The sequence below is a fragment of the Tamandua tetradactyla genome, chromosome 2, assembly GCF_023851605.1.
Source record: "Tamandua tetradactyla isolate mTamTet1 chromosome 2, mTamTet1.pri, whole genome shotgun sequence".
Classification (NCBI taxonomy): Eukaryota; Metazoa; Chordata; class Mammalia; order Pilosa; family Myrmecophagidae; genus Tamandua; species Tamandua tetradactyla.
In genome coordinates this window covers 86830997-86952892 of record NC_135328.1, presented here as the reverse complement: position 1 = coordinate 86952892, position 121896 = coordinate 86830997, and the positions used below count along the sequence as shown (strand labels likewise).

Sequence of the window (121896 nt, the reverse complement as noted above, 5' to 3'; positions counted from 1 at the left end):
TTTATACAAGCCTGGTAGTAAAGCGTAGTCCTCATTCTTGAGGATGAAATATGTTGCTCTTATCAAATCTTTTTGGTATCTTTGTGCAACTCCAAGCCTCCTCGGATATATTGCGATTATTTGGAATAATGTGTCGATCTAACTAAACGTCAAGATCCTACTGCTATGAGTTCACCAAATCAGGTGGGAAGCCTTCTTGTCAGAATTCAGCCCACGTCATCAGGGTGTGCCATACCACCCTGGAACCTCACACTCTCCCACGCTATTACGAACAATGCATAGCAACAAATTCTCCATTCGAGGGACATGCAGGGCACAGCTGTGCCAACGCCCTACAAAGAGAATCCCTGAAGGTTTTCTTCCCACATGAAAAGAAGGTAAATATGGTGATTCTGATTCTCACAAATTCCCCCCATAAACACATCATTGTAAATGGGAGTTCAAGAATCTTTGGAAAGTTGTGCTCGCTGCTTTGAAGGGTCTGAAGCTTGTATTAACCACTGGACTTAGTAAAGAGCTTCCATATTCACAGAAGATGAGTGAAAGAAATTTTGTTGTCTCATGGAATGTGTTCTCAGTTCATAGGTTCATTTCTACTGCATAGCAGCAAATTGAGGTCCCTGTTACTGTTTTTTTATTTTTTTATTTTTTCCTGTTTCTGTTTTTTCTAAGGTAGCGCACCACAGTTTTCCTTAGTCATTACCCTACTTTCATCTTTTGTGGAATTGGTCATATACAACCCAATCACATCAAGGTAATGGAAGGGAGGAATTTTATCTATATTGGACTGGTTTTTCTTTCTCTTCTGTGCATTTGACTTGTTCAATTATTTATGTATCCACCTAACAGTAATATGAAGACAAGAAGCATCATTTGTATCAATATTTACAAATTGAAAAGTATTATCTTATAAACATTCTTTCACTTAATCTTAACAATGATTTTGTGAGGTAGGTATTCACCAGTCCCATTTTGCTGGGACAAAAATGAAAATTTATATAATGAGTTCAAAGTATGAATCACAAAATAAATATTTAAATGCGTATTTATTTACTCCTCGTCAACGGCACAAAGTTAATTAAATAAATTCATCTCTCCGATTTGTTAAATGTCTTCAGAACAGATGAAAATATGTATTTACAATGCAGTTATGTTGCATTCAACATAATTCAATCTTTCTCTTTGGAGGTTGACAGATTTCTAGTTAGACAAGGATAAATGAGGGGAATATGCCTGTTAAACTCAATGTCTAGCCAATCATAGCCAGAGAAAAAGAAGTTGTTGTTTAGGATGGTGTAGTTTTTTATTTAGCTCTAAAAATATAATAATTAGACATCAACAAATACTTCTTGAAGATGAGAAGAGAAGCATCAGTTTGCAATTGAAAATTACTTTGTGAAAAGATGTCTGAAAATAAGCCAAATGTTGAATAGTTACATAGAGTATTTATCTTTAATCCAGTACCTAATATGGAATCTTTGACCTTTTTCTTTTTTTTTTTTTACAAAAAACTGAAATTATAGAGGATATCAAAGTAAAATTCATCTTGTACCATCCAGTTATTGACTTAGTTCAATCTAGCTAACCTGGATTCCTAAAATTCCTCAAAGCAATTTTTTTTTTTGAATTTAGTAAAGTAAATCTTTCTACATCACTAACTTGAAGCAAAACCAATTGAAGAAAAGTCTAGGTGAAATAAAATTCTGGAAATATGATAGGCTTTAAGTAATTCATTGAAAAGAATCATTTTGAAACAAATCCTTCAGTAATATTATTTAAAATCGGAAATTCATTTTCTGTTTATAGCTTCAGATTTAAAAACTGTTAAAGATGCGAGCTTTTGAGCCATAAATGCAAATATAAAAGAAAGGTTACTTTAACTTTGATTTAATGCAATGCTCTCTTTTTATATAATATTGGTTACCTTTCTAAACATCATTCAACTCTATTTGAACTTCTTTTTCCACTGTTTCTCAAATAACACTTTCTTAGTTAAAAAGTTTTTATGGTGAGCTTCCAAATTTTCAGTTTCATCTTAATATACTATTAATGCCAAAATAACTGAGCACAAAACTTGTTACAGCCATAGCCTTTAAAACATGTGACCTCACATGAAGAAAAATATGTCTAGTGTGAAGAAACTTTAAAAATTATTTTTATCCACAAAATCTGTAAGAATACCAGGTACCTATTTTGGCAAATATATGTTTGATTCACACTTAACTCCTCCACTCTGGTTTAAATGTCATTTTTAACTTGTTCAACACTACTCAACTAACATGAATAAAACATCTTATATTATATAATAATCAGCTGCATGTTTGTCAGGTAACCTTAAATGTCCTCATAAGCTTTAAACATGCCCTATAATGTCAATTCACAGTCAATGTCAACATGATGGACCCTTATTTTCTCTATTCTTTGTAATCACATCACTATCATCCCTAGTGATGCAATTTCATAGACTACCGTAAAACACATCTTGTTTTTCCTAAGGAAATTTAAAGCAAAACAAAGGGAGATACAATAATAATAATAATGATAACAATAATAATAGTGCTTAAATGTTTACAAAATGCTATAATATCCGTTATATCGTCTAACCCTCTCCGTAATCCAGTAGTTAAGCCGGGCAAGCTATTATCCCTCTTTTATAGAGAAAGAAACTAGGACTCATAAAGTTTAAGTGACGTGTCCAAAGTCACTTTGTTAATACATGGAAGAGCAGGCATGAAGGTTGAGCTAGAATTAGAATTCCAAGGTCAGTGCTTTTCCTATTCTACAAAATAGCAACACTGCTTTGATACAACTTCAAACTTTAATAAGAACAAAACATTTTCTTGTTGCTATATCTAATAAGCAAAGTGCAGCATTTTCACTGCAGTACTGAAACGGAATGAATTGGCCGTGATCTTTTTTGATGGTGCTTACAGTATGTATATTATTTATGAGATAAAAAATAAATTTAGATGCTAACAGTTTAAAAAATATCAAGCAGTATTGAAATAGTTTATAAAAGAAGTAATGACATATTGGCATTTTCTCTGTTGTTATTGTTGTTGTTTTTTTTTTTGGCTAGATTTTAGCAGATGAAAATTATCCAGATGGTTTCAAAGCACAGAAAATATCTCAGCTCAATGCCTGTTTTAAAATCTATGCACCCATTAGCCTTATATTTTTAAAATAAACACAAGTATCAAGGAAGAAGCATATAATATACATCTCACTATTTTAATTATTAAACCAACAAGCAATTATGTTGGTGTAATAAAATATAATTTGTAGCAATATATTATATAAGTTGCTTATAAAGTTCACAAGTTCAAAAACTTTTGGTGCTCAATTTCAACATTGGCTATCTCACTTTAGTAATGATTTAGCTTGAAGGTGCAAAACACTTCTAAGGAGTGTTCCTGTAACTCTATTGACAAGCTAGCCGTCTACTTAGCCATCTATTCCTTAGAGCCTAGAAAGAATAAGTCTGAACATCCTAATGCAATACATACTATTCCTCTTCCAGGATTTTAGTAATCTGAAATAAAATAGAGGAAAATGAACATTTATACAATGTTGAAATTATTTAAATAATTTCAGTTATTATTGAAATCAAATTTTCCTGTATAAAGTTTTTTCTGAAACTTTCTGTCAATTTAGATATTTAAGTTCTCCTACATTGCCATGAAAAATCTGAGAATGTTTCACTCATTTATACCTTTCCTTTTTATAATTCTGGAAATATTAAATGCCTTCTTAATATACCAGAACTTACATTTTAAATAGACTTTGAAAAAAATATCCTATCAATATTTAATATGTAAAATAATGATCCCCTTATACCATGAGAATTCTTTAAGGTACCAAAATTTCAATTATTTAGATTAATACAGATCATATATTATCATAAACTGGAATGTTGGCATATGACCTTCTTTTGTATTAATCTTCGTAACTATAATGGAATGCTTTGACATTTCAGGCTATGAGAGTGGCTCACTCTTCACAGCATGGATGGTCACCTTACAGCTCTGAAAATGTTCCTTGTGATTGTGTTAAAAGTGTGATTTTGAGAATCAGACATCTTCTACTGCAGCTATGCATTTATGGAGATCCAGGTGATTCTAGGGATTGTAATCATGCTGTAGCAAAAGAAACTTCCAGATATTGAAAAAGAGAGAACTTTATTATGCCAAGGAACAAACAAATACCTACAGCAACGAAAGGAGGGAGGAAGATTTCTATCTAGGACAAGATGATAATTTCAAGCAGAATTAAATACTTGTAAAATCTACATTTTCTTATAAGAAGAAAGATGTTATATACATTCAAGAGAAGGAAATTTACGGGTAACATTAGAATTGTACTACTCCAAAGATAAACAACCTGTCTCTTTATTTCAGCAAAAGTTAGCTATTATCTACGAGGACTTCCTATATGATACATTTTGTTGATAAGCGATCTAAAGCTCAGCAAGATGAAGTAATTTGTCCAAGTAATGGTTGGGAGGCAGAATTCAAACTGAGAACTATTTACCTCCAATGACGGTGTCCCTCCTACTGTATTCTTTGAAATGATATTCTGAAACTTTTTTGCCTGTTTATAAACATCTAGACAGAACTATATTTTTCAATGCTCATTTTTACCCAAATATACAAAAAAGTATTGAAAATATGTGCCATAAATTTGACTGACCTAATGTGATGCTATTTGCTCTTGTCTCCTGATTGGTGTTATACAAAATGCAAATGCGTAACAAGTATGTGGTTATCTGCTTTCAATAATACTTGTTGTATAAATAGATTATATAATAAGGACTTTACAAAATGTCTTTTGAAAATTGTTAAAATCAATAAATATTTAAGTCCTTTGTCCAAAAAAGTCATGTGAAATGGACTAGTAACAACATTAAATAAGTTTGGATGGTCACTAGTGGTCAGCGGGTATCCACAGGAAGTCAGGTATCCGCCACAGACTCTGGTATGAGCAGGGTGCTTGGCATTGCATAGCCTGGTAACCTCAGTGATTAAGGGATTAAGGGGAAAGAGAGGACACCAACTGGAAATCGAATCAGTTCCCTTTTACTGTGCCAAAAATTCAGCAGAAGCCTGACAGACATTGTGATTGATCAATGTGTTTATGCGTGTACTCATACAGACAAATGCACATTGAAACATTGAAAGGAAAGATACTGCAGATAAGCAATCGTTAAAAACCCGGAGTTGCTGGCTATTTATTGATGTTGCTAAGCACCCAGATATATTTCACTATGTAATTAAATGTGACAAAAATAATAATTTTTGTACTCGTTGTATTATTGGAAGGAACACAGGAGGTGATAACAGTGGATTCTGTTGAATAACGTAGGTGCACTTTGGGGAGATTGAAATCACATACGTCACATCACAGACATTAGGAAATGGGATCTAGGGTCGGACGAGCTGTACCTATAGCCACATGGCCCTGGGCCCAATCCCAGCTTCCTTGTCTCTCAAAGGGAAGTCGTAATGATGCCTCTTTTATTGGGTGAGTAGGGGATTAAAAATGAGACAAGTCACATTGTGTGTTCAGCACATGCCTGGCTTTCTAGTGAGTATTCAATACATTTTAAATGCTCTTACAGTTTCTGAGAGTACATCTCCAGTGAATACTAACATTTCTGGAGAACTTTACTCAAAAAGAAAAACATAAAAAGGGGGTTAAGAGCTTGACATATTCTCATTATTTTTAACTATTACTATCATATCGTTAGGATTTACATACTGCCTGGAATACCTGTAAGTATCGAAACCCACAGCATGTTGATAAAAGTTTGCTTAATAAATATATATGTTTAACATCTTTGATGAGCCTTTTTGAGAGTTTATTATACAATACAGCTAATTTTCAGTAATAAAAAGGCAAAAACATCAAAGGTTTTCATTAAAAGGGTTTAGCTCATTTTGTCTGCAAGAAAGACAAAAAAATATAGCTCCTTCAAAAATTAGAATATGGTTCCAAAGAGCATGTAAATTTGGAGGGTTTATCTTACCTGAACTTTTGAACCTGTTGAAAATTCCGCTTGAGAATCTTTCTGTCATTATTTCTCTATCTTTGAAATATTGGTACCGTCTCTCCCCATTTTCTTTCTTTTTATTTCCTCAAGGATTGAATACTTCATTTTTCTCTTATATGAACTTCAAATATAACTGCTATTTATTCTTCCATAGAACGGCTCATCTGCTTAACTACAGTGACAGCAAACCTTCAGATTTACTGAAGGAATGTACCTTATTCAAAACAAAATAAGCTCCTTCACTTACAGGTCCTGATTGTATCTCTCCTGATTTTCACAAATTCTTGTTTTTACCCATTTTAATGAAGCATACTTGCCCGTGAAATGCCTTTAGACCTTTTTCATTACCTACAGTACATGTAAAATATGATTGTTTAAGCCTAAATTGACTAAGGAAACTTAAAATCAGGCCAAGAAATAATTATGTTATTAAATCACATCAATTTGTTTCATAAAAGTGTTTTTTTCTTCAACTTCTTTAAATTCTTCAGTGCCAATGGGAAGGTAGTGAACAGCAACTGTTGGTAGAAATTAATGTCCCTTTTTGCAAAACCTGGCCTACTGGATATTTGAATCAAATAAAAAACACTGCTAAAGGAAGAGTCTGTTTCTGCTGGGCAAGTGATCCCTTCTCCCCATGCTTTTGGATTTGCCTGCTCAGTTGAAAATACTATCGTTACTGATAGAAAAAAAAATAGAACAGAAAACCATCACTTGTTTGTACCACTCAATGAGACCAATGAAATCAGTCAAATTTGGTTGATGGTATATTGAGGGCAATCTACGTACATTACTAACATCGGCGTATTATTCTCAATGATGGAGCTGAAACAGACAATGACACTAAATATCTGTCACTCTGAATAAATTATTTAACTTTTCTGAAAGGTGGTGCCTTCAGTAGCACATTGGTTTTTCCATACCAACATTTTAAGATTGTAAATTGAAGGCTAATTGCCAAAAGATGGAAACCAAACCAAGTGCCCACCAACAGAAGAGTGGATTAACAAAATGTGGTATATACATACAATGGAACATTGTGCAGCAGTAAGATGAAATGATGTCGTGAAGCAGTTGACAAGATGGATGAGCCTTGAGGACATAATGCTGAGTGAAATAAGCCAGATATAAAATGATACATAATGTATGATTCCACTTTTATGACCATGGTAAAGGTAAAATCCAAGGCTTATAATACAGAACATGGGAGACCCAGAGATACATGGAAATGGAAGCTGGAAATGGGTGAACAGTTAGCTAATGAGGTTGAATTTAAAAGTAAGGGAATAGATAGAAGTAGAGGTGGTTCCCTAGTGGGTCTATAGGTAATATGACCATATTGAAGGTGAACGTCATTGAGAGGGATTGTATAGACCCATGTGTCTCACTGATTAACACTAGAAATACAAATAAGTTATTGTATGAACTACTTCAAGGTATGAACCTTGTACAAAGACTAAATAAACTTGGGGCATGGGGGAAAACTGCTGTGCATGCTGTGGGCTGTTTTTAACAGAAAATCATCAACACTGCCACAGCAATACTAGGGGTAAATACTGGGGGAGGGATAAGAGTAAGGGGGAGATTTGGATTTTCTGTTTGGTGAGACTGTGTTTATTGATTATCTTCCTCATGGGAACAATAAAATTATCTAAAATTGAGTTGGTAAAAAGCGGTTGGACATCATATATGATGCCTAATGAATGGAGGTGGCTGAAGGATGCACTGACTTAGATTGGCAAATGATGGTGTATACATGTGACCGAATATTGTGCTGCTACAAAAAGATACGGAATTGTGAGGCATGTAACATTGTGAATGAACCAGTGGGACATGGCAAAATAAGCCAGAGATAGAAGAGCAAATATTGTATGGTCTCATTTGAAAAACACTTATAAGAAACGGGGTCTAGATTGTAAGCTCCTATAGCAGTCACATTTAGCCTAGAGTGGTAATTGTTAGTTCTAGAATTTGAGGGGCTGTTTTATATATGTAAAATCTGGTATCTGGAGATAAGAATGAAGCTGATCAGGTCGGGATTAAGGTAATTCAGAATACAGAGGTAAGGAAGACATTGTCTGTATTTTAGAACCTCATCTACTCTTTGAGACCAAAGGAAGAAAGGTTTATTTTGTCCGGAACCTAAATTTTCTGTAGCACATAATCTAACTCAACCTGTCTGGATAGATCATTAAACTATCTAAACACAGTGGCCCCAGAATTAGAATGAGGGCCTGTAATCCTGTATAGTTTAAAAGATATGTCCCAGAATATATTAAGTGGAAAATAAAAAAAATAAATTGGCAAAGTCCTTAAAGGGATGGGAGAAAAAGTGTGAAACTATTAAACTTTACCACTGGGGAAACACCTAAAACATTAGGGGCACCCAAATGAAAAGGCCAAGCCCTTGATTTTGAGACTTGCTCTTGTGAAACATATGTATGTAGTGGAGAAGCTTAGCCTACCTATAGGTATGCCTAAGAGTCACTTCCAAAGGACCTCTTTTGTTGCTCAGCTGTGGCCACTTTCTTTCTAAGCCCAACTCTGCAAGTGAAATCATTACACCCTATGTGGGACATGATCCAGGAGTGAAAATCTCCCTGCTGTCCTGGGAGATGACTCCCACAGATGAGCCTGGCCCTGGCACCATGGGATCAACAATTCCATCCTGACCTAAGGAAAAAAAGAAATGTAACCATTAAGGTATCAGTGGCTGAGAGTTCAAATAGAGTCAAGAGGCTACTCTGGAGGTCACTCTTACTCAAGTTAGACATTGCTACCTATCATAACTTGTCAAATCCCAACCAAAACCATTTCTGCCAATCCTGAAGAACATCTTGGTTGTTACAAAAGATTCTGCAAAGGTTCGATGCACTAGGATAACTTTCCAGAAACCTACAACCTCCAAATGGGTTCCTGAACCAAATAAGTCCTGAAATAGAAAGGGGCCACCCTCTCTAGAACCTGAACTAGTTCCACCCCCAATTCCCTATTATCAACAGTCCCTTCTGACGTGAAAAACTTAGAACCGGCATACTCCAAATACCCCTAAAAAGTGGGAGAAAGATCAAAGGTGATGGTGGAGTTAGGCAGAGAAGGTAGGGTTTAGCAAATGAGTAAGATTACTGTATCACTATATTGATATTTCTTTTAGTCTCCAGTATCTTAGGACAGCCAGAAGTAAAAATCTAAAATTCTGGAATTGTAGCCATATCAAACTCTGAAATTTGTTCTACAACTAGTTGTTGTAATGTGCTCTGAAATTTATTGCTTTTTTGTATATACGTTATTTTCACAAAAAAGAAAAAAAGGGGAGTGTGATGATAAATGCACAGCTATATGATGGTATTATGAACCATTGATTATACACTTTAGATGATTACATGGTATGTGAATATATAATACATATCAATACAAATAAACAATTAAAAAAATTAAAGACTAGTATACCCACTAATTAAGGGAATGATGGTAGAGTTTACTTCTTTGTCTTTGAATAAATAGTGTAAAATGCATACCCATTAAAATAGAAATATGTGATGTTTTCTTTTCCTTTTTTCTTTTTTTGTATTTTTGTGTATCTCTTAATGTTTTAATAACTGTTATACTTAATATTACTAGAATACTCTCCCTAATATAAATATTTGAAATACTTCTTTAAAGCATATTCAAATAAAGGTCAAATGAGAAAATTTAATTGAATGATAAAACATTCCTAAATTGTGATAGGTACCTAGGAAATTAGAGAGGATTCTAATAACAACACTTGCCATTGTTGAATACTTACAAAATGTCCAGTATTACGCTAATCACTTAGGTCCATTACAAATAATTTCCCTGTAAAAGTGTACTTTGATAACTAGTTTATACTCCAAATCTGGATACTTTTGAGAACAAAAGGGTCATATTAATAATCACACTAGGAACACAGGCTCAAACTGGGATTGTCCTGGGAAAATCAGGCATAAGATCACCTTATCTATTTATACAGGCATATATATGTTATAAATGTTTGTATAAGCAAGGAAATGTACCAGGGCATGAAAACTGCCTACCATAGTGGACAGAATTGGACGCACCAATGGGAAGTAAAATTATAAGCTTTTAATTTATTATTTCATTTGCCTACAAAAACAAATGTATTGTTTTGAAATTTGAAATAACATTAAATATTAAAAAGATAGATGATTTAAAAAGATCTCCCAATAACCTTAAGAAAGGAGTCAGAAATGTTCTGTTTCATAGATGAGAAAATTAAAGTAAAAATGTTGAAATAGGGTGGGCTACGGTGGCTCAGCAGGCAGGAATGCTTGCCTGTGATGCCAGAGGACCCGGGTTCGATTCCCGGTGCCTGCCCATGTTAAAAAAAAAAAAAATGTTGAAATAAACATTTCCCAAGGATTACACACTGAGTAAGTTGCAGAGCTGAGACCATAATATGTGCTAATAAGCATTATACCACACTCCCCATGAAAAGAATTCTTAGTTGAGCATTATGGTAGTTAGATTCAGTTGTCAAGCTGGCCAGGTGAAGGTGCCTAGTTCTATTGCTGTGAACATGAGCAGATGGCATGTGAACCTCATATGTTGCTGATTATACCTGCAGACGACTAGGAGGTGTGCCTGCTGCAATGAATGATGTTTGACTTAACTGGCTAGTGCTTAAATGAGGGACTCAACGTAGCACAGCCCAAGCAGTTCAGCATATCTCATCTCAGCACCTGCAGCTCAGCCCAGGCCTTTGAAGACGCAGAAAGGAATCACCCCGGGGGAAGTTGTTGAAACCCAGAGGCCTGGAGAGAAGGCCAGCAGAGATTGCCCTGTGCCTTCCCGCATAAGAAAGACCTCAGTTGAAAGTTAGCTGCCTTTCCTCTGAAGAACTAATGAAATAAATCCCCTCTTATTAAAAGCCAATCCTTCTCTGGTGTGTTACATTCTGGCAGCTAGCAAACTACAACAAGCATTGCCTGAATTCATGCTTCTCTATTATAGATACCAGATAAAGCAACTTTAACAATTTCAATTATCAGATTTTTTTCCTTAGGTAATTCATAAATCAAGAACAGTATTCCATGCTTCCATTATTAAAGCAATCCTTTGTGACATGCATCTCGTAAATACCATGCAAATGTTTTTCTAAGTTGAAGCACCCAACTTAATCCAGTATATGAAAATGAAAAATATGTTGCCAGCATTAAATATATACTACTGCTTTAATATATACTGAATCTGTAGTTTCCACTGAAGTTCACAGAAATGCTACCTTAAGGCACATTCAAATAAACATTAAGTAAAAAATTTTAGTGAACGATAAACCATTCCTAAATTATGGGTAATATAAATGAAGCATTTTCATTGTTAAGAGATGGTTTGGGTTGTGTAAAAATGAGAACATTGGGTGGGCCACGGTGGCTCAGCAGGCAGAGTTCTCACCTGCCATGCCAGAGACCAGGGTTCGATTCCAGGTGCCTACTCATGCAAAAAGGATAGATAATATTTTGACATATTAGGTGACATATTCCTTTATTGTGTGTTTGGATGTATAGACCATTTTTTTCTGATCGCTAAGCAAAAAAAAAAAAAAAAAAAATTAGAAATCAAGTACAGATATAGTAAAAAACCAAAGCCAGAAGAGACATCTTTCTCATGCATATTTTGGCTTCCTGAACATCATTTAAAATACTCCCTTTCACGTAAATGAAAACTTATATAGTATAATTTAATATTCATTTAAAAGGTAACTAGTACAATGAGACTATTAACAAAGATCCATGTGAAGACAGCATAGGGAAATAATGACAATGTGCCATCAAAATAGTGACCGTGTAGAGAGTCATTTCTTGCCCCAGGGTCGAAGTCAGGAAGTGAATACCTGAATTTGGGTACACACAGACTTAGTGCAGAGGGTCCTCTGACAAAGCTGTTAATTTTGTTGGAGGGACACAACCATTCCTTGACAATTCTGCAAGAAGATAGCTAGAAAATAAACACCCAACCTCAATTTCTTCATCGCAACCCAGTGGGCAAAGGACCCCATTGATCAAACCCATCTATTTCAGCCTACAGGGACAAAGAAGGGGTATAAATGATGGAGAGTGGGTCTAGAGTGGCAAACGAAGAGGGACAGCATATTTCCTAAAACTGGATCCTCACTTTTGATATATGGTTCAAGATAGATTGAGTTATGTACCCCAGAAAAAAATGGATTCTTAATCTCCTTCCTCTGGGTGTGAATCCAATGCACATAGGACCTGCTAAAGATGCTATTTTTTAGGTACGATGTCGTGAACTGAAGCAGAATGGATTCTAATCCTATTACTGAGGCCTTAAAAGGGAAAAGCTACAGTGGGGCAGAAACAGTAGTCAGTGGACATCACCACCTGACTGGAATGTCAAGTAACCCAAGTATTGCTGGCCAGCCAGAGTGCTACCGGCCTGGGTGGAAGCAATCCTTCTAACCTCTGAAACTGTGAGCCAATAAATTCATAAAGTTTACGTCAACTTTGTTATATAGTATTTGTTTTAATAGCCTGGAAATTAAGACAGATTCTAGTATTTGTATATCTAATCACCCTTCTTACTCTTACTCAAGTTTATTTTAGACACATGTTCAAACTGTTGCATGTTACCAGAAGATTAAAAACAAAAAAAGTCTAACTGGTCAGAGACCTTCCTAAAAAATTTAAAGTTAGTAATGCAAATGCATATAAAACAATTTTTTATTTCATCCACTGCAATTTATACCTGTAACAAAATTTTAAAAATATTTAAATGAACACAGTTAAGAAAATTAAGAACTAGAAAATTCAAATGAATGGGAACTGATAGTCTAATTCATTAGTTATCAACTACATGAAATATTAGTTAGATGCTATTTTTATCAATTCAATTGCCAGATTTTTCTTTTAGTTGCTAATATCAATTGCTGCTCAGTTTGCAGTAATAACATCAGTATTATGTACTTCAATTAAGCACGTAAATTAAAGAAGTATTACGGAAATGTATATACACAGTCTAAAACTATTGGTAACTTGTGACTCAGTGGTTCCTCCTTAAGGAATCTTATTTGAAGGAATCCATAAAAGGGTATTGTGTATGTTCACACATGTTCACTGTTCATTGCATTGATGCTAAATTGGACAATAGTAAAATAAATTATGATGCCTCTATATAAAGGAATATAAGTTTTGTTTATAAAAACTTTTCAATGAAATGTAAAAATGCTTAGATTAAGTGGAAAAAGCAAAACTTTAAAAACCATTATGTATAGAGGAAAGGAAATAAAAGACAACTGTGGTTATCTTGATACAGTAAAACTAGTGCTAATTTCTATTACCTGTCTTATTTGAATGTTCCAGATGTTTTACAATGGTCCGTGTTCCTTTTATGATTTTAAAGATAAGGTAATTAATTAGATAAAAGAATATTAGTCAGATACATTCACCAATAAAAGTTCTACCTAGAAGTGTGGGTTATATTTGGGTTATAGCTCTGTGGAGACAAGTAGATATAAATGTATAGTCTTATCTATCTGTGTGTATGCATGTGCGTAACTATATTGTATAGAGAAACTCTGTACAAGAAAAGTGGGCTTAGTAATTTGCCATCACATATATGCTTTACAGCTTTGTAGGTACACGTACACATTTGTGTGCTTTTTATGTCAAGAAGTTTATAATGTTTTCATGGGTGTCAATTTTACATATGACATTCAGAAAGCTCAAGGATTTTGTTCATTTATTTCTTCTTGATGATAAGACAAAACTTCCCGAACAAAGAAACAGACATTTTCTTCTAGCAATATGAGGGGAAATAGTAGCTCTTTCCCAAGTGTTCAAATCACCTTTAAAAAATCTATAGCAGTCCAAAATATTAGATAAGAGTTTCGCTGCATCAAGTATCTGATTCTTGTGGTGGACACAGTATAATGATTACTAGGAAACTATCCATGTTTTTCTTGACTGATGACCTATTTTAGAATCAGGAAGGCCTTCATCCAAGGGAAGTTGCTTTACACGTGTTTGTTTCCTTTTTCATCACTTACAGTTTACTTAGAAGATTTACAGAATAAGGAAGCTTTTACTTTCATTTTCTAATTATATTCCCATATGAGGATATATGGTATTAGCAATTTTTACATGATTAATCTGTTTTTAACAATAAACCATTTTAGGGGTATAATAAATAGATAAAAAATATATTTGAATTATCAGTGTGTATTATTTTTATAATTCCAATTTTACTTATAGTTTATCAGTCAACATTTTATGTTTTATTTGAAGTTCACATATGCATAACACTAAAAGGGTCAGATATAAAAAAATATGTAATCAATAGTTAAAATGACTGTACCTGCTGAATTTTAGTCATTATCCATTAATTTTGTTTAAAAATTCTATCAATGTGTATTACTATCAACTATTAGTCAACAAACCATTCTCTTTTGAGATCCATATTTACATTAAGAGCAAAGCAAATGTAATTGAACCTCAGAAGCCATTGGTGTTCTGCTACTTATGTTTTAGCTCTAACATGAAGGTAGCAATTTAGCATCATGCTATAAATAGAAAAATATAGTGCATGGCATTGGCTGACCTTATGTTTTTAATGTTCCCTTCAGGGTAAGGTATGACATAACCTAATTACAGTGGTGGAGTTTTCACTGAAGGGAAAAATCGTTGTTATTTATTTGACGATAAAGTAATCAGCCTCTCTACCATGGAGAAATGTATATTACTAATTAAGCTAGCCACTGGAATTTATTTAAAAATTAGGGAAGGCACTACTGTTATCACATTAAAGAAGTCAGTACAATACAATGCACATTTAAATTATGCATTAATTAAGCATATTTACAGTTCCCTTTCTAAAAATAGTTACAACATATTCACCAGGGATTTCAAAATGAAGCATAAATCATTCCAAGATTTAGATGTTGTAGCTTGTTGAGTAGTTTAGATTATAAAAGAAAAAATGAATCGCAATAATAAATGAGAAACATAGTAGTTCTTTAAATATCAGTGTCTTTAAAATGAGAGCACATTTACAATATTTGTTTAAAAGCATAAATGAGTATTAATACTGTGGAGTTCCCTGTTGATGACAAATTCCCATATTTTGAACTACTAAAATATAGGGGAGAATTTAGTAGATGAATATGACACAAATGATTCAGTAGAACATAAGTCCTTCAGGATGTGGAGACTGATTTTATTGTAAACAAGTATACAAACACCTGAACACCCGGTATTTGTAATTACAGAGCTGGGGAATCCAAGGCCATCACTCCTGACCCAGAACCCTTGTACGGTCTATCAGGAGAGAAAGACAATACAACAATTAATACAATTTATTAAATAACCCTAAGTGTGAATGTGATGGGAAGGAAAGTGTTAAGGGAGGATAAGCAATGGGGATCTGACTTAGTTTGTAGAGGTATCAGGAAAGGTTTCCCACTTGAAAGGCCTTCTGATCTGAGAATAGAAGGATGGGAACAATTTAGTAAATACGACGGGGACAGAGAGCATTCGTGTAGCGTGCACAGCAAGTATTGAGGCTAGAAGGAGGAGAGTCAAAGGATGTGCAAATAAATAATTGAAAAAAAATCTAGAATGAGTGGAAAGAAGATAATAGGTAATCATTCTTCTACATATTAGCTGTGTGACCTTGAACTAGTCACTGAAGCTTTTCAGTAAATTTTTCTCTTTTCAGAAACTTGAGAGTTGTCCTAGAATTTTGTACTCACTGGAGTCAGTTTTGGGTTGAACCTCATACATTGCCATTTATGTAGGTAAAAATTCATCGACCTCATGTAACTTAGAAGAGGTGCTACCAATTTCATATTCCTGAAAGGTATTGAATTTCTGTAATTAAGTTAGATAAACATTAGTCCAACAGTATTTAAAACACTTCTACTCTTTTTAGCCAGGCATTTTTAAACTCATGCTTGTAACCTTCTGGCAGAGCTTCTCTTCATCATTACCACAAAACAGACCTTGCCCCTCAGAGTCACTCGTCTGATGATGTCTGTATTTAAGGCTGTGGGTAACTGACAATTGCTGTTTTTAGCACTGCTTTGGCTGTCTAAATCCAGTCAAGACAAATTATACCTGGGCTCTGTTGGCAATAGTTTGAGCACTTTAGTGAACCATCCCTTTGATAGTTAGATTACACTTGTCTTGCTACTTCAGTGTAAATGTAATTTGAGAGGCTTGTTGCTTGTTTCTGGTAAGCGTTGTGACTTAAAGATGAAAATATGTCACACCGGCTTGTTGTCTCTACTTGGAAAAGACATCGAACTGTCACCAGCAGGAAGGAAGAAAATGTTTCATCATCTACATTAAACCTAAGGACTTACAAGATCTGCTGTATAAACAAAGTTGAAGTACTTTTTGTTCACTAACTTCTTGTAACTCCAAAATAAGAGGTGCTCTGGGCCCCGTTTTATCATAGCTATTGAAGGAGTATTGTTTAAAAGAAAAGTTTTGGCTTACAACTTTTGTGATATTTCAGGAAAAAATAGGCAAAACAAACATCACACTGGAGAGCAAATAATGGGAAATGTCCACTGTGGGACAAAACTACCTCCTCTGAAAATACAACTCCACTTGAAGGAACTTCTTTGTATTTTTAGAAGAGGATGAATTTGTACGAAAACAAAAGCAAGAAATAAGGATAATGTAACAAAAAGAAATAACTTCCAAAGATCTCTCATTGGTCGCCAAGGAATATGCACATCAACTAAGTTCTGACCCTAAGGGAGGAAATTTATTCCATATTGATCCTCTTGGCTATTTAAAATAAAATGAATATAATCATATTTTGTATTCATTCAAGGATATTATTAAAGTTATTTTGTGTGTTATCATTATGGCTCAGGGCTCTGATTAATGAACAACATGTATCAACTTTGAGACAGATGTCTTCTGTTCTTAAATTCTTCAAACAACCTCCAAAACTGCTGTGGTTGGTCTAAGGACTAGGACTGAGTCTGAGGTAAGATGGGTATGACACAAATGACCACCTTCTTTTAGGTGATTTCTATAATGAAATGAGTTCAGAACAAACTGCATACTCAAATCTGGTAGGATTTTTATATTGGTGGCAGTTGTTTATTCCTGTTATTGTTTTGCTGCTGCCAGTTTTTCCCATCTCACTTCCGTCTGTCTTTCAGATTTTGGAGCTAGATTATCTGCCAGGCATGGTGTTGGTCGATGATGTGAATTTTCATTTCCTTCTGAGCCTTTATGAGTAACTTAGGGAAAAGCTGGGAGAGGTTGTATTGATAGACATATGCAAAATGCAAATTTGAACCAAACTCTAAATATAATCTTTGTTATATTTAAACTTTAAAATTCTATGACTCTAAGAGTAGATGGATTTAAAGATAAAGAGAAATGAAATAGTTGATAGGCAATGGGAGACCTAACAGCTACAAATAGAAAATATGCTATCTTTAATGTGAAAGGAAGATATACAAAGGAAAGGGAGAAGAGAAATGAGACAAAATGAGATAAAGAATAGAAAAATATGAATTCAAGTCGCTGCATTTATTTTCTTTGAATAACGGTATAGGTTAGATTTGCTTATTAGGATTTAAACCAGACTGACCAGTCAACAGTCAACCTATATTTAAGATAGGCCGTATCTGTTTCATTTTGTTGTTCTTTTCCAGATGTGCTCTTTGGTCCAGGAACTTGGATGGAGAACTGATAAAATAGGTTGATTCAGGATTGAGTACTGGATGAAAGTTTCACTATAACACTTTGGACATAATAGACTTTCCTGGGAAACACTAAATGATTGAAGGAATATAGTAAGTTTGAAATTGAGTTAAGTGTACCCTAGAGAGTGGGGAATATTGGAAGACAAAAGACAGAAGCCTAAAGAGTAATTATATTGATGATCAATTAAGGGTTGTATGCTGAAATGAGGTTTGGTGGGGGCAGGAATGACATGATTCTTGATGAAGAGATTATGTTTGTTGACAAGTATCTGAGGTGACACCATGGTGGTAGAAAGCTAAGTTAGAAGAGAGTTGAAGGTAAATGAAACAAAGGAGGGCAAGAAACAGAGATTGATACCTCAGATGGGATTTCAGTGTGGATATTCTCATCACTGCACATGAAAAAAAAGCAAAACTGTGGGAGGAAAGAAACACAGGCACTGATTTTTTAAAAACTTTTTTATTGTCTAATATAACATATACACAAAGGAAAGAAAGAAAAAAGCAGTAATGTTCAAAGCACTCTTCAATATGTAGTTACAGAACAGATCCCAGAGTTTAACATGGGCTACCATTCCATCATCTCAGAGTTTTCCTTCTAGATGCTCGGGAACACTGGAGGCTAGAAGAAATATATGTGTGTATATATATATATATATATATATATATATATACACATAAATATATGTATATATATATATATACACATAAATATATGTATATATATATATACACATATATATATACATATATATATATACATAAATAATTGAAATTGACTTTTTTCTCTTTTTTGTGAAAAATAACATATGCACAAAAAAATAATAAATTTCAACACTTAGTTGTAGAACAGATTTCAGAATTTAGCATTGATTATAATTCCAGAATTTTAGGTTTTTACTTCTAGCTGTTCCAAGACACTGGAGCCTAAAAAAAAGTATCAATATAATGATTTAACAATCACACGCATTTGTTAAACCTTACCTTCTCTGTATAACTCCCCTATCACCTTGAATCTTTCTATCCCGCTCTTTAGGGGTATTCGGGCTGTGGCCATTCTAACATTTTCATGTTGGAAGGGGCTATCAATAATTTAGGGTGGGGGATGGAACTAGTTAATGCTCTGGAGAGGCTATTACTCTGTAATTTAGGATTTATCTGGCCCAGGGACCCATCTGGAAGTTGTAGGTTTCTAGAAAGTTACTCTAATGCACGGAAGCTTTGTAGAATCTTATCTATTGCCCCAGGTATTCTTTAGGATTGGCTGGAACGGTTTTAGCTGGATCTTGGCAATTTTATGGTAAACAGCAATGTCTAACTGAAGCTTGCAAAAGAGTAATCTCTAGAGTAGCCTCTCGACTCAATTTGAACCCTCTCAACCACTGATACCTTATTTGTTACACTTCTTTTCCCCCTTTTGTTCAGGATGGCATTTTTTATCTCACAGTGTTGGGGCCAGTCTCATCCTTGAGAGTCATCTCCCATGCCACCAGGGAGACTTTCACCCCTGGATGTCATGTCTCATGTAAGGGGAAGGGCAATGATTTCACTTGTAGAGTTGGGCTTAGAGAGACAAAGGTCACATCTGAGCAACAAAAGAAGTCTTCCAGAAGTAGCTTTTAGGCATACAAGCTTCTCCACTACGTACATATGCTTCACAAGAGCAGGCCTCAAGATCAAGGGCTTGATCTATTGATTTGGGTGTCCCTAATGTTTGACGCAATGCCAGAGATTTTCCCATCCCTCAAGGAAATTTGCCAATACTTTCTGATTATTTGCTTAATATACTCTAGGATGTAGCCAGGCATTACATTAAACTATAGAGCATTACGAGCCCTCATTCTTATTCTGGGCTCCTTGAGTTTGGATTGTTTAAAATGGTCTATCCAGTTTGAGTTAGATTATGTGCTACAGAAAATTTAGGTTCTGGACAAAATTTTCTTCGTTTGCTCTCAAAAAGTAGAATGAGGTTCTAAAATATAAACAATGTCTCCTTTACCCCTGTATTGTGAATTACCTTAATCCTTATCTGATCGGCTTCATTCTTATCTCTAAATACCAGGTTATACATGTATAAAACAGCCTCTCAAAGTCCAGAACTAATAATTACCACTCTGAACTAAATATGACTGCTATAAGAGCTTACAATCTAGGCCCCTGTTTTCTTATAAGCATTTTCTAAATGAGACCATACAATATTTGCTCTTTTGCTTCTATCTTATTTTGCCTCACCAAATGTCCCACTGGGTCATTCACAATGTTACATGCCTCACCACTCCATTCCCGTAGCAGCACAATATTTGAACATATGTATACACCATCGTTCGTAAATCTACTTCTTAGAGCATCCTTCAGTCACCTGTATTCATTAGTTATCATGTATAATGTTGAAAGTCAACTGTACATCCATACTCTCAATTTTAGATACGTTCATTGTTCCCAAGACAAAGGTAACCAATAAACTCACCCTCACTATACAGAAAGTCTAAACCTCCCTTTAACTCTTGTCCCTCCCCCCATTATTAACCCCTGATGTTGCCGTGGTACTGTTGATGTTTTCCTGTTAAATACAGCCCATAGCATGCAATAGCAGTTTTACTCCTATACCCCAAAGTTATGCAAGAACTTATATTTCTAGTGTCAATCAGTAGGACACAAGGGTCTACACAATCCCTTTCAATCATGTTCACCTTCAATATGGTATTATTACTTATAGATCAACTAGTGAATTGTCTTCACTTCTATCTATTTCCTTATATTTGTGCTCAACCATATTAGCTACCCGTTCACCCATCTCTAGCTTCCGTATATCTCTAGGTCCCCTATATTCTGTATTATAAGCTTCTGACTTTACCTTCACCATGGCCATAAAAATGGAATCATGCAGTAAATGTCTCTTTGTGTCTGGCTTATTTCACTCAGCATTATGCTCCCAAGTCTCACCCATCTTGTCCTGTGCTTCAAGACCTCATTTCATCTTACTGCCAAATAATATTCCATAGTATGTTTTGTTAATGCACTCATCTGTTGAGGAGCACTTGGACTGTTTCCATTTTTTGGTGATTGTGAATAATGCTGCTATGAACACCTGTGTGAAAATGTCTGTGTTACTACTTCCAGCCCTTCTGAGTACATACTAAATAGTGCTATTGCCGGATCATAGGGCAACTCGATATTTAGTTTCCTGAGGAACTGCCAGACAGTCTTCCAAAGCCACTGTATGATTATACATTCCCACCAGCAGTCCATAAGTGTCCCAATTCCTCCAACTCCTCTCCACCATTTGTAGTTTCCTGTTTGTTTAATAGCAGCCATTCTTGTAGGTGTGAGGTGGTATCTCATTGTAGTCATGATCTGTATTTCCCTTATAGCTAATGAAAATGATCCTCTCTTCATATGCTTTTTAGCCATCTGTATTTGCTCTTCAGAAAAACACTTATTCATATTTTTAGACTATTTTATAATTGGGTTGTTTGTTCTTTTTTGTTCAGTTGTATGATTTCTTTATGTATACAGGATATCAAACCTTGGTCCGATGTATGATTTCCAAATATTTTCTCCCATTGAGTTGGCTGCCTCTTCATCTTTTTGACAAAATCTTTTGAGGTGCAAAATCATTTGATTTTGAGGGGTTCCCATTTATCTATTTTTTCTTTTGTGCTTGTGCTTGGTGTAAAGTTTTGGAAGCTACCTCCTATTACTAGTGTTTCCCTGCATTTTCTTCTAGGAGCTTTATGGTTCTAGGGCTTAAATTTAGGTGTTTGGTCCACTTTGAATTAATTTTTGTGTGACATGTAAGGTAAAGGTCCTTTTTCATTCTTTTGGCTACTGATATTCACTTCTCCTATGCCCATTTTCTGAAAGAACTATTCTGTCCCAGTTCATTGGATTTGGGGGCCCTGTCAAAGATCAGTTGATCAAAGATTTGGCGGTCTATTTCTACTCTCTCAGTTCAATTCCATCAGTCAATGCTTCTATCTTTGTGCCAGCACCGTGCTGTTTTGACCACTGTGGCTTTAGAATAAGTTTTAAAATCAGAAAGTGTTAATCCTTACACTTCATCCTTCTATTTTAGGGTGCTTTTAGCTATTCAGGGTCTCTTTCCCTTCCAGATGAATTTAGTAACTAGCTTCTCCAAGTCTTCAAAGTAGGTCGTTGGAAACTTGATTGGTACTTCATTCAATTTGTAGATCAATTTGGGTAGATGTGACATCTTAACTACATTTAAGCTTCCTATCCATGAGCAGGAAATGTCTTTCCACCTATTTAGATCTTTGGTTTTTTTGAGTAATGTCATGTAGTTTTCTGTATATAAGTCATTTACATCCCTAGTTATGTTCATTCCTAGGAACTTGATTGTTTTAATTGCTATTTTGAATGGAATTTTTTCCTTAATTCACTTGTCAGTTGTGTCATTGCATGTGTATACAAATATTACTGATTTTTGCACATTAATTTTATATCCTGCCATCTTGCTGAATTTATTAGCTCAATGAATTTTGTTGTGGGTTTCTCAGGATTTTCCAAATATAGTATCATGTGGTCTGAAAATAATGAAAGTTTCACTTCCTTTCCAATTGGGATGACTTTTTTTTCTTTTTCCTGCCTGATTGCTCTAGCTAGAACTTCTAGTACAATGTTGAATAATAATGGTGACAGAGGGCATCCTTGTCTTGTTGCTAATCTTAGGGGGAAAGATTTCTGTCTCTCGCCACTGAGTACGATGCCAGCTAGGGTATTTCATATATGCCCTTTACAATATTGAGGAAGTTATCTTTGATTCCTACCTTTAGAGATGCTTTTAACAGAAAAGGATGTTGATTTTTGTCAAATGCTTTTTCAGCATCATTTGAAATGATCATGTGATTTTCTCTTTTGATTTCTTAATGTGCTGTATTACATTAATTGATTTTCTTATATTGAACAATCCTTAAACTCCTGGTATAAACTCCACTTGGTCATGGTGTATAACTATTTTAATGTGTTGTTCGATTCTATTTGAGAAGGTTTATATTTATGTTCATTAGGGAGATTGGCCTGTAGTTCTTCTCTCTTATAGCACCTTTACCTGGTTTTAATATTAATGTGCTATTAGCTCATAAAATGAGTTAGGTAGTTTTCCTCTTTCTCAAATGTTTTTGGAATACTTTGAGCAATATTTGTGTTCGTTCTTTTTGTAATGTTTGATAAAATTCTCCTGTGAAGTCAACTGGTCATTGATCTTTTCTCTGTAGGAAGATTTTTGATGACTGTGTTGAACTATTTACTTGTGATTGGCTTGTTGAGATCTTCTATTTCTTCTGAGTCAGTGTAGCTTGTCCATGTGTTTCTAGAAATGTGTCCATTTCATCTAAGTTGTCCAGTTTGTTGGTATATAGTTGTTCATAGTATCCTCATGATTTTTTTTTATTTCTTCAGTGTCTGTGGTAATGCACCCCTCTCATTTCGGATCTTGTTTATTTGCATCCTCCCTCTTTTGTTTTCTTTATTCGCCTTGCTAGTGGTCCATTGATTTTATTGATTTTCTCGAAGAACCAACTTAAAAAAAATTATTCTTTCTATTGTTCTTTTGTTCTCTCATTCATTTAATTTGCTTTAATCATTGTTATTTCTCTTCTTCTATTTGTTTTGGGGTTAATTTGCTCTTCTTTCTCAAGTTCCTCTAGTTGAGCAGTTAAGTCCTCAATTTTTGCTCTTTCTTCTTTTTTAATAAAGGCAATAAATTTCCCTCTCAGTACAACCTTTGCCACATCCTATGAGTTCTGATATATTTTATTCTCATTTTCATTTGTCTCCAGAGAGTTACTGCTTTCTCCAGCAAATTTTTCTTTGACTCACTTGTTGTTTAAGAGTTTGGTATCTAACCTCTATTTATTTGTGAAAGTTCTCATTCTTGGTGGTTATTGATTTCCAACTTCATTCCACTGTGATCAGAGAAAGTGCTTCAAATAATTTCAATGTTTTTAAATTTATAAAGACCAGTTTTGTGACCCAGTATATAGACCATATATATACTGGAGAATGTTCCATGAGGACTAGAGAAGAATGTGTATTTTGGTGTTCAGGGGTGTAATGACCTAACTATGTTTGTTAGGTCTAATTGATTATCAAATTGTTTATCTTCTGTATTTCCTTGTTGATCTTCTGTCTGGTTGTTCTATCTATAGAGGAAAGTGGTGTTTTGAAGTTTCTTACTGTTATTGTTGAAACATCTATTGCTCTCTTCAGTTCTGCCAGTGTTTGTCCCATGTACTTTGGAGCTCCTTGATTGGGAACATAAACATTTATGATTGTGATTTATTTTTGGTGAATTGTTCTTTTTATTGATATAATGTGCTCCTTTATCTCTTATGATATGTTTACATTAAAGTCTATTTTTTCTGATGCTAGTATAGCTATTCCTGTTTTCTTTTGGTTACAGTTTGTGTGGAACATATTTTTCCATTCTTTCACTTTCAATCTATTTATATCTTTGTGTCTAAGATGAGCCTCTTGTAAGCAGAATAGGGATGGATTATATTTTTTAATCCATTCTGGCAGTCTCTACCTTTTAATTGGTAAGTTTAGATCATTAACATTCAAAGTTTTGACTGTAAAGACGTTTCTTGGATCCACCATCTTATCCTTTGGATTTTATTTGTCAGATCTATACATTGTTTTCTCTCTTTCTCTTTTTATCCCTTAACTTGCCCTTACTAGTACTTTTCAACTTTTTGCCCTCCTCCAGACCTCCCACTCCTGTCTTTTTTTAGATGGCAGAGCTTCCTTTAGTATTTCTTGTAGAGGTGCTCTCTTGTTAAAAATTCTTTCCGCATTTGTTTGTTTGTGAAAAATTGAATCTCTCCCTCAGTTTTCAAGAACAATTTGGCTGGGTACAGAATTCTTGGCTTGGAGTTTTTCTCTTTCAGGATCTTAAATATATCATACCACTGCCTTTTCACCTCCATAGTGCCCGTTGAGTAGTCTGAACTCAGTCATATGTGGTTTCCCTTGTATGTAGTAGATTGTCTTTCTCTTGCTGCTTTCAGGATTTGTTGCTTCCCTTCAACATTTCATAGTTTGATTAGTATATGTCTTGGGGAAGGACTATTTGGATTTATTCTGTTTGGAGTTCCTTGGGTTTCTTTGATTTGCATATATATGTCCTTTATAAGGATTGGGAAGTTTTCTCCTATCATGTCCTCAACTAATCTTCCTAGCCCTTTATTCTTTTCCTGCTGGGACACCAATGATTCTTATATTTGTGCATTTTGTTTTATTTACCATTTCTCTGAGATACAATTTTAAAATTTCCATCTTTTGCTATTTGCTCTTCTGTGTCTTTGAAATCAATTGCCCTGTCTTCCAGTTTGCTTATTCTTTCTTCTGCCCCTTCAAATCTGTTGTTGTTTGTTTCTAGAATATTTTAATTTGGTCTACAGCACCTACTATTTTTTAATTTATTCTTTCAAATTCCTCTTCTAGTGTCTTGTTGGTCTCCTTTATGTCATTAGCCATCCCATTGATTTTATTTAGTAGAGTTATATTAACAACTCTGATTAGTTGTTCCAAAGTCTGTATCTTCTGGTGTTTTAATTTGGTCATTTGGCTGGGCTATATCTGTCTGCATCTTCATATGCTTAGTGATCTTCTGTTATCTTTGAGGCATGCAAATATCTTGATATGGTTACTCTGGAAGTTGATTTCCTTCAGTAGTCTAAAGCTTTGTATTTGTGGGATAGATGTGAGCATGATGTGGGGCATGGGGCAGGACTCAACAGTGTGGTGATGGGTTGTGGTGCAGGTAACTTGTTGGCACAGGTTGCAGAAACTACACTGGTGACTGTGAGCATGGGATGCAGGGTGCAGGGTTGTGAGGGTATTTTTCAGGGGCCACGGAGGTGTGGTGCAGCTCAGGCAGGACTTGGAGCGCAGGAGCATGGTGCAGCATGGGGGGCATAGAGGGAGGGCGTGGCAGGGGACAGATGGGAAGTACTGTGTGGATGCACAGAGGCTGGTGCACAGGCAGGAGGTGGGTGGGTCCGTGGTGCATGGGGGTCTTGGGTATCAGGGTGTGGGGTATAGGGCACAGAGGTTGGGGCACAGGAAGGGCAGGGTACAAGTGTGTCCTTGCATGGGGGAAGGGGTTGAGAGGACCTGGGATGAGATGAGGATGTGGGAGTGTATAGGGGTGGGGCACAGGTCATGGGGTTGCAGGATACAGGTCAGAGAAAAATGTTAGGTGGGCAGTGCCCTGGCACAGGTGCACAGGTTCAGGAGTTGCAGGGGAGGACATGTGTGCAGGGTGGGGACTATATAGCACAGATGCGCAAGAGAGCACCTGCTAGGTGTGGAAACTGGGCATTTGTGCCAGGGGGTGGGGCAAAGGTGCACATGTGCTGGGCAGAGGTTTGTGTTGCAGGGGTCAAGTGGTCAGTGCACGAAGACATGGGTACCCGGCAGTTTGGATGTGGCTGTGCGCATGTGCTGGTCTAGGGGACGAGGGCCCTGGTTGCATGTTCGCAGAGCTCAGAGGCAGGGCCCCGTATTGTGCCCACTTGGGCTGGGGGTGGGCATGGCCTTGATGCACAGGTTAGTGCTTGCCTAGAGCTGGGAGACAGGATGGGGATGCACACGTGAGTGGACGTGGATCTTGGAGGACTGTAAACTGACGCATGAGTATGCAGAGCTCAGGGAGGATGGGGTGGGGGTTGCATGACTGTATCAGCTGGGGGCAGGTGTAGCCTTGGTATGAAGGTGAGCACTCACAGCTTTGATGCCCAGGGGCAGGGATGGGGAGGTGGGAGTTGAAGGGCTGGGCATGGGTGGGCGGGTCTTGGGAGGGGCGGAGTGAGACTGCGTGCTTGTGCTGGAGAGGCGGGTTGGCCTGGGGCAGGTGTGTCCTTGCTCAGGGCAGGGGTATGGGGCAGAGACTTGCAGGGGGCATTGGGGGTGAGGCATTTGGAGTATGGGGGTGAGTGGTGGGGTTCAGGTGCATGCAGTGTAGGATGAGTTGTGGGTTGGGGGTGGGGGCGGCATCTATGAGGGTAACACATTCAAGGAAGGTGGTTTGGCTTACTTCCTAGTCCCTGTTTCCCTGTCAGTGCACTCCTGAGGGCTCTGGGCTTCCATTTGGAAAGGGGTTGTGCTGGTTTAAAAGGATATATGTCCCCTAGAAAAACCATGTTTTAATCTAAATCCCATTTCATAAAGTCAGAATAATCCCTTTTCAATACTGTATGTTTGAAACTGTAATTAGATCATATCCCTGGAGATGTGATGTAATCGATAGTGGTTGTTAAACTGGATTAGGTGACGATATGTCTCCACCCATTCGGGTGGGTCTTGATTAGTTTCTGAAGTCCAATAAAAGAGGAAACTTTTTGGAGGATGGGAGATTCAGAGAGAGCAGAGCAGAATGACATAGCCATGAGAAGCAGAGTCCACCAGCCAGTGACCTTTGGAGATGAAGATGGAAAATGCCTCCCGGGGAGCGTCATGAAACCGGAAGCCAGGAGAGAAAGTTAGCAGATGACGCCGTGTTCACCATGTGACCTTCCAGATGAGAGAGAAGCCCTGACTGTGTTAGCCATGTACCTTCTCACTTGAGAGAGAAAATCTTAACTTCATCGGCCTTCTTGAACCAAGGTATCTTTCCCTGGATGCCTTAAATTGGACATTTCTATAGACTTGTTTTAATTGGGACATTTTCTCGGCCTTTGAACTGTAAAGTAGCAATTTATTAAATTCCCCTTTTTAAAGGCCACTCCATTTTCAGTATATTGCATTCCTGCAGCTAGCAAACTAGAACAGGGTTACATTAGGCTGTTTGCACTAGCCTAATGGTCTCCGGTTCTCTGCATCTCAGTTCTTCAGCTTTTGTAACTAGGGCCTCCCTTTGTGGTATAGAAGACCCTCCCAGGTCACTTATATCCTGGAATCACCATTCCAGTCACCTTCAGTCCCTTCTTTAGCTGTTCTTTGGAGCATGGCTGAACTCAACCTTTCCTATTCCACCATCTTCCCGGAACTTCAGGTACCGCTTTTAATGAGAAAGTTGTAAATAGATTATGGAGAACAAAAAAGCATGATAAAATGATTTGGAAAGGGTGATTAAAAACTAGCATACTTCTCCTTGCTCACAATTTTCCCATTCACATTGACAATAGGTTTCTCAAGTTCTGAAATTTTCTTTTATTGTATCCAAGTATTCCTAATACCTAAGTATTTAGGAGGAAAATAAATGTTCAATGAAATTTTATTCAATGAATGAAAGAGAAAGCGTTTTGTAATAGCTGAGATTATTAGGGTTTACTATGGATTATTGTTAAATTATAAATTTTACTTATGCTTATTAGTGTTTTACATCAAATTTATACAGATCTTCTTTACAAATAGCAGTTATGCATTTTCTCCACTCATAGTAATTAGACATCACTATATGACTTGCTTCCCAGAAAATAATTAATGTGAGAAACAGTCTTTGAAGCTGAAGCATGATCCGTTGTCTTCTCTTTTCCCGACACAGTTACCAGCAACGTTCCAGTAAATGGAGGCACCAGATAGACTTGGTGAGGACAATGTGCAATAAAGCCTCCAGCTGCTGTGCAATACTGAAAGCTCTGGGATCATTCTTCAGTCTTATGAGAGTGAAACCTCCAGCTAATTCACAACAGAAATATAGCATGAATGAGAAATGCATCTTACTGTTATAAGATAATGTATGCTGGGATTGCTAGTGCCAGATAACCTAGACTCTCTTAACTAACACACATAAGTAACCGACTGCCCATAACCAAAAGAATATATATTAATATCTTCATTTTTACAGATGAGGAGAATGATGGCTCAATGAGGTTAAGAATGAGTGAAGGAGACGTTGAGGACTACTTTATCATTTAGAGCTTAAAATACTGATGACTTGATAACCTCCTTGATGATACAGGAACCATCTTTTCCAAGAATTAATGTGATCTAGCTAGGAGACGGGGCAATGAGCATGGCAGAGAACATGAGCCAGGGAAAAAAATCAGCATCACAAATTCGAGTATTTCTTATTAGAAGGACTTGAAATTTTTAAAAGACTATAATGGACTAATGCAACAATATGTGGGCAGCAGGTCCAGATAAGTTGAAAGTTAAATACCTAGAGATGTTTATAGCAGTCGAGAAGAAAATGTTCAGAAAATAGAACAGCTAATTCTGGCTTCCATGTCTTAATTGTGTTCACACACACACACACACACACACACACACACATACACACACACATTCTGTATCAGACCTATTAGTTATATTAAACCAAATAATCATAACCTTGGAAGTACGTGATTTTAAAAGTCCTTAAATATGGCTACATATTTCCTCTACTTTTTTATGTTCAAAAAATTTAGGTTTAAAAAAATCAAGCTAAGCTATTTTTAGATTCCTGGTAGTATATTCCCAAAGTAACATTTATCATTTAAATATTCTTTCTACTTTTTTATTTCAGGTAATTTACATATCAAGCAATTCTATATGAGTCCTTATGTATTAAAACTGTGAGCTGTGATAGGACTTGTATGAATACCCATTTATCAAGGCAGAGAAAATGCCTGGTAAGATATGATGTCACAGCTGGATGTTGAAATCAAAGCTATAAGAACTTAAAGCACATAGTTCATTTTTTTCATAAAGTTATCTCATTTCCTGGCAGGCAATGTCAATTAGTAACTATTCAGCCAAAGCCAAATCAGTTGGATATTATAGTTTCTTAACTTAAAATTGACACTAGTAATGAAATTTCAATCTCAAAATGATTAATTTCAGATCATACTTAAGCTGTTTCCTTAGTCAAGACTCCATAAATAACATGGGAAAAATGAAAATAACGTTTATAATTTGAGGGCTCTTTCTAACACTGGAAATTAAGTGATTCTTCAATTGAACCATTGGGAATGAGCATTAGTTTCAGGTAAAAGGATTTATATTATATCCTTACCTAATTCTTATATACAATTCTCAGGTTCCAGTGCCTGAAAGGTATAAATAGCAAAAGTCAACTATTGGAATTCTTTTTGCAACCTGTCTCCCATTCAGGCCAAATTCCTTACTCTGGAGGTATTTCTGAATACTGGTACTAATTGCCATCTAAAGGAATCCTCAATGAATAATAATAACACTCTTATGAATTCTAGATTTTCTTCATGACAGCTCAATACAGTTCCTAGAATTTCTGTTTCCTGGTACACCTAATAAAGTTTAATATAAAAGGATATATTAGTACAGGAAAAATATAAAGAAATTTAATTATATTTTAAACACTACTTTGGTTTAATATTAGTGGTCATATAAAAGATACTTTTATGCTTTAATATAGGTACACTTCCTTTTGTGCCTCACTTTATTGGGCTTTGCAGATATTGCAATTCTTATAAATTGAAGGTTTGTGGCACCCCTGAGTTGAACAAGACTGTTGGCACCATTTCACCAACAACATGAGTTCACTTTGTCTCTCTGCATCACATTTTAGAAATTTTCACAAAATTTAAAATTGATTATTATTATTATTATTTTATCTGTTATGGTGATCTCTGATCTGTGATGTTACTATTGTAATTGGGGTGGAGGGAGAACACCAGGAACTTCTCCCATGTAAGATGGCAAACTTAATTGATACATGTTTTGGGTGTTCTGACTGTTCCCCCAACTGACTGTTTCCCATCTCTTTTCCTCTCCTTGGCCCTCCCTATTCCCTGAGATGCAATAATATTGATACAAAGCTAATTAATAACATCATAATGGCCTCCAAGTGTTCAAGTGAAAGGAAGAAATGCCTGTCTCTCATTTTAAATCAAAAGCTAGAAATCATGAAACTTAGTGAAGAAGGTATGTCAAAAGCTGAGATAGGTTGAAAGGTTGGTCTTTTGTGCCAAATAATTAGACAGGTTGTGAATATAAAAGACAAGCTCCTGAAGGAAATTGAAAGTGCTACTCTAGCGAACACACAAATTATTAAGAAGTGGAACAATCTCAGTGCTGACAGAAAGTTTGAATGGTCTGGACAGAAGATCAAACCAGTCATAATAGTCCCTTAAGTCAAAAGCTAAGTCAGAGCAAGGCCCTAGTTCTGTTCAATTCTTTGAAGGTTGAAAGAAATGAGGAAGCTTCAGAAGACAAATGTAAAGCTAGCAGAGATTGGTTCTTAAGACTTAAGGAAAGAAGCCATCTCCATAACATCAATGTGAAGTGAAGCAGCAAGTAGATGTCTACTGATACAGATGGTGCAGTAAGTTATCCAGAAGATCTAGCTAAGAAAATTGAAAAAGGTGGCTACACTAAATAACAGGTGTTCAGTGTAGACAAAGCAGTCTTCTATTGGAAGGAAACACCATGCAGGACTTTCATAACTAGAGGGAGAAGACAATGACCGGCTTCAAAGCATCAAAGGACACACTGACTCTCTTCTTAGGGGCTAATGCAGCTGGTGACTTTAAGCTGAAGCCAATGAATGCACTTTCCCCATTCCAAAAATTCTAGGGCCCTTAAGAATTATGCTAAATCCACTGTACTTGTGCTCTTTAAAAGTAACAATTGAGCCTGAATGATAGCACATCAATTTACAACATGGTTTACTGACTATTTTAAGCCCCATGTTCAGATAAAATCTACTGTTCAGAAAAAAAGATTCCTTTGGCAATATAACTGCTTATTGACAATGCACTTGGTCACCCAAGAGTCCTGATGGAGATGTACAATGAGATTAATGTTGTTTTCATGCCTACTAACACAACATCCATTCTGCAGCCCATGGATCAAGGAGTCATTTAGACTTTCAAGGATTATTAATTAAGAAATACATGCTGTAGGGCTGTCGTACATAGTGATTCCTCTGACGGATCTGAGCAAAGTCATTTGAAAACCTTCTGGAAAGGATTCATCATTCTAAAGCCATGAATAACATTCATGATACAAGGGAGGAGGTCAAAATATCAACATTAACAGGAGTTTGGAAAAAGTTACCGCCAGTCCTCATGGGTAACTTTGAGTGGTCCAATACTTCAGTGGAGGTTGCGACAGATGTGGTAGAAACAGCAAGAGAACTAGAATTAGAAGTGAAGCCTAAAGAAGTGACCGAATCACTGCAACCTCCTGATAAAACTAATGGATGAGGAGTTGCTTCTTATGGCTGAGCAAAGAAAGTGGTTTCTTGAGATGGAAGCTACCCCTGGTGAAGATGCTGTGAACATTCGTTGAAATGACAACAGTGGGTTTAGAATATTTCATAAACTTACCTGCTAATGTAGCAGTAAGTTTGAGAGGGTTGTTTCTAATTTTTAAAGAGTTCTGATGTGGGTAAAATACTATCAAGCAGCATCTCATGCTACAGAAAAATATTGCATGAAAGGAAAATTCTACCAATTCTGCAAACTTCCATATTGTCTTATTTTAAGAAATTGCCACAGTCACTCCAACCTTCAGAAACCACCATTCTGATCAGTAAACAGCCATCAACACCAAGGAAAGGCCCTTCACCAGCAGAAGGATTTTGATTTGCTGAAGGCTCAGATGATGGTTAGCATTTTTCTAGCAATAAGGTATTTTAAAATTAAGGTGTGTACACTGTTTTTGAAGAGGTAAAGCCATTATGAAATAGACTACAGTATAGTATTAAGCGTAACATGTATATGCACTGGGAAACAAAAAAATTAATGTGGTTTGCTTTATTGCAATATGCACTTTATTGCAGTGGTCTGGAACTAAAGCTATAATATATTCAAGGTATGCCTGTATCTTGAAAATTTAATTTTAAGTATTCAAATACAAGCAAAACTAAACATTTAAATTATAGAGCAATTCACTATCATACCCAAAGAAGAAATTCATTTAATGATAAAGAAAATATATCAATTTTAAAAGTGTAATGATTTAACCCTCGTGCATAAACCAGAAAACGTCCATTGAGGAAATTAGCAAAATGCTGAGTAGAAAGATAATAATGCATGGAAATATTAATGTCTAGACGATAAATGAAAAAAGGGGATGCTAAATGAAATGATAAATGAAAAAGATGCTAAGGGGATATAGGAAGAGGAACATCTTTTAACGGTTGAGAAGAATGACTTAGTGCCCTTTTTAAAACGCATAATTCAAATTGTAATCAAATACAGAAATGTGATGAAATAGCATCCACCTTATTTATTTGTACTGTCTTGTGCTCATTGTTCTTCTTAACACCTAGTGATATCAATTAGTTTACAAAGACTTTTCCCATAGGAATGACTGAAGAGAAATTGGGCAGAAACTAATAATATTTATAGTGTGAAATGCTAGAATAAGTAAGCTCTGATTGACAGATACTTGTACCTGCAAATGAGCTCTATTTCTTTAGGTGAAACGTTTGTAGTATTAGTGCTTTACTTAACTATCTCACTGCATGGTGTTTTCCCCATTTCTTCTTTTCTTCCTCTTCCTCTACCTCCTCCTGCCAGGCTGCTGTCACAAATACCATGCAGTGGGTCATAAACAATAGGAATTTATTGGCTCATGGTTTTGAGTCTAGGATAAGTCCAAAATTGAGGTATCAGAAAGGTAAATACTTGCTCCCCAAAGGCTGTAGCATTCTGATATTGGGTGCCAGTGATCCTTGGACTTCATTGGCTCGCGTCCCTGCCTCATGTTGTATTGTGATGTCCTTTCCTTTCTTTCCCAAGTTCTATTGACATCCATCTTCTGGCTCCGCCTTGTGGTCTTCTATATCTGAATTTCTATTGTTTATTAAAGACTCCTGCATTCTGGATTAAGGGCTCCCCTCATTCAGTTGGGATACACCTTAACTAAAGTAACATCTTCAAGAAATACTATTTATAATGGGGTCACACCCACGAGAAGGCAGATTAAGATTAAGAACATACGTAATTTGGGATATATATTGTATTCTACCACATGAATTGAGTAATTTTAACAATAGTTATCTATTATTTTTCTCATTTTTTTCCTCCTCCTCTTCTCTGCCTTTCCTCTTCTTAATTTAGTTGTTAATCTCTTGAATGTACTAAAACTAGTTCTAATCTTCTAAGGAGAGTGTCAATGGACTTGATTTCTGAGCAGGTAGCATTGTCTTAACTGCCATAGACCTAGAATTAAAAGGAGAGCGAAGTAAGGCAGTATATTTGTTATCTGCTTTTGTGGCACATTAAATAGATGGTGTTATTTTATTTTTGTATTTGGAGAAGATGAGGCACAGTGAGAAATCCAATATGTTTAAGGTTACATAACTATTAAATGCCTGAGGTTAGGTTTGACTATGTTTCCTGTATTGCAGAGCCCCTCCAAAAGAGATAGCATTCTCAATCCTTTTAATAAAATAAATAAACAAGTAACACATAGATAGATAGGTCACCACAGAATATAGAAATATATGTCAGATCACTTCCCTCCTTGTATGACCTCTCTACATATCTGTACCTGTTTTATGTAAATTAACTTCAGGGGATAAGGCCAGCATCAGAAGATATGTTTTAGTAACAATGATTTAAATTAATTTTTTAAAAAAGTCTGAAATATTAACTCTTGATAACTTCATCTGCAAAGATATTTTTTCCCATTGTAATAAAGTAATTGGTGGATTTTGAAGGTGTCTTTGGCTCATTTTTAAATAACCAAATATTTGTAATAAAATGGTCAGTGACAACATCATTGATTTTTCTGTTTAAAGTCCTGGACCTAAAACTTGCCAGTATATATTCCTTATTGAACATATGGTCTGAAGAAGGAAATAAAACTGAATTTCCTCTCTTCTAGTAGCTCCATCTCCCAGATGACAAAAAATATATTTCCATTTTGTCCTGATTGCTAAGCTTAGAATTATTTGTCTTTTGTCTGTTATTATCCTTGTTTGTATGTGTCTATGTGGGTGCATGTATTTTTGTTCAAATGTACCACAAATAATTTTTAGCACTTGGTTTGGTACAAACAAACATACAAAAAATGTGTGAAAAATATTTTGGTGTTATAACAGATGCCCGTTTTTAAAAATGCTTTGTTAGTGTATTCTATTAAAAATGTCTTATCTTAAGACAATTCCCTTTTTCTCTTTCTTAGCAACTGATAGAATTAATTCCAGGTCTACAGGTATCCTAACTTTTCCTTTTATTATTTTCTCTCTTCTTTCTCCTCTTAATCTTCAGAAACACAGTTTATTTTAAAAAGCATTTTAGAGATGTTTTGCTCTAAAATCCTTAGGGATATTTTAGTGCCATCAACATACTGACTGACAATGAACAGAGTTTGCATATCTTGCTGAGGCAAAATAGTTGCAATTAATCTTAAGTTGAATGTTTATGGTGGTTTCAGTTTAATTCTTAATGGGCTATACTAATAAAATTACCACAGAGAATTGATGAGTAGCATTTAATTAGCAGATGACAACCTGATCTTAAAGACCATAATATCTAATTTCTCAGAGACATAGCGATTCTTGAGAAAAATATATGCAACATAGAAAAAACATAAAGTGGTGTAATTATTTAGTTTATTTATGCATAAGCCACAGGAGCAAATGGAGGGCTGGTTATTGACATTTGAAGTACTCAGAGATGATAGTATTGCAGAGCTGTTAAAAGCAGGTTAAAGATCAGACTGCATGGTCTGAACTCATAGCTACTTTTCTATCTTAGACTGGGTTCCCCAGGAAGCAGAGCCTGAGGCAAAGGTTTTAGCACAATTACTTTATTAGAAAAGAGGGGTGAGGAAAAAGGGAAGCAGGGATAGAGGGAGAGGAGAGTTAATATATGAGTTTTTTAATTGATCAACACTAAGTGTCAAGCTGGTCTCAAACTCACGGTTATCTTCCAAGAGGTAGAATAAACAAGTACTTCTCAGGACACTTATTCATAGGGAAGAACTAGGAAAAAAAATGATTCTCTGGTTTCCTCTATTATTGATGGAAATCCATCTCCTGAAGTGTTATTCCCCCTGTATTTCTGGCTTGCATGTGTATGGGTGCTGAACAGACATCAGAGCGAGCGTCTCATTCTTCAGGGAATGGGGTACTCCAAGGCAGGGGGCAGTGGTGTTCAGAGCATCCAATTTTGGGTTGTACCTGATGAAGCTGGTTGGAGTTCTCACAAAGTGGGTTATCACAACATTAGCTTGGACTGGAACAAGATTCCAGAGGTAGGTGAGGTTTAGATGATCTGCAGTAACACATTGAGTGTCTGATTTACCACCCCTATCCTAAGTTTTACTAATGTAAGTAGAGGTAAGATTTCCCTTAAATGCAGTCAGAGAGATCCTCTGGCTTTCAAGATTGCCTCAAGTTGGCAATTGGCTTCTCTAAACCTATAACTTTCCATTTAAAAGTCCAATATCATTACCAAGTCCATCTCAATCCAGAGTCATTATAATTTGTCAGGGCCCCCATATAGCTTGAGCACACAACCATTGCAATCTGTACCTATCCAGATTAACCAGGGGAAAGCCTTAGTAATTGAGACGCCACAGCATACCAGAGCTCATCACCAACTCCACTTAATACAGCCCTTATTGCTGTGAGACTGGACTGGAATGTAGCTTCATTATATCATCCTAAGTGTCAACTCTCTAAGGCTATTCTACTTCTAACTGTCTTAAATGGAATTTCTTAGTAGGAGGGCCTGAATTAAGGCTTATGTGATAATGAGTTTTTTCAGAACATGACACCTGGGAGCAGGAGAGAGGGCAAAAGGGAGTGAAGTCAGAGAAGGAGAGAGAGCCCATACATAAGTGTGTGCCTCAGCTTGACTACCACTTGGAATCAAGTTTGATTGGATGTTTTATGTCACGGGAATATCTCCCAAGAAGTCTTATCAATGACTACCTCTCGGGACAGTCCATGCCTGGAAAGGAAGAGAGAAATTACCTTCCTCTGGTTCCTGTTGGTCAAAGGTTCACTTTCAGAGTTAAAAGTCCTTCCCACTTCCCGATGACTTTGGTGTAGACATCAAATGATCCCATGGTGTCCTAGGTTTCAGTATCATGGAGGACCCCAGGGCAAAGGGCCAACGTCATGCATTGGGCCCACGAGGAGAAGAGCTAGAATACTGGAACCATTTGAATTTGGTCTCAAGGCACATAGAGGCTATTCCTGTAGAGTGACTGGGGCTGCAATGGAGGACAAAGGTCTTTAGAACATATAAAACAAAAGATCTGAAGAGACTCATGAGTGATGTCTAATAAAACTACTTACTAGCTGTGCTGTCTTCAAGAATTTACTTTTCTGCTTTGACTTCATAGCATGGGGATAATAATTGTGTATTATTGAATGGTTGCGCATTGAATAATAGGATTTTTTTCTGGAAAATATTTTTCACAGTGCTTGTACCCTACAGTAAATATTAAATATTGTTGTTATTTTCATGAAGGAAATGTCTTATAGCCTAAAAAAAATCCTCAAAATGTCCCTAGTTGTTATTTGATCTTCTTATGAAACACTGTGCTTATAGAATATTTGAAAAATATTTCTGGTAGAATCGGGGAATTTTTTTTTTGTCATGGGCTGTCAGGGAAACATTTATTAAATATTGAGCCTGAATTCAGTTTCTTATTTATATTTAAAAATAGAGATAACCACTTGCAAGATAACCAACATGAAGGAAAAGAACATTTGTTTTCTCTTACCATTTCCACAGAAATAGAAAAGTCCAGCCATACATTTTTCTAGATGCAATTCAGACTAGAAATGCTTGTAGACTAGTATGCTTGAGAACTCTTCCAAGATTGAGACATATACTTATATTATAGTAGAAACCAAATGTTTTTGCAATCTCAGGCTGCAGTGTCCTTTTCATTTTGCTCTCAGCAACCCAATTTTACTTGTAGGAAGCATCTTTCCCTTAACTACTTTAAGTTGTTTGGGAAAGCTAACCCCCACCGTTGGATCCCGGGGTGGGATCGGTTGCTGTTTTAGCCCATGCACAAATTCTGTTTCCTGTGGTGATTGATACGGGAAGGGTCATATGACCTGAATCAGATCCATGAGGATCCATTTAAAGATCTGTTGGGAACAGTGTGTACTGGGTGGTCAAGAATAGAGATGTGAACCTGAAACTGCTGTGGATATCTTTCACGATGTTGGAAATGTCTGTTTGAATGAAATTAAGCAAAGGGAATACAGCATCAAAATATGGTAAAAAAAAAATTGAAAGAAAAAAACAGAATCTTTATGAGAGTGTTTGGGCCCTGGTTCCAATCCTGCCAAAGGGCAGTATTATTCCTGGACTATTCAGTTCTCATCATCATAATCATTATCACCTTCATCATCAGCATTAGCATTACTTTGTCTTAATCTTCTGGCACTTGCAATCAAATATATATTGGTCCATTTAGCTGTATATATTAGTCTATTAGTTGTAACAAAGTTACCATGGTAATGTAAGATGTTAACAGCAGGAGAAACTGAGTGTGGAGTATTAGGATATACTCTTTACTATCTTTGCAATTTTTCTGGAAACCTAAAATTATTCTAAAATTGAAAAGTTTATTTAAAATATATCCTGCGTAAATACAAATCTTCTTTGCCATGTCAGACAAGCCAGGGGAAATGGATCCCTCTTAATCAGCTCTGTGCTGAAGTAAAAAATTAAAAACAAAAACAAAAACATGCATTTCTTTAATGTTATCACTTGTAAAAATCTGTATTCCTTAAACCTGTAGGCAGGAAAATTTCAAAACACAATTTCAATTGGTCAATCCTGGGCCCAAATCTTTTAATGAGGAGATTAAAATCGATGAAAAATAAATAATATTTCAACCAGTCATTTTTATTTATGATCTGTTAAATAATGGCCACTTTGAAATCTTGGTTTTCTAGTCATTCTGATAGCTAACCTTTTTACACTATAAAGTACGATCAAAGTAGGGGCCTTGTTTCATTTTTTTCTTTTAATCATGTGTCAATCAAGGCTGGGTGAAATAAAGCTCTTTTTTAATATAATAGATTCATAGTTGTGTTCCAAATTTACATAACTTTTTCCTCAGATTATATTTTTCTCCCCAGAATACTGTGTATTCTCACAAAACTCAGAGGGAGTTTTGTTGTTGTTGATAATTTAGATAAGTACTTTCCAGTAATTACTGTGTAGGAACCAGCCTTTCAGCTACAACCTAGAAATGTTTAATAACATCAATTTTAAAAGAAAAACATAGCATAACTAAACAAAATACACTTATTAAAAGAAAAATCTTAGCCACTCTTCCCCAGTCAGTCTTATATTTTGTGTAGCATAGGTTTTATTTAACCTGCTCTGATTGCTTTCTATGCTTTTTTTTTAATGGAAAGAATTTATTTCACACAGGAATAGGAAGGACATGACAAAAATTCCAAAGGGTATCTTCGTCCCCTCTCCCCCAAAGACAAACCCCATGATACTTCTGTTCACACAACTCAAATACAGTTCAGAAGAAATACAAAGAGACAGAGAGAGAGAGAGACAGAAAGAGAGAGAGAGAGAGAGAGAGAGAGAGAGAGAGAGAGAGAGAGAGAGAGAGAGAGAGAGGGAGAGGGAGAGAGGTAATATTTATAAATTGATATTCAAACTAAAATGAAGTCTATAGATTTAAAAGTCAGACATTGCTAGGAGGGAAAGGATTTTCTCCCTGTCTCTCTATTGAACATTTTATTGTCTGGGTCAGGGGACTCAGATCAGTTTGATGTAGTAGGAGTTTCAGGAAGATATGTAAGAGAAATACATGAAAATCTTCTGATTGCACAATAATTTAGAAGAAAAGATATAGGAGGAAAGAGACAGAAGAAGCATAGATCAGGTGAACCAGGTGCCCTGATTTCCCAGTCTTGGAATTGCAAACCCTACATTGGGTTGAGAGGAGCATCGTTTAGTTTGAGGACAATTCAATGTACACTACAGCTCAGTCACCTATTTGGGATGTTGGACAGAGACTTCTGCATGCAGGGAGTGTTCCTGAGCTAATGTTGGAGGCTTCAGCATGATTGCATGGCAGAGCAGTTGTCAGGCAAAGAGAAGTACTTTTAGCCTTTAATTCCATGCATCTCTCTGTTCTTGAGTGCCACTAACATGGAACTAAGCATCAAAAGGGGATATGGCTGCCTGTGATGGAGAGCAAGTTAATCTCATGAACATTGTTACAGTTAAACCACTTAGACCATGGGTCAGTGGGAGAAGCGACAGAAATTAAAAGGGTCAATTCAAGAGTGATGGGCCCTGAGATCATAATGGGACCAAAAAAGAATAAGAAATCGTCTGCTATAGAAATCAGAAGCTTTTGCCCACAGAGTCAGGCAAACACAGGAGCTTACGTAAGCCATATTTTATCATACCAATCAGGGTGCTCTCCAAAGGAGCAGAGCAAGGTGCACTTCTCAGGTGTCACAAGATCATAAGTACAGAAAATATATTTCCTTCACAAATATGAGCGTAGTGTGAGCCATTCTAAAACCAGGCAACACACATATTTTTGATTTCTCAATTTGGGACGACATTATCTTCAAATCAACTAAATGTCCATCAATCTTCAGTTTTATTGTAAATTCATAGGGGGAATCTCCAATGTCAGATTGAATTTTGGCCCTAAATCTAATTTTCCTTTCCCGTTGCTAAGTTCCAGACATTTTGAAACAGCCTTGAGTAGGCACTGCCCTAGATCCTACCACTCTAGTTGCTATATCATGCTAGTTTCATCATGATTGGGTCAAATCTTATTTTTGAAGATTTTCTTTCCAACCTACTTCCTATAAATCATTCTGGAAACCTTTGTTGCTTTTTCCAGTTATTTCCTACAATATTTCTCATTGTGGCCTCTACCCCACATTCATGGTGAGATGTGGGTCGTATTGTTCATTCTCTTTTCAGTCAACTTTGGCTCATAATAAAACTGGTATTCCTGAGACCTTTATGTGGTGATCATTCATAAAATAACTTCACTGCATCTGAGAAGGCATAGATAGAAGACACATTGAACTAACTGAGGAAAGTGGTCATTAATTACTGGAAGGCAGCTGACAACACAGACTTACATGTAGGAATCAATTAACAAATGATGAGGGACACACAAAAGGCCTGAAAAGTGCCACATCTTCTGATCTCACTTAAGTCAAATGTACTCATTCCTATCTCTGTATTCTCACAGTACATTAATTGCATCTCAACAATAGCACATATTTCATTCTTCCATCTTTAACTGCTAGTGTGTATTTGTCTGCCTTCTCAATAAACCTGTTTGCTCCTTGTGGGAAGGAACTATGTTTTATTCATCTTTCTCCAGTACATTTTCTAGGGCACTGTTTTGCAAACTGCAGGTACTAAATGTTGTTTGTTCAATTGAATGGGAATTGTGGAAGAGGAGGCATGTTCTAATTCTACCTCTAACTTATGCATGCATTTTAAGCAATACCTTTGCATATTAAGTCTCCTTAAAATGTCCAAATTGGCTGTATGGTTCCTGTGGAGATGAGGAGAGGGCATGCAAGAAAAAGAAAATGAGTGAAGCAGCTTGGGTTTCCATTTCTGAAAGCCCAGGCCAAGCTGTGTATGTGGCTATGGCCTCCTGTGAGAGTTACAGCTGAGAACAACAGAAAATCCCTCAATGTCAGGACTCTGTGGGCTCCAGCACAAGTCTCTGCAATGAAGGGTAAGTATGACTTGAAACCTTTGTCTTTAAGTGAAGGAGGGTTAACAAACAATTTGTGTGCATCTCCAATGTGCCAGGTACTGTGAGGGGCATGGAAGTTAACATTTGCTTCTAGGGAGTCTTGCCAGATTCTGCACCAACTGAAACGGCAGCATATCTTATCCAAATGATCACTCTAGTAGGTACTTGAGAATTTATTCATTTCCCAATGATCACTGAAAATCATCAGTGATTCTGCATTGGTGTTTGATTTGAATCATCAGTAAACTCAGGTGAATCCAAATATTTCCCACCAGTTTATCTCTGTGCAGCATAGTCTTACACCAGTTCTCCTCAATTAATCTTTAAATTGTGAGTCCTGACCATCCTTTCTCCTAGATCTGTGTTTCTTCAGTTCTTCCCTTTTCTGATTTCTAACCGATGTTGTTACTTCACTGTGCCTTTTGAACTGCTTTGTCCAACATAAAAACAATCCTTTGCATACTACAATTGTTCTTAGCATGGAAGCTTTACCTCTTGTATGCCAATGTAGCCAAAAAATAATGCTAATTAAAGCTTCTGCTTTAATAAAGCATAACCATTATACCATTTTTTCAAGGACAAGCATCAGGCATTGTCATTGCAGGTATAGATTATTTTGTTCTATGATGAAGCCAATTGATGTTCAATGTATTCATTTATTCTTTTTAAAAGGCTCTAAGGGGTCAAGTATTGTCCTGCAAAATGAGATGCCTATTGGAGATGCAAAGGCAGCCATGGGAAAGCTCACAAACATGGATACACATAACTTGATTGCAATGTGGCATGTACAGGGACAAAGACTTCTACCGAGCAGTCTGGGACATAGAGTGGGATGACCTCCTCTACTCTGTGGGTCAGTGGGTGCTATACTGCACCACCCATGCCCTCCTTCAGAGCTGCCACCTCGTTCTCCCTGCCACTGGAAGTGTTGACTATTAACATTACTCTACTGAGTCCTTCTAAAGGAATTATCCAGCTGAAGAGATCCATTTGCTCCAAGGTCATGCTCCTTCCACAAGGGCAGCCCTTATACAATGTTGTTTAATGGCATATCCCCTTCCTTCAAATAGTGACAAATTTGAATATCTTCCCTCGTTCCAAATCTCACCATAGGTTTGGCTGAAGTCCCTGTGCAACTGCATCACATTCTAACTTCTTCCCTAACCAGTACTGCTTCCTTCTAAGCAGACACATGTTGTTGCTGAGAGCCTAACAAGCCCCCTGCACATAAATCTCAGACACAGAGTCCCAGACAAGCCAACCTTTAACAGGGTTGGATTAAGGAAAGACTACAAGTTATTTTGAGGGTAGGACAAGCAAAGAACACAAATATGGTCCGGTTTTATGTTTAGGAAGTAATAAAAAGTTGGATGTGGCAGTAGCAGAGAGAGCGTGGGTGTGTGATGGGTCTGCTGAAGCTGGGGTGGGGTGGTTGTGTTGGGTGTAGCCAGCATTGAAAAATGATGCCTATTGTGAAGCGTCATGACAGCCTTGCTAAGGCATTTCCAGAGAACTTTAGAGCAGGTATGTGACATGAATATATTTCTTTCAGGAAATAATTATATGGACAATGGATTGATGGCAGAGAGATCTGGGATTGTGAGTTAGGTAGAAAGCTTTTATGGTGATCCATACTAGAAAACCAAAAACCAAAAGAAGGATAATTAAATTAAAATATACGTCTAGAGTGACATCTATAGGATCTGGTAACTTATGAGTTAACTGAGGTAAGAAAGGGTGGTGTCAAAGTAACTCTGAGATTCCAAGCTGTGAAGTTGTAGAGTCCATTTGCAAAGATGATAAACTCAGAAAGTTTAAAATTCCACCCTTACTTAATTCTTTTCTATAATCTTTACACCCCAATACAAAATATGAGTAAAGCAAAAGTCAAGGAATTGTCAAAATTGAATAAAATAATTAACGTGCAGGCTTTAGAACGATGCCTGGCAGATAGCAAGCACTCTGTTTATAAGTTTGATAACTAGATGTGTCTCTATTATATCAATTCACAGAGAAAATGCAAGTTTGAGAAGTTTGAAAACGTTTTACAAATATCATATAATCCTTGACATTTTTGTAAGCTAGCACCCAGAGAAACAAAAATGTCAAAAGTAGTCTTACCTTGTATTTTATTTTTAAGCCATTATTATCTATAGTCTTCTTTCCACGGTCTTGTGTTATGCTTGGGAAATCAGTAGCAAGAAGCAAGTACTTCAGTAAGCAATGCGTCAATGGCAGCATCTAACTCTGCTTGGCAAAGTATCTGGTACTCAAACATGAAATGATGCTTTTATTTTCGTATAAAAGTATTTTTAGTTTTAGGGTATCATCACCAAATGTAGGTTGCCAATATGTGATGTTGCCTTTTTAATTGAGAACATTGTTTTTTTCTGAATGCCCCTATGTCATAGGTGCTAAGTGAAGTGCTTTTTATTCGCGTTTCCCATTTCTACCTCAGGCTTTGCAATGTTGAAAACTGACTCGAGGTCATGGCCCTAAGCTTTGCGGAGGGAATAGGCTTTCACCCAGGGCTTTGAGACTCTGCAGGACAGGAAACTCATTTCTGAAAATTATCCTGCAATTTGTAGGTCAAATAAGAATGTCTGTTGTCTTTGCTTGCTAAGCCACTGGGTTGCTTTTAAGTTTTGTAAAAAAAATCAGTGAAAAATAAATGAGTGAAGTAGAAATGCATCAATTATTAGGTTAATACAAAAGATTTCCTTGCTGAAGCATGCTGAGCGTGCTCAGATATGTAACTAACTAGATGCCTCAGTACAGACCAAGGGAAAAGGAGAGGGCAGATGTTGACTTTGTCATCTCTGAAACTAAAAGAAAGAAGACAGAACAGGCAAAAAATAAAAAAGGAAAAAGTCATTATCATTATGTACATAATTCACTGTGTCTCTTGTTTTTTTTGGATTCAAAGCATTTGATACTTTTATTTTATCCCAGATCATTAGTAGTCATCTCCCCCACACCAAGAATGTGTGTTAAATTTGCATTGATTGATTTAAATGTGGCCGCTACCAGAGTACCTGTCATTTATTCATTAGAAAAAGTGCAGTCATACAACTCTTCTAATGGGCCTTTCACCTATTCATACAAGAACTGTCTTTCAAATATGACAGTGGTGGCCAGTATGAGCAGGGAAAGCACTTTGAACGTCAACCTCCCCCTGCACCCCCCCACCCACTGGTGGTTTTAGTGAGCCGTTCAAATTTTCATGGCTGTGCTGCTTTTTATGGGCTTCAGAGAGATGGACAATCATTAAAGTTAGTAAAAAAATAGTATCATAGTTTTGAAATATGTCACAGAGACCTAGAGTTTTAGAAATATTTAACAAGAACATTAATTTTCATTTGATAAAAAATATTGGATAATTGAATTCCTTTGCTAGATTGATATAGAAACCTAGAATAAAATAAAATGATGCACAGACTTCAAGCAGAGATGTTAATGAAGCTAATACGGAAAAGACTAAGAGAAAGCTGACTAATGGGTAAAGGATGATACTGTCCATATTTTAAAACTTCAACTTGTTTGTGAGACTAAAGGAAAATATAACTTTAGTATTTTGGTGCAAAAATTATATTTTCTGTAGCACATTATCTAATTTATCTTGTATAATTAGTTTATTCAAGCACCATAACTACATGGAACCTAGAATAGGGAATGAGATCTTGCTGGATTATACAGGTTAGTGTGATTCTCTAATATATCCCAGAGTAACCTGGGCAGAAAATAAAAAAATGTACTTGCAAACTGTCCTTGAGGGATTGGGAAAAATGTGGAAATATTGAACTTCCCCATATCAGGAACTCCTGATATGGGGCTTCTTGTAATGAAACTGATTCCTGCAAAGGAGAAATTAAGTCTACTTACAATTATGCCTAAGAGTCACCCCCAAAGAACCTCTTTTGTTGCTTAGATGTGGCCACTCTCTCAAAGCCAACTCTGCAAATAAACTCACTATCCTATTTCCCTACATAGGGCATGATTCCCAAGGATGAGTCTGGCCCTGGCATTGTGTAATTGAGAAAGATTCTTGACCAAAAGGAGGAGAAGAAACAAAAGAAAGTTTCAGTGACTGAAAGGTTTCAGATAGATTCTAGAAGTCATTCTGGAGGTTATTCTTATTTAGTATTTAGATATTCTCTTTCAGTTTTTGGTGTATTGGAACAGCTAGAGAGAAATACCTGAAATTGTTGAATTGCAATCCAATAGCCTTGATTCTTGAAGATGATTAAATAACTATAGAGTTTTTAAGGTGTGACCTTGTGATTGTAAAAACCTTGTGACTGACATTGTCTTTATTCAGTGAACAGACAAATGAATAAGAAAAAAAATAATATAGAGGAGATGGGTATGGGATGTCTCGGGTATTCTTTTTCACTTTATTCTTATTTATATATTTTTCGAAGTAATGAAAATGGTCAAAAATCTATTGCGACGAATACACAGCTATATGATGATATAGCAAACCACTGTACAATTAGGATGATTATATAGTATGCAAATATATATCTCAATCAAGTTGTATTAAAAAACACAAATCAAACCAAAACAAAAAATACAGTGATATATGTTTAATTTGCATTTCATAGAGAATTTTTTTGTCAGAGCAGAAAAACATATTTTAAAAAATGAACAAAAATAGGACTAACCACCCATAATCCTACCGTTAGATATAATCACTATGATCTTTTCAAATATATCCTCCAAGACCTATTTTCCATTCAGCCCAGGTACACTAAAAAGTAAAATAATTTTTAAACTTCAAGAAAAAATTAGGTCAATTTAGGGTTCATAAGGAAATGTTATTTTTTATCAGATACCCTATAACTTTTTATCACTTTAATGTACCACTCATACTGTGTTTATGTTTATGTGCAAAATTTAAACTGCAGAATAGCTTTGGAATGACTCATGCTAACATGAGGAGATGAGTTATCTCTTACTTGCTTTCAACAGTTACCTAATTCTTATGCTCAAATATGACAAAACTCAAAGAGACCCAGTGATCAACATTTTTATGAATTTTGCAATGCAAAATTAAGGTGAATTTAGAATTCTCTTCTTAAAATAAACCAAAAACAATATAGAAAATAGAGGGAAAAATAAAATTTTGTCTCTTGCATTCCAGGCATTTCAATCTAACTTGAGAAGGAAGTTAATAGGCTGACACTCCCCCCACACACACCTTTTTTTAACAGCTTGATAGAATAAAGTGGATTTTGTCTCTGAGGAACTCAAAATGACAGTTGCCTTTCTAATCCATTAGCGAATGTAAAATGCAATGCCGAATGTCACTATTGCCCTCTTAAACTGTACTAAGTATGGTTTTAATATTGATTCCTGTACATGTTTCATATGTTCCCTAGGGTTCAGTGCTTTTGATGACAGGTTGTATTACAAATCACTCATATCTTTCATCCTGATCTTTAGATATGCATTTTTTGTACATTTTCTATATAGCCTGTCTTCCTTCAGTCAGGATTATAAATGCATTTTGCATGTTGGAAAAAGATAGCTGTATTGGAGTAAATACACCAAAAAAAAGAAAGAATGAAAAGAGAAAGAGTTAGGAATAATGTCTCTCTTATGGCCTTAGCTGCAAGTATTAGCCACAATGATAATAATTAAAAGAAAAAAAAGCTCTCACTTGTAACATAATCCATTAAAGTGACTTTAGAAACAATAATGACACCTTAAAGTTACACAGCAATTAAGTCTCAAACTGCTTTTACCATGCATTCCCTCACTTGATCCACAGAACTACACTGTGGGAAACAGAATAAGCGTTATTATTGCCTCTGTTATAGAAATAGTTGCCAACTATTTAAATATGAGAGTTTCTAACTTGTCTAAGGTCTTAAGGCTAATAAGTGGTGGGGTCAAGACTTGGAGACATTTTTTGATTCCTGTCCCAGTGATTGTACTTTGCACATGGCACTAAGTATCTCTTCTGTTCATGATAAATATAAAAGTTTGAAAATATGCATGGGCTAATAAATGTTCTCTCTTTTCTCATTTCTCCTTTTCTGGAATTCAGTAGTAGGAAAGTGCTTGAAAATAAATTTGTCACTGGAAGAGTGTTTAGTGTTAGTAAGAACTCATTTGATGATTTTGAATGAATAGAAAAACAAGTGAATAAATGAACCCACATTCTTTAACATAATGCCTGATGAATTCCTGGAGCACTATTTGACTAACTAATTTTGCTTGCCCAGTCACCATAATTAGTGTTATTATTTTTTTTGTATGGAAAGTTTAATAACAATGATTAGGCTACATAATCATTGACTTTGGATATTTGCTTATATTAAATGGTGCACAATTGAATATTCAATCCAAATAATATGGCTACTCTTAGTGATGCCTAGGGCATTTTTCTTCTTGTTCTTGACTTTAGTTTCCTCAACTATGCATTTAGATTAAAGGAGTATTACATTCATTAATCTTGGGAGTTTTGATCCTAAATCTACTAATGCCAATTAGATTGACCTCTGGGTCATGTAGTTTATATTAGATATGCCTATTAAATTGATCCTTCTTAGAATGCTGTAATATTCAAATAGCATAAGATTCAAATAATTGTATAGGCTATGTAAAATTTCATCTAATTTTGTGTAAAAACTAAGTTTATTATATATGTTAAAATGTCTCGAATGAGTATTCATTATTAATTATTTTCAACAAGTATGCATTAGCCTAATAGCTCAAGTGCATGCATTGTTTTACAGTATATATATATATATTGGTCAATCTTATTTTTCAAGATATGTATTGACCGTATTGTCTTTGAGTTTCAATTAGGCTCAAATCATGCAGTATTTGGACTTTTTTACATTTTTGTGTATTTGTGTGTGAAAACTGCCAAGATGCTCTCCAAATTCATTTCATCTTTTGTACCTACAAAAAAGACTGTATTTCCCACCATCCACATCCCCTGCAGTTAGATGGTTAGGTTGAGCCGTATGAACGGGTTCTGGCTAATGCAATATGAGTGGAGGGGCATTTTATGGCTAAACATATGTTTTATTCTGTGATCCTCTACAATCTCTTCTACTTCAATGATAATTGTGGCAGTAATATTGAAGGCAGTGACATTACAGAACAGAAATAGCCTAATTTTATTGGGTCATTTTTGGAAAAGGTCTTCAAGAAGGACCTCTGGCACACCTTAGAATCTGAATGGACAAACAACAAGTTTTTGTTGGGTTAAGTCCTTGAGTTGTAGGATTAACTTGGTAATGCATCAGTGCCTAAGTTACACAGACTGGTAACTTGAATTGTTGCACTAAAAAGGTAAAATAAAATACAAAATTCTCTGGGTTTAGAAGTCAGGTAGTAGACAAAGAGGAAACAGACATCAGAATCTAAAAAACTGGTGAATTGTGTCAGGAAGTGGCAAAATATATGGTCATTTATGATAATTTTGAAAGCAATCATGGTCCTATTAAACTTGTGGCTCCAGAGAAATAAGTTGAAACCATTAGAACAGTTTTGTGGGTTTTTGTTTTACTGACTTAAATAATTAAGGTATTATAAGAAAGAATGAGCTTAGGGAAGAAATTAAAGGTTTGTGAGCAAAAGTGAAAGTTAATAAAACAAGAAAGGAGTTTAGGGCCTTGTACTATTGGAAAAACCAACTACTATTAGATCACAAACAGTAAAAAATAAAGAAATCTATTTTTGTTTCAAGACTCCAGTAAAATTTTTCGGTAGAAGAAAGTGACCCAGGGCAAATATTAGATTAAGGTGTAGCCTTCTCATTCAAGCTTGAAAGCTGCAAGATAGCCACACGTTAAATTGAGTGAGACAGACATGAGAGTAAGAAAATAGAAAAATGTATTTGAGAGCTATGTCTGTGAAAGAGCTTTTGAACAGACAAGAAGCCAATAGATCTGAAACTTATGTTTTGAAGAAAGTGAGCTAAGACTTTTTAAGACGTAAAACCACCCGTAACCTCAAGCTTTATGAGTGATAGGCAAACTTCAAAAGCTTCTACAGCCCTCCAAGAGGATATGGCCCCAGCAAACCATTTCACACATGGACAAAGTGAATAATGAGCTAGGAAGTGACTCCCAGAGAGCCAGGGACCAGGGAAAAGCATGGACAAGACCCCTTCTCCCAACAGAGCAGATTCAGAGACTAATAAAAGGACTCCCAGAGCTTCTAGGAGAAAGGAATTTTCCAATGTTACATAAGTGAGATTTCAGAATTGTTAGAAACTAATGACTACAAAAAACTGTATATAATGTTCATCCTATTTCTCTTTTCAAATGGAAGTACTTGTTCTGGCTACCCCGTCTCTGCTCTACAGGTTTTGCCCAAGTATACATGTGTACAGTCAGCTAACTCATCTTTGTGGCTAAGGACCACTAGGAGAGTTACAGCCATCAGGATCCCAGGATCAGGCTGTATGTCACTAAAAGTCACGGGCTTTGAGCTGGATCAAATAACTGGAAGGGAATCCACATTGTCCTTTTTTGGAGAGAAGGAAAGTTTGTTCTATGTGTAGGAAGAAATATGAAACAGATCATCGGTGACACGAAGGGAGGAGTACAGGAAAGAATGCCTAGGTATTCAATAATCCCAATATCTCTTTTAGATGCTAAATTTTATAAACTTTTTTGGGGGGTTAGTTTCGTATCATAAAAGCAGGTAATAGTCACATGGTGAGTTATTTAATGTGGGCATAAGTGATGTGCACAATTTCCAGGCTGGGTCACGAAACTCCTTGCACAGTCTTCCATATTCTTTCTCCTTTTTGTGACAGCAAGGAAGACCATGTGGTAGATGGTGGCATAAGACAGTAGTAATCTGCTTCACTCAGTCACTGCTTGGAGGACAGTCACCAAGGAAAAACTATGACCTAAAACTTTCTGTATTCTAGATGGGGAATTTTATTACATGGTGCTACTAAGATTTGGGTCTATTTGTAACTAGCATAACAAAGCCTGCCCTAGCTAATAAAATATATCTGAATTGGCTAACAAACAGCAGCATTTCATACATATTGTGCATACAGCATTTAGCAGAGTGCTTGGCATCTGGTATGCATCAGCAATTTGTATTCAATGGGAGTTTGTTTGTGTAATGGTAATCAATTCAATGAACAAGGTAGTGCAGATAATATTTTGCAGTTGTGAAAACAAAGACTACATATGTGTGTTGTAAATCAAATTGTTATTCCCAGTTCTTTACTTCCCTGTATGGAAGGATTATACAAGGACAACATCTGGCCTGTTATTTCTTAGTGCCTCTTTGAGGTCATAATATATTTGCCCACCCCACTGATGTTGGGCTTACCATGTGACATGTTTTAGTCAGTGGGATGTGTCTATCAGTCACACTGTACTAGTTCCCAGGTAACGACTTAAGGCGTATCTAGGTTTCTACTTGCCCCTTGGGCTTCTTTCAAGGCCATGAAAAGAGCATGCCCAGAGAGCTGTTTGTCTCAGAAGGAGATATGTGGGAAGAAACAAACCCACCTTCCAACTGGAGTCCAGACAGCCTGAACCCTGTGCATCCAGCCAAGAATGATAAAACCCCAGGAACCAGAAGTTTTTTCACATATTTACAAAAATGTTGTAAGACACTGGTATATTGAGATTGTTTGTTATATAGCAAAACTGGCTGCTACAGTGAATTGAGAGCTGGAAATTGAATTCAGTCTTCTGACTACAGAGTCACTGCCCTCTCCACTATATAGTAGGAAAGATTCATTTTGAATTTCAGTTCTAAGTCTTCTATTCACCCCCTACCAAAATTTAATTTGGAGTGTGTCCATTGTCTTGAAACTGTTTTATTTTATTTGTTGGTATGTATTTTGCTCTAATTGACTATTTTAAAAGAAAGTTTTCATAACTTTTTTTTATCTTCACTCAATGACAGCTTGTTTCTACAATTACAAAATTCAACAAGATAAGGTAGAACTAAAAACTGCAAAATGGTCATTTCCAAATATGCTACTTTTCTTCCCTTCTAAAAATGTTCAACTTTATTGGATTTTTTTATTGCTTCTTAGGTCCAATATAGTATTTAAGAAATAACTTTCTCAGGAATTTATACAATATAACCATGCAATTATTTTTCCCATCTTCTATGTGTAACATCAGGGAATGTTAATCTACGTTTTAAACTCTATCAGGGCTGTCCTTATTTTTAAAATAAACTACTTAATAGTAAGACCAAAAAAGCCTTCTAATTACTTTTATTTATTTTTAGCACCTTCCCCATTAAAGGAAACATTAGAAAAAAAACTGCTTTTGGGACTTAGCCTGTTAAGTATCATTATAAATGTTGTGCTGCTGTCCCTTTGATAACCCTCCTTTTTTTGTATGCTCCACTGTTTATTTTACAGTAAATCTTTTAAAATACAAATCTCATTTCCTCTTTCAGAGTGAGCTAGATTTAAGACCACTTCCTTGAAGTGACCGCTACTACTTTCAATTCAGTCAAAATATGATTAAAGTCTTGGCAGGAAGAATTAATTTACTACTCAATGAAAGTTACTACCAAATTCAGGGGAAATTACTATACTGGTTGTGCATTTAGACACAACCCCTGTGGTGTTAAACTTTATTATTCATACTCTGCAGCTTTAACTAGGGAGACTAGAATGTAAATTACACATACAGCACATCTTGATATTGTACAGATGATTTATTGATATAAAACAAAATGTTATTGTTGGGTGAGTTCTATATATCTAACATTCTAATCATTTTTTTTTTACCAGTTCTATTTTCTGCTTGCTTACTTTTGCTTGTACCCTTAATGGTAATCAAGAAAATAGGAAAATATTAACCAAAGAAAGATAGTCTAAGTTTAATTGTTGCATTTTGACATCTGTAAAGATTACTTTTTAAATTACTTGTTCCTGTGTTTTCCCATTTAGGACTACTGCTTGGCAAATACAATTCTAAAATGGTACTGACAACACAGAAGATTTAGAAGAGAAAGATACACCTTATAAAGAAAAAAATGTTTACTCTTTCCATCCTTGGTTTCATAAATTTATATTTCACTTTCCTTAAAATTCAGAGAAGAATTTCATTGTTTGGACTTCTGAAAATTAACATTAATAATGGTTTTCATGTTTATTCCACAAGCGAAACTTCTCAGAGATTTATGTTTTTCCGTTTAGGAAACCCTTTTTTTTTTTTTTTCCTTTTCTATTTGCTTTGGTGAGTTAATGTGACAGATTTTATTCATTCTGGAATCATACAGAAAACTCTGGTGTTATCTTCTAGAACATCAAAAAATGCTCCTAAATTACTATATTTTATGTCCAGGTTGAAGTGGGTAGTCAAAAGCAGTTCAACCAGAAAGGAAAAAGCAGGATAGAACAGAATGTGATCCTGAACTTTTATCCTGACCTTATTTCAGCAACACTTGTCTATGCAACACATCTCTTGTGTCCAGGGACCTTGCATTGCCATTGCATTTTCAGTACAGATTTTCTCAAATTTTGCCCTATTGGTATTTTGAACTGCATAATTCCTTATTGTGGGGAGTTTTCCTGCACGTTGTAGGATATTTAACAGCATGCTTGGCCTCCACTCACGAGATGTTAGTAAGCAGCCACACCCCATCCTCAGTCATGAAAATAAAAAAATGTCTCCAGGCATTGCCAAATATTCCTTGGAGGGCAAAATTGCCCCAAGTTGCACCAAATTGTTCCCAGCACAAAAATAGAAGTCTGTAGGAATCAGAAATCTATCTTCACATACATGAACAGTTCACTCCCAGCAGTGGCATATGAAGATGGGGAAAGCAGTTAGAGGAGCAGGAAGTAAAGGAGAACATAATATGTAGAGAATTCAAAAACAATATAAGACTTCTTAAAAGTTTGTTTGATTAGACATTAAGGACATACAAATTAAAACTGTCATGAAATCCCAATAGACACTTATTAGAATAGCTAAAATTAAAGATTGACCATTCCAAATATTGATGAAGGTGTTCCATGACTGAAACTCTTAGAAACTTTTAGTGGAGGTGTAAAATTATACGACTACTTTGCAAGACAGTTGAGCAGTTTCTTAAAAATGTAAATATGGGCATTTATCCAAGAGAAATAAAAATATATGTCTATAGACTTGTACATGAATGTTCATAGATTCTTTATTTCTAATAGCCCCCAAACTTGAGACAACTCAAATGTCCATGAACAGGAAATGGATAAATAGACTGTGGTATATCCACATAATGAAATACTCCCAAGCAATAAAAAAGCATGGACTATTATAAACACTACAAAATCAATGAGTCTAAAAATAATGATGCTGAGTGAAAGAAGCCAGGCAAAAACCAACATAAACTGTAAGATTCCATTTACATAAAATTCTAGTAATGCAAACCCATCTATAGTGACTGAAGTGGTTCAGTGGTTGCCTGGGAGTGAGGATTTGGGGAAGGTTCAAATGAAAGATTTCAGAGGGACACCAAATGCCTTTTCGTGGTAAGGAATATGTTTATTATCTTGATTGGAATGATTATTTCACAGGTGTATACATATGTCAAATGTACCAAAGTGTACCCTTTAATTATGTGCAGCTTAATGTCAAAACTTATCCAATTGTACATTTTAAATATGTGCAGTTTATTGTTTAGAAGTTATAACTCAATAAAGCTATTTAAATAGGGTCTGTGTTTGCTTGTTTATATGTTTTCATCACCCAACTCCTTCAATTTTGAGTAAGGTCAATGATAAAATGCCACTTCCTGTGGAATCAGACTACTTTCTCTTGTTTTTCTTTTTAAGTCACCATACGTGTTTCTCGACAAACGTTAGGGTCAGCGTTTTGACCCTATTGCTGTCCTGTCCTGTGATCCCTACAGGTATCCTACACTGAGATAATGAATTGCAAATATTGTGAATGGAGGGAGACCCTAATAAAATCGGTTATGGGACCCCACGATAGATTAGAAGTATGAGGCTTGAAAATATGACTAGATATTTTTGCTCTCCACACAAATGCTAACTAAAATTTAGATGAAAATCTATCACCTCAATTATCAGTGCATTTTTGTTAAGCAATTCAAACAGCATGTTTATTTATTTATTTATTTCAATCATTTTTGCTTTTTCATAGTGGAAAAAACTAGTCAAACTCAGATGCTCTGCCTTTTCCATCTTAAAGTTGCTCCTTGTTCGTTTATGCAGGCCAGTCAGGGAATTCAGCATGGGTTACTTATTCTGCCATTGTATGATTTTAGTTTTAACACTGCTGTAAATCTCCTGTGATGAAAGAGAAACAGCCTACTACTTACTTCTAAGAAATAGTCTCCATCAGAAGATATGAGTATAAGATTTGGTGGCTCCTCATTCCTGAGTACATTCATTCCTTCTGCACTGAATTGTCCCCTGAACAAACACATGCAGGGGTTTGACTGAGCCACAAGTAATTCTATGTGAAGGGATAGGTTTACAATAATAGCATTGGTTCAGAGGGTTTCTGTGAGGACTCAATATCAATACATGTGTAAAACTTACCAGGGTTTCTGAACATAATAAGGCTTCAGTAAGTATAAATAGTGTTAGTGTTTTTGTTGTGGCTATCTTAACAAGCAACAAGGTATAGAAGGAAAGAGGTTATACCTTATCCAACTCAGATGCCATAAATGTAAGAAAAAAGAGGTGATAGTCTTGGATCTTGAGGAGAATTATGTCCCACTTTTTTTCAACCTCTCCTCATTACTCCCTCTTTCTGTGCAGATCCTTATATTGAGTTCCCAGTGACGCTTCCCTATTTCCCTCCTCTGGGGAATTCCATCCCTCCCCACGGAACATTGATCTCTATGGTCCTGGAGGCCATTTTTTGTGACTTACACCCAAGCTTTAAGTAGATGCTAAAAGACCTCCTCACCTCAACCTGTCCAGGTCTGAAGATTAAGTGTGGGGAAGTCAGGGACACACCATAGGGTCTTTCTCTCGCCCTAGTCTGCCTACCCCACCTCCTTTTCTATTTTGTGAAGATGTTTCCATTCCTCAGGCCAGAGATGTTATGTCTAAGAAAATGGCCCAACCATGCTTTAACCAGGAAACTAGCCTTTGCCAGTCAAAAGAGATGTTGCCAGTTGTAATTAGAGTGTTTTTTTATCCCAATGTCTGTCCCCCACCATGGAGGAGTGATGTGTGGAATAGAGTTTGAGTGTCTATTCTTTCTGTCACTAAACAATTCTCATTTTTCCCCATTTCTTACAAAGGCTTTTCAATACATGACCTTCAGAATAAGCTAATGAAGGAATACTTTTATCAAAAAAATACTTATTAAGCACTTATCTATACCCAAGTTTCTTAGGATATGAATACTGAGAGAAAAAGTTTTCAGCTTAAAGTACTTGCCAACTGTTGATATAAGTGATACAGAAAAAGCACAGATTATTCTTTTTTATTTTTAAAATTTTTTATTGTTAAATGTAACATACATAAAAAGAAAAGACAGAAAAAGCAATGATTTTCAAAGTACACTTCAACAAGTAGATACAGAACAGATGTCAGAGTTTGTTATGGGTTACCATTCCACTATTTCAGATGTTTACTTCTAGCTGCTCCACCACACTGGAGGGGAGAAGAAATATATATATATTTTGTGAAAAATAGCATATACACAAAGAAGCAATACATTGCAAAGCATATCACAACAATTAGTCATAGAACAGATTCCAGAGTTTTGTATGGGTTACAATTCCACAATTTCAGGTTTTTACTTCTAGCTGCTCTAAGATACTGGAGACTAAAAGAACTAGCAATATAATGATTCAGCATTCACACTTGTTTGTTAAACCCTAACTTCCCTGTATAACTCCACCATCACCTTTGCTCTTTCTCTCACTCTTTAGGGATATTTGGGCTATGGCCATTCTAACTTTTTCATGTTGGAAGGGGTTGTGGATAATTTCGGGTAGGGAGATGGAACTAGTTGATGTTCTGGAGAGGCTGGCCCCTCTGCATTTCAGGACTTATCCGATCCAGGGACCCATCTGGAAGTTGTAAGTTTCTGTAAAGTTATCCTTGTGCATGGAACCTTTGTAGAATCTTATATAATGCCCTAGGTATTCTTTAGTATTGACTAGAATGGATTTGGTTGGGGTTTGGTAAGTTATGGTAGGTAGCAATGTCTAGCTAAAGCTTGCATAAGAGTGATCTCCTAGTAGCCTCTCAACTTTATTTGAACTCTCTCAGCCACTGATACCTTATGTGTTACACTTCTTTTTGCTGCTTTGTCAGAATGACATTGTTGGTATCATGGTTCCAGGAGCTGACTCATCCCTGGGAATCATCTCCCATGTCACCAGGAAGACTTTCACTCCTGGATGTCATGGCTCATGTAGGGTAGAGGGCAATGTTTTCACCTGCAGAGTTGGGCTTAGAGAGAGAGAGGCCACATATGAGCAACAAAACATGTCCTCTGGAAGTAACTCTTAGGCATAGATAAAGGTAGGCTAAGCTTCTCTGCTACATACATAAGCATCACAAGAGCAAGGGCTTGGCCTATTGGTCTGGTGTCCCTAATGTTTGACATAGTATAGGGGGTTCCCTGGTGGTAAAGTTTAATAGTTCCATATTTTTTGTCCCATCCCTCAAGGAACTTTGTCAACACTTTTTGATTAACTGCTTAATATACTCTGGGATGTATTCAGGCATTACATTGAGCCATGCAGTTATGAGGCCCTTATTCTTATTCCAGGCTCTCTCTGCCCAGACTGTTTAAATAATCTATCCAAGTAGGTTAAGTTAGATTATGTGCTACAGAATATTTAGGTTCTGGAATAAATAAATCTTTCTCCCTTTGGTCTCAAAGAGTAGATGAGGTTCTAAAATACAGACAGTGTCTTCCTTACCCCTTTATTTAGAATTACCGTAATCCCGACCTTATTGACTTCATTCTTAACTCTAAATACTAGGCTATACATGTATACAACAGCCTCTCAAAACCCAGACATAACAGTTACCATTCTAGCTAAATGTGACTTCTATAAGCACTTACAATCTAGGACCCTGTTTTTTTGTAAGTATTTTCTAAATGATTGTTCAGAAACAATAATTGCTCTATTGTTTCTGGCTTATTTTGCCTCACCAAGTGACCCACCGTTTCATTCACAATGCTGCATGCCTCAAACTCCATTCTTTTTTGTAGCAGCAGAATATTTGATCATATGCATACCCCACTGTTCACCGATCTTCCTCTCAGTCAGTGAGGAGGTCCTTCATTCACCTCCATTCATTAGGCATTACTTATAATGTCCAAAGTCAACAGTCCATCAACAACCTCAACTTTAGATAATTTCATAGTTCCAAAGAGGGGATAATCAATAAACACCCCATTACCAAATAGAAAATCCAAACCTCCCTTTAACTCTTGTTCCATCCCCTAGTATTTACCCCGGGGTGTTGCTGGTGTTGCAGTGGTACTGTTGATGTTTTCCTGTTAAACATGCCCATAGCATGCAATAGCTGCTTTTCCCATATACTCTGAATTTATACACTCTTTGTACAAGATTCATACCTTTGCAGTAGTTCATGCAAGAATTTATTTATATATGTATTGTTAATTGATGGGACACTGGGTCTCTATAACCCCTTTCAATCATGTTCACCTTCAATATGGTAATATTACTTATAGACCCACTAGTGAACTACCTTCACTTCTATCTATTCCCTTATATTTGTGTTCAACCTCATTAGCTAACTAATCAGATTATAAATCTCTGATTTTACCTTTACCATGGTCATAAAAGTGGAATCATACAGCATTTATTCTTTTATTATTTTTATTTCACTCAGCATTATGTCCTCAAGGCTCATCCATCTTGTCATGTGCCTCAGGATGTCATTTAGTCTTACTACTGCATAATATTCCATTGTATATATATATGTTGTAGATATCTCAGGATTTTCCAAGTATAGTATTATGTCCTTTGTAAATAATGAAAATTTTCCTTCTATCTTTTCGATTTGGATCTTTTTATTTCCTTTTCCTGCCTGATTGCTCTACCTAGAACTTCTAGTACAATGTTGAATAATAGTGGTGGCAGAGGGCATCCTTATTTCATTCCCAATCTAGGGGGCAAGATTTCATTCTCTCTCCATTGAGTACGATGCTGGTTATGGGTTTTTTCATAAACGCCCTTTATCATATTGAGGAAGTTACCTTTGATTCCTGCCTTTAAAGGTGTTTTTAACAGAAAAGAATGCTAAATTTTTTCAAATTCTTTTCAGCATAAATCAAGATGATCAGTGATTTTTATCCCTTTTGTTTTGTTAATGTGCTGCAGCACATTTATTGATTTTCCTGTGTAGAAACATCTTTGCGTTCCTGGTATCACTTAGTTGTGGTATATAATTCTTTTAATATTTTGTTGGATTTGATTTGCTAGCATTTTGTCAAGAATTTTTGCATCTGTGCTCTTCAGGGAGATTGGCCTGTAGTTCTCCTTTCTTATAGCATTTTTACCTGGTTTTCGTATTAAAGTGATGTTAGCTTCATAAAATGAGTTAGGTAGAGTTCCTTTTTCCTCAGTTTTTTTGAAAAGTTTGAGCAGGATTGGCATTAGTTCTTTTTGGCATGATTGATAAAATTCCCTTGTGAAGGCTTCTGGCCACGGGTTTTGCTTTGTAGGAAGTTTTTTGATGAGCAATTGAATCTCTTTACTTGTGATTGGTTTGTTGAGATCTTCTATTTCTCTTGAGCCAGTGTGGCTTGTTTCTGTGTTTCTAAGAATTTGTCCATTTCAATTAAGCTGTCTAGTTTGTTGGTGTATAGCTGTTCAGAGTATCCTCTTGAGACTTCGTTTCTTCAGGGTGTGTGGTAATGAACCCCTCTCATTTCTGATTTTGTTTATTTGCATCTTCTCTCTTTTTTTCTTCATCAGCCTTGCTAGTGGTCCATCAATTTTATTGATTTTCTCAAAGAACTAACTTTTTGTTTTATTGATTCTTTGTATCGTTCTTTTGTCTCCCACCCATTGAATTCTGCTTTAATCTTTCTTATATCTCTTCTTGTATTTGCTTTAGGGATAGTTTGCTGCTCTTTCTCAAGTTCCTCCAGGCAAGCAGTTAAGTCCTCAGTTTTTGCTCTTTCTTCTTTTTAATATAGGCATTTAGGGAAATAAATTTCCCTCTCAACACAGCCTTTGCCACATCCCATAAGTTCTGATATGTTTTATTCTCAGTTTCATTCATCTCCAGATAGCTACAAATTTCTCTAACAGTTTTTTCTTTGATCCATTGTTGTTTAACAGGGTGTTATTTAATCTCCATATATTGTGAACACTCATTCTTTGGTGGTCATTGATATCCAGCTTCATTCCATTATGATCAGAGAAAGTGCTTTGAGTAATTTCAATGTGTTTACATTTATAAACATCATTTGTGCTCAGCTTCTGATCTTTCCTGGAGAATGTTCCATGAGTACTAGTGAAGATGCATATCCTGGTATTTTGGGTATAACAACCTATATATACATATATCTGTTAGATCTAATTCAGTTATTAAATTGTTTAACTTCTCTATTTCCTTTCTAATCCTCCTTCTGATTGTTTTTCTATGGAGGAGAGTGGCGTATTGACGTCTCCTACTATTATTGTTGAGATACTATCACTCCCTTCAGTTTTGCTCATGTTTGTCTCATGTACTTTGGAGCTCCTTGATAGGGAACATAAACATTTATGATTGCTATTTCTTCTTGGTGAAGTGTTCCAATTATTAATATATAGTGCCCTTCTTTGTCTCTTATGATGTCTTTACATTTAAAGTCCATTTTGTCTGATAGTTTAGCTACTCTTACTTTCTTTTGATTATAGCTTGCATGTAATGTCCTTTTCCATCCTTTCACTTTCAATTTATTTGTAGCTTTCTGTCTAAGATGACTCTCTTGTAGGCAGCAAATAGCTGGATTGTATTTCTTAAAATTCTTCCAATCTGTATCTTTTAATTGGTAAATTTAGTCCATTAACGTTCAAAGTTATTACTGTAAGCACATGTTTTAAATCCACCATATCCTTTGAGTTTTATTTGTCAGATATATATATATATATTCTTTTTCCTTTTTTGTTTTATCCTTTAAGTTACCCTTACTGGTACTCTTCAATTCTGTGCCCTCCTCCAGACCTCCTTTTCCCCTCTTTTCTTTTTGGCCACAGAGCTTCCTTTAGTATTTCTTGTATGGCCAGTCTCTTGTTAACAGATTCTTTCGGAATTTGTCTTGTGAAAATTTTAATCTCTCCTTCAGTTTTGAAGGACAATTTGGCTGGGTACAGAATTCTTGACTTGAAGTCTTTTTCTTTCAGAATCTTAAATATATCATACCACTGCCTTCTCGCCTCTGTGGTGCTAGTTGGGTAGTCTGAACTCAGTTTTACATGGTTTCCCTTGTATGTAGTAGATTGTTTTTCTCTTGCTGCTTTTAGAATTTTCTGCTTCTTTTCAACATTTTACCAGCTGATTAAGACGTACCTTGGGGAAGGCCTATTTGGATTTATTCTATTTGGAGTTCATTGGTCTTCTTTGATTTGCATATTAATGTCCTTTATAAAGGGTTGGGAAATTTTCCCCCATTATATTCTCCACTAATCTTCCTAGCCCTTTATTCTTCTCTTCTCCATCAAGGACACTGGTAATTTTTATATTTGCATGCTTCATTTTGTTCATCATTTCCCTGATATCCAAATTAAATTTTTCCATCTTTTTTGCCATTTGCTCTTTTGTGTGTTCAAAATCAGTGCTCCTGTCCTATAGTTCACTTATTATTTCTTCTGCCTCTTCAAATCTGCTGTTGTGTGTCTCTAGTATATATTTTTATTTGGTTTACAGTATCTTTAATTGCTGTGGTATCTGCTATTTTTCTATTAATGCTTTCAAATTCCTCTTTATTGTCTTCTAGTATCTTCTTGATCTTCGTTATTTCATTAGCAATCCCACTGATTTTATTTAGTAGAGTTATATGAACATCCTTGATTAGTTGTTCCAAAGTCTGTGTCTCCTCTGGTGTGTTAATTTGATCCTTAGGCTGAGCTATGTCTGTCTGCACCTTGATATGCTTAATGATCTTCTCTTACCTTCGAGGCATGTAAATATCTTGATAGGATTACTCAAGTCAATTTCCTTCAGTAGTCTAAAGCTTAGAATTTGTGGGATAGATGCGCAGCAGGATACAGAGCACAACATTGTGGTAACAGGTTGCAGCACAGTTATAAGCATGGATCAGGGATGCTACATTGGTGCCTGTGAGAAGGGGGTGTGGGTTGTGGGGTTGTGGAGGTGAGGTGTGGGGGCTGTGGGGGTGGAATGCAGCTCAGGCAGGCCTTGGAGTGCGGGAGCAGGGTGTGGCGTGGGAGAGCCTGAGGTAGGGTGCAGCAGGAGGCAGATGGGGGTGCTGAGTGGATGCACAGGTGCTGTTGTGCAGGGAGGATGTGGGTGGGAAGATGGCACATGGGAGTCATGTGTATCAGGGTGTGGGGTGGGTGGCACATGGGTTGGGGCACAGGGAGGGCAGGGAGGGTGTGTCATGTGCAGGGGGAGGGATCCAGGGGATCTAGGATACAGATATGCGAGTGTGCAGGGCACAGGTTGTGTGGGTTGCAGGATCTGGGTCAGGGGTCAGTCATGCCAGGTGGGTGGGATCCTGGTGGGAGTGCACAGGTGTAGGGGTGTTTGGGCAGGGGCGCACATGCGTATAGGACAGGTGCTATGTAGCACAGATATGCATGTGAACACCTGCCAGGTGGGGAGCAGGGACTTGTGCTGGGGGTGAGGCAAGAGTGTGCACATGTGTGGGATATGGGGTTGGGGTGTAAGGTTCAAGAGGTCGGTGGATGGATATGTGGGTAACTGGCAGGGAGCATATGGCAGTGTGCCGTGCGGGGCTGTGCGGCGGGGCCCTGATGTGCAAGGGTCTAATGCGTGGGATCCTCATGTGCATGTGTCCAGAGCTCAGGGGCAGTAGGCTGGGCTTGCACCTGTGTGGTCTTGGGGCAAGTGTTGCCTGGATGTGCAGATAGGCGCTTGCCCAGAGCTGGGGTATGTGGCTGGGGCGTGTGCGCATCTAGGAGAGCCTTCCTTGTGCAGAGCTCAGGGCCATGGGGTTTTGTGGGGGGAGGTGGAATGGGTTTGTGTGACTCTATGGGCTGGGGGCAGGTGTGGCCCAGTCATGAAGATGAGTGCCAGCAGCCTGGTGTCTGGTGACTGCCTACAAAGGGTAGGGAAGGGGATGGTGGGGTCAAGGGGCTGGATGCGGGTGTAGGGAGGGGCGGGTAAGACTGTGCTCTTTTGGGGGAGAGTTGGGGCAGAGTGGGGCATGAACGGGTTTGGGGTGGGGACGTGCGAGGAGGGGTCTGGTCAAGGGCACTTAGTGGGTGGGGGGAATGGGTGGCAGGGTTCAGGTGTGTGGGGTGTGGAGGGAGTCATGAGTCAGGGGTAGGGGTGGGGTGGGGTGGGAGTGGTGCACCTGAGAATAGTGCATTCAAGGAATGAGGCTTGGCTTTTCTGTGCACTCCTGAGGGCTCTGGGCTTCCATTTCAAAAGAGCGTGTTAGGCTGTTTACACTAGCTGGATGGTCTCTGGTTCTCTGAATCTCAATTTTTCAGCTTTTGTAACAGGTCTTCTCTATGTGATATAGAAGACCCTCCCAGGTCACCTACACCCTGGAATCACCATCCCAGGCACCTTCCCGTCCCTTCTCTAGCTGTTTCTTGGAGAAGGGGTGAACTTGACCTGTCCTATTCTGCCATCTTTCCAGAACTCTATTTTAAACCAAATTTAATTTTAGCTGCATTTGCACTTATTAGGGGATTTGGCAAGTGATAAGTTTCTTGACTTGGAAGGAGGAGAGGAGTCAAAAACTTGATTAAAGGGGTTTTGTTATAAGGCTATGTGCTTGTGGGCTGATGCTTAAAACGGCAACAGCCCTGACCAGGGGAAGGGTGCAGCTTATGTAGGATGGTTGACAGGAGTGGGGACAGGGAGGTGGATTTTCATTGTCCAAGAAATGGGCAGGCTAAGCCAAGAGTTATCGCCAGCTGCTGGGGCTGTAACTGCCAGAGTGGAGGATGTTGGATAAGGGGAGAGATCATCGGAATGCAGCTGCCAGAGGGGGATGCAAGGACACTCATGCGACTGACTGCTGTGCAGGCCGGGGCAGGCTTGGTTTTGCAAGGGGCCTCCTAGAACTTATGGGAGAGGGGGCGGGTAGCCTAACAGCAGGGATATACACAGAAGATTAATTTTCATAAATTGAGAAGCTTTCTGTTACTTTTTTCCTCACACTCACTATGGATGGAGAAAGAAGGGTCAGGTTCAAAGACGATGGCTAATCTTTTTTTAAAAAAAAACATTTTGTGCCAGCCCATGTGAAAAAAACACAAATATATATGTATTTTTTTATTATAAACCACTGTGCCGGTCTGAATCTGTGGCGGACCCCAGAAAATCCATGCCCTTTGATCCTCATTCATTATTGCTGAATGGGAGCATTTTGATTGTTTCCATGAAGATGTGACCCACCCAATTGTGGGTGGTAACTTTTGATTAGATGATTTCCATGGAGGTGTGTCTCCACCCACTGAAGGTGAAGTTGCTTGCTGGAATTCTTTAAAAGATAAAACATTTTGAAGAGAGTCCTTTTTTGACAGAGCCGCAAGAAAGCCAGCAGGTGATGCTGGGTTCGCCATGTGCCTTTTCAGCTGAGAGAGAAACCCTGAACTTCATCAGCCTTCTGGAACCAGGATATCTTTCCCTGGATGCCTTTGATTGTGCATGTCTATAGACTTGTTTTAATCGGGACGTTTTCTTGGCCTTAGAGTTGTAAACTAGTAACTTATTAAATTCCCCTTGTTAAAAGCCATTTCATTTCTGGTATTTTGCATTCCAGCAGCTAGCAAACTAGAACAATAATGAACAAACATGCAAACATTCTTGACATGGTTATAATAAAGGCTCACAATATCATCACATAGTTGTGTATTCATCACCATGATCATTTTTTTGAACATTTACATCACTCCAGCAAAAAGAAAGAAAATACTTATACATGCCATACCCCTTACCACTCCCTGTCACTGATCAATAGTTTTTCAATCTACTCTATTTATTTTAACCCAGCTAATCTTTTAGAGGACTCCACTTGTTATCGTTTGATTTCTCCAGGAATGAGACATTGAGTAAGATATGAGTGAAAAAAAAGTTTATTGAAGAGTAACAGCTATGAAATAAAATGGAAGAAACAAGATTGGGAGTAGGGAGGTGTCAGACCATGATGCAGACTTAACAAAGTTCCTGTCAATCCAATGGAGAACTTTGGAGCAGAGATTTTCCATTAGATGTGTCCTGTTGCGGGTGGAAGTTGTCACTTGGTCTTTGTTCCACAGTCTTGTTCTGCTATTCGTGGGGAATGCCGAAAGAAGTACGTGACTTCCATTACTCAGTCATTAACCTGAGCCCACCCCATGGAAAGAGGGAACTTGGTCATAACACTGATTATGCTGAAGGACTAAACAGCTGGAGGATTTCACCTCATCACACTCCTTGCAACTGAGCACCAAGTCCTTCCTTGATAGGAAACCCCAATGGCACATCTTCCCGTCTGTGTCAGTTTACCCCATGCACTTCATGGATCCACTTCTCCATTCTTTTAGAAAAGGGCCTTTCCAAGGCTCTGGTGGGCTCGTCTTCCTAAGGGAACATTTAGAAGACAGGGGTTAGTCTTGAGGATGCAATTGATATTCAAGATGTCCTCCTCTACATTTTAAATTCCTCTTACCCTTAGTATTAATTCTGCAGGTCTTGGTGGCTTATTTAGTGACCCATCTTTCATTCCTAAGGTCTGCCCTGGTATGTACAACCTCTGAGACTGAATTATCTGTACTTATCCATTCAAAATCAACTGGGAAAGTTCCATGTAAATCATTTAAGTTTTATACATTTCCCCTCTGATCCCATGTAACTGCAGAACCTAACCTCTTCTGATCAGGCTTAATTATCACTGAGGGAATAACGACTCCTTTTATTCATTTTGGAGGTTAGCCCAAGCAGCAGCTGCAGCTTTTAGTTTGTTGGGTCCTTGGAAAGAATGGATTCTCTTTGGGTATGAGGACCTCTGGCCTTGCAATACAGAGGTGTGGGGGTGGAATGATAATGTCTCCCAGTGGGTCACTGGGAGCAATGGTAAGTAGGGGCACCCTTGCTCCTGTTTCTTGTTTTCTGAAAGCAGGCTTACTTCTACATGCATTCATATAATGCATGCTGGAGGATGGTACCCCATCCTTGCAAGATAATACTTTCAAACTGGTGATTCCTTTAGCAGGCCATTTTAGTACTTAAACGGGTCTGCAGCATCTTAGTGATATAGTACATATTACAAGCAGTGGGTCCTGTGGTCTGATGCTGTTTATCGGATTACATACCTGCAGATCAGGCATATTTTGAGCAACAGGATAGTGGCACTTGTTCAGGCCCAGGCAGCAGAATAGGCAAACCCATACCAAGAACAGGTATCTGTTTTGTGAAAACAAACCACAGGCTCCTTCTATGATGGAAGGACTCAACATAGTCAACTTGCCATCATGTGGTCGGCTGGTCTGCTCAAGGAATAATGCCATACTGGAGATTTGCTTTGGTCTCTGTTGTTGGCGTTTTGGATTTTAAAAGGAAGTGCTAATGGTAATTAGATTAACCCAGATAAGTAGAAATCTATGCATTTAGACTCACGCTCAGGCTTTATCCCTGTCATCAACATGTACTTATCATAATAATACTGTGGTGGCTATTGATAGTTCTGGCCAGCATCGACTGGTGAAGTAGTATTTCTACCTGGAAGTTTAGTGCCTCTTCTTGAGTCCATCCTTTTTAGTAAGTATTAACATGGGATACAAAGACCTTCAAACTTAATGCTTAGTCTCTCATGCCTGACCATAGGCCACTACTGTGCACCTCATTGTTGCCAATCTTCCAATGGTTTTCCTTCCAGCTCCCTTGCCAGCTGGCCTAGTTATTTTTCATTCCCCTCTAAACTGCATTTATTAAATTATATGTATTATAATATCAGTTCACTTATCCTTCCACACAAAGTAAGTGGCCAAGTGTCCAACACAAATCTCATCACTGTCTTTCAAGCCCAACTTTGAGTGAGGATGTAATGAAGCCCCATTCTTTTTCAGCTGACATCCACATAACAAGTTATCTTATATCTTAAATGAAAATAATCTTGACCTTTTCTCTTCTGCAGGAATTGGTTGTATATGGCTGTCTCCAAATGGCCATAGGTACAAGCTGGAGGAAGGGTGTTGGTGCAAACGGAGTGGGTTACTTGAAGGTCTGAGCTACCCGCTCATGCAGTATCCTTTTACCCTCCACCTATGCTCCTGACTGTGCCAGATATACTCTAAACTACAAATGATTTCTGCTGGGTCCAATGAACCTTACTACTTGCTTCATCTGACAGTATCCAGTTTTCAATGGTGAGTTACAGACATGTGAGACGTACAAGCATGCTTTTTGTCTCTCCCAGGGAATGACAGAGCTCTAGAAGCTGCTTTTGAAAATGCTTCAAGTGTATTATTGCTGATGGAATACCCTTGTGCCAGAATCCCAGAGCCCACTGGGGCTTGCCATAAACTCTACTCTGCGTCTTTGTCCACCAGCCAAACTTCAATGGTCTGTGAATCATATTATAACATATGGTTTCATATGTTATAATTATGTTATAACAACATAATTATCTTGCTACAACATGGAACTGCTGCAGAGCTATACCCTATTCAATGCTAACAGCCCTCCTTTTATCCATGCTCATGATCTGGAGCAGTATTACTAGCAGCAGTCCAGATCTCTTTTTATTATATTATGATAGTGTTTAGGAAAGTTAATATAGTCCTGGTTAGAACTGGAAATGCAAAATATTATTTGGTCCAGGGGAATGAAAAGTGTTTGTGATCCTCTTTTCTGATGAGAATAGCAAAGAACACTTTATTAAATCATTGGTTTCATACCATATACTTGAGGCTAATTAATCTGCTTTACCAAAAATGCCACATCTGGCACAGCAGCTTAGTCGTCTACTTGTTGAATGGTCATCCTCTGGATTCAGGATCCATCTGATTTTTGAGGGTCCAGAATGGTGAATTAAAGGGAGATATGATAGGTACCACTATCCCTGCATTGTTTAGATTGTTGAGGGTGGTACTTACCTCTGAATGCCCGTGGTATATATTCCTTTCATTTTATTGGCTTGACTGAAGGGGTAGGTGATAGTTTCATAAACTTCCGCTTGTCCTTTCCCACTATGATCGTTCTTACCTTACAGGCCAAAAACCCAAATCCAGGTATCATTCCAACTTCTAAGTATCCCAGTACCATATTTTGCACTGTAATGGGACCATTTTAAGCTTAACCTTAGCCATAGTTCTATTAACTGAATTCATATGACCCCATTTTATTAGGGTGGTCATAAAGTAGTACAGTTCTGCTGTTGTTGATTACAAATTAATCCTGTGTCCAACTGCCCATAAAATTTCTGGGCATCCCTCTTTCCCCAGTGTACAATATATGGCCCGTGGGTATTGGCCCAGTTAATGGCATTGGTCTGTTTGGGGAAGGCCTAGAGAAAACTTTCAGTGTGCCCTTGGTATAGGACCCAGCTGCCTCTTCAGTTAATGATTTCTGGGTCTGAAACAGGCTCACATAATGCCTGCTTCCCAGAACCTTTTAATAGCTTTCTCTAACATCTGTCATGGCAATTAAGGCACATCAGCATCCAGATGGATTATGCTGTGGTTTAATTCTGTTCATAGGTCTGGAGGCCAGGAAAGGAGATGGTAACAGCTTCTGAGTGGGGCACTTTGTGTTATCTTCCGATTCTGGGATGATGACGAATTTTAATGGGACGAGGTGAGACATTTCTTATAAGGTGAGAATGTCAAGTCTGGGGAGCCAAAATCTTCCAAAGCACCTACGAAAATGTCTATGTTCTGGGTCAAGTTTCCAGTATTTCCCTTCGACGGCCCTGTGTTTGGCATAACAGTTCTGCTGTGGTCATACATTCGATGGTCTTTGAATTTCAGTTTCCATGTCTTTAATATCCTGGGGTAGATCTTAACTTTTTCTGCTCACTCAGAGCAAGAGGGCTCCTTTGTAATCTACCAAAGAGGCTACATAGCTCTCACAATTAGTTTTCAATTGTTAATTGTCTTCAGCTTTCTCATTAGTGCTCTACATCAAGGCAACTTAGCAACAACCATACAATTTTTTTATATTGATATCCCTCCTGATATATTTCAAATGCCAGGTTCATCATACTGCATTCCTCTTTACTGGCATGCCAAGCAATCTCACCATTGGTGAACGTTTTAAGAATTGGGTGTCACCATGTTCTATGCACTCTCTTTGTATTATTTACCTCCAGGGCAGTGTCCCCATTGCCAGTTGGATAGTAACATGACCAGGCTCTAGCACGATAGAATCCTACCACCATCTTTCTCCGACTACACTTGATATCAGGTGTCAAAGGATTATTCTTCAGGGAAACTAATACTAAAATGGAGTTAGAAATGTAAAAGTATTTTCTAAGGATTAACATCGGTAAAATAAGAAGGGAGGAAGCAAGATTAGACAGAGTGAGCTGTCAGATTCTGCTGCAGACCTGGCAAATCTTGGCCGGCAAAATGATGAGCTCCAGGACAAAGACTGTCCATTAGTGGTGTCCTACCTTAGGTGGAAATGGTTAAATTCTTGTATGTATCATCTTGATGGTTAATCCTTGCTCCCTGGGACTATGGAATATATAAACTTGAATGCTGAGGAAGATCTTGATGGCATGCCCAGCTTCAAGCTATCAGCTAACCACACTTGTAAACGAAGAGGCTAGTACTTTTCTAGAAGGAGAATCTGAACCATGAAAATTTGTGTTTGACATACCATCACAATGTGAACATTTAGACTTTCTAAACTAGTAGCAAAGTTGATTATGTAGAAGAGATTAAAATGAGATAGACTGTCATGTGTGATAAATTGGAAAACATTTTATTTAGTTTCTTGGGCATAGCGAGCGAATGGAGAGAGAGACAAAGATGAGGGAGAAAGAGAAAGAGAGAGAGAGAATGGACAAAAGGCCCATGAGAAAAAGCCAAGAATATTTATATTCAATTTTCAGATATTTTAATTGCTATAATATAAACTGTCTTTTTAATTGCTGCAGTATAAACTGTCTCTGGCGTTTGGAAACTGTCAATGAAGTTTGATATATAAACAAGGTGAGTACTTGGTTTCTATGGAAATCAAGTGAAATATTCTGTGTTCCACATCTGTAGTGGCACAGTGTAGAGCAAAGTAAGTGCAAGTGGATTGTAAATTAATCTATATAATTAATCCTTTCTACAAATGATCCTTCAATGAACTTTCTTCAAAACCAGAGTGATTAGGTAAAACATGAACCTTCTAAAATGTCTTCACCTGGAATTCCTTGAAGGTTAGGGATCAATTAGTGTCTCTCACTTCCTGTGGAATAATGGTGGAACTAATTTCATTAGAAGCTCAAGTTTATGTAGAGAAATCAGAAAAACAAATTTTGATTTGAAGATTGAGATTAGTGTTGGTAGAGACCATATCATCTAGCTAAGAAGCTTTACTTTAATACAGCAAGCAAATTCTAAAAGTAATGGCATAATTTTCACAAAAAGTCATTATAAGACACAGTAATAATAGTTATGCAAGACAACCTAAGTGTAAGAAAACAACAAAACTAAGAAACTAAATCCTAAATAGCAGATATTATGATGCATGTTTTATATGTATCTCTTGTTTCTAATATTCTTATGAGGTACTATTATTGTCACTATTTAAACAGAGTCTTAATGATGGTAAATCAAGCATTAAAGAAGTCACACAACTTAGATGCAGTAGAGCCAAGAATCAAAACAAACCTTTGGAATGTATACTCATATCATCTCATCATGTGATGAAGTTCCCATACACACACATTGTATATATATGTATATATATATTTTTTTCTTTCTTTCAGTCCCCATAATCATACACTGGAATAATCAACTCAGGATACTTTTTTTCATCTAGCATATACAATCAGTTTATGAGATACTCTAGTTCTTTATTTGCTGAGATTTTTTCATAATTTTCCTTTCACTCTATTTCTACCTCTCCTGTTTCAACCTAGATCTACAAATGCCTCAATCCCCAATTTTTTGTACTAGGCTCCTACGGTTTCTCTTTAAATTTGGTCTGTCTCTACATTTCTACGATGCCTCTATTTCCTTGGTGTTTTGCTATTTAAAGACATTCAGATAATGTCTATCATTATTTTTCAAATGCATTTGGTGATTACTAGAAGCCAGCAAAAATGCTAGGTATCGGGGTGCAGAGAAGAATAAAGGCACAGTCCCTGCTCTTGAGAATGTCACCAATAATTCCGGACCTGGCAGAAGGTAGAGATTTGTGTGCACTGGTAGAGGTAATATGGAAAAAGGAATCTGTGACTAGTAACATCTATTCCTTTTGGCTTTCAAAATTGAGATTATCTTCTATATCCTGCTTTTCCAAACCTTTCAGCACTGACCAAGACAAATTCTCTGTTCTTTTGGAACAATATTTTATTTGACCCTCACGCATAAACTCTTGTTCACCTCTTTATCCCTATTCATTCTTCCTGCCTGAAATTACTCTCAATAGCTCTGTCTGCTTTTCCATGACCTTTTTTGTGAGCCTTTTAATAGCAAGCTTAAAGCCAAGGTTTTGTTTCTATGATGCAGTTGTACCAAACTAGCAAAGCCCACATGGCTTATTTCCTTTCTAAATTCCTTCTGCCTATAAGCAATTGCGTCCTTCTCTTAGAATCTATTTGTCATTGAATCCAGCATGATAATATCTTTAAAATTAGCTCTTCTATTCATGAAGAACTTATTCCATCCCTGTCACCACAAGTAAATAGGGCCCGAATTCCTTTTATTCACATTTCAGAGAAGTAGACGTTGATTGAGGGTTTAACCCATTATTGAGTTACTATTTTCACATCTGCTATGTTAGGTAGAGAAGAAGGCAAAAAGGATTCAGGTCTTCATGAAACTTATAATTAAGTAAGATAGATGATTGTAAACAAATAAGTAAAATAAAATCTATGTTTACAGACATAAATAATGGAAATGATATTATAAAGATGGAGATTATGTATGTGAGTATGTGACTTCTTTGGGGTTAGCCTGGAAATGCCTTACTAGAGCAGTTGATTGTTGACATGTACTATGTCAGCTTTTCCCTCATTTGATAAAGACCCAGTCATATAGCAAGTACAGGAAAGAACATATTAGGCAGCAGACAGGACAAGTGCAAAAGACCCAAGAACAGAGAGGAAGCAGCAGGGAAGTGCAAGACAAAGATGAAAAGACAGGTTATTCTTGTTAGCAAATGGTAGAATCCTGTCTGAACTCACTTCTCGCTGAGTCTTCATACCACAATGCTTTGCCTCCCCTGGTGGAGAAAGGGGCACTGTGGGCCCTGCGTGTTTTGTTCATTGATTATATGTAGGTCAATTGAAAATGAGGTTTGGAATTATTTACTGAATAATGTCTTTCAAGGGGTATGATCAATCTTCCCTAAATGGTTTTCTATCCTACTGTTCCTTAAAGTTGAAAGAATCGAAAGTAAAGAGCCAAGGCTATGCTGTTATTTTTTGAGAGCAAACCAATTCTTTTTTTTATTTTTTTTTATTTATTTATTTATTTATTTTAAATTAACTAACACAACATTTAGAAATCATTCCATTCTACATATGCAATCAGTAATTCTTAATATCATCACATAGATGTATGGTCATCATTTCTTAGTACATTTGCATCGATTTAGAAAAACAAATAGCAAGACAGCAGAAAAAGAAATAAAATGATAATATAGAGAAAAAATAAAAATAAAAAATATATAAAAACAGAATAAACAAGCAAAAAAAAACTATAGCTCATATGCAGCTTCCAGAGCAAACCAATTCTTGACTTAAGTTATTGGTGATAGTGGGACATATTTTATTCTTTAAAAACTGAAAAGCTGACCCACCAATTTAATATAGAGGAAAATAAAAAGAATCTGGTTTCTACATTCTTGGCCTTGAGGTGTTCAGGTGACCTAAAACTGAAAGAATCCATCCTCTGAGTAATCTCATATAATTTTCAGGTTTAATTACATTAATCTATGCCCTGGAGTTCTCACTCCTGCTATTATCTCTAAACCCTGGGGTGACTGATATTGAAATTTGCCAATTGTGAGGATAGTTTACTTAATGCAACAATTATAATAGCTAATATTTATTGAGTACTATTATGTACCAGCTGTTTTGCTATGTATCCTGTATGCATTTTTCTTATTTAATTTATTCAGATCTCTATGTGAGAGGTATTAGGATTATCCTCATGTATAAGATTCAAAAACAGAGGCTTAGAGAGTTTAAGTAACTTTCTCAGACACATAACTAGTAAATGGCAGAAACAGAATATGAATCCAGGTGGTTTGATTCCTGATACTTAATTACCATGCAGTCAAACCAAAACAAAACACAGGCAAATAAAATACCTTCCTGGAAATCTGATTTATATGCTATCAGTCGTCAATGATCAAATTATTTAGATAAAGACCCTGTTCCTTTTCATACCATATTTTAACAGCAGAAGAACAATTTTATGAGTAGAATCAAGAGAACTTGGACTATTAAATAATAAATTATGTAATTTCTGAATGACGTACAGACAATAAATAGGAATTGGTTATGGTAAACATGGTTTTATAAGTCGAAAGCGTGTTAGGAAAAAAATCTAATTCTATTTCCTTAATTAATTCCCTTTAAGAAATTAGGATACCTTCTTCACTCCTTTGTCTCAATTTCCCCATGTGTTATAAATAAAATAGCACCTCATCAAATCCTTAAAAATTTGTTAGCTAATTTTAGAGCTTACCATGTTTGTTTGTGCATAAGGAGATTTTTGGCCTTCAGAGAATTATATGTGCACTTCCCCCGGTGGGTGATTATGTGTTAATTATTGCAGAGTGATTTTATGATGTGATGACAAAAAATATGCTTTACTTTAATTGTTGTTGGACATTTCAATTAATAAGAAGCAATGCGAAAACAAATTAAAATATAAAATTGCATTATTTTTAACTTTGTGTATCAATCTAATAGATTTGAGACTCTAAAAGTATTCTTACCTTTTTGAAACCTTTGTTTTCTTCATTGTCCCCTTGAACTTATTTTTAAGGTATTTTTTATACCTCATGTGTGTTCTTGAGAGTGTGTGTGATGTTGCGAATTGTCTCTCACTTGCTTCTTCCTTCCTGCATGTTTTCTAGACTCTGTCATTTTTAGCAGTGATACATGCCTCAGGGGCCAGAGGATAATAGGAAGAGATGAGATACAGGCAGCTAGAGCTCCATGCCTGCTGGGTAGTGGGGACTTGGTCAACAGGAAGCACACTCTCTTCACTGGGACCACCACTACCTGTGCTCAGTAGCTTCCAATGGTTATGGAAGGTCAACCCTGTATTGGCAGGTATCTGACTTTTTTCAATGTTTAAACTCCTGATTTTTTAAATGTTCACTAAAAACTATATTCTCAGGTGAAATGATTCTTTATATAGGAGATGCTAAAGAATTCAAAAGGAAGCTACTTGAGCTAATAAATAAATTCAATAAAGTTGCAGGGTTCAAGATTAAAACACAAATCAGTTATGTTTCAATACACCAGCAATGAACAGTCCAACAAGCAAATTAAGAAAAGCAGTTCTGATTAAATAGCATCTGTTAAGAATAAAACATCTAGGAATAAATAGAACCAAAGTTTTAAAAGACTTTTTCCACTGAAAACTATAAAACATTGCCAAAAGAAATCAAAAGACCTAGATAAATGGAAAGCAGTACTGTGCTTATGGATTGGGACACAAGTAAATATTAAGATGTTCGTACTATCTAAAGAGATTTACAGATTCATTGCACTCGCAACCAAAATTCCAGCAGCTTTTTCTGAGGAAATGGAAAATACAATCATCAAACTCATATAAACAGAAAGATTCCCTGAATAGCCAAAACAATCTTGAAAGAGAAGAACAAAATTGGAGGTCTCACACTTTCACTTTTTAAAACTTATTACAGAGATACAGTAATTGAAAAAAATAGTGTGGTATTAGCATGAGGATTGAAAAGTCTAATGCAATAGAACTGACATTGCAGAAAAGACACCCCACAATTAATGCTAACTGATTTTTGACAAAGGTGCGAAGCCCATTCAATGGAGGAATAGTAGTCTCCTCAACACGTGGTGCTGGGGAAGCTGAATATCAATGTGCAAAAGAATGAAATTGGATCCATACTTCACATCATCTACAAAATTAACTCAAAATGAATCAATGGCCATATATAAGACCTAAACCCATAAAACCCTTAAAACATAAGAGGAAGTCTTCAGGACCATGTATTAGGCAACGCATCCTTAGAAATGATACCAAAATACAAAGAACAAAAGAAAAATAGATAAATTGGACTTCATCAAAACTTAAAATTTTTGTGTATCAAAGGACAGTATCAAGAAATGACAAGACAGCTTGCAGAATGGGAGAAAATATTTGGAAATCGTATATCTGATAAAGTTTTAATATCCAGAACATATAAACAACTTCTACAACTCAAAACCCAAAAAGACAAATAATCTAATAAAAAAATGGACAAAGGACTTGATATTTTATCCAAAGAAAATATACCAATGACCAATAAGCACATGAAAAGAGGCTCAACATCAATAGACATTAGGGAAATAAAATTTCAAAACCACAATGAAATACCACTTCATACCAATTGGGATGGCTATTATAAACAAAATAGAAAATAACAAGTGTTGGAAGGAGACATAGGAACCTGTGGTTACTGCTGGTAGTAATGTAAAATGGTACAGTCACTATGGAAAACAATTTGGCGTGTTCCTAAGAAAGTGAAGCGGAATTACCATATGAGCTGCCAATCCCACTTCTGGGTATATTCCCCAAAACAATTGAGAAGAAACTTGAAAACATGTTTGGACATCAATGTTGTCAGCAGTATTATTCACAATAGCCAAAGGGTGGAAGCAACCAAAATGTCCATGAACTGATGAATAGTTAAACACTATTTTAAACGTAATTAATTTCACTGCTCTGGTTTGCTAGCTGCCGGAATGCAATATACCGGAAACAGAATGGTTTTTAAAAAGGGCAATTTAATGAGTTGCTAGTTTACAGTTCTAAGGCTGAGAAAATGTCCCAATTACAACAAGTCTATAGAAATGTCTAATCAAAGGTATCCATGGAAAGATACCTTGGCTCAACAAGGCTGATGAAGTTCAGGGCTTCCCTCTCAAGTGAGAAGGCACATAGTGAACACAGTCAGTTTCTCTCTCATCTGGAAAAGCACATGGTGAACACGGTCAGGGTTCCTCTCTCATCTGGAAGGGCACACGGTGGACACGGCATTGTCTGCTAGCTTCTTCTCCTGGCTTCCAGTTTCATGAAGCTCCCCAGGTGGCATTTTCCTTCTTCATCTCCAAAGGTTGCTGGCTCATGGACTCTGCTTCGTGGTGCTGCAGCATTCTCTGCTCTCTCTGAATCTCTTTTCTCCAAAATGTTCCCTCTTTTATATAGGACTCCAGAAACTTATCGAGACCCGGCCAAATGGGTGGATACATGCCGTCACCTAATCCAGTTTGACAACCATTCTTGATTTAATTCCATCTCCAGGGAGATGAGCTGATTACAGTTTCAAACATACAGTATTGAATAGGGATTATTCTGCCTTTATGAAATGGGATTTAGATTAAAACATGGCTTTTCTAGGGAACATACATCCTTTCAAACCAGCACAATCACTAAATTGTACGCATGAAAGTGGTCAAAATGGGAAATTTTGTTTGGTATGTACACTTCTACAATAAACATTAGAAAATGTACAGCAAGAAAAATTCTGCACCAGACAAAACATGTATTCGGCCTGTCAGTTTGCAATTACAAAGTGTAATGGGTCTGACTCTAATTTAAACTCCAAAGTTAGCTAACAGAGCCATATTAGGGAATTATTTAAGTTATCTGAGCTCTATTCTTGTCATTTGAAAAGCAGAGTGTTTTGAATTTAAAGATGTAATGAAGATAACATTTCTGGAATATTTCCTGACACATAGAAAGATATAACCAAATTTTAATGAATTTTTCTTTATGATTTTTCCTTCTTCTTGCCCCATTTTTTTTTGCTTCTTAAGGTATTTAATTTACTAAATGTTACAATGAATAGAAGGAAATGCAGGATAAGTGTAGGGAAAAATCATAATAAATGATTTCTAAAAATAGAATTGATTCTGGCATCCTCTGAGTATTTTAACAAGGGAAACTTTTCTCTTTTTTTTCTTTAACTTTTTTGTTGTATAATGTAACATAGATACAAAGCAAGGAAAGAAAAAAGCAATAGTTTTCAAAAGACTCTTCAACAAGTAGTTACAGGACAGACCACCGAGTTTGTCATACCATCCTCTCAGATTTTTCCTTCTCACTGTCCCAGAACATAGGAGGCTAGAAGAAATAAATATATATATATTTTATCATCACAATGGACTTTTTTCTTTATTTTTGAAAAATAACATATATGCAGAAAAGCAATAAATTTCAAAGCACAGCACAATGATTAGTTACAGAACAGGTTCCAGAGTTTGGTATGGGTTACAATTCCACAATTTTAGGCTTTTACTTCTAGCTGTTCTAAGATACTGGAGACTAAAAGAAATATCAATTTAATGATTCAGCAATCATATTCATTTGTTAAACCCCACCTTCTCTGTATAACTCCACCATCACATTTGATCTTTCTATCCCACTCTTTACGGGTATTTGGGCTATGCCCATTCCAAGTTTTTCATGTTGGAAGGGGCTGTCAATAATGCGAAGTAGGGAGCTGGAACCAGCTGATGCTCTGGAGAGGCTGGGCCCTCTAGGTTTCAGAGCTTATCTGGGTCCAGGGACCCATCTGGAGATTGCAGGTTTCTGGAAAGTTAACCTAGTGCATAGAACCTTTGTAGAATCTTATATATTGCCCTAGGTGTTCTTTAGGATTGGCTGGAATGGTTTTGGTTGGGGTTTGGCAAGTTATGATAGGTAACAATAACTCCCTGAAGCTTGCATAAGAGTGCCCTTCAGAGGAGCCTCTTGACTCTATTTTAATCTCTCAGCCACTGATACTCCCATTTTTTTATTTGGCTAAATATGTACTACTTCCTTTATCCACTTTCTGATTCTTCTCTAGCTCTCTCTTCCTCTGAGAATTTGTCAAACCTTTATTATTTTTGTTATTATTATTATTTTATTCCTGACTCTTGTCTTTAAACACAACCTTCTTAAAGCAAAATAATGTAGCTTCTTTTTTATTTTCTTGATGTTTTCATTCCAAAACTGAAAAAGAAAGGAGGAAACATTAGGTGGGCCTCTGTTTTGGTCTGCAACTATGTACAGTTCATAGTAGCTTGCTGAAAAATTTTCCTAACTTGTATGTATTTGAAGACAGGGGTATATAAATTCAGCATAATATTAGTAAAAACTGTTAAGTGTATGTATTTGGATGATCTCTTTGAAAGGCTGCCAAGCTTTGCAAGGAATAGATGTAAGGGCAGACATTCAAGAGTCACAGAAATAGTCTCAGACTTCCCTACTTGATCTATTTTCATTTAGCTGCATCTTTTCCCATTTTCAACATGAGCCCTCACTTAATATTACTTCTGCCAAATCCCTCAGACACATCAATTGTTTTTGTATTTGCAGTTGCCAAAGTCTTTTCTCTGTTTCATTGATTATAGGCAGTGACTTTTCCTTCTGACTTATGTTTCCATGGACTGTAAATATAAAGTTCCGTGTTTCTATAGCCTGGAGTTTCTTAATATTACATCCTTATTGGGGACAATATCTTGTGGGCACTAGAAAATAAGAGATATAGTAAATCATAGAGAAAACAAAAACTTTCAAATAAATATCTTTATATACTTATTTTCATAGTTGAGTACTAAAAACATGTTTGCATGAAAAATATAATTCACAGTTGCAATGAAGAAATGAGCGAACTTAACTTTCAGACAAGGTTCAACTGCAAGGTTTTGGAAATCTCATCATCGCAAGCTGGGTAATACAAAGTCCTGGTTACTCGCATATTCAATAATTAATGGGCGGCAACTCTGCAAGTGAAATCATTGCCCTCCCCCCTACGTGGGACATGACATCCAGGGGTGAAAGTCTCCCTGGAGATGTGGGAGAGGACTCCCAGGGATGAATCCAGACCTGGCACCGTAGAATCAACAATTACATCCTGACCAAAAAGGGGAAAAGAAGTGTAACTAATAAAGTATCAATGGCAGAGAGAGTTCAAATAGAGTTGAGAGGCTACTCTGGAGGTTGCTCTTATGCCAGCTTCAGGTAAACCTTGCTACCTATCATAACCTACCAACCCCCAACCGGGACCATTCCAGCCATTCCTAAAGAACATCTAGGGCAATATATAAGATTCCATAAGGGCACTAGAGTAACTTTCCAGAAACTTACATCCTCCAGATGGGTCCCTGGACCAGATAAGTCCTGAAACCTAGCCCAGCCTCTCCAGAACATCAGACAGTTCCATCTCCCTACTCCATATTAGTGACAGACCCTTCCAATATCAAAAATTTAGAATTGCCATAGCCCAAACACTCTTAATGACAGGTGTGGAAAGATCAAAGGTGATGGTAGAATTACACATAGAAGATAGGACTTAACAGATGAATATGAATACTGAATCATTAAGCTAATATCTCTTTTAGTCTCCAGTATTTTAGAGTAGTTAGAAGTAAAAACCTAAAATTGTGAAATTGTAACCCATGTCAGTGTCTGAAATATGTTCTACAACTAGTTGTGGTGCTGTGCTTTGAAATTTATACCTTTTTTAATATGTGATTTTTTACAAAAAAAGAAGGAAAAAAGTTGACTATGATGGTAAAAAAGTATTTAAGCCATCTAGCCTCCTTTATTTTGAAACACCTAGAAGGAAAAATATGAGAGGATCATATGGTAGCCCACGACAGACTCTGGGATCAGTTCTGAAACCACTTGTTGAAGAATGCTTTGAAAACTACTGCTGTTTTATTTCTTTACTTTGTATATATGTTACACAAGAAAAAAAGTTAAAAAAAAAATAATGGGTGGACCACGGTGACACAGCAGGCAGAGTTCTCACCTGCCATGCTGGAGACACGGGTTCAATTCCCGGTGCCTGCCCATGCCCCCCCCCAAAAAAAAAAAATTAATGGGCTTTTACAACTCCATATACCTGGAAATTATTTATTTTAAATGTACAGCAATGATCCCTATTTAGTTTACTTTGTTGTTGTTGTTTATTTGTTTGTTTGCATGGGCAGGCACCAGGAAGTGAACCCACGTCTCCGGAATGGCAGATGAGAACTCTGCCTCTGGGCCACCGTGGCCTGCCCCTATTTAGTTTTATCATAAGAGTGACCCTTGGGTAGAAAAATGCTTGTTTTTTTTTTACTTTTTACTTGTGTAGCTCCATTTGCTATCCATAGATGCAATTCTTTCGTTTTCTTAAATGGTAGTTGTATGAAAGATTTTAGTTTTTCATTTTTTTGTTGTGTTTTCACTTTCTTGATAAAGTCCTTTGATGTACAAAGGTTTTTAATTTTGATGAAGTACAGTTATCTAATTTTTTTTCTTTTGTTGCTCATACTTTTGTTGTAAAGTCCAAGATTCCATTGCCTAATGTAAGGCTTTAAGTATTTTCTCCTATATTACCTGCAAACCTTAAACCCAGAAACCAGGAACAAGCAGTCCCAGCTGCTTATCAGAGAGGGAATTTTTAGTGTTAGGCTCCTACTCCCCCGACCCCCTCCCCGGGTTGTATAAACCCTGCTATCAGACAGCGCAGATCTGTCTTTTCTTTCTCGGGCAAAACAGAGCATGAGAGACTGCCATCCACAGACCTTGCCCTGAGCAGTTGGCCTCCCTAAGAGACTAGCCAGGAATGGATCCCTTTCCCTGCTTTTTTTGGACCCTTTGTTCTGTGCAAGTACAGGTGTTTCTCATTTTATTGTACTTCATTTTATTGTGCTTGACAGATATTGCATGTTTTACAAGTTGAAGTTTTGTGGCAATCCTTTGTTGAGCAAGTCTATACACATTATTTCAGTGGTCTGGAACAGAACCTGCAATATTTCCGAGGTACACCTATAAGAAAGTGGTCATTTAGGGGTGCAAGGGTAGTTCAGTGGTAGAATTCTCGCCAGCCATGTGGAAGACCTGGGTTCAATTCCCAGTCCATGCCCGTCCCCCAAAACAAACAAACAAACAAGCAAAAACCAAACAGACTAAAATTCAACAAATAGGGCTGCAATAACAGGATATTCATGGAAAAGTAATGAAATGTGACCCCGCCATACAGCATACAGAAAAAAAAGAAAGTGGTCTGTTGCTAACTTTCTGTTGTGCCTGAGCCTGTATTCCCATGATGCATCATACAGCAATGCCTCCACATCATCTTCCAAGAGTTTTATGAATTTAAACTTTATATTAAGTCATTGATCCATTTTGAGTTAACTTCTGCATGTGGTGTACAGGTTTTCTTTTTTTTTTTTGGCATGGTTAGGCCCCGAGTCGAACCCTGGTCTCCGTCACAACAGGTGAGAATTCTACCACTGCGCCACTATTGCACCGCGCAGTTTTCATTTTTTTAGACAAAAGAAAATACAGAAAACATAGTTTCAAAGGACCGTGGTGCCTTCCATTTCAGGTGGGACTATTTCATAAACACTTTATATTACAAGAATTTTTTGCATGAAGCAGTGTGTACTTTTTGGCTGTTGATTTCAGCAACATGTTAAAACAATCAATTTTAGAGATTGTTCTTATTTTAGTTTCACTTCTCTGATGTCACCTATAGAAACTGAAACTAATTCTGAAATTTGTAGGACAAGAAAAGAAAACTACAAACTATTCTCACATAAAAATATATATTAAACATTCTAATAGAATTCAATAATATATTAAGTTATAAAAGATATTTTAATATTAGGAAATTTATTAATATAACAGATCATGTAAGTAGATCAAGGGAGGAAAACTATGCAGTCATCTTGACAGATAGTCAAAAAGCACGTGGCCAAATTCAGCCATATTCTTTAAAAACTTAGTAAATAAGTAACAGAAGTGAAAAAAATTATGTTACGAAGTAAAAGTAACTATTCTAATTACACTTGAAGTAAACTAAATCAGAAATAATTTTAGAGAAAAGAGTAAAACAACATTGGAATGTTGAAATACTCTGCCTAGTCCCTTAACATAATAAGCTGTTTGTCTTAGCTGAAGTAAGCTTTGCTTCAGAAGGCTCAAGCAGAGGAGATATTTCTATTAAATTTAGAGACCAAAGTAGCCTGTTATTTTTAACAATCTTCTGGAAGTACTATTTTAACTGCTCAAGAAAACAAAGGGAAAAATAAACACATGCAAAAGTTTAAAATCAAAACAGATAAAATATATATTAATTGCTATAGTGGACTGGTTTTGGGGCCCTGGATGGGTGGGTAGGGGGCACGTTCTTAATGTTAATCCATTCTATGTGGGTGTGAATACACGGTAATAGGATCCTTGGAAGACGTTATTTTTAGTTGAAGTGTGACCAACTGAACCAGGCTGCGTCTTAATGCTATTACTGAAGGCCTTAAAAAGAGAAAGCCACTGGATGGAGCTGGAAGCTGGAAGCTGGAAATTAGAAGAACCCAGAAGAGAAAGGAGAGGACATTGCCAGGTGACTAGGAAACCCAGGGACCCAAGGACTGCCAGCTGGCCAAATGCTCCCAATTTAGGTTTAGGCAAGCCCTTCTAGTCTCTGAAACAGCAAACCAATTAACTATTGTTATTTAAGCCAACCAATTGTGCAGTGTTTATCTTGGCAGCCAGGAGACTAAGACAATTGCTAGTGATATGCTTTTCCATTTTGGAAACCCAAGAGAATTACCTAAAAACCTATGAACACAAATATATACATTAGTGTAGTTGGATTAAAAAAAAAAAAAAAGAAACCTAAAGAGAAATGAAATTTCTCTATATGCTAATAATCACATATACTATATACTAATAAATAATTAAAATGGATATTAAGACCCTTGAACAGTAGAAGAAACATTATAGTTACTCGCAATAAGTTAAAATGAATTTCCTAGAACATTATGAAATAATCTACAGAAATTTTCTATGGAATGTAAAAGAGAATATGAAAATAGAGAAAAATGTTCTTCAAGGAAAGACAAAAAGTGATAACATTAACTGAATTAATATCTACAAAAATCCATTCTAATCCAGATTTAACTTGGGGAAGGACGTAATGAATTCGACTAAATAATTCTAAACATCATCTGGATACATAGATATTTAAAATAAAAATAGTAAATTGGAGAAGGAGCTTTCTCTACCAATCGTTAAAGGGTTTATAAACACACCATAAATAAAATGGTATAGTAATAGCACCAGAGTCTATGGATAGTTTAATGCAAAAGTAATAAAGGTCAGGAATTGAAGTAGTTATGCGTAATCACTTAGTTTATGAATCTTAAATTTTACATCAGTCAGACTCAAAGGGGTTAACCAATGAATGGCAGTAGAAAAATTGATCATCAACAACACACATGCAAAAATCGCTAAATTATGTTTTAAACCAAAATAAATTTCTGATTGATTAAATGTTTATAATTTTTCATTGTATTTAATCTTTGATTCTCAGTAAGTTATTTTTCTAATACCCAGCATTGATGAGGGTACGTAAATATACCCTCTTACAGTGAATTCTTACCGTTCTGAAAGCAATTTGGCAATATCCGTCAAGTATTTTAAAACCACAGTATGTAACTAACAATTTCATGGGTAGAAATGTAATTAAAAATATTTAATAACATTTACAAAGGTTTTTGTTATAATATGATGATAGCAAAAAAAGGTCTTCATCAATTGGAAATTGGTTCAGGGAACTTTCAAACTGTTAATTCATCTGTAGTCACTAAAATAAGAATACATTTCACTAATGTGTACAGATATTGAAAATACCCATTATATGTGTACAAAAATTGTAGAAGTATATATAGATAAGGCCAATAATTGTTAGGGTCTTAATGTCTTCCACAACTTTGTATCCCCCAATGTGCATAAAATTCTTCTCAATGATGAATAAATATTGGTTACATTAACTCACTGAATGGGTACCATCATTTCAAAGTTATTCTCTTAAGTACTAAAAATATAGAGAATAACAAACAAAAACTTATGGTTACTGCCTATAAAAACACATCAAGAACTAAAAAAAAAAAAAAAAAAAAAGATGAAATAAGTAAAGGACCAGTTTATTTGTCATGGGTCAACAAATTGCACTATTGACAGGGGGTTCCTGCAAAGGCCTTTTAAAAATCCTGAATTTGAACTTCACTGTGAAGAAGACAGGAAATAACCAAATGAAGAAGCTCTGAGTTACTGCTCTGTTAGGGGGAAAGGGGGCAGGATGTAAGGAGGCTTGGAGACCTGAAAAATCAAGCAACTTTTATTTATTTGTTTAAAAGTCGAATTATTCGATGAAATTTGGAGTAGCGAGTTAAGGATGGATCATGGAGTAGAAGCCAGCAGATCTTGAAGAGCTTCAGCGATGCACTAAGAAGTTTAATTTTTTCATTAAAGTAACGGAAGCCTTTGGAGGATGTTAAGTCTGGAATGATAAAATGCCTAGATAGTACTGGAAAGTATATTGAGATTTACTTCATGAGTCATAACGGTTTTCCCTAATACTCTTTAGGCTTCTTCATTGACTATGCATGAAACTCAAAGCATGTTATATCCACACGAAGATAAAATTACTAAGACACATATTAACATGTACAGAATAACAGAGTGAAACTGGTTGTCACAATTACAGAATAATTGTAGAGCACAGAGATGAATCAAGGGCAGAAGTTTTCCTGGATGAGATTAGTTTGAAGACAAGTTGTGGAAGAAAATACACAAAAATTGGATAACAGAAGCTGACACATAAGCGGGGTTTTGACGCATGATAGAGAGAACTTACAGATGAGTAGTGAAAAGTGCTGGGACAATCACCTTCCCATAGAGATGAGGGGAAGCACACAGAGATTAAAGATAATAATTTAAGAAAATCAAAACTTTAACAAGTGACACAATAAAATGTAAATGACTATCTTTCTGACCTCTAAGTAGAGAAAGACACATAAAGAAATAATTTTAAAATGAATAAAAAAATAAGAATATCAAAATTATTTTTTTTACAAAAAGCATAAAAACCAGCTTGGGAGATAAAATATACAACTTATGTAAAATTTTTAATTAGCAGGATACATAAATAAATCATAAATGTAAAAGGAAAATGTAAACAAAATAATGACAATATGAATGGAAATAATTGGTTCAAAGAAGAAATCTGAATAACCTAGGTACATATATATCTTGATTGCCTCTAAAATCAGTACAACACAATTTCAAAAAATAATAAAAATAATCATTGGCTATAAATGTTAAAAAAGTATAACCATATCAACTGACAAAGGAGGTATGGAAGCAGACATTCCATATAAATTTAGTGGAAGTATAAATTAGCACAACTTCTTTAGCGAGTGATTAACAAAATCCAATAAAGTTGAGAGAGTACATATCACGTAACCCAGAAATATCATTTTAAGGAAGCTTTTGCACATATGATGTAGTTGATGTGCACAAGTATTTTCTCTAAATCATTATTCATAATGTGTGGAACTTAGGGGTAGATAAAAACAGGGCAAATTGAAAAAATATAATAATATTAATAATGTAATATGAAGGATCCTATGCTTCAATTAAAATTAATGAACTGGATCAGGTAGAACTCTAAAGGATCTTGAATAAAGAAAAAAATTCCAGAAGATTACATGCTTGTAATATGCAAACACAGGATATTTATTAATACACAGCCATTTATTGATATATAGTCAAATTTGTGGATATTGCATCTGGTGAGAAAGAGGAATGGAGAGGAAGATGAAAAAGCCTTGTGAGGTGAGTACAGGGATTTCAGCTTTATTTGCTTTGAAAATAAATGTGTCCAAATGATAGCCGTTTTCCACTCATTACTGAAGAAGCGTGTACATGGGTGTTTGTTATTAGTCTTTGCGGTTTTCTATTCTTTAAATTATTATTTAAAAAATATTGTTGGATTGGGTTTTATTTGGAAAAATGAGATATGTTAAAGAGAAAATATACCGAGAATTCATTTAAAACTTATCATGGTATTAGAGTGACATAAAAATGGCACTTGAATGTCTGGTGGTAACTGTGTATTAGTAGCTCAAGAAATATGTTTAAATGCTCAACAAAGACACTGCAAGAAAATATGGTTCCTTTGTGTGAATTACTAAAAGTAACTCCATATGCATGAATGGCAAAAATCACAGCATTCTCCTGAATGAATGATGCCTTGGCATTTCTTCCTCTGGTTGATGCCACACCTGGTGATTTGGTTTCCTGGCTCCTAAAGCAAATGTCATGAAAGGGTTGGCTTAAACAATAGGAATTTATTGACTTGCAGTTTTGAGGCTAGGAAAATTCCAAAACCACGGTGTTCTAAAGGCGGTGCTTTTATCCAGAAGGCTATAGCATTCTGGGGTTGGTTGCCACTGATCCTTGGTCCTTGGATTTTTCTGTCCCACACAATACACATAGCGGCCTCTCCTGGTTTCTTCCTTCTTTTCTGGCTTCCTTTAATTCTCCCCTCTGGCTGCTCCCTCTGGCAAACTCTCTCTCTCTGCAGCCTTCCCTACAAGGACTTGAGTATTAGGTTCAGGACCCACCCCACTCAGCTGGGCCCCACCATAACGTCATCAAGAGGTTTCATTTACAAGCGTACACATCCACAGGAATGGACCACAGCTAAGAACATACTTTTCTGGGGAACATAGCTCCAAGCTGCTACACAAGGCAAGAGATATGATTTTACTAACTGAATTTTAGTGCTCACTAATACCTTCAGCCAGGGGACTTTGTGCAGAGCACAGATTATGCAACACGTGCTCCTTCAAGTTAGTCTAAAATGCTTTAGTAGTATCAATTACAATTAGAACTGGAAGTCTCTATTTACTGCAGCTGTATAATATTTTCAAATATTCCTGACTGCAATTCCTTACAGAACTTTCAACTAAAGTCACATCCTGCACCCTGTAGACTGTATTTAACCTCATTATACACTGTCTTTTTGGGGGGGAAGGGGGGGCAATGCGAAAGGCCTGGGAATAGAACCTGGGACTCCCACATGGAAGGTAAGCAGTCAACCCCTGAACCACTATACCCTGTCTTTTAACTGGGAAGCCAACCCCACATGCCCAATGATCACCATGATTTGTGCAGCACTTGTAAGTGCTTCGTTTGTCCTTTTTGGGTTTTGGTCATATTGCTTTTGGGATTTTATTACACAAGAAAGAACAACTATGTATTTTTGGCTTGCTCCTACACTTTATGCCTTGTGAATGCATTCTTTGATTTGTTGATAAGTCTGGAGTTCATAATCGTGGACAATATTCAATCATTTTTTCTTTCCCCCATTTTCTTTTTTTTTTTCACATGGGCAGGCACCAAGAATGGAACCTGGGTCTCCTGCATGGCAGGTGACAACTCTGCCTGCTGAGCCACTATGGCCCACCCTCAACCATTTTATTGTACTTTCTGCCTAGGTCCTAGCCACAGAGTAGCCAAAACCTCAGTCAAAAAAGTTGCCAATACCTTATTTCCATCCTCTAGAGTGAACACAATCATATTGCGCACAATAACACATCCTCTGTGTATGAAGAAAATCAAACAATAATTGAAATGAAAATATCTGTAGTCTTTTTATAAGCTTTGTTTCCACTTAGGGTGATCTTTAATAATTGTATTAGCTGTGACTCACTTGCTGGACTAAACACTGTAAATATTGCTTATAACCAGAGACATTTATGCATGTGTGTGTGTGTGTGTGTGTGTGTGTGTGTGTGCATATATCAGTAGGAATTTCTTGTATTTGGAAATGTATAGTCAGCCACATTCTGTTTACCTGGACCATTAACTTGACTTTACCCTTTATCTATAAGAAAATTCTTTTCTTCAGGGAGGATAAGTGCAGGCTTTCAGACTCTAATCTACTCAATCATTTGAGCACTGCTCTTAAAAAACCAAACCTTTATGTCATAAGTGCCCCATCTTTATTGCAGAGAAAGTACTGGCAAGTGGACTATGATGGCCCCAGGAGAGTAGCTTTTTCATCATATCATTACTTCCATGATTCCTCCTTTTGTATAAGCCCAAATGTGCCTTTTATATTTAATTAATGAGATTTTTCCTTTTGGTTATTTGACATTTTTTAAGTGATCCAAAGCATTACTAAATTCTTTGTTTCTCTGTTATTTGTTATCCATCAGTCATAAAATCTCCCTCAACTACCACTGATCACTATGCAGCTGAAAGCTAGTGATTATCTTTTAAAATTGGCAGAGCAAGCAGCTCCTTCAGGTAATCATTGGATTCCAAGACCCAAAAGCTAGCACTATCAGAGGGTCCAGTTACCATGAGTCTCAAATATTTGGTAGATAAGCATTATACTCACAGCATTCATTCTTACTGCATACTATGCAACTTTTAAAATATCAGTTATTGCCTGTTTCTGTTCTTCTCATTCACAAATATATTTTGAATGTGACCTATGTATCACAAAATTTCACCAGTAAGTGCGAAATAATTTCTCCAAAATTCAAATAATCTCATCTTGCATTTTAGGATAAATTTAAGAATTCAAGTTTCATTTTTATTATCATTAATTTCATTTTCAGTGCAATAACCTGTGCAGCTCCCATCTAAGATAAGCCTAAAGATTGTCTTGGCAGATCTTGTTACTGTTTTTGGTTGGATCAGCTAACTTGGAATGTTCTGACTTGTACCATCTTCTTCAAATCAGATTTCGCTCCATTCTAAATGATTCCTCCTACGATTATATTCTTCTTATTATTAATGCCAGTGCAGTTTATTATAATCATAAGATTTTTCTTAAGTTATGACAATAACATGAGGTAATATAGCCTGGGAACCCAGTAGATGTGCATTGAATACCATCCCAAATAAAATCAAACTGTCCCTGAATGTCCTGCTGTAATAAGTATGGAAGAGAGAGCATTAGCAAGATTGGCACATACTGTTACTCCAAGCTTGCAGAGGGATCTTTGCTTAAATTCCATATTATCAAGGAGGGCTAGTCTGATGACCAGAGCACTCATTTCTAAATAACCTTATTCTCACATCCTTTTTCTTTATTTCTTAGCCAAATATATCTTCTAATACTGTAATATATCTAGTTGTTTATTGTGAACTTTCCCCATCTGTGTTAGTTTGAAATTGTTATATACCTCAGAAAAACTATGTCCTTTTCCTCATCCAATTTTGCGGGGCAAGACCTATTGTTTATGGTGGAACCTTTAATTAGATTTCTTCCATGAATATTTACCTGTTCAACTGTGGCCCTGACCTTTTGACCAGATTACTCCCATATAAATGTGGCACAGACAATTGTGGGTGTGACCTTTTGATAGATGGAGATGTGACTCTGCCCATTCAAGGTGGGTCCTGATTAGTTTACTGGAGTCCTTTAAAGGGGAGACATTTTGGAGAAAGGACAGTTGCTTCAGAGCAAACACAGATGCAGACATTTGGAGATGCTTGAAATATTGACAGAGAAAACTCAGACACAGACATTCGGAAATGCAGAAACCCCAGGAGTTTCCTGGAGCTGACAAAGCTGACAGAAGCTTGACAGGAACCAGAGTCAAGCAGACATCAGCATGTGCCCCCTTATGAGATGCTAAGCATGCCAGAACCTGGAGAGAGCTGAATCAGAGAAACTAAGAGAGGGCCCACAGACAATGGAAAAGGAAGCCACCAGAATCAGAAGCACAAGCAATTAACCAGGGGCAAGGACCTTAGATGCCAGCCATGTGTCTTCCCAGCTGACAAAGGTGTTCTGAACACCACTGGCCTTTCTTGGTCAAGGTATCTTTCCCTGGATGCCTTAGTCTGGACATTTTTATGGCCTTAGAAATGTAAACTTGTAACTAATAAATCCCCTTTATACAAGCCATGTCATTTCTGGTATATTGTATTCTGGCAGCATTAGCAAACTAAAAAAACATATCTGGTAGAATACAGTTTTCACAAGGACAAGGTTCATTGTCTTTTATTGTCTTTTTCATTCATTGACATATATCTGAAGCACTTAAAATAGTGTCTGCACATAATGGCTCAAAATATTTGGTGAATAATTGAATGAATTTCCTGTATCAGATCATTCATAAGGAGCAGAACTAAAAACAGGGAAATGAAATTTAATTTGACTCCCTGTAGTTCACTGCCTTGCCAAGTACATTTTGTTCTACTAACCAAGACTGTTACACAAAATGTTACTGCATAACAATATAATTACAGGCACCACCTCTTTAATTAAAAGTCTGTATATTTAAGGTTTACCACAGGCATTAGGTTTGGTAAATTCATAGGTTTGCATTTATATAACCTGTTAATCATGGATGAAGTTCTCCTAAGGTAGTGATTTTTTATTTACTCAGAAAATTCATATAAATAATACAATCAGGTATCAAAATAATTATATGTGTTTCAAAGCAGATATTATACATGTTAGAATAATATCTGTAATGATATTTAACACCTGTCTGAAAGAAGGAACTTGACACTAACCCAAGCCTTCCTTCACCATTGTTTTTTGCAATGTGTTTTAATCTAAAATTGAGGAAGGCAAGTTGAGTTCTGATACCCAATGAGGATATATGCTGTTCTAGTTTGCTAGCTGCTGGAATGCAATATAACAGAAATGGACGGTTTTTAAAAGGGGAATTTAATGAGTTGCTAGTTTATATTAAGGCCAAGAAAATGCCCCAATTAAAACAGGTCTATAGAAATGTCCAATCAAAGACATCCAGGGAAAGATACCTTGGTTCAAGAAGGCCGATGAAGTTCAGGGTTTCTCTCTCAAGTGAGAAGGCACATGGCGAACACAGTCAGGGCTTCTCTCTCGGCTGGAAGGCCACATGGTGAATATGGCATCATCTGCTAGTGTCTTCTCCTGGCTTCCTGTCTCGTGAAGCTCCCCGGGAGGCATTTTCCTTCTTCATCTCCAAAGGTCGCTGGCTGGTGGACTCTCTGCTTCGTGGTGCTGCAGCATTCTCTGCTCTCTCTGAATCTCTCATTCTCCAAAATGTTTCCTCTTTTATAGGACTTCAGAAACTAATCAAGACCCACTCAAATGGGTGGAGATAGGCCATCCCCTAATCCAGTTTAACAACCATTCTTAACTAAATCACATCAACCAGGGAGATGATCTGATCACAGTTTCAAACATACAGTACTGAATAGAGATAATTCTACTTTTGTGAAATGGGATTTATATTAAAACATGGCTTTCTTAGGGGGCATACTTCCTTTCAAACCAGCACATATGCCATGGAGAGATGATCAAAAAGTTAGGTTTTAAGACTTAAATTTCTCTGATCAGAGAAGTTGAACAGAATAGAGTGGCATGAAAGGGCAGTGAATTAATACCACTGAGTTGTAAACTGCTAATGTTTAATATGGGGAATTTTGAGTTGTATATACATTACTGCAATAAAAAAAGTAAAAAAAAAAATAAAAAGTAACAGTTCATATAGAGAAAAAACTAAGAGAGGGGGTTGAGAAGTAAAACACTGGAATGTGCTTTCTCTGAAAAATATCTTTACTTTGGATGACAACCCCACCAGAACAACAGGCGTTTGAAAATAATTCTATTATGGAAGTAAGTAGATAGGGATTATATATCTGGCTCTGACATTATCAAAGTGTGGATGCTGGACAAATCCTCTATCTTCTATGCCCCTTGTTTTATTCATCTCACTGCTGATGAAGTTATCAGTGGGATAGACTTCCAAGACATCATGCTATGACCTTCATGCTCCATAGAAGAAAGCTTATCCTTCCACACATCCCAAGGCCTTAAAAATTGCCAGTTTTCAGGGTTAGTGGAACAACTTGGCATTGTCTTAGTTTGCTATGGATGCTGTAACAAATACTATAGACTGGTTGGCTTAAATAACAGTGATTTAGTGTCTCACAGTTTTGGAGGTTAGAAGTCCAAAATCAAGTTTTTACAGGTAGAATTATGTCTCCAAAGTCTGTAGTGCTCTCTGATGGTGGGTAGTTGGCAATTCATAACTCAATCTCTGCCTGTCTCACAGCCATCTGCTAAATTCCCTCTGCTTATAAGCACTGCAGTCATATTTTATTAAGGCCTGCTTTTGTTTGCCCTTAATTTTAATAATATTCTCAAAGATCCTATTCACAAATGGGTTTACATTAGTGGGACTGTGAATTAGGACTTGGATCTGTCTTTGTGGGGAACATGATTCAATCCATAATGGGAATCGCTAAATCATCATCTTCCCCTTCACTCTCCTAGAAATTTCTCCAGAATTTGACCGTAAAGGATCTGGATCATATGTCATTCATACCAAATGGTGGAGTATTTTTTGACAGATGCTAAGAGCAAGTTCAACTTGGTGGACAGACCAACATAAGTATCACATTGTTAAAGAACAAATTATTTACATGTTGAAAAGACACAAAAAGAAGTCAGACCAATCAGAACACACAACAGAGAGATTAACAGCATTTTCAAAGTAGACGCAAAGATGTACACTATTGGATCCATGAAATCCTCATCATGGGGTTTCACAGGTGGGTATGTTAACATCTGAGCAAGTGATGATCATCTCAGATGTTCAGGAAGACCAACTGGACCCTCCAAGTCTAGCCAAACATGCAGAAATCTGGAGCAGTTCAAATTCACTTGTCTGGAAATTTACCAGGAACCACCATTTTGGGACCAAACATTTCATTTCTTTAAGCGTTATACAACAGAAGTATAACTGAAATGAGATTCTTGCAGTCAGGTATGAGCACGGGCCTCATTCATCATTCCTACTTCCCCAATCTACACAACCTGGTCACAGAAAATTTCCTGAACTCAAAGCTATGTACTGCTGCCAGTGCTAGTGCCACTTTCCCAGAAAACTGAACATAATGCTAAAAGTATGTCAGACCTGCTATAAATATTCTCCTACCCAGTATAAAATCTGTGTTCAGGAAAGCTGGAGCCTGAAGCACGTAGGAGACCTGGGGCCCTAAACTGGCTGAAGAATGAAGTTTGCCAGTCCTCTCATTCTAAGGCATCATCAGTTAAGGGTGATCAAAAAAATGATATAGAAAGGTAAGAACAAAGGAAGATAGAAGGGGCCTCCAAAGAAGGCATTAAGCAAAAGACAAGAGTATGTCTTGAGGGGAAGAATTCAGGTAGAAGGTAAAAGGATAAATGCATCACAAAGTGATGGATTTGGATAGAGAGAAATCAGTGAAGAATTTTGGGTAGAATGGAATATCTAGGACTGCCTGGAAAATAGATACCTAAGTCTTGGTTAGGCATTACTCTGTCTTCAAGCTTTTATGAAAATGTGATTATAAAGCTTGTGTATATCCTTCCTTCAGCAAGGATAGCTAGCTAACTAGCTAGCTAGATAGTTAGCTATTCATGGAATTATGCACAAAATACTTTTCTTTCATGTGTAAATCATGAATTGTTTTTATTGTCTGAACTATCTTAAAAAGCATTAACAGGAGACACTTTTAGCCAGGGAATTCTGCCAAATGTTTGCATTGTTAATGTGGTGGCCTCCATGGTGGTTAAATATTCACGTTCTATGGAGTCAGAGAGAAATCCCAGAAGATTTGAAATTAACTGTGTGGTATATTTTAATATATGGATACTTCTAAATAAGTTTTCAAAGTTCATGTGGATTGATTGTCTCTCTAACTTCTTAGAGTAATTCTTAGCAGTACAATAGTAAGTCTTTACTTTGGGTTGAGATGGATCTACTTTTAATTTTTTTTTTTAATGATTTTTGCTAGATACTTGATCTTGCTGCTTTCCTAACCTCTTCCACCTTGTTTGCCCTATCTATGCAGTGGAAAAAATAATGTTGCAGTCATCATACTGTGATAGATATTGGTGGGATAGTGAGATGATTCAAGTAATACCCCCAATAGGTTCTCATCATTTAAGAGATGATCCATGCATGAACTTTTTGACTTAGAATTCCTGAAAAGTTAGAGGGTGTTTAGAAATGGACTGGGAATCAGAATCCTACCACTAAAATTATAAGCCAAAATGAATTTGAAAACATAATTCAATATATAAAGATATCAGGGAAATATTCAAAACATAAAAAAATCACATTCATCAGTATATTCTATGACACTGCAGAAGTAATAAAACAAATGGCATCTGAACGTCTTGTAGAACAAGTGCTGTACGGTATAGTGGGGGAACACAGCTTGGGCACAACAGGGATCCTCAACAAATGATCATTTCAATACCTACACAGCACAAAGGGTCCAAAGGAATAGGGAAAGAGATCGGATTAGGGGCAATCCCCTGGGGAGGTCAACTGCTAAGGTCAGGGTCAACCCATGGCAGCTTCACATGCCCTGCTTTGTGTCAGTGAAGAGAGCCCCTGGGCTGCCTGAGGGATGGGTATTTATACATCCCAGGTAGAGGGGCTCTGCCTCTGAGCGAAAAGCATGTATCAAGCAACCTTTGTGCAGAGTTCCCACCTTGCCAAGCAGCTGGGGCTGCTTGTTCCTGGTTTGGGCTTTAAGGTATGGTCAGGCCATTTCATTAACTTCATGTCTCCTTTGGCTTGCTCTGGTGGTTTAAAGCTGTATGGATCCCAGAAAAATATGTCCTTAAATCTAACTCCTTCCTGTGGGTGTAAACCCATTGTAAATGGAGCCTTTTGATGAGGTTACTTCAGTTAGGGTGTGGCCCATGTCGCTCAGGATGGGTCGTAATCATATTACTAGAGAACTTTGTAAACAGAATGAATTTAGACAAAAAGAGAAAGTCACAGAAGAAACTGAAATCAACGAACTGGGAAGAAAAGGGATAAATCACCAGAACCACCATGTACCTTGCCATGTGGCATAGAAGCCAAGGATAGTTGGCGGCCAGTCTTTGATAAGAAAGTATAGCCTTGATGATGCCTTGATTTAGACAACTTCAAAACTGTAAGCGAATAAATTACCATTGTTTAAGCTGAACCATTTCATGGTATTTGCTTGGAGCAGCCTAAGAAACTAAGACACCTGTGAAATGGAGACTTACAGAAACATATGCATGCAAAGCAACAGTAGAAAAGGAGAGGAGCAGGCAGGGCTCTCCACGATATCCCCAGCAGGTCTAAAGGGCTTCTGCCTCTCTTAGTAATAGTTGTAGATGACTAAGTAAAATGAGTCTTTAAAAATGTTATTTAAATACGACCTTGTTATTAAATATTGCCAGTTCTCTATTACGTTAGTAATACATAAATAGAATTATAAAAGATACAATTGAGCAAAAGCATGTTTTCAAAAATCACCTGTTTTTCGAATGCTGAGATAATCACCACTAAGATGTTGTGAATAAATTGCTGACTGGGTATGCAAGCATATATATATATGTATATGCATAGACACATATGTATTTTCTATTAAAGTCATGATTATATAGTCATGCTATAAATATTCCTTTGATTCCTTTTTATGCAACTACACATGCATTTTCTTAATCTTCTTAACAGCTTTCCAAATAAAATGTGCTACAATATTCAGTGCAACGTGGTGACTAAACAAAGGTGTAGCTACTCCAAGCACAGTTATGATGAAGTTTCCCTATAAACCAGAGGCTTCTTTCAACTGAGTTACAACTTTAAAGTAGAACATCGTGTTCTATTTAAGTTTCTCACCTGATATTGAAATCTTATTTTTATTCCATTTTTGAAACCAGGACATACTGGTTTGTAAATTATCTTATGATCTTTGGTTGAAAGTGCTGAATATTATTATAACCATTTATCTTCACATAGTAGAAACCCTTGACTGTAAAAGGCAGTGTTTTATTTTCCTGATGCACTAGGGGAAGTTGTTAATTTTTGGCTCTAGTTGTTGCTATTAATTCCCCAACTTTTATGACCATGAACCACCACCCTCAAATTCTTTTCTTCCTATTTTTATCAATATAGCTATATATAATCTTGCTCTTGCAATGAGAAAACACAGACCAACAATGCATTACAATTGGCAGGCTTATGCAAAATTAAATATTACCCGTTGACTTTAGCAGACCTTTACACCAGCTCTGAATTTGTAATCATTTTTCATATAGACCCCATCCATTGATTTAGGTACTTGAAAACAATCAGTAAGCAACAGTATTAGCATGATACATTTGCTTTATTAATAAGTAAATAGGAACACTGGAAATTTCCATCTTTAGCATTTAAAGTCACCGAACATTAATTAACAATGTCTTTATTTACTTGGGATGGATGACAAATAGTTTCTTGTACCTCAGTCATATAAAAAAAATCTTCTAAAGCAAAGATATTTTTATTATTACAACCATAAATATGCTCTGAGAATTTAACTCTAACAGGGTCACTAGATAAATAGCAATGATGGACATTTAAATTATGTGAATATAAACTACTCTCTCTTCTGTACTAAAGAATGTGTCAGTTTTTATTTCGTCCTATCTCCCTACCCCAAATCAAATAGGTTTCCTATAATATTACCATTAATATTATCCTGATTTTTTAATCTCTATTCCATCATAGATTTCATTGCATCTTAAGGCCTCTTCTTCAAGGTACCTATTAATCGTTAAGGTATTATGCTTGTTGCCTAAATTTTGTATTCTCAAAAAACCAAACAGACAGAAAACTAAGTACTGCATGTTCTGGGAAGGATGTAGCGATGGCCACCTTTAAGGAAATAGCATTTGCAAATGGGGCAGAGGAGCGCATGATAATTTCATTTACATCATGAATGCAAACTTCATTTTTATATTGCCTGAATTGTAGTGCCATTGAACAGCGGTAGAAAAAAAGCACTCTATAGTAATGTAATGCCGGGCATTCAAATTTGCCTTTGCCACAGTGATGTGGATTGAATCAACTGGCAGAAGCAGCAAGATCATAATTCAAAGGCTTATTTGTTTGTCAAGTGCCGTGGAAAAGCTACTTTTTCCTTTTGAACATCAGTCTCCTCATTTCGAATATGGGAATGATAATACCGTTTTGCAAAGCTGTTGTGAAGATTACAGTTGCTGCATATAATATCTAGACCAGCTCCCAGGAATGAATGATTATCAAGGAAAATTTGTGGTAATTATGATAGTTATCAATCACATCCCTCAGAGTTTCCAGGAAAATAAGCTAGAGGAGTTTTAAGTTTCCTACCAGTTTCTTCCCACCTCATACTCTCACCTGCATTTTGAAATGGGGGAATTTATCACACCAGATGAAAGCAATTGAGTGTAAAGAATGAAAACAGTACTATATTTCCCTTGATTGGAACCCTTAGTCAACACTTCTCCCCTTCCATCCCTCCCTCCTTTCTTTTCCTTCCTGCCTCCCTGTTTGCCTGCTGCTTTTTAATCTTTTTTCTCCTTTTTGTCTCTCCCTTTCTCTTTAATTGTCTCTGTCTTTCTGTCTCTCTCTCTCTGTATATTCTCATGATTTATTAAAAAAATATGTTTATTCTCTTATTTGTATTTCTACTCTCTGAAAGTTCTCTAGGATTCATGTGCTCACTGAAAAGAAAATCACTAATGGCTCTGATTTATACTTGTGAGGAAATCAGTAATGTTTATTTCTTGGAAATGTGCATATATAAAATTATATAATAGTCCCAGAAGAACAAAATTGTGGGATTTTAATATAAAACATGTAAAAGAGTGTTTTAATTAACTCCTAGTAAATGATGATTGTAATTCATTACGTATATTTCTTAAGGACCATTTTTAAAAAACTAGTGGTTTGGATAACATACTTTAAAATCAATGTATATATGTTTTAATCATTGGAATCTATTAATTTTTTTTTATTTTTCCAATGGTCCTCTTGTCCATATGAAAGGATCATTTCTCTCCCTCCATCCTATGCCTTCCTAATATAAAGTATGAATTTTTGAGTCACATTGCATTAAGAAAGAGTAGTCAGTCTATTTATGGAATCCAAGATTTCTTGCTGTGTTCCTTTTTCTAGTGATAGTGATATAAAAATCTGAAAATAGTTAGGTTAAAAATCCAGTGCTTATGAGGAAGAACAAAGGAATGTCAATACTGCAGGGTATTAAAAATAGATGGAGGGCGGGCCGCGGTGGCTCAGCGGGCAAGAGTGCTTGCCTGCCATGCCGGAGGACCCCGGTTCGATTCCCGGCCCCAGCCCATGTAAAAAACAAACAAACAAACAAAATATAATAAAACAAGAAAATGTTTAAAGATGTTTCCCTTTCTTCCTCCCTTCCTTCCTTCCATCCTTCCTTCCTTCTCTCTGTCTTTCCTTCCCTTCCTCCCTCTCTCTTTAAAAAAAAAAAAAATAGATGGAAATTCCTATTTTAAAACTTTAATTTATGTGTAAGACTAAAGCAAAGAATGTTTATTTGTACAAAATTTATATTTTGACTAGTGCATTTCATAATATAACTAATGTGGACAGTTTAATTGCACGCCATAAGTACATGAAACCTTGAGTAGGGCATGAGATTTTGTATATTTGTCCAAAATGATGCCCCAATAAATCCCAGAGTGATTTGAACAGTGAATAAAAACATATTTGCAAAGTCCCCCTGGGGGAATGGTGAAAAAGGGGGGAAATTCAACTTCCCCATGTAAAGAATTCCTGATATTTTCACAAGCAGTGGGGACAACCAAAGCAATAGGTTGAGCCCTCAATCTTGGGGTTTGTTCATATGAAACTTATCCCTGAAAAGGACAGGCTAAGCCTATTTAAAATTAGGTCTAAGAGTCACCTCCAGAGAACCTCTTGTTGCGCAGATGTGGCCTATGTCTCTCAGCCAACACGACAAGCAAACTCACTGCCCGCCCCCTGTCTTTGTGGGACATGACTCCCAGGGGTGTGGACCTTTCTGGCAATGTGGGACAGAAATCCTAGAATGAGCTGGGACTCAGCATCAAGGGATTGAGAAAACCTTCTCAATCAAAAGGGGGAAGAGAGAAATGAGACGAAATAAAGTGTCAAAGGCTGAGAGATTTCAGAGTTGAGAGGTTATCCTGGAGGTTATTCATATGCATTATATAGATATAACCTTTTTAGTTAAGGTATATTGGAGAGGCTGGAGGGAAGTGCCTGAAAATCTAGAGCTGTTTCCAGTAGCCATGTTTCTTGAAGATGATTGTATAATGATATAACTTTCACAATGTGACTGTGTGATTGTGAAAACCTTGTGTCTGATGCTCCTTTTATCTATGGTATGGACAGATGCATAAAATTTATGGATTAAAAATAAATAAATAACAGCGGGAACAAATGTTAAAATAAATTTATTAGATTGAAATGCTAGTGATCAATGGAAGGGAGTGGTAAGGGGTATAGAAAAAAATAGGGGAAACAAAGGCTAAAATATATTGGGTGGATGGAAATACTAGCAGTCAATAAGAGGGAGGGGTAAGGGGTATGGTATGTTTGAGTTTTTCCTTTTTTCTTATTTCTTTTTTCTGAATTGTTGCAAATGTTCTAAGAAATGATCATGGTGACGAATATACAACTATGTGATGATATTGTGAGTTATTAATTATATACCAAGAATGCAATAATCATATGGTTAGAATGTTCGTGTTTGTATGTTGTTAAACGATTAAAAAAAATCCAATGCTTAGAATTAAAAAACTCTGACTATTAAATAATAAGTTGTGATCCTTAAGTAACAGAAGACCTTTTCTGTCTTCTACCCTCCTATCTGATTATAGCTCTGAAATCTATTCTGAAGCCACCGAAACTCTCTAGGAGTTTCCCTCACAGGTATTAGATAGTTAAACCTACCATGAACTGAATGAAAATGCGAAGAATGAAATCTTCCAACCTAATATGCCTCCAAAGCTGCAACATCATGATTTGTAAAATAAGATACTGGAAGAATGTGCCAGTATCACATTGTTCAGCAGCATCTGAGGCTGTCTGAATTGTAAGTGATATTTAGTGACCTCGGCTTGTCCTTGAGGCTCACTAGCAAGAAGATAGTGCTGCAGTTAAAGCCATGGCAGTGACTGCAGCCCAGTTTAGAATGAAGAATGCTCCTATTTTCTATCTCTACAAAATCAAGCTTGCAGAGGATCTGAGCAGTACATCTGACTTTCTAATGCAGTAAAATGAATTTTGGATGTTGTCATACTCTTTTTATGAAGCTAAGTGAATTATTTTTCACAAATACATAACAGCTAATATCTGTGTACTTTCAGATATTCAGATAGATTTAGATGGACCACTCCTTAACATTTTTGGATGCAGTTTTCTAATGAGGAGATTGAACAAAGTAAGAGATAACTTGAAAAACTGATGACTCTCAATGACCTCCTAAAAATATAATGATAAAGAAGTGGTTTGGACTTACTTTCCATTCCTGATTTACCAATGCTTGTTCTAATAATTTTAAATGAGAAAAAAATTGATCTCTTTGCATTTATTCTTTAGAGATTAGTGTGAGATGATTTTTTTGGTTGTTTCTCCTTTCTAAGTCTCAAGTAAAATGAGTTCTTGTGAAGTAGAAAGTGTGTTGGAATAAACTAATAAACTTTCTGTAGTTGTAACAGTTGAGGATCCAAAGTTCTGCTAAAATAAATTTAATGCCTACTGAATATGTTATTTAATGAAATCATGGACAAAATTTGCATATTCATATTAGATTTCTACATTGTACATGATATTTGTGAACAAGAAGTATCCTTTGAACATGTAGATGATTCTTTTTTGCATTATTATTCCTCAGTAATGGAACTGGTTGAAATACCTGTCATTAAAAAAACACCCAGGTTAAATTTCATATGCATTTTAGATGCAAAGTCTTCACAAAACAGAACTCTATAATTAACTAAATTGGAAATGTCCATTAACAGGGTGAAGCAAATTGTTTAATGTGTGCCCTGAAGTTACTTATAACTTAACCAGAGATTGAAGAGACTGTATAAGTTATGAAAATAGATATGAAAATTTATATGTGTTTTTAGTTGAAATGTAATAACTCAGTAAGATATATGCTATTGACTGAGATCCTCCAAACCATTGTTTCTTAGTTTTATTTATGGATTCAAATATTATTGTTCAATATTTGCAAAAGCTGCATAAATTGTTGTAGTGTGCAGGGAGTATGAAACCACCAATTTACCTCACCTTACGTAGGATTAAATGTCAAAGTGTCAAGTTGTTCCTTCAGGTTTCATTGGCAAACATAAATTATTGCTAATAGAATACACCAGTGAAATTTCTGAATAACAAATGACTTTAGAAAGCATCACTACGAGAAGGAGCTATAGGATTCGAGGTAATTTATGATGCAAATATTTTCAAAAGCTGGTCTGCTTGGAAGGTTGATTTCTAAATGTAAAATAAATAACTGACTGAGTTCCATGTGTTCAACTCATCCTCCTGCAATTTCTGTCAAATATATTTTTAAGGAAGTCAGAGCTCGGGCTGCAAACCTGCAGGGCTCTTTAGAGCTCCAAGGGATGTGGTGGAAGAATCAGCTTTAATTTAATTCCCTGAGTTCCTCCAAACTAACTCAAGTTTTGTTTACGAATTCAAATGTCGTTATTTTGCATAATATATATATGTCAGCTTCACACCTTGAAAAATCCTGAATTTAAGAATTAGGGTGGAACTGTAGAGGCTCTGACATCCTTTCCTTGCTATTGTGCTACCTCTCCGTTCTCAAGGGGTGCATGAAGAGGGGCAGAAAATATCCTTCTCTCCCTGTTTTTTTAGTTTATCCTGGAAATTCCAGCAAACTTTTTATTTTTAGAAAGGTTCTGAAGGTAGCTTCTTTAAAAAGCTTAGAGAAAAATAAAAATAAAACAGTAAAAGTAAATATGACAGAAAGAAAAACAGTTCTCTACCATTTGCAACAGAAACTTTTGCATTCTTTCATTTGAGCCCAGAAATGAAGAACTGGGCAGTTCTAAACATAGATAGACCCCAAATAGTGACATATGCCTACACTATTTCCAAGAAAATTTCTGAGAGTCGGGTTAACATTACAAACTGAATTTCTCAATATCTAGTTTTTGTCTAATGCTAAAATTATATTACTAAAATAGTGTTCGATTTTGTAGTTTCTCATACTTTTGTAGATATTCACGTACTCAGCACTTCTTAGCGATTTTTCGGAATAATTGTTCTTAATGAAAAATAATTAGAAACTGCAACTAATAGATCAGAGACTAAGTTATTCCTAGGCTTCAATGTAGAAAGTGTTTCAGTGCTTTTCAGTGTAAGCACCCATTCTAAAATAGCAACACACGTAACAATGGAGGAAGACCTATGCAAAAAGTTTTGTGTCTCAAAGTTTAATGGAGAAGTAAAAGTTGATTAAAAAGTTTGTTTACGTAATTTTATTATTTAATTACAAGTTAAAATTATTTCAATGCCTATTCTCTTTCTACAACATATTTTTCTACCTATGTATTTCAAAAATATATTCCTAGATCTTATAAATCTTGTGATCTAAATGTCTCAACATCTGTGGGGCATAAAAATCATTTTGACAGGTGGTTCAGTGGTTAGAACGCCCGCCTTTCATGCGGGAGACCAGGGTTTGATTTCCGGACCGTGAACAAAAAAAAAAGAAAAAAATAATTATTTTGATGCCTTGTTAAAATGGGATTGTCCAAGCTATATGGCAGAGCTATAAGAGAGAAGGAGCCTGGGTCCCTGAATCACCGTGTGATTCACATTGAACTATTATGTGAACAAAAAATCAACTTCTATTATATTAAAAAAAAGATGGCATTGTCACTTTCTCCTCCCAATATTCTGAGTCATGCCCTAGGTGTTGTATGGGATAATAATAGAAACCTTGTATTTTTTTTTTTTTAAGCAGCCGATATGACTTGTATGTGTTACATGGTCCACACTTTGAATAGTAGCCTGAGCTATCACCCGAAGGCGGTTTTATAAGGGGACCCACGCTTTAGGTAAATCCAAAATCTTTTCCCAACTTAAAACTTCATGATTAATCTATCCATAATTGAATTATCACGAATCTGATCCTTGAGAATGGAACAGATTTACTTTGGAACAGTTAGAAATTACCTCTCTAATATTCTTAATATTAAGCTCTTGTTGAATTTGAAATTGAAAATGAGAGCATTCAACAAAATGTAGGAAAGGTGTGGACATTGGAAAAAGACACACCTGGATTGGAGTCCTGCCTCTGCCACTTAGAAAATGTGTAAATTTTAGGCAGTCATCTTAATCTTTGAGCCTCATTTTTTTTTTAAATGATCGCCAGAACTAATAACTATTTTGCATAATTATTGTGAGGGCAAAAATAAATGTTCTTTTATGCATCTGCAGCCAGTGGGGCGTCTGTAAATGCTTTATACATATCTGTAATTGTTTTACTTTTTCCTGTTGTACAAAGACCTACAACAGTTATTTGGGTTTCCAAATGAATGAGTGTGCAATGACATTGGCTGATTTACCCAATTAATTGCCTCAGGTTCTTGCTTCTTTCTCTCAAATATTTTTTTGACACCAAGGTTAGACCATCATCATTTCTTATCTGGACTGATCCCCTTCTAATCCATTTCCAGTAGTACATCCAGGTTAATTTTACTAAAATCCAGTCTGGTGAGTCTTAATTCTGACCTGCTTTATATCAACAACTGTTCCCTGCTATAGTCAAAGCGTTTAATGATCTGGATGCTTCTTGCGTCTCCCGGCTTATTTCTAGTCATTTCTAATTTCCTGTATACTTTTCTTCAGCCTTGCAGAATTGTCAATTCCATGAAGTAACAAAACTCTCTCTTACCCCTACCTTAAATATATTATTCTACCCCTCACCAGGCTAAACTGTGCAAACCTTTTAATTCCCAAAAAATACATTGTTTCATTTTGGATGTTTTTTTTTTTTTCATTTCTCTAGTCTCATAGGTTTACTTTCCAGAAGTTTCCTTCTGACATCTACAGCTTCTATCACACTATATTGTAGTTACTTGTCCTTGCCACTCTCCCTGAGTAGATCATGAGTCCCTTGACACTGAGTAATATAATTCTTTATGTATTATATTCCAGTGCCTAACAGTGTTTTGCTCATGATGTCCACAAAAACATTTGTCAAAAGAATGAAAACATGTATACAGAGCAGCTTATTGAATACCACAGTGTCACAGAAGTAGCTCTTAATCTCTGGATTCATCATCTCAACTTGACAGACATGGCAAAGAGGGGAATATTGTAAGGTTAAAGGCCAATTAGAAACTGTAAAACTAATCAGGCATCTAGATAATATAAAGGGGTCTGTGAAAAAAACACAGGAATTGAAAGGTTTGGAGCAAGCCCTTAGAACTGCAGTTAGATGCATTTTGCTGCAGCAGATCCACAAGTTTTCTGCCACATGATATATCTCTCAGTGTCTTTCCAGCTTTGCAGTAGCTGAGGCTAATGGCTTCAGTATTCTTCACTTCACTCCATCTCACATGTGTTAATGTTAAAGCAGAAAGATGCTACAAATTCAGAAAATAGAACACTATTAGCCTTTTATTAATTGGGGTCATATTCACACTCCCTTTTGCAATAAAAAGCACTTTTGTTTAAACCGAGTAGTTTTCCTTAATGTATTAGAGACATTCTTGTATTTGGTAAGAAATAATGTTAAATTTTACATATCTGCATGTCATGCGTCTAAAGATTTTGTTTTGCCTATGAGCAAAGTCCTAATTGTTTTCCTAATTTTTATTTCAACTTCGGAGATATTAGTTTCACAGTGATGTACTAAGGACACACGAGTGGCTAGAGAATATGCTAGGCAGGGAGTGAAGATAAAACTGTGCGGGAAACATGTGACCTTGATAACAGGAACACATCCCCGGTACAAGTCGGATGTTGGACAATTATTTCAGAGACTTCTGTGAACCCTTTGTTAAATTTTAGGTTAAGGCAATATTTCAGGATTTTGTAAATTGGCCCTGATATAAGATAATATATACACTTTCTTTATGAAGAATTCTGCGTATAAAATTTTCCACGTCCCTGTTTTATACCTGGCTATATAGGTATGTTTGGAATTTTTGAATTTGCCTAAATGTTTTACGCTAAAATTAGTGTTAAATTGTGTATCAAACTATTTTCAGATACATTGGAATGCACATTATTGTTTCACAAATCAGCGAGTATTTTATTATGATTGTGATAATTTAAATCCATAATGCCTGAATGCTGAACATAGATTTTTCTATAATTTTATTGTAAAAAGAAGGGGAGAAACCACTAACATATGTTTAAATGCCTGCTGTGTGTCAGACATAGGGCTAAGGTTTTTTACATATTTAAGCCACCTGGATGCTGTGAATATTAATTTTATATTTTATATATTTATAAAATTTTATTTCTATCTATCTATCTATCTATCTATCTATCTATCTATCTATCTATCTATCTATCTATCTATGTATCAATCTATCTATCATTTATCTATCTGTAGAAAAGTTACCTACTACAGCACTTGGGACACAACAGACAAATCATAAATTCAAATGCTATTTTTTTTACTCACTATATCTAGCCTGAAAGAAAATCTTTTTCCCCAGTTAACACATGAAGAAAATGAATTCCTGAGCTGTTTCCTGTCAGTGTCATATTAATTGGAAGTGGTGAGCCAAGATTCAACCCATTTTTGTTTGCCTCCAATGGTCTTATTTTACACTAGCTCTGTCTCCTTTGAACTAAGGCAACTTGTTAGTACCTTTCAGAAACTTTGTTCTCCCCCTGTTTTTATCTCCAGTTTTTTGTGGAGCATAGTCCACTTATTTATCTTGCACACTGAAATTACCCTGAATTTCTCGACTATTTACAATTTATCAGTAGGAAGAACTTGAGGAAATATAACAAAAATCTCAGTGAATGGGGGGCTATAATAGAAGAAAAGAGGGGAGGGGAGTCAGTGAATGAAGGAGAAATCATCCCATCACCGGGGAGGGAAAAATGATAATAGTATATTTGTATGCTATCTATTAAGGTAAAGCTACTTTGTATATTAAATTAAGAATTTTGATATGGGATAAGACTATGTGTTAAGGAAAAAGACCAAAAAAAAGATTCATCTATAAAATGAAAGACTAGTGAAAATATATTCCTTACCCTATTCATTTAAAAATTTATAAATTCTCCCAGAAAATATTAGACACTCCAAGTTCTTTGACATAATAGTCATACTGCTTTAGAGTTCTCAAGACAGTTAGTTTATCTGTATAACTCCATGTCTATCACTAGATTTCTGGAATGAGTGAATCCCCTAGCGACACTACCACATCAAGCTCTTTACTCTAGTAGTTCTTAGGTTATGGAGTGTGGCAAGAACGAGTGTTTCCAATTAATATCTTCCATTTTGGAGTCAACTATTTTCTTGTTAGTCTAGAAAAGCAGACCATATCATTAATTTTTAATGGCTTTAGTCTGTGATGACTCTAGATTAGAATATATATATGTATATACATGCACACACACCACATATTATAGTACATCATATGTGTGTGTAAATATATACACTGAAAAATAAGAAAATAATCCCTTTTGTAAATCATTGTCAACCCTTCCAAAATATAGGGATGATTTATAAGCAGAGAGCTTGTGGTAGTTAAAAGCAATATGTTACATGGATTTGTTAGAAATAATCAAGACCAAATTAATCTGTTTCCATTTCTTATTTGGTTGTTATATTAATTGTCTAGGAGAAAGGTAAGTTCATTATTTGCTAACCAATATAAGTGTGGAGTGATAGGAGAAATGGGAAGAACTCATTGAGATAATAGAATAGTTATATATAGTTCACGTCTACTCGAAACAAAATCCTTACGATGCATCCATAACTGGAACAGTGGTAATGGACAGGGACTCTCACCACCTTCTCCAACTGTTAACTTGCTCTAATGTCCCTAGAGTCTAGACTATTCCACATATGGTATAAAAATATGCTTCGATCATCAATTTATTTCTTCATTATTTCAAGAAATATTTATTGAGTATCCATTAGGGGCTGGGCAATACTCTGGGAACTGGATTTATAGCAGAGAAAAAAAAACTGTGATAGAACAGACAAAAGCACACACTCTAATGGTGAGACTAACAACAAGGGAAGTTAAGCAGTACATAAAACAGTACCAGGGAGTGAGAAATCTTATTTAGAAAACACACTGATGCAGTTATTACATCATAACACCTGTGGGCATTGAAAAACAAGAGGAAATGGCAATACGATCAATAATAGAATAAAAAAGTTAAAATAGAGTATTCAACTCTCAAAAAAAGTACATAAAATAACAGAATGGGGGACATGGCTTAATATCACTTCATTTGAAAAAGCCCTGGGAAATGTGGGTTTGTGTATACATATATATACACACAAATAGCAAAAGCAGTAACTAACACATTAGTTTTACTCTCAGCTGAACAAAAATTGGTAGTGTGATAGTATTTCAACTAAAACCATAAATCCAATGTAATCTGCATTATCAAAAGAAAGGAAGGTAAGAATTTTGCTGAACTCATCAGTAGTATTGAGTTCAATTTTGTCTGCCATTATTAAATTTAGATGTTATTTAAGATGAGACATTTCTTCACTTCAGAAGGACAAAACTGGGAAGACTGGCATGATAGCCAATTTTAAATATCTCAATAACTACCTAAGAATTTGACTTCATTGCCACTAGCCAGAATTGGAGGAACTATGGGGGAGGGTTTTTTTGTTCAATATATGAAAATTTGTTTTAGCCATTAATGTTAAAATAATGGGATGGACTGTTCAACGAACTAGAAAGATTTTTATTTGTGGGCATTTTCAAGAAAACAAAGGACAATTTCTGCCAGGGATTCGTAACAGACATTTTTATATCTGGATAATTTAGATGACCTTAAGTTTCTTTGTAACTCTGAGATGTGTGCTTAAATATAAGTTTTGCCTTTAATCGCCTTTATATTCCAGAACCTGAAATCCTATTTCACCCACAGTTAAGGGTGTAGCAAGTTTTCACCTTAGAAAATAGATGTTTTGGCTTTACCTCAATATTTACTTGCAAGTAATAAAACATTATCCAGGAACAACATTTCTTTCTAGGAACATTATCTCTTAAACAGATATCAGAGAATAGAAGTTTTTTCAAAATGCATTTATGGAACACATTTGAACCCAATTTTCTATTATGTCCTTCATCTCAGACCCATTAATGAAATGATCCCCCCTTTCTGTGGAAGAATTGTGTACTGTTTACTCAGTTAGCAGGGATGGGGTAGGCCATGGGTTATAAAGCATGCTTTGATCAAACAATCTTCACTGACAATCGGGAAAGGAAAAGTCTTCAGAAATGAAACTTAAACGATGCTGAGCTTCTTCAGGGAAAATATTCTACATAAAGAAAGAAGATTGTGGCCATTTATCGTAGAAATCATAAGTACAGTGAAAACTGGGGGAAAGTTATCATTCAGTTTTAATCAGGTTACCAAATAGAACAGCTGCAAGCAGAGATTGCTGTTTAGACTGAAAATGGGAATGACTTTTATATCAAGTATAATGCTGTAAGGTGGCCTATGAAAAATGGGACCTTTTTCTGCTTTTTCCATAACAAAGCATAAAAGCATGCTTTAACTGGCTTTGGTTCTAACTTGGTATTGATTAATATCACCTTTTAATGGTCCAGATGTACTTTCAATGACACAAGTGGGTTAAAAAATCTATTTAATCACAAAATTCATTATTTTTTATATGTTTTCTTTGCTTTGAATTACATACTTTCATTTTCTTTGAATTGTGGTTTCTAACTTATTAAAGATCATGAAAATCAGATGTTTGAATGAAAGTGTTTTAGTTTCCTAGGTTGCTCAATCACATACTATGAAATGGGTTGACTTACATCCTGGGGATTTATTAGCTTATGGTTTTTGAAGACTAAAAGAAAAGCCAAGTAAATCAAGGCCTCATCAAGGTGATACTTTCTCCCCAAAGATTGTGGCTTGTCACATGGCAAGGCATATGCCTCATCTACTGGTTTCTCCCTTGTCTTCTGGCTTATCTTCTTGCCTATTCTATCCATCTCTCTCTCTCTCTCTCTGTCTCTCTCTCTCTCCCTATCCTTATCCGTATACCTTTTCCTATCCCTATTCCTTTCCCCATCCTCTCTCTCTCTCTCCCTCTCTCTCTTCATTCTGTTTATAAAGTACTCCAATAAAAGGGCTAAGACCCATCCTGACTGGGCTGGCCCAAACACACCTTAACTGAAGTAACCTCATCCTAAGTAACGTCCTACTTAGAATGGGTTCACACCCACAAGAATTGATTAGATTTAAGAATGTTTCTGTGGATTACATACAGCTTCAAACCACTATAGAAAGATTCTTTAGATCTTGAAAACATTACTCTGCAGGGAAATTCACAAACAAACAACAAAAGCTATTCTACCTTCCTGTTAATTTAAGTACCGTATTTTTTATATTCTTTGTTTTTTCTTTGACATATGTGGGGATGCATGAATTGTCTCATGATGATTTTTTTAAGGAAGAATCAAGGATATAAGAACACATGAAAACCACCATCATGATTTAATTCACATCAGTGTATAATGAAATGGTATGTAAAATGTCATCTTTCTGTAGTAACATCAAAGCAACGCCTGGGTTTAATCTTGTAAGTGTTTAGAACACTACAAGCTGTGATCAGCTATGATCTCTTTTTAAGAAACTGAAATACAGGACACATCTTTCACCTTCTAATTTTTGTGAAATATGAATAAAATTAAATTAACTCTCTGGGGCCATAATTGGCACTCATAAATAACCACTGTTTGCAGGCTGCCCTTTTTTGTTTACGCGGTTCTTCCTGTCTTCCTGGAGGCAAAAGTGAGAAACTTCTGTCGAAAGGATATTTTCAGTGTGTAATAATCATTACTTCAAGAGGTTCGCTTTTCTTGCCAAAAAGTACTACCTGCTGTTTTTACTGCTTTTTTGCTGGACAACACCTGATCACAGCTCTGGCAAATTTTTCCTCTTATCAATACCACCCTTATACATTATTTGTCCTTTTGTTTGGTAAAGATTCTTTGAGTTTTGAAACTTAACTAGGAAATATCATGATCTATCTTAGGATATTTTATTAGACTGTAATGAACTAGAATATTCCAATATCCTTTATTTTATGATAGTCCTACTGACATTAAGATACAAAAGAGGATAGGTGGGAAAAGAAGAATTTAAGTCAATTAAAAATTGTATGAAATTTAGTTTAAGACTTAAAATAACCTATGGTTCCAAGGTTATGGAGCAATAGGCATGTTTAAGTATTGCTGGTAATGGTGCAGATTCCAATGCAAGGTTCCCACGTATTGTCTCATTTTTCTGGTTGCATATCAGAAGGGGTTTCAAGTTTATCACCACCTCTAATGTCTGCTTCCGAGAAGTATAGCATAAAGTTAAAAGGTAGAATGCTAGCATCAAATTGCCTCAAATCATGAACAGATTCTAGGATTTACTATCATTTCCCTTTCCTATCACAATTCTTAGTACAGTACCTGGCACATAGCAATCACAAAATAAAAGTATTTCAAATAGATAAATAAAAGAATATTATATGTTAGACTATGTTTTAAGACTCACTGGACTTCATTCTTAAAGTCTGGCTAATTTCTCCTGATCTTTTAGGAAGTTCTTTTGGTTTCAGGATGTGGGCCAGAAGGAGAGACACTTAAAGAGATGTTAAACCCGCTCCAATAGAGTTGTTGGGTATCACCAGCGAAAGCAGGACTCATCCAGTCTCTCATGGAAAGATGGTTTACTCACATAGAGAAGAGACAGAGCAAAGTTAGCTTTACAAGCAGGCATCAGTTCCTCAGAGCCAGGGAGTCTCAAGCCAGAGCAGACTGAGGGAGAGGACTTATGCAGCAGCCCTCTCTCGTGTCTGAGTGCCTCGGTGGAGAAGCCCTGCTCCCTTCCCTCCAGGGACAGTTTTACCGCCTAGTGTGACTGGCTGTATTACAACAGACCCACAAGAATCAGACTATCTCTAGTGGATATTTATGTATGATCCAGACAAAAGGGGAAGGAATATAGAGGCAGTCTTCTCATCTACTTAGGGGTTGGGTTTTATCTTGCCCTGAGTTCCAGGGAAAGGTGGCAGTCCATGCTAAGATTGCCCCTACACAAAGGAAAATACATATACTTTGGAGTTAGACATTCTTGGATTGGTTGCTAAGTCTCCAAACAAACTGTTTTATATCTGCTCTGAGCCTCAGTCCTTATACTTTTGATTCAAGGATAATAGGAAGGCATTATTAACATATAATTAAATGAAATTGTCTACGTAAAGCTCACAAGACAATATTCGCCCATGGTTATAGGAGCTAATCATGTCCAGCTCCTTCCTTTGACCCATCTACCTGAGGTCAAAAGAGTTGAGTTTGTAGTAAGTCTGTGACCTGATAGCTTCAAAACCAAAAATTTATCTTTCATCTTTCAAATTCAATTTCAAAGTCACATTTGAGCTCTGAAACGTATAAATTTTAAATGCCAACTTTAGTAAATATGGTTGTTTTAATTGTTAATTGAATATTTGATCTTCCTCATTCATTTACCAACTTGAGGGAGAGATTTGAGGGGTTTTGCATTATTTTTCCTTCTAGACTGTAAAACTCTTTTGTGATATTTGAAGTAAAATCTATCGCTACCTAGTAAGGCATGAAAATCATCTGAGGTGCTGAATATTGGTCTAATTCAACAAATGCTGTTAGTCACTATTAACATTATAGATCTACAGCAGCTTAATATGTTACACATAATTAGTGTTAACCTTCAATCGTTTGGCATTTAAAGACATTAAAACTACTCAAATCAAACTATCCAGCTAAGAAGCAGCTGGTAATTGATAATATCCTACCTTCAGCCTTAGAAAATTACAATCTTAGCTGGAAGTCTCCAGATGGGGTTAGTGAAAAAAGAAAGAAAAAAATGTCTTCATTGCTCTCAGTTTAAATAGTACTTCAGATGAAACAGAGAAAGGATATGGAATGCTAAGAATTAGCAATTGAATTCACCTGTCATTTTGTTATTTCTGATAGTTTCATTAAATTGGTTGAGAAAAAAAAGAATGGTACTATATCTAAATGCTGAAATTGTGAAACTAGTCTTTTTAAATTTTCCTAGTCAGATGTTAGTTTTCCCAACTCTATAACCAGGATTTCATCCTACAGATAGTCTTCTAAACACCACCAGATAATACTCATCTTATAAGCAAAAACCTCATAATGTGTTTTCTCTCAAAGGTGGAAGGAGACAAGCGGTGTTTGACTAGCATAGGCTGGGAGCCATACTCCCTGCCAGAGTTCAAAAAGTAACCATGTTGTGATAGGAGGAGAATCTGGGCTGCTCAGAGTATTGCATCTTCGTTTGGCCACATCCTAGCTTGGAAAAGGAAGCCAAATTCCTACAGCTCTTTGTCTGTAAAATGAGGCTAATGATAGCTACTTAGCACAGAGCATCATCCTATTTTGGTATTTTTGGTAATTAGAATCCTCCAGAGCCCTGCTTTTCAGTGTGTAGTCCTTGGACCAGCAACATTAAGAACTTGAATAAAATGCAGTTTCTCAGGCCCTGGACCTACTGATGCAGAGTTTAGTTCCTGTGTGATGCACAAGGACTGAATTTCTAATAAGCTCCCATTTGATGCTGAGACTGATTGTCTGCAGACCACACTTAGAGTTATAAAGTTATAAGACTCTCGTGTCCTTAACATGTACTGCTCAAATCAAAGACCCAATTCATAATTTCAGATTCTGTTCAGAAATACCTTAATAGGACTATCCTTACTATCCCCTAATATTTGATCTAGGAATTCTGGAATAATTCTGATATTACTGGGTTTGGGCAGTGTTAATTTTTAAAAGGCTCCCCCAGCTGAGTCTAATGTGTAGCTGGCTGGAGCGTTAGCATAAGAAATGAGTGGTCAAAGAGGCAAAAACCAAAAACCAACAAAAATGTGGGAGAACTCTGGTAGGTAGAATTATGCAACTGCCCAATGATGAAATTGTCAGTGACCCTGACTGCAGGAAACTGTGAATGGCAAAAGGGTTTGCAGCTGTGGCCAAGGTCATTGCCCTCAAGATGGGCAACATAGCTTGGATTTTCCAGGTGAATCCAGTCCAATCACCGGAGTCGTTAAAAGTGGAAGGAAGTCAATGTGCAGGTGAGAAAGATGCTGTAGAGCAACAGGTAGGAGGGATTTGGATGATGGGCACTCAAGCTACTTTTGCTGGCTTTTAAGAAACCAAAAATTTATCTTTTATCTCTCAAATCCAATTTTAAAATCACATTTGAGCTCCGACACTTGCAAGGTTTAAACACCAACATTTAGTAAGTACTAGCATTTTTAAACCCCCAAAGCCAGCCAGCCAGCCTGGAAATGAATCCGATCAACAACCTAAATAAGCAAGGAAGTGGATTTTCCCCCTAAAACCTCCAGAAGAAATATGACCCTGAAAACACCTTCGTTTTAGCCGGATGAGACCCCTGTTGGATTTCTGACCTACAGAAATGTAAGTTAATACATTTGTTTTGTTTTAAGCCACTAAATTTGCAAAATTTGGTATGACAGCAAAAGAAAGCTAACACTAGAACCCAGTCAATTATGTTAATCTAAGCCGCCTCTTTAAAGATCAACAGAAATAATTCCTCAGTGTTTGCTAAGGAAAATCTTTGTTCCGTGATATTCTGATAAGTGTCTATCCGTAAGATGAGAAATACATATTTTGTGCCACTTCCCTTTAGAACTGAACTTCACGGAAATTCAGAACATATTGAGGAGTCTGATAATATTAGCTAGCATTTATTGAATGCCTACTGTGTATTAGGCAGTGCTCTAAGAACTGTACATTCTGTTGCTTAATGTTACATTATATCACACAAAAAATCATTTTATACTTGCAACTCTTTGAGGAAAGTAGGTGCTGATGTTGAAGCTCAGAAATGTTACAAAGGAGTCAGTAAGGGGGCAGACAGGTTTCAAATGCCCCCAGCTGTTTGTATAATCTATAGAATTATAGATTTTGAGATTATAAAGGATCTCCTTATAAATACAGGTACAACAAATGAAAGCCAGACAAAACATTACACCATCAGCAAGCCATAAGGGGAGCAGGTCAAACTCAGGTTTTTAAATTCCTGCCAGAGCTATCCTCTACTGAGCTATAATGTATAATATAGAGATAAATCTAATCGAGGAAACCTAAATTTTCTTTACCATAATGCAGATGAGAATCAATACCTTAAGTGTGAAGTACAAGTGTGTAGTTCTCTAATTTTCATTTCTAAGGCAAGGTAAAGAAGTTTCGAAAAACTAAGGAGAAGACTGGTTTTCTAGAAAAGACAAAATCAAATCCGTCATTGACTTGTGTTGTTAGGGCCTATTATGTGTGCACAGGAAACAAATTCTAAAATAATGCTAGTTTAGGGTAAACTGAAATGTTTGAACTGGAGTTTAGTTATGAAGCAAAGTGAGTGTTTTCCTGTATATCATTGCTCTTTCCTCCAGGAAAGACATGTAAACACTTAACTAATGGGAGAAGGGAAGAGAGAAAGGAAACAAAGCAGGATGTTCCAGAATCGTTTTTCTCACGTTCGCAAGAAGTGGAATAAAAGTCAAACTTAAGTTCTCTAAAGAACGAGACTGTCTTGTCCTTCCTGCCCCCCTGCCCCCAGTCCAGTTTTTCTTAAGCCTTCATCTGAGAGAAATAGGGATAAAAGGAGCTGGTTATCTCAGTAGATAAAGGATGCCACTAGAGAAAAATGGAAAGATTTAGAGATGGACGAAACAGGGCAGCATGGACAAAACGACACCTTGACAGAATGAAGCCTTATAAAAGGTGTCAATGAAGCTACTGACAAAAAAATTGAGAGAAGAGGCTTACAGACTACTTACTTTTAGGAAAGCTCTAAGATTTTCTTTTTACGAGAGAGTTCTCATATTAAATATTGTGAACTCTGTTACTTAATTGGGCTTTTTTGTAATGTGTCCTTCAAAACATCTTATATGAGAAATAAACTCTAATCAAAACAAATATTAGCTGTATTGCAAAAGTTCTTTCCCCAAAACATAATTTAACACTTTCCAAACAATCATTTATTGTGAACGCTTTCAAAGGTTACCAGGCTGCTTTAGTCAATGAACTAAAAAATATTTGAAGAGTAAGAAATATTTATCTAGCATTGTGCTCAGCCAAAAAATAAAAAATAAAAAAGCCCACTTATGTGTTATACAGTAACTATGAGAACAGAACTAAAAACCAGGAGAAAGGGGTGTCTAAGCAACCAAAACACAAAACCATCCACACATTCTAAGTATTTTCTTTTTTGAAGAGAGCTTCCCAGAATCTTAAACACTTTTACATAACACACAATTCAGATATACATGATTGTGTGGTTTCTCAATTCATAGAAAACAGGAGACAAGAAAATTTAAATTGGAAGGTGAGATTTTCATCTTGAAACTCCTAGCATTTGACCCAGCCATACCACTTCTAAGAACTCATTATGCAGCTATCCTTACCCAACTGAAAAACCATAATTGCAAGGATATTACTATTCCTTTGCTGCTCATCCTTTTGTTAAATAGCAAAATATTGTCCACAAATTAATTCTCAACCTAAGGTAAAAAAAAAATGATGGTTCATCCACACAGTGGGTTAATCTGCATCCATTAAAACGATGGTTGTGTTCTATTTTACCACCAGAAGACTGAAAAACAATAGGGTAAAAAAAGTGAGGTACACTTCTGATGTGTGTCAAACACAATTTTGTGTTTATATTCCATAAACTTTTCTGAAAGTATATACAAGAATAATTTAATGGATTATGTCTGTAAAAATGAGAGTAAGGGTGGGAAATACTGATATAGCAAAATTACACCCATTTTTATAGATGGAGATGATAACCAACTTGGCCAAGGCCACACTGTTTGAGTTCCTGAATTCAAACCCAAGCAGTCTTACTCCAGAGTGGATGCATGTAACTCTCTTGCAATGTTATGTTTCATGAGTAAGAATGCAATCCTGCATATCATATTTTAAAATACCATCTGGTCACTTATTCAACATTAGTCCTGTTTTATTTTACAGCAAATTGAACAAACCCACAAGAGAACAACAACAAAAAATTCCCTCCCCTTACATGCTCATCTCTATTAATCTCTGTGTATGTTTGTGCATTTTACAAGTTGTTCCAAGGTTAGTCTTTCACAGAACTACCTTACCTTCTAGAATTCCCAGGCACATAGTGTCTCAAAACTTCTACAAAACAGCTTGTGGTAAACTTGGTGACCTATGAATGAACACTGGTTTAGAGACTATTCACCTGAGCTCTGCAATCAGCACTAACTACGAATGGCTTGGTAGTGAAATGCACGTATTGATTTTAATTTATAAATCAGGTGGCCTGCTGCGTTGCTTATAGATTGCCTCTGCATCTGTAAATCATTCTGCAGCTGGGATTGGTTGTGCCACTTATAAACCTAATTCTTTGATTTAAATGTTAGAGGACCAGAGGCAGATATTTTCATTAATCTTTTATGCATTTTTTTCTTACACATTCATCTTTAGGATAGTATGAAGGTAATTATATAGTTTTAACCCTCCGTGATTTATAATTTAAAGTGTTTGGCTTATAGATAGTACAATGTAAAATTAGCCTTAGGCAAATTTGTAAAATAATTATTTTCAGAAATCTTAACTTCCTTATTTGACCTCTTTTCTTCACCCTCTAAGACTTCTCTCCTCCTCCTCAGGAACCCACTGCGTTGGTTGTTTTCTTCTCTTAACCTTTGTATAGCCACGTTTATTGCTATAAATTATGTGCAAATATTCGTTTAAAATGTTGCTTTCACCCTAATATTTAAATATAGAAAAGCATCAAATCCTCGAGGGCAGCTGTAAGATGAACTTGAGTCAGGGGTGCTTGGTTCTGTGGTTCTCAACTTCAGAGCATTTGTCAACCGCCTGATAAAGCTCTCAGCCATCCTTCTCATTAGCAGCCTGGAGCAGCTGTATTTATTCTACCCAATTGCTGTCCAGCCTAAAAGGAATTCCATGAGGTGTGGCATTTGGCACGTTGTGGCCCAAATGAATTCTCTTGCCAGAGAACTTGGATTTCGGAATAAGGCTTTAAACTCAAATTTGAGTATATGTATAATCTCAGGAGTTGTGGTTCTGCTATTATCTGTCTGTGGATCATTGGAGAAATCTGGCCTGCAAAATAGAAAGAAGGAAGATTTTAAATGAGAGTGAGAAACCAATGGTGTAGCAATCCAAACCATTTGTGAGTCCCGGTTGCATTCCTGCTCTTGAATTCAATGAGACAGCTTTGTTTCCTTGCAAAAATTATGCCATTTACTTAAGTTGGAACAAATTGGTTTCTGTTACTTGCAGAGTACTCTGATTCATAATGACACCTGCCATCCCTTCCCTTTTAAAGTAAGATTATGTAGCATTCTTTGGGGATGTAAACTTATTTCACTTACAGGCTGTGGGCTCAGTTAGATTTCCACCCCCAGCTCCAGGAGTGTAGCTTCAGATGTAAGTTAACGAGAGAATCACATTTTCAGTAATGTTGGTAGTTTTAGGGAAGGATATATGGTGCAATGAGAGCCAATGAGATGAAAGGAAAATTTTCTGGGAAATTCCTGTGGGACTTGAACCTAAAAATCTATAGGCTAGAAGAGCTGGGACTCTAGCTAACAAGAGGAGCTGGTCTATATGAAAATGGAGTCAACCTAGAGAAAGTGGTACCCAACAAAAGAGAGAAAAACAGGTCCAGTGGCATCAGTTCAGCCCCAAGTTAAAACCATATCTTATGTCAGTTTTGGTTATGTATTTTGTTCCTAAGAACTCTCAAAATGCCACTCAGCCCATGTTGCCGTCCTTATCTGCTTTACTTTTTATTCTTTAGAGTAAAAGGATACTTTCAGATGGTAGGACCATTATATTTAAATTTGTTTTCTATATAAGCAGATGACACTTTTTTCTTTCATTTATTTAATAAAGGCAATTCATTAATTGGGCATCCTATTGTTTGATATATATTCCAATAAAGACTGAATGTTGGCTAGGGAAAAATATTAGATGGAGGATTAGATTAGGTCTTTTATTTCCCCTACTTTTACTACATACTGGTGTTGTGCATCTGAGGGAATCGCTCCCTCTCTTGCTTTTAAGAAACAGATGAATTCTGTAAGGCAATCCATAAGGTCACTGTAAATGAGACATATGTTAAAAGTGCTTTGAAAAGGTATGAGGCTGCCTAAATAATTATTTAGATTTTTGAATTTGTACTTGACTTTCTCTTATAATTAGCACTTAAAATATAATGTCAAGGTTCAGAAGGTCTCTAATTTCCATCCCAAATTACTGGATATGAGATAGGGCTTCTCTTCTGCCTGTGTATCACCCAAATTCAATATGAGTGAAGATTCTGATAGTTTGAAGTGGTGTAACAAAGCACTAGTCTTAGGTTACCTGCAATAGAGTAAAGCTCTGATTACTGAGAATTTTCTGGTCCTAGCGAGTTTTGAGATGAAATTTATTGGAGAAAAGTTAAGGAAACTACTTTTTAAGCCTCCAATTAAAAGCATAGTTCTTCAATTACTGAGACTATTCCTGCTATTTGTTAAAAATCATACAGGGCTAAGTCTTGTTAGTGACAGTGTATATTTTCAGGACATTTGTTGCTGTAACAACTGAGTATAAATTTAGCGTAGACTGAACTTGTAACAAAGTTCTACTATGCATATTCATGTAGAATAGTGTGTGCTTCCATGTTTCTTTAAACTCCACTATAGAGATGCGGAAAAAACTAATGTGATGAATCACAGGAGTCAAGAATTCATTTTTCACGATACTTGTCTGTATGATGATACACATATATAGACGACTGTTTGGGTAGTGTTCCAGGTTTTGTCTATTTATTTCCACTACTAATTCCTGAGCTGCTAGGGGACCTGGTCTATTTTTCAATTATTTTGTAATTTCAGCGCCAGCATATAGTATATTCAATAAATGTTTGTGTGTGTGTGTGTTTGTTTTTTTTTAGTAAACTAATGTAAAACATTGCCTATGGAATGCTTTCCTGGTTATGAAGGGTAACATAAAACTAACAATTTGATCTTCCCAAATATAGTACCACTAACAATCTTTGAAAATTCCGAATAAACTGAATCATATTTTGAGGACAAAATTGGATTAAGTATACTTTTCATGAATTATATCAATCATTTTTTAGTGTTTTCCTGTTATCAATGATAACAAAGACATGAAATGGGCCACGTATTTTAATTTACTTTAAAAATAAATACTTCTTAAATTTAAATATGTACATTGCAGTGCCATTAAAGTAAATGCTGAGGCTTTCCAGAATACTTTTAATTAAAAGTATCTCTGATTTAACCATTGAAACAATAACTTGCTAATTTTTTTTTTTTTTTTAGGTCTCTCTCTCTCTATATGCAATGATATACTCATGATAAGAGGAAACAGCCCAGTCTAAGGGAATATTTAAAAATTAGATTTGTTTTTGTTATTGTCTCTTAGAATGCTGTGGGGCAGATGCATTTATTGCCAAACATCCTGAACAAATATCCAACACTTAGGCAGGGATATTGCGGTAATAATCCCTGAGAAGGGAGAGGCTGTCTAATTCAGCCACAAATCTAGTCTTACACATTGTAGAAGAGGTAGAATTTGGAGGGAAGGGGAGTGTAGGTTTGGTGGTTGAACTGGCTAAGACAAGGAAAGGGGCCCACCTCCAAAACTATCCTTTCCCACTGGTGGTAATAGTTATAAGATTTCTGGCCTCTAGCTCGCCCAGTTGAGTTCTGATCTCACTAACCTGGAGCAAGGAGGCTGTTATAACAGAAAGTGGCTCTGTAAGCAACAGAGTTCCGAAGAGTCAATACTATAATATCTGACTCCAGGGAGAATGAGAGTCCCTCTCCTGTCAGATGCTTACCGGTGAGCTGATCATGGACTGTTGAATGTAAATATCAGATGACTTGGGTATATTTGGAGATAGGAAAACCTAAATATTTGTAAACTGAACATTAAAATAATGAACTGCATTTTGATCTCAAGTGCTAAAGCTTCATATAGTGAGGCTTTTAACATTTTCCCTGAAATATGTATTGAGAATGTGTTGTTTCTTTTTTTCCAACTTTCAAATTCTCTCTCAATCTTTTGGGACTTTACAAAAGCTTTTGACTGGTATTAAAGTAGTCCTGTCTATCATTATTTCTCTTATGGTTTTTTACTTTGCTATTTTATGCATTGAAAAGAACTTTTCACCCCAAATTTTGTTTCTTTTCTTTTAAATATTTCTTTTGTTCATTTTCTTTGAGGTTTTTACTTTATTCCCTTCATGATAAAACATTTGTTTTTAATCCACAAACTCAAGTGAAACAAAGAGTTCCGGTTTAACAAATCCCTGGGTACTTATCCATTTCTGATTAATAGCCAATATAATGAAATTATACAAAATAAACTGTTTTCTCTCTCTCTGTAACTGTATTTCCAACATTAATAATCCATAATAATAAAATACCTGAAAATTTCTGAATGAATTTTATGAATATTTCAAATTCTCTCCCTATTTTCACTTACCCTATTCTGTTTTCCTTAGTTCATATCTCTTGCTATATTCTCTGTTACTCTCCTTCAGCGGATCTCTACGTTTTTTTTATAGTGTCAGCTTTTACTTCTATGATCTTTTAAAAATTTCCCATGTTCCCCGTGTCACATTTTCCTAAAAGATTTTTCTCTTTGCTATTAATATATTCAAATTACCATCAATCTCTTTCCTTGATTTCACTGTCAACTTCATCTCAAGATTAGTTTTTGTTTTGTTTCCATTTTCTTCCATATATTTGTTAAAGTCATTACCTCTTTTCAACAATCCATCCAAAGTGTATAGTCGATGGCTCTTAGTATCATCATGCTTACACAGCCAAAGATCGATTTTAGGACATTTTCATGGCTCCAAAGAGAAAACCCCCATGCCATTGTACCCCCCCCCCCCGCCGTTATTAGCACTTCGGTTTGGTGTGGTATCTTTTTAAAGTCGATGGAAGAATAGTTAATTATTACTGTTAATTATAGTCCTAGTTTGCATCAGTTACATTTCCTCCCCACCCCCACATGCCACATTATTAACGCCTTGTAGTTACGAGATATATCTGCTCTAATTCATGGAAGAATATTCTTGCATTTGTACTACTGACAACCTTCACAACAGGCTCCACTATGTTACATAACCCTTGTTTCATCCACTAGCTCTCCTTCCAGTTATGCACACGACCCTTAACTTCCCCTTTCAACCACAAACTCATGTTTTAATGTATTACTTACACATGATAATGTGCTAACAATAGCTCTATTTCTAAACATTTACAATCAAGTTTATTAAAAGATTCTGTACAAACTAAGCATCAGTTCCCCATTCACTGCCCCCATTCTATTTTCTGGTAACTTATATTCTAGATATAAACTCTGTGAGTATCCTAGTTATATTTAGTTCATATCAGTGAGATCACACCATATTTCCCCTTTTGTGTCTGGCTTATTTCACTCAACATAATATCCCCCCAGGTTTATCCATGTTGTTGTGTGCAGCAGGGCTTCAGTCCTTCTTCCAGCTGAATAATATTCCATCATCTGTATATCCCACATTTTGTTCATCCATTCATTGGTTGATAGACATTTGGGGTGCTTCTTTTGGCAATTGTGAATATTGCCACTACAAACATTGGTGTGAAAATGTCTGTTTGCATTCCTGCTCTCAGTTCTCCTGCTTTTATACCCAGTGGAGATTACTGGATCATATGGCAGATTCATTCTTAGCTTCCTCAGGACCTGCCAAACTGTTTTTCACAGCAGCTGTACCATTTTACATTCCCACCAGTAGTGAATGTGTTCCTATTTCTCCCTGTGTTTTCTAACACTTGCAGTTTTATTTTTATTTTTTTAAATAGTGGCCATTTTCTGTGGGCGCGAGATAATCCCATAGTGGTTTTAATTTGCATTCTCCTAATAGCAAGTGAAATTGAACATCTTTTCATGTACTTTGTAGCTATTTGTATTTCCTCTTTGGAAAATGTCCATGTTTTTTGCCCATTTTTAATTGGGTTGTCTTTTTATTGTTGAGCTGTATGATCTCTTTTATATATAATCAATATTAAACCTTTATCAGATATGTGGTTT

General features: G+C 36.3%; 1 long non-coding RNA gene across 2 annotated transcripts; it reads left to right on the top strand.

Annotated features, from left to right (window-relative positions):
• The first annotated feature begins 243 nt into the window (after positions 1-243).
• Positions 244-52348, top strand: LOC143673543 (uncharacterized). 2 transcript variants are annotated; one of them, XR_013170433.1, is made up of 3 exons: positions 244-377; positions 3977-4343; positions 52306-52348. It is a non-coding gene; the product is annotated as an uncharacterized LOC143673543 (long non-coding RNA). The 2 variants fall into 2 exon arrangements; XR_013170432.1 differs by lacking the exon at positions 52306-52348 and adding an exon at positions 28282-28388.
• Positions 52349-121896: the final 69548 nt, after the last annotated feature.